Source organism: Pan troglodytes, chromosome 9, assembly GCF_028858775.2.
Source record: "Pan troglodytes isolate AG18354 chromosome 9, NHGRI_mPanTro3-v2.0_pri, whole genome shotgun sequence".
Taxonomy (NCBI): Eukaryota; Metazoa; Chordata; class Mammalia; order Primates; family Hominidae; genus Pan; species Pan troglodytes.
The window spans coordinates 74589328-74720525 of record NC_072407.2 but is presented as its reverse complement, the minus strand read 5'-3'; the positions used below and the strand labels follow the sequence as shown (position 1 = coordinate 74720525).

Sequence of the window (131198 nt, the reverse complement as noted above, 5' to 3'; positions counted from 1 at the left end):
TGCTGAGGGACTGGAATCCGCTCCTGGATCTGACCTTGCACTGCCCAGCCAGCCCTGAGGCCCACCTGAGTGGGTGAGACTGGAGGCGCCCCCTGCTCTGCTAAGGCCACTGCCCCAGCTCAGCGTGCTGGCTGCAGTCCTGCACTAGGCCACAAGGCGGCAGCCATGGACCACTCATCATTGCTGGAATCAAAGCAGGGTCTGGAGGATGCCTGAGTGTTGGTCCTGGCCCAGACCTTTCTCTGCTGGGGTGTGAAGCGGGACCCAGTTCTGCCTTTGGCCTGCAGGCTGGTGACATTCTGGAAGGCAGCACCATACAGGAATGTGCATTGGAGTCCTGGGCTCTGGGAACCAGGAAGAGGAGGGAACAGCCTTCTACCAAGTACCTGCTGTGAATCGGCCCCTGTGCCCCCTGCACTGTCTGCTCTTGGCAAGGGGGAGCTAGGCCCAGAGAAGGGAGGCAACTTTCCCAAGGTCACACCATGCTCGTGAAGCAGGCCTGAGGTCCATTTCCCCTGCCCTACTTTGGTGGGGTCTCCCTCCTTGACTCCCCTCCTGATTCCAACCCTTTTCTCCTCTTAGAAATGGCCTGAGGCAGGGGGTCTGAACTGTCAGGAGTTAGTGATGGCTTAAAGTGCTTTCCCTCTGCTAAGGGGTAGGGGTGACATCCCAACAGGAGCCTCAGGGCCTCAGCCGGAATGAAATATGCCTGTGACAACAGTGTTGGATGGGTTAGGGGCAGGAGGCTCTGCTGGTCCTTGTCGCAAGGATTCCTAAAAATGGGGCCTGTTGGGACCCTGGATGGTTTGCTCATTCACATATTATTTGAAGTTGGGTTGCCACGGATGAGTTGAAGACCCCAGACCTGGACCTGCAGAGGGGCCAGGAGCAGCTCTTGGAAAGGGAGGGGCTTCCTGGACAAGGAAGTGCTCCTGAGCCAGCTTTGAAGACCGGAGGCCTTGCCAGGTGTGGTTGGGGTAGAGGTTGAAATACTGAAATATTGGGGGAGGAGGACAGGGCTTCAAGGACCAACCCAAATCCAGGCCTAGCCCCTGGGGAATACGGGGAGCCCTGGGAAAGAAGGCCGAGGCACGTCAGAGCCTGGATGGTGAGGGCACTGCAGGTGGAGGGGAGGCTGGGGGGCAGAGGGGAGAGGGGCAGGGAGGTGGGGTGGGATGTCTGCCTCTCTCCTGCCTCCTTCCAGCACAACCTTCCTACCCTGCAGAGTTCTGAGGAGTCCTGGGGCTTCTGGAGAAGGAAATCAGTGGGACAGGGAAGGGCAAGAGCTGGGGCTTGTTTCCTGGCCTCGTGCTCTGGTGGCCTCCAAGCCGCCTGCCCACAGCCCGCTGTCTTGGAAAGCACACGTGTGGGTGCCAGTGCTCCTGTTTACAAGCTGTGTGACTTTGCCTGAGTTACTTAGGTCTCTGATCCTCAATGTTGTCATCTGTACTTTGCGGGTATTAATAGTAGCTACCTCCTAGTGGTTTGGGCAATTAAATGAGCTAGTAAGTGTGAAGTGCCTAGCATTGCCCCTTGCTAATCCCCTTCCCACTGCACTGTCTGCAGTGTCTGAGAAGATATCATGGCATATTCTAGTCCCAATATATTTGCACTCAACAAGCACTTATTGAACACCAACTGTATGCAGAGCGTTACTGAACACCGAGGGGGAGCAGATGAGTGAGTGGTGTGGAGGAAGGTAGAGACCTCCTGGTAGGGGATATTATCAGGAAAGACTGGAGGAGGTGAGTCTGAAAGGAGAGGCAGTTCTCCACAGGTGGAGGAGAGGAAGTGGTCTGAGCACAAGACAAGGGGATGTGACCCTGCTGTGGTCACTACCTGCTGTGGCTGGGACACAGTGCCCTACAGCACCCTAGGGCCTATCCCCCTTGTGCCTGCCTCTGAGATATGACCACATCCCAGTCCAGTGGGCTCCTTGGGATCATCCCCCATCAGAACAAGGAACAGTTCCTATTCTCTTAGCCAGCTCTGTGACCTAAGTGACCCTGACCCTGCTCTGGGGACCGTCTCTCACATAAGTGCAGTGGCCTGAACCTCCCAGCCCTTCCTCCACTACGACACCTCCTTCAGGAAGCTCTTCTGGGTTGCTCTCCCATCCCACTGTGCCTACTTAGGGTATGTGTATGTGCCCAGGTCACCACACCTAGTCAGGGACTCACCTAGGGAAGAGCAGTCGGGGACAGTTTCCCTGGTCAGCTAGGGTTGGCCCAGCCCTAGCATGTCCCTTCTCCTACACCACTTCCAGCCTGTGGAAATTTCCATACTTTCTCTGCCCTGGTTACAGCTCCTACTGCTGTATTTATCACCCTGGAGACACAGTGGCACAGGCGCACACATGCCACACACACTCAGGCCTGCACACACGTGCCTGCACACCTCAGCCTGCTTCTCCAGATCTGCGAGTGCATGCTGCGCGCACACACACACACTCGGCACGTGGATGAGCACACACACACGGCACGTGGATGAACACCCACCCACACACAGCTCTCTAGGAAAATTGCTCCCCTTCCCTCCTGCTCCTCCTCCACCCTGTCCTCCCACCACCACCCACTTCCAAATGCTGAGACCAAAGAGATGGGCTGGACGGTGCCTCCCACCACTTGTCAGCCTGGGACGCCCTCCTCCCTTTGTGACTAGCATGCCCTCCTCCCCCTGCCCGTCTGCCTCCCCAGCTCTCTCTGCCTCCCTGTCGCCCTGCCACCTCCCTGCGTTCCTGTGTATCTGCCCTCCACACAAGTCACTCTGAGGCCTCTCTTTGTTACTCTTGACTCTGAAGTGGAAACTGCTCCTCCCAGCTCTCCTGAGAGGCTCAGGATGGGGACCTGACCTCATAGGGCTGATGGAGGCATAGGGACAAGTGAAAGGGACCCCAGGTCCCGAATCTCCTCAGCTCCTGTCACCTTCAGTCCCTCCTATTGGGTTAGGGGAGGGCTGTGTGCCTGGCACCATGGAGACCAGTGTCATGGCAACACAGTTCGGGTGGGCACAGCTTCCTCCTCCTGGGGTGTGGGGTCCATAAGAGGAGGTGCCGAGGAGGTGGGCCTTGTGCTGGTGCCCACCATGGCTGCCTCCAGCTCACCATTCCCAGGACAGCCCACCCCCGTCCCCCTAGCCAACTTTGCTTGCCACTGCAGCTTCCAGTGCCACAAGTCACTGATCCCATTTGGGAAATCCTCTCTCAAACACCAGCTCCAGAGCTGGGTGCCAGAGAGGGCAGGGGCTTGCCCAGGGTCACACAGCAAGTCTGGCCAAGCTCCTGACTCTCAGACCCGTTTTCTCCTCCGGTCTCCCACCTTCCACCCAGAAAGGGGACTGGGGGCAGAGGGGTCAGTCCAACCTCAGTTCCCACCACGATCTTCAGCCAGCCCTTAGAGTTGGCAGTGGGAGTGAAGATGCAAGTGATAGTGCCGAGAAACCATCATGGGGCGCCCACCACCTGCTGTGCCAAGGCTTTGCATGTGTCATCCCATTTTATTCCAAGACCCAGGAGGAAGATGACTGGTAAGTGGAGTAGCTGGGACAGGAACACAGGTCCCTCTCAGATGGGGCAGGCGAGTCAAGGCTCGTGTGTATTGCTGTCTCCATCAGGCGCTCTTTTAAAAGAATGGCAAAGCTTTTAATCCCATCTTTATTACCGGTAAGAGTGTAGGGGGAGGATCTGGGGCATAGCCTGGGTCTGGCCTTAGGGTTTCTAGAAACCAGGGGATATTTTTCTAAGAAGATAGAGAATGGAGCTTTCCTAGTGTGGTTAGACCTAGGGAAGACCGTTCTTGCAGTGCAGCAATGCAGACCGACTTCCAATCCCTAGGTCAAGCTGGAGTCTAGGGACAGAGGGGAGGAGACCCCTGCCTCCTGGGCCCAGCCTCAACTTGTCTCCTGACCTTCATGGAGTCACGTTGCAGCTGCCTCCCTCCTGGCTTATGTAATAATTCAAATATAGCAGCTGCCTTTATCCCACTGAGTCACACCCCCTCCATCCCCCCTCAGGTGCGGGGAGTTATGGTGGAAGAGGTGGTTCAGGGCTGAGTGGGAGGTTCGGGGCCTCCTGGCAAGGAAGATCCCTAGTTTGCTGGATTGGAGGGTGGTGGTGGTGAGGGGGCTGGTGCTGAGGCCCCAAGAAGAGCAGAGCCTTCCCCAGAATATGAAGCCACAGGGGCCACTTCTGCCCTGACCCATCCCTGCTGGAATTCCACATTCCTGGGGGCCCTCCCCAGAGTCACAAGCTGTATGTACAGCCTTCTCTTGTGGGCTGCTGTCTCAATTGGAGGAGGAAGGAGAGGTGGGAAGAGTATGAAGAGGGGGAAGTAGTCCGGTGGGGCAATGGCCACCGTCTTTGGTCCTAGGCTCAGCCTCGCCCTTCACTCACTGGGTTACCTGGGCACCCCTCTGACCTCAGTTTTCCCATCTGCACAGTGAGGGATTAGATTAACTGGCTCTAGCGTCTCATTCTCTCTGATTTATAACCCTGGAGATGATCTCAACCTGAGGCTGAAGGCACTTCCAAGTGTCTGGCCCAGCCCCGTTCCAGGCTGACTTCCCTCCCTCTTTTCTCTGCCATCCCTCCTAGACCAATGTAGCCACCCCCACCCACAAGACAAAAGAGGCAGGAGAGGGCCCTGGACTCAGCTGGGGCTGGGCGGCTTCTCCCTTCCCTGAACTCGCCATCTGTTCCAGCCCCCCAGCCTCCTGCCTAGCAGCCATGGGTAGGTCACTGCCCTCACCTGGGGTCACCCCTTCCTCCCCGGAGAGCTCTGACAGATATCCTGGAACCTGAAGTGGATCCTTCATGCCCCATCCTGAATCCCAAAGCCACCTTCCTGAGGTGTTGAAGAAGCTGCTCCACCTTGGAACTACTATAGGGGCTGTGGTGGCCTTTCATTCCTTTATCAGCAAAAGCTTTGTCACTTGTGTGGTGGGGGTCATGCTTAGTGTGAGAATGCAGAGACCCATGCCAGGCCCTACCCAAGGACATGGTGCTCCTTCAGCCATTGTCATCAGAGCCACAGAGGGGAGCTTCCTGGCAGAGGAGGAGTGGGGAGAAGCTGTGGAATGGCTCCTTGAGCTCCCCACTCCACCCCTTCCCCATGCCTGGGCTCCCATTGCAAAGACCCAGATGTGGGCTTATCCTGTCCCCCAGCCAGAGGGAGTCACCCAGGGGTGTTCAGGCCAACCCTTTGTGAAATCCATGTTCCACCAGTTACCAGCCTTTCTCCGGAGAGCTGAGGGCTGTCTCACACTGGGCAGTCTCAGCCTGCCCTGGGGTTGGGGGGGTGCTCACAGAGCAGTAAGCGTCACTGCCTGCATCCCCACACACCTGCATTATCTTGTCTGCAAGACACGTGTGCCCCTGAGCTGAGCTCTGTTGTGCACCACCCAATTTCCGTCGGCCTCCTTTCTGACTTTTCTCCATCAACATTTCCTGCTTGGGCCTGTTGCGGGCTGCCCAAAGGCTGTGGACTGGGGCCGAGGTACATAGGACTTTGGCTTGTCTTTTGAGCTAACAGGATCCTGTAGAAGAAATGAGATGAGCCTGAGAGGGGGTCGGGGGGTGAGACATTAGGGAAGGGAGAGGCCACCAAGGGTCTCTAGCCCAGAATCCAATGTCCCTTCCTGCCTACCTGTCCTTGTGGGTGGGAGGCAGGGTGTGTGCTGACTGGCCCAGCAATGGTGGGCTAGGATTTGGGATAGGCAGAGAAAAGGAAGAGGAGGGGGAAGTCGGCCTGGGAGGAGAAACACTGTACAAAGTCGAGGAGGAGAGAACCAGAGTGTGCTTAGGGACCAGACCTGGCCCCACCTGGAGCAGAGGATGATGAGGTCAGTCAGGGCTGGATCACAAGGGACCTCAAATGCCAGGCTGAGGAGCTTGGCCTTGATCCTGAGGGCACTGGGGAGCCCTGCAAAGGTTTTGAGAGGGAATTCCATTACCAGATAGATGTCTTTGGAAGCCGCCTCTAGGTGCAAGGAGGAGGTGGAGTAGAGAGATTGACCTGGGGTAAGGGTTGGAGCATGACCAGGGGAGGGGGAAGGAAACAGGGGGATGGGGATGGAGGGAGTGGATGGATCTAAGAGAATCTACTGTCCTTTGGAACAAACGATACAGGAAGTGTAGGAGAGGGATGGGGCAAGGCGACTTTGAAGTGTCCAGCTCAGAGATTGGAAGTTTGCTGATGCCTTTGGGAGGCCAAGGCAGGCAGATCACGAGGTCAGGAGTTGAAGACCAGCCTGGCCAATATGATGAAACCCCGTCTCTACTAAAAATACAAAAATTAGCCGGGCGTGGTGCGGGTGCCTGTAGTCCCAGCTACTTAGGAGGCTGAGGCAGGAGAATTGCTTGAACCCGGGAGGCAGAGGTTGCAGTGAGCCCAGATCGCACCACTGCACTCCCCACTCCACCCCTTCCCCATGCCTGGGTGACAGAGCGAGACTCCGTCTCAAAAACAAAACAAAAACCCAAAAAACAAAAAACTAAGAAGTTTGCTGATGCCTTTAATAGTAACAAAAGGTGTATTGGATGTTCAATATTTGAGGGACCTACGGGTTGTTCCCAGAGGAGATGTCCAAGAGACAGCCTGGACACCTGGAGCTCCGGGGAGAGGGATGGGCAGCAGGGGACACCCGGAGTTGTTGGTATGCTGGGAGAAGGCTGCATGCTCCGTGGGAGTAGGGTGGAGAATGAGGAGAGACAGGGCCGCCGTCCTGCAAGGAGCATCCATATTGAGGGGGCGAAGATAGGGTGCACCAGTGAGGGAGACAGAGGAGGGGCCGTCTGGAAGGTGGGAGGGAAACAGCCGCGCAGGACGGGGCGGGGGCGGGCGCTGAGAAGAAGCCGCCTTCTTCGGCAAAGAGGTAGCTGAAGCCTGTGGAGCCTGCAGTCCTCTCAAGATTATGGGGGCAGCGCGGAGGCCGGATTCCAGAACTGAATCTTCCCATCGCTTTGGGCAGCCACCCTGCCTCCCAGGAGCATCCTTCCTGCCATCCCACCTCCAGTTCCCCAGCTAACAAAAAACGGTGTTTCTTGACCCCCGGCAGGGCGGCGGGGCGGGCAGGTCTTGTGAACACGGCTCGCAGGGTTCAGCACCCTGGAGAGCGGCCTGTGGCCGGGGCGGGGCCTGCGGCGGGGGCGGGGGCGCGCAGTCAGAGCACTCGGGCCTTTGGCTCCGGCTGGGAGCGGTCTTGCGGGCAGGCAATTGGTGGAGGAGGGAAAAACAATCTTGGATTTTCTCCAGCTCTCTCCCCTTTATGCACCTCCCCCATCCCGGCACTGGCCTACAGGAGCCCCTATCCCAGCATTTGGGGCTATTACTCTCCTGACGACTTCAGGAAATGAGATGGGAGGAGAGGGGCAACTATTTACTGGGAACTTTTCAGACATTCCCAAAACCTCACAACCTTTTGAGCTTGGAATTCGTGACCCCATATTTCAGATGAGGAAACTAAATTGAAGTTCAGGAAGGTGAAATACCTTGCCTAGGCACGTGGCAGAGCTGGGATTTGAATTCCACCTGCCGGGCTCTAAGTCCTGAGTGCTCATTAGCCCTTCTGAGTCCTGAATCTTGCAGTTTGTTCCTGCAGACTCTCCACTTCTGGGTGGCTGTGGAGTCTGGTGTGGCAGTGGGATGGGGAGGAGACCTTCCCTTCCACCTGCTTGCTTGAGTGTATTCCCAGGAGATTTCTGAAGATGAGGCCACCACCATTGTTTCTGAAGTGGGAGGGCAGAAAGGAGGCTGAGGGCCAGGTGAGACCTCCTCACACCTGCACCCATGCATGCCCAGGAGGAACCCTCTTTTGAACTCTTCTGACTCAGCTTCTTGCTGCCAGGTTCCTCCTACCAGTGAGCAGGTTCCCAGGACATGAAGGGGAGCTGTGAGGGAGCAGTACGCCATGGTCCAGGGCTGCAGCTTCCTGAGCCCAGAGAATGCCTTCCTAGCTGTCAGGAATGGAGCAGCGAGGCCCCAGTGATAGGTGAGGTGGAGAAGCAAGACATGAGTTCTGGGCTGGCTCAGCTGCTTTACAACCAGCCTGGGCCTCGTTCCCTTTGAGAAAATGGTTTGCCCAGAGTTCAGAGATCTAAAATTCTATGATGCCTTCTGGGGCCACAGTGGGGAGCAAAGACTCCTCATATTTTCTTTCCTGACACTTCCCAGGCCACAAGACAACTGCTTTCTGCAGCACCCAGCCTGGGCAGGCCATCTACACAAGCTCAGTCATTTCTGACCTTGCCCCCTCCACCGTGCACCCCCATGTTCTTCAGCATGGGTCAGGTTTCTATTCAGCCTCAGGGACTTCTCTGCTTGAAGCCTGTTGTGTGGCGGGGAGGTATTCTCCCCACAGCTCAGAGAGATGGGGTTGCTGTGGAGGGTTTGCTGTAGCTCCTCTACCCTGGAATATACCCTCTTCTGCCTTAAAAGACCCAGCTTGGACCCTCTCTTCCAGAAATGCTTGCTAACCGCCCCCCCCCCACCACCCAAACTAGGTCAGGGGTCCCTCTGGGCTTCACAGACCCTGTGCTTCTTTCTGTCACAGCCTGCAAGTCTCCCCTCCCCACTCCCCGCAAGTCTCCCCTCCCCACTCCCCAGCCCGAGTGCTTCTCTGAGACAAGGGATAGTGTGAGCCATGGGCTCAGCCACTGGTAGGCCAATAAATAAGTAAGCTAATGGTGAAGCCAGGATCCAAATCCCCATTTCCTGCCTCAAGGTGTGGAGCTGTTTCTCCTGCATACAATAGTAGCTCTGCTGTGACAACTCTCTGTCCTAGGGCCTAAAATGCCTCTATTTCACTAGGTTATAGCTTTATCCTAGGCAGTCCTCTTTGGAAGCAGGGTGGGGGTGCAACAGGCCTTCCCCCATGCCTGTAGTCTGTAAGCAGCGAAGGCCATGTGGGGCAGGCTGTGGCCTAGGTCTCCACAGATCCTGGTAGAAGTCCATGTTCACGCATCAGCTCCAAGTCCCAGCTAAACCAAGCCACCAAGAGGTGGGCCCTGTGACAAGGCTCTGAGTCCAAAGGCCATCAGTAAAGCCCCCTAAGTCTTCCCTGGACCCAGCTCCAGGCTGGGATGCACGCTAGGAGATGATACACACCGGGTGAGGGAGCCCAGAGGAGAGGGCAGCTAGCTGTGCATGGAGGCCTGATCTCTCAGACTTGAGGGCACAAGCGTGTCCCCTCATCCCGAAGGCTTCTGCGATGGGGCAGCAGAGGGTCTGGGTCTGCTGCCCCTCAAGTCCCCAGCCCCATCCTAGCCCATGAGGATTGTAAATCCCTCGTCCTCTCCCCTCTTTCCTCTGTCAGCCACTCCCCTTTCCCCCTACCCCACTCTCTTTCTATTTCTGCCTCTGATTTTTTTTCCTTTTCTGCCTTTGTTCCTCTGTGTGTGTGTGTTTCTCTATGCCTCTCTGATCTCTTTGTACTTCCATCTTGATCTCTCTAAGGCTCTGATCCCTCTCTCCTCTCCCTCTTCATGTGTTACTGTCCCCCTTCCTGTCTCTGTTTATCTCTCAGTCTCTCTGTGTGTGAGTCTTTTTTCCTTTCTCCCAGTCAGACTCTCTCTCTACCCCTCCCTCTCTCCCTCTCTGTCTGGGCCTCTCTCTGTTCCTCCTCCCTCCTCCCTCCCCCTTCTGCATTATCAGACCTGCTCCAACCTCCTCCCAGAGCCAGCCGAGCAGCAGAGGCAGTGGCAGCGGGAGAGGCGGGAGCAGCGGGGCAGCAGAGCTGGATTGGGGTGTTGAGTCCAGGCTGAGTAGGGGGCAGCCCACTGCTCTTGGTCCCTGTGCCTGCTGGGGGTGCCCTGCCCGGAACTCCAGGCAGCAGGGACAGGGCGAGGTGCCACCTTAGTCTGGCTGGGGAGGCGGACGATGAGGAGTGATGGGGCAGGCATGCGGCCACTCCATCCTCTGCAGGAGCCAGCAGTACCCGGCAGCGCGACCGGCTGAGCCGTGAGTATAGTGAGGGGCTGGGGTGGTGAGCGGCTGTGAGAGGTGCCACAGACAGGGTCCTGGGAGTCCCTCCAAGGAGCTGGGGTTGGCATGGAGCTGAGCCACGTGGAAGGATCGATCCTGCTCCTGGGCACCCCTCCTCCCCGCGTTGCCAGACTGCAGCCTGGGGTGGGGGCAGGTTACCTCTGAGCAGAATGAGGGTGTCTAACGTCAACCTAGTAGGTGATGAGGCTGGGGTCCCATGGAAGGGGCTGCTGGTTGGACGAGGGGCTGATAATGAACCTGAACCGCTTCTTCAAGGGCTGAGGGTGTATGTGGGGAGGGGGAGGTCTGCCAAGTAGTTGGGAGGAGCTCTCGGGGCTGCAATAGGCTGGTTCAGGACCCTGGAGAGGGAGAGTGTCTTGGCCCACCAAGGCTATGTGTGTGTGAAGGAGGTGGGGAGGGGGAAAGATGGAGAAAATATGAATAAGAGTGGCCCTGGAGCAAGAGAGGGTTAGAGGTAACCACCTTCCATGGAATTGGGAATTGGGGTTCAGGGACACCACTTTATGAAACTTTACCCCAAAGCGTCTGTCCCAGGATAGGGTTCTACGGAGCCAGATGGAATATGGTGCCAGCCTCGTGTGTGTCCACGTGCAGGGGGGTGCATGTGCAAGTGAGTGGGGGGCTCCGTGGCAACACCCCTCTACTAAGGGCTGCCGAGGTGGTAGGCAGGGTGTGTGTGTGTGTGTGTGTGTGTGTGTGTGTGTGTATATACATGTGGAATGTAAGGGATATGTTGGGTGTAGAAGGGCCTGTAGAGCTCTAGGGTCCTTGGTGGTTGGATGCAAAGCAGCCTGTCAGAGTTTGTGATCATCCCTGTGTGAGTGAGAGTTTATTCGCATGTGTCTGAGTGTGAGTGCAGGTTGGTCTGCATATGTATGTAGGTGTGTCTATTAGGTTGAGTTTGTATATTATGTGTGTTGTGTCTGCAAAATAGAGTGAATCAGTGTGCATTTTTTATCTGTTCCATGTGCATTTATGTGTGTGTATTTGTTAGTGTGTGAATAATAGCATTGCTGTGTGTGGAGGTGGATGTGGCTGTGTGCGTATAAGTATTCTGGTGTGGGTGTGTGATCATGGTGCTAGTGTGTATATCGGTGCTTCTGTGGCTGGTGTATGTGTGTATCTATATGTGTGTATTCATCCGAGTGTGTGTGGGTGGCTGTTTCCTTCCCCTGGCAATTGAGGATACAGCTGGGACACCATGGCCCACTGATGCAGGGCAGGGAGGGGCTGAATGTATGACCGCCTCTTTGAACTCAGGACAATTCATTCTACACCCTGTGGGAAAGATGCAGAAAAGAAATAGGCAATAATGGCTCTGCCCTCTGGGGCTTCCTAAGCTTCATAGACATAAAATAGCTTGAGAATAATTAAGCAGTAGAGATCAACGTCATGCTAACAGGTGGGGGTGGGGTGGGAACTGCATAAGCAAAGGCCCTGGGCTGGGCATGTCCTGGAGCAGTGAAGACACTGTATAGAGTGGGGGGCAGGCAGGACCCACATTCTATAGAACTTTAAGATCCAGGACTCTTAGGCTTTATCCAGAGAGCCCTGGGGAGCCCAGGAAGGTTTTATATAGGGGAGAGACATGATCAGATTTGGGTTCTAGAAACCTGCCCTGGGCCAGGCATGGTGGCTCATGCCTGTAATCCCATCACTTTGGGAGGCAGAAGCAGGTGGATCACTTGAGGCCAGGAGTTTGAGACGAGACTGGCCAACATGGTGAAACCCAGTGTCTATTAGAAATACAATAAAATTAGCTGGGTGTGGTGGCACACGCCTGTAGTCCCAGCTACTTAGAAGGCTGAGGCATGAGAATATGAGAATCGCTTGAACTTGGGAGGTGGAGGTTGCAGTGAGCTGAGATTGCCTTACTGCACTTTAGCCTAGGGGTGACAAAGTGAGACTCTGTCTCAAAAAAAGAAAAAAAAAAGAAGAAAAATAAAGAAACCTGCCTCGGTGGCATTGTCTGGGTTGAACTGGAAGAGAGAGGTGGGTCCAGGAGGCTAGAGTGGAGGCCAAGCCAATACAGGGGTCAGTGAGTTCTGGAGCTTTTTGAGAACTTGGGAAAGGCTGGATAGATGAGAACAGGGAAGGGAATGTCTAGGTGGCTCAGGCTTGGACTGGGGTCAGGGGTGTAGTGCAGACATCTCAGTAAGTCAGGATCTCATGAGGGAAAAGGCTCATGGAAGGCTCAGGAAAGCTGGGCGTGGGTGGGCTGAGGTAGTGGGAGAGATCTTTGTAGTGTTTCTAGCTAGGATGCAGAGGGTCAGAGATCATGGAGCCATCTCTTGCCAGACAGGGAAACTGAGACTATGGCTTCATCACTATCCTTTGGCTGCAAGGCTGGGGCTCAACCTCTTCATCAGACCTGACCCTCAATATCATTCTCCTTCAGGCCCTGCCCGGAACCTCTTGGTTGCTGAGCTTGGTCAGCTCAGTGAGGGTTAATTGTCTTTATGCTCCCTGCACCCCCACCCCCCGCAGTCATTCCCCCTGCCCACCAAGCAGCTCCTGCCACTCTTCTGCTTCCCACTCCAGCCTCCTGTCCCCAGGGACTGCTGATGGCTTGGCTGGGATCTAGCCAAATGGTGGGGGGTGGGGGCGGGGGTGGGGGGAAGAGCTCCCAGCAGTCCTCTACCCCTTGGTCTTAATGGACTGGGAGTCTCACCCTCAGCCATGCTGCTGTCAGGCCAGGCCTGCGCTCCCCGGGCTTCTGCTGCTTGGGCCTATGAAATCTCCCGACTCAGCATGATTCCATTGCTGCATTCATTCATTCAACCACTCAACAGGAACTCCTCAGTAGCTGCTTGGTGCCCACTTGGCTTGTCACCGGGGACACAGAGCAGACACTGACTGAGTCCCTGTTCTCAGGGAGTGCCCAGTCTGATGAAGGAGAAAGAAATGGAAATCTGCAACCCCACAGGGTGAGCAGTGCTGTGTAGGAGGTGGGGGGCCCACAGCAAGCCTGGGCTTCAGAGGAAGAGACATTTGAGCCGGACCTTGAAGGATGGGTAGGAATCGCCCAGGCAGGGAAGAGCAGAGGGAACAGTTTGTGAAGGTGGGTAGGAAAGGCACAGGGCTAGGCACCTGACTCAGTGCAGCCTCCGGGTGGGAGAAGACAGTAAGGGCGTTCGGGTCATTTTCTAGCAGTTGTTTTAGTACTCTCTACAACTTGCCCTGCAGATCTATCCAGCCTGCTGTTTGCATACCCCCGGACATAGGATGTTCATCTCTTCCCTCCTGGGCAGCCCTTCCCTTGTGGTGGTTATATCTGTCCTGGGTCTTCTCCGCAGGGCCCAGCAACTCCAGGCTACCCAGCCTGGCCTTATGTCCTTTCTCCGTCCTGTGTCACTGTCCCCTGAAGTAGGGCCAGGCTGGGGCACAATGATCCAGGAGTGGCAAGAACACATCTAGGCAGAGAGTGGGAGAAATGCGCAGCCTTTATTAACAAAAATCTGAGATGGGTGCAGGCCCTGACTCCTCTCCAAAAATAATGATAAAGAAGCAGGCGTGGCCAAATAAGGGAGTGAGGACAGACAGCAGGAAGAACGTCCTACCAATGCAGAAGGGCTGTGAGTCTCTTGGTTTTATGAGAGTGGGCTGTACGTGTGAAAGGGAAGGTCTCAGAGGACAAGAGGGGGAATTGGAGGCAGAGGCAATGTCAGCCTCTGACTCTCCCATAGGTGAGTGAGTGAAGTCATCCAGGAAGAGGGAACAGAGGAGGGAGATCAGGACTCATCATTCATTCATTCAGCAGCCGTTCACTGGCCCTACCAAACATGACACCCCTAGGGGCAGATGGACAGAGCCAGTGACCACGTGGATGGAAGCTCCGAGTCTTTCCTACCTGTGTTAATGTCGCAGGAAGGTATTTAGGAGGAGGGGCCATTGGGGCTGGCCTTATAAGGAAGAGCCACTTCAGGCTGAGTTGAGGGACAGCACTAGGAAGATGGAAGAGCATTTGCAAAGACCTCAAGGTAAGGGCAAGCAGGATTTTGTTTACTTAGCACTATACGAGTTCAGAGTGGCCTAGGCATGAAGTGCCAGGCTGGGGGGAAGCCCTGGGCCGTGGTGGAGCAGGAGAGGAGTGGGGAATTGAGCCTAGACTGTAGGAAGCACTTTCTTCCGTGAAGGTGTCTCCAACAGGCTTGATGTGTAGGCATTATTGTAAGTTTGCAACTTCTTGGTCTCTCCTGGTGCTCCTGACCAGGGCCTGCTGAGGGACCCAGCCTTGCTTGAGAAAGGGGTGTTCAGTGAACAAAAGAGACCCTGGAAATGAGAGAGAAGCAGTGGCTGAAGAATGTGGGCCCCTTCCAGAAAGTGGCGTGCAAACAAATACAAAGCAATATGCAAATCAGCTGGCTAGGGCTTGGCAGCTTTGGTTGGAAGAAATGAGCCATCATCCCTTATTATGCCGGCCTCCTACCCCCTCTGCCCCAGCCTCCAGGACAGCCGGAACAGCCTTGTCTGCTCCTTGGAGCGCCCCAGCTTTTCTGAGACACAGGATTGTGGCCTCCAGGGTGGTGGCCGTGGGCTCCCTGTCAGCACCCTCATCCTCCTGGGAAGTCGATATATTTAGTAACAGAAATGTTTTCACACATTTATCTCCTATTGTTCAGCTGCTTGCTCCCTGGGAAAGGCCAGGTCCCCAGTGATGTGACCCACTTCTTGAAGTCCCTGAAGTCACCCTTCTCACTGCCCCCCCACCCCAAAAAACAGGAGGCAACTGGCGCTTGGTGCAGCAGAACAGATTTGAGTCAAATATCTGGGAGGACTTCCCAACAGTGTAGTTGCTGAGATGTGTGGACCCTGGATTTCTGGGCTTTCATTCTTTGGATGGTTGCCTTGGGCTCAGAGGAGGCTTTGAAGATAGAGCAGAGAAGGTGGCAGACAGGCTTATGCTCAAATTTCAGCATACTGAAAGATGTACTGTTACTCTGTAGCTGTGTGGTCCTGGGCAAGTTACTTAACTTCTCTGAACCTTGTGTGAATAGTGGGGTGGAGATAATTATCCTTTCTTGGCAGGATGACTCTGAAGAATCTGGAAGTGCAGAGCTTAGCCCCTGGCATGCGGCAGGTGCTCACAAAGGTTAGCTACTGTCATTATGAACCACCCACGATCAGCCACACTTTCAGAAAGATTTAGCGGGGCCTGGAGAGGGAGAGACCAGAGCTAGGAGCCCAGGGCTGTCATCGTGTGGGAGGGACCAGGAGGCCTGAAACAGAGCTGTGGTTGTGGCTACGGTGAGAAGCACAAAGCTCTGTGGGAGGGACCGAGGTTTCTCAGAGAAGTGTGGCCACCTCATTAAGTTGTTCTGACTGGTCTGAGACCAATCCCCAGATAATACAATGGAAGAAAGGGCTTGGTGAAGAAGGGGTTAAGTCTGTGGCCACACCCATGCAGTCTGTGAGCCATTCTGGGAGCTGTAGTCTGTTGTGAATTTGCAGTAAGCATAGTTTGTACTGCCTCTTTTGATCCAAATCCACACGCTGCTGCCAAGGCTGGCCGAGGGCCGGCCCTGGTGGGTGCTGGGCTGTGTGGAGCCCAAAGGTGAAGCAGCATCGACCTCTTCCCTCAGGGACCCCCTGGCTTGCTATGTGTTGGGGGGTGCAGGTAGGAGCAGGGATAGAAGTATTAAGCCATAATTACGACTTCTCACATGTTCACACAGAAGTTTACAGCTTCCTGAGCACTGTTTCCACACCTGTGGTGAGGATCTCATTTAATCCTCACCACAAACCCAAGAGACTGCTGTTTTCTGGATGAAGAAACAGAGGATCCAGGAGGGGAAATCGCTTGCCCACAGGTATTCAGCCAGTGGAGCCAGACCTGGGGCACAAGTCTGTCTGCTTCCAGAGCTCCTGCTCTTTCCATACATTACTATTCCAGATGGCAGACAGGCAAGATGTGGACAACTAAAGTTGGATGTGAGACATCTCAGCAGAGGAACAGCTGAGCAGAGAGCTGCTGATTCCAGGCTGAGAGTTTGGACTTTGTGTTGTGGCCCACCAGGATCCACCCAAGGGTTTTCTGATTAGAGCTGAGCTTTGAGAGAATTGGTCTTGCAGCCTAGGCTGAATGGATTGAACTGGAGAAACCAAAGTCAGACTGAGGCTTCTAAATCCCATCCTTGGTGCACCCAGCACTTTGCTGCTGTCCCTCCTCCATGCTTCTTCTCAGTTTCTTCCTTCTCCTCTCCTTCATCTTCTTCCCCCACCCTTTTTTTTTTTTTTTTAATAGAGACAGTGTCTTGCTGGCTGGAGTACAGTGGTGCCATAATAGCTCACTGCAGCCTCAAATTCCTGGGCTGAAGCTATCCTCCTGCCTGGGCCTCCCAAAGTGCTGGGATTACAGGTGTGAGCCACTGCACCCAGCTCATCTTCCTCTTTCTTTCCTACTCCTCTCTGCCTCAGGCTGAGGAGTGATGACTTTTATACCATAGAGCTGTGCTGTAATATCACATGTCTCCAGAAAGGGGTGCTGTCACATATAGTCCATTCCAGCCTGAATCTTCGTTGTGTTTGAAGGGCCAGTAGAAGTGTTGGACAAGTGGCAGAGATGAAGGATGGAGAGAAGGATAGCCCATTGTTCTCCACCTCCATTGAGCCCAGGACATGAGGGCCCTGCTGAAATGGCACTGGGAGGAATGAAGGCTGAGGAGAGGTTGGACCCCAACCAGAAGGGACAGACATACTGAGTTAAGCCAGAGGAAATTTTCTCCTCATGGTTCTGGGACAGGCTAAGATTTGGAAATGCATCTAGAATGACATTGCAGTTGGGGTCTGGGTTTCTTTTGGGTCATGACTTGCTTGATACTGAGGTGTTGGGGATATTGCTTGTGTCTCAGTGTGTGTATGTGTACCTGAATGTGAGCTTCCAGTTGTGCATATGTGTATGCTGATCTGAGAGGGTGAGAATGTGTGGGTCAATGTTCGTATAAAAGTGTGAACATACTCATATGTGTGAGCATGTGAGTGTCCTTTTTTTTAGTTTAGTTTTGAGACAGGGTCTCACACTCTCACCCAGACTGGAGTGCAGTGGCGTGATCTCGGCTCACCGCAACCTCCGCATCCCAGGCTCAAGCTATTCTCCTGCCTCAGCCTCCTGAGTAGCTGGGACTACAGGCATGCACCACCACACCTGCATAATTTTTGTATTTTTAGTAGAGACGGGGTTTCACCACGTTGGCCAGGCTGGTCTTGAACTCCTGACCTCAAATGATCCACCCACCTTGGCCTCCCAAAGTACTGGGATTACAGGCATGAGCCACTGCACCCGGCTGTGACTGTCCATCTTTATGTCTGATTTTGGTAAACAGTTATATGCATGTGACTGTGGCTTGTGTGTGTGTACATGTATGTAGAGTGCCATATACATATGTTCTAGTGAAACCGTATGTGTGTTCCCTGTGTATACAGATGCCTGTGTCTCAATGTGAGCACAGGGATGAGGGGATATGTGTGTGTGAAGGCCCAGACACCTGCTGTGCTAACCGTTAAGGCCGCGCCTAATGTCTGGCTATTCAATACTTTTTCTCCTGGGTCCCGCTTTCCTGTAGGTAGAGACCCTTGAAGGGCTGGGCTTCCTTCAGGGGACTCTGGGCCAGAGTCAGGCTTCGTGTTCAGTCTCAGGTTGGGCCAGCCAGGGTCCTAGTCTATCGGATTGGGCAGCTGGACATGGCTGGGAAGTGTCTAGGTTCCATTCTCCCCAGGAACTCTTAATGGTCACACTTAAAGAGTTTCAGGGACTCCCAGCACGGTCCTCTTGTACTGATGCAACTACTGAAGTTCAGAGAGGTGCAGTGATTAACCCAAGGTCACCCAGCAGGACCCAGGATGAGATGATAGGGCTTGCAGCAGAGAGGGGAGTGTCTGACCTGGAAGGCTGCCCTCCCTCCAGCCCCTAGAGCAGGTGGGGAGCTCAGAGGAGAGCCAAGTCTGTGGTGTGAAGCCACCTCCTGCACCTGGCTATTTCCATGCCTCCTGGGCCTCAGAGGCTGCCTTTGAAGTTTTTACCAGAGCTTCTGCATGCTGTGAGATTCCTCCTGGGGACGTGTGAAGTCGACTGTTCCATGGAGCATGGAGACTCGATGGAGAGGAGCCCAGTGGTGAAGTGAGGCCAGAGGAGGGGCTTCCTCTGGAAGCCTCAATTTCTTCTTTGCAGTAGTTGCTTTTTTTTGTGTGTTTTTTTTTGTTGTTGTTTTTTAGGTTTTCACCGTTCTAACATTCAAGGCTTTCTCTGTTATCTCTCTTTGAGCTCTTAGTACTGAGACAGTGCTGGGGTTTGGGGCAGTCCTGGAGGCCTATCTGGGCTCAAAGTGAGGGTGGCAGGGCAGTCCCTTAGGGAAAGGGCTGCTTGGGAGACAGGGATGAGCTTCCTGCCCATAGTGGGGAGGCATGAGCAGGGGCTGGACAGCCTGGTTAGCAAGGCTGTATACACGGTACCTACCCTAGTGAGGAAGTTGGTTGCAGATTATCTTGAGTCCCTTCAAGCTGTAGCTGCCATGAGGGGCCAGAGAAGAACGTGCCTCAGCTCTCTTGGGCCTGGGGAGGATTGAGTCCACAGAGTGCTCCTGGTGTCCTGGGCAGTGGAAGGTGCAAGGTTAGACTGCGCACCTGGAAGCAGAGAGATCCCATTCCCTGGAGAACTGAAGGGAAATTTGTCTTCCTGGAGGTTTGGGGCTGGAGGCAGGGCTGGATGGGAGGACACTCTGGGGTGGAGTGGGGGTGGGATGGGGAGGACTGGGCAAGTCCGAGGCGGCTCTGCTGTTCAGCACCCGCAGGAAGGAGCAGGGAGGCATATCCTGAATCATGCAGGGCTCTAGGGTGGGAGGCCCATGGTTGTGGGGCTCAAACATGGGCTCTGGTTGGGGCAGAGGAGAGGCTTCCTGGGGTTGGGGTCTGGGCAGGAATTGGGGTAGAAAAGGAGAGAAGCAGCAATTGGGTACCACCTCCTTCCCAGGTCAGGTAATTCGGAGTTGTCTTAAAACTCTCAGTGGGCCAGGCATAGTGGCTCGCGCCTGTAACCCAAGCACTTTGGGAGGCTGAGGTGGGTGGATCACCTGAGGTTGGGAGTTCAAGACCAGCCTGGCCAACCTGGAGAAACTCTGTCTTTACTAAAAATACAGAATTAGCTGTGCGTGGTGGTGGATGCCTGTAATCCCAGCTACTCGGGGGGCTGAGGCAGGAGAATTGCTTGAACCCAGGAGGCGGAGGTTGCAGTGAGCCTAGATTGTGCCATTGCATTCCAGCCTAGGCAACAAGAGCAAAACTCTGCCTCAAACAAAGAAACAAACAAAACCTCTCAGTGAGGGGGGATCTGGGGTCCAGATGGAGAGAACTAATGTTTACAGAGTGATCTTTAAGTTTTAAAAATGATTATTTAAGGAGGCGATTAAACAAATCGCCTCCTTAAATAATCCTTCCAGGGAGGCCGGGCATGGTGGCTCACACCTGTAATCCCAGTACTTTGGGAGGCTGAGGTGGGCGGATCACGAGGTCAGGAGATCGAGACCATCCTGGCTAACACGGTGAAACCCCGTCTCTACTAAAAATACAAAAAATTAACCGGGCGTGGTGGGGGGCGCCTGTAGTCCCAGCTACTCGGGAGGCTGAGGCAGGATAATGGCATGAACCCAGGAGGCGGAGCTTGCAGTGAGCCGAGATTGTGCCACTGCACTCCAGCCTGAGGGACAGAGCAAGACTCCGTCTCAAAAAAAAAAAAAAAAAAAAAAAAAGTCCTTCAAGGGGCTAGTCCTATTTTGTAGAGGGGAAACAGATGACAAACTTAAATGGTTTAACTGAAGACAGTTAGTGAAGCAAGTATTATGGAGATGGGGAAGGCTTAAGGGAACCAGCAGGACATGTCAGTCAAGGTACTCAGGACTGGCATCCAAGGGGCCAGGGGCGTTGGCAGAGGGGGGCCGAGGAGAGTGCCCCAGCTCCATGAGCCAGAGCCCTCGAGATGGGGCTGCCCTGCAGGAGCTGTGGCCGCAGCCACTGCTTGTCAAAGGAGGCAGGTGGGTGAGGGGGTGAATACCCACCATGAGCCTGCATGCTTCTCACCCTTTGCTCTCCTGCCAGTACCCTGACCCTCACTGGCAGAATTTCTCTGGATGCCAGGGGGCAAGGGAGCCCTGGATGAAGCTGCCACTTAGAAGTCGGCCTCTGGGGCACACAACCCAGCAGCAAAAGTTAGAGATTGGATGTGGAGGGACAAAGAGATGATGGGAAACTGAAGAACAGAGAGGGCATGGACTTGCCCAAGGTCACACAGCCTGTTGATATCAGAATTGGAGTCAGAAGCCAGGCTCTGCCTCTGAACACTCACTTTTTTGTTTGTTTGGTTTTCTTTTTTTTTCTTTTTTTCTTTTTTTTTTTTTTGAGACAGTCTTGCTCTGTCGCCCAGGCTGGAGTGCAGTGGTGCGATCTTGTCTCACTGCAACCTCCACCTCCTGGGTTCAAGTGATTGTCCTGCCTCAGCCTCCCAAGTAGCTGGGATCACAGGCACCTGCCAGCATGCCCGGCTAATTTTTGTACTTTTGGTAGAGACGGGGTTTCACCATATTGGCCAGGCTGGTCTCGAACTCCTGCCCTCAGGTGATCTGTCCGCCTCGACCTCCCAAAGTGCTGGGATTACAGGCGTGAGCCACTGCACCTGGCCTGAACACTCACTTTGTCACATTCACTGAGGTCTCCTGAGTGGACTCATATGCGCATTATCTACTCTCCGGCTGAGAGCTGCTTCCTGCCGTGATCACCGCGCTTTGTATCTGGGCAGCACAGGGGCTGCTGAAGAATGTCATTCTCAGAACGCAGTGTGCCCTGGAGCCCCCCAAGCCACCTGTTCATTCATCCCAACTGGCCTTGAGGGTGCCCTGGTGTGCCCTGCCTGTGCTTGTCACCCTGGCCATGGAGATGGACCCAAAAGCCCTTGCTCTCCGCTTCATTAGAGACAGGCACACCCAGATGTAGGCAATCAATTTTGTCGGGTGAGTGCTGGGACCGCTGATGAGGACCCTTCCTGAGGAGGCGATGCTGGGTCTTAGCCTTAAAGAACAACTGAGAGTTTTCCAGGTGGAGGAGAAAAGGAAGGGTATTCCAGGCAAAAATCCCCGTAAGAGCAAAGGTGTGAGCAGCAAGAAATCAAGGGTGGCAGGTTCAGGGCTCCTGGGCTGGAGGAAGGGCCTGGCGGTGGAGAGGAAGGGAGTGAAGGCCCAGCTCACAAAGGGAAGCAGAGGAAAGTTTAAGCAGGGTCAGGCCATGGTTAGCTTTGGGGTTAGGAAGCTCCAAATGATGGGTGAAGTAGGGGGGCTAGACCCAGGTGAGAGGCAGTATTGCGGTTGGCCGAGGACATGTGAGTTGCATAAATGGGCCAGAGGAGGGGTGACAGCCGCTACTTCCCGGCTCACCTGCCTGAGCTAAGGCCCTAATTCCTCAGTGTCTGCCCACCAATGCAGGTGTGTGGCAGCTCTAGACCCTCCTCTAGGGACATCCCTCCCTGCCTCATGCTGCCTGTGGCTTTCACTCTCTGGAGCACTCATCCATGGCACCCATAAGCCACCCCCTCAGACAATGGCCCCTAAAGCAAAACTGTGTCACCATTGCATATCTCTTGATAACACTATGACCCCTCCACTGCCAAATCTGATAAAAGACCTCCCTTTGAAGACCTTCCTCCTGGAGTCAGATCTCAGTCCTTCTTGCTGTCCACAGCCTGGGCCTTGGGCCTCCCTGGGAGGCGAGTCAGTGAGGGCAGCCCCCTTATGGTGCTGGGAGTTGAGGGACCTTGGCCCAGCCAACTCATCCCTGTTGTGTCAGCCTCTCTGGGCCTGGGCAGCCAACTCATTTTCAGTGCTAATTAGCATCTCCCCTGCAGCTTTCTGCCCCACTCTAAGTGCTTGACAATCATTAGGTGTTATTGTGTGCAACTGGATCCCAGCTCCGGCACCTCCCTGCCCCAGCTTCTCCTCCAGACCCCAGCTGCCTGAGATAAGGGACCTGGCCACAAACATACAACACACCGAAACCCGGACACAATCTAGGCATAGGGACTTGAACACCAACATAAATATACAAAGAGGAAAAACCCAATAACACAGAAGAACTCCCCATACCAGGAAGCAGACCATAGCACAGACAGACCCACAGTACACACACAACACAGACACCAACAGATGCTGAAAAGCAGACACAGGATCATTCCAAAAAGTGACCCAGAAACGAAAACAGAACAAATGGGAACACCAATGCACATGACACAGGTATACACATCTAGATATGCAACACAGGTACGATTCAGCGCACGTGTGGCGCATCGCAGGGAAGCACTTGCACTTGGCGTATACACAGATGCCAAGATAGTCAGAGCGAGCCGCCTGTGGTTCCCCACCTGTGCAGCGTCTCTCGCCTCTGGGCTGCCGCACATGTTCTTGCCCGGAATGCCCTTCCCCAAGGCCCTCCTCTTTTTACCTGGCTAATTCCTGTCATTCTTCAGATCTTCTAGGAAGACTTCTGCCTCCTTGATAGGGGCCTTTCCATACTCCCCAGCCTTGGAGTGCTTCCTGCCACATGGCATCACTGACTGTTTTCCAATGAGTTTCTGTCAAGTTTTGGGATGAAGGATTTTGCCTGTGCTCGGTGAGGTGGTGACTGTGGGTGTGAGTGGGTGATTAGGGCCAAAAAACCCCCCCAAAAAACTGGACAGAGGCAAATTTGGGGGGAAATGAGTTAGGAATAGCTGTGAGGAGCCCCAGCTACTCAGGGCCTCAGAAGATATTTATTTCTGTATTTATTTATTTATTGAGACAGAGTCTTGCTCTGTCACCCAGGCTAGAGGGCAGTGGCGCTATCCTGGCCCACTGCAACCTCCACCTCCCAGGTTCAGGCGATTCTCCTGCCTCAGCCTCCCGAGTAGCTGGGATTACAGGTGCGCACCACCATGCCTGGCTAATTTTTCTATTTTTAGCAGAGACGGGGTTTCACCATGTTGGTCAGGCTGGTCTTCAACTTCTGAGCTCAGGTGATCCTCCTGCCTCGACCTCCCAAAGTGCTGAGATTACAGGTGTGAGCCACTGCACCCGACCTCAGAAGACATTGAAACCCACAGAGAGGACACAGCCAGATGCCCTCTGCCTCATTTTCTCAGACCCTGCCTGATTTCTCTTATGTTTCTTCTAGGCTTGCTCCCTGACCCAGTTCCCTCCTTCCCAGAGCTGGCCTTGCCCCTTGCCACCTCTCGGAGCTCACACATACTCACTCACCTTCTCTGCTTGGCTGTGCCCTACCCCTACTTCTAAGTGCAGTGAAATCCTTGTTATTCAAGGCCTGAGGTCAGTGGGCACGTCATCCATGCCTGGCGTCCTAACCCGTGCCACTGAGTATCGTGAAGGGAGGTAGTGGAGGGACGTGCTTGGGAGCACAAGCCTTGAGGACTGTCTCTTGGTTCAGATCTCTGCTCCTCTACTTCTTAGCTGCAGGATTGTGCAAGTTCTGCCACCTTTGTTCCCTCATCTGTAGAAAGGAGAGGATAATAGAGCCCACCTCATTAGGGCAGCCATGAGGATTAAATGAGACACAGTGTGTAATGTACCTGGCTCCCTCTCCAGGTTACGTGAGAGCAGGGAGAAATCTAATGAGATCAAGGATGTGCAAATGCACTCAGAAGGTGCCTAGTGAGTCCTTGCTAATTGGCACTTAGTGAAACAAACACCTCCTGTGTGAGCACCTAATATGTGCCTCTGTAGTGGGCTCTGTGACCCGCCTCTCCTTAGTTTCTGCACGGCTGCCAGTTCTGCATAGCTGTTACTGCTGTGGGGGCTTAGAAGGTGGGGGTGTGACTACTTTTTCAAAATTTATTTTTAATTTTTTACATCTGTTTTATGGAGGCATAATTTACATACAGTAAAATCACCAATTTAAAGTGTATAATGAGTTTTGATAAATATATATGGTCATAACCACCATGACAATTAAGAAAAGAATATTTTTATCCTGGCAAACTTCCCTTGTGCCCTTTATAGTCAGTCCCTTTGAGGGGGACTTCTTATAGGAGTGTGAGAAGTACTGGGTTTTCCTTGGGCTGCAAACCTGGGCACATGGAGTGGGGGTGCCTCCAACATGCTGGAAGTTGCCAGGGAACTGCTGACCCTCTCTGGGCCTTGGTTCCTGGCAGAGGCAGTGCAGCCAGGCAGGGGAAGGGATGCTTAGGCCTTGGTCTCCTGAGGGCAAGCCTTGGATGTGAGGGCTGGATCGGCTGGAAGTGGTGGCTTCAGAAACCCATAGAGTGGGTGACAGGGTAGGGACTTGGTGTTTCTGCAAACCCGCCCCTCCTTTGACCAGGTGTGCCCTGTGGTCCTGGTGGAAATGGCTATATATTGTCCAGACTGTAGCAGGGGCTGGCCAAGATGGTCCACTCCTCTCCCCATCCTCCTCCAACCAGAGGCCATAAACCCCACTCTATAGATGAACAATTCCCTGAAAAGAAGGGGGTCACTTTTGTTCCCCAGTTCTAGAACTAAATATTAAAGCAATTATGTAACTAGCAATAAATTACTTAAAGTAGTGACTCACTCAGCTTAATTAGAGCGCAAGCAGGGAGGGATTAAGGTATTTTTAGAGCACACACCTCACTCTCTCCTGTGGGGGAGGCCTCTGTGCAAGGTGGGGGTGGAAAAAAGGCTGGGAACTCATGGGAGCACCCCAGGTGTCTGCAAGGAGATGAAAGCTGATCCTCCGCCCCACTGAGTTCCTAAGGAAGAAAGGCCGAGTCAGAGCTGCAGCAGGAGGGATTCGGATCAGACTCAAGAACACTTCCCAGTGGTGCTTATTTGAGAACTGGGACGGCAACACTAGATTGTAAACTCTGTGAGGGCAGGGATTAGGTCTGTGACCGCCTCCTCACCCAGCGGGAGACCAAGAATGAGACTTGGGAGTCAGACACAACTGGGTATGACTCCTGCCTTTGCGGGTTGCCAGCACGTGGGCTTGGGCAGGTTCCTTTATCACCAGAAGCTTTGCCGTCTCCTCCACTATAAAGTGGGCACAATAACATCCACCTGCATGCATATTATAAGGATTGAATGGGTTAAAATGTGCAAAGCAAGACTTAGTGCTCAGCTGGGCACAGCGGCTCACACCTGTAATCCCAGTACTTTGGGAGGCTGAGACAGAGTGCTTCAGCCCGGTAGTTTTGAGACCAGCCTGGGAAACATAGGGAGACCCTGTCTCTTAAAAGAAAAAAAAAAATTAGAAGACTCGGTGCTGACTCTGCTAGACCAAAAGCCCCACAAAGGCAGGGATTAGGTTTGGTTTGTGTTGTTCATTGTTGTATCAAGCTTCATTCATAGGACTGCACAAAGTAGGTGTTCAGTAAATGCTTTGTTGTGTGACTGCGTGTTAATTTTGTTCCCATTCTCCTGCTCCAAAAAAAAGTTCATTTTCCTGAGGTTGTGAGTGAAGAAAATAGGCAGTGTGGGCTGGGTGTGGTGTCTCATGCCTGTAATCCCCAGCACTTTGGGAAGCTGAGGCGGGAGGATCACTTGAGGCCAGGAGTTCAAGACCAGCCTGGGTAACTTAGCGAGATCCCATCTCTACTTCAAAAAAATTTAAAACAGAAAAAATCTAGGGTGTGTGGGGGGGCAGGTGGGGAGGTTGCAGGGGTGCCTCACAGGTGGGAGTCTGGCATTTCTCCTCCAGGCTGAGGAGGTGGTGAGTTCCAGGGAAAGTCCTGGGAGGGATCAGAACCACAGCTCCAGCCTGCCTGGATGAGGGTGGTCTTCTGGCTGCCAGGAGGGTAGCTAGGTGGGAAGATCTGCCCTTGTTTCCTCCATAACCTGGGGCGGGAGGAGGAGGAGCTCCCAGCCCAATCTGATGGGGGAGACCAGAACCCTCACCCACCATTGCTGGCAGTTCAGAGAAGGCAGCGATAAGTCAGGGTGGGGCATCCTGAAAGGCTTCCCAGAGGATTGGATGGGAGGATTAGGCTGAGAAGACATCCGGCATCCGTAAAATGGAGTAATGATTCTGACCCTGCAGGTTTTCTGGGAGGATTAAATGAGTTACATTTTAAAGATGCCTGGTACATGCCTGCCAGGAGAAGGCACAACATATGAACTCCCTCCCTCTTCCCTCCACCCCTCCTCAGCTCCTGTGACATCAGGAGGGACATGCCCTGCCCTGCTCACAGAGGCTGGGTGGGAGGCTCCCATCATGGCCTTCACTGAGGCTGCCTCTGCAGTTGGACCAAGCTGGACACACAGTAGGTGCACATAACAGATGGGGGCAGGTCTGTGCTTGTTTTACCAGGGTGTTGGGAGGCTGAGGGAAGGGCACAGCTGGATTGGGGTGATGGAGTTCAATCCCTGCTCCTCCCCCAGATCCAAGATCCTAAGACGCCTATGTCCAGTGGCTGCTCTGATCAGCTCTGACCAGCTCTCCTCACACCTCATAGGCCTTCCAGGGTTCAGGTGATGAATTAGTGATGACAGCATCCAGCATCGCTATGACAACCACATGGCACTCTTAGCCTCCAGTCAGGGCTCAGCCGCAGAGGCCAGAGACCCCTTTGGCTCTGGGCCTTTGTACTGGCGTGTGTGAGCGGGGCTGGGGCCTGAGGGAGATGGAGGAGTGGGAGGGGCAGGGGCCGGGGCATGGGGCTGCATCTGGCATGGACTGGAGTTCATTCAGATTGTTCCATCCAGAGGGACCTTGGGGACAGTTGTTTCTCTCCTTCCTTCCCCCTTTCTTTTCATTCCTCCATCCCTCCTCTTTCCCCTCCTCCCACTTCTTCTGAGCCTTGTTCCTGTTTGAGACCCTAGGCTGCCAACCCTTTTCCCCTCCTCTGGGAATAAAGCCAGGCTCAGCCCTCACCCCGGGGAGCTGAGTGAGGTGGGGGACAGCCACCTTCTGGTCTAGGCCTCAGGGAAGGTGTGTGGGGACCACTGATGGCTTGGTGAGAGGGCCTGACCCAGCTGGGCCAGGGGCTGTGCAAGTGGCTGCTGACCCTGATGAGTGGGGAGGAGGTTTTCAGTAGAGAGGCAGGGTCAGAGATGAAGCAGCGTGGGATGGGGGAGCGACAGATGTTCAGAGTGGCCTAAGTGTGAGATGCGGAGCGGAGAAGGTGGGAGGAATCGAGGCTCGAGAAGGACTGGGAGGGAGTGGATGCAGTGAGGAGTTTGAAGTTTGTCCCTGGGGGAAGAGGAGCCCTGAAGATTTTTGTTGTTGCTTCTTTGATTTTTAAATGGGAGGGTTCATTTTAGAGATGGGGAAACAGGCCCAGGGTGGGAAAGTGACTTGCTCAAGCTTAAGTCACTAGAGACAGACTGAGACTACAGGCTCTGCTTGGGTCCTGCTGGACTCTAGCTGGGACCTCTTGCCCCAGACTTGCTGGCCAGGATTTTCCCAGGTAATCACTACCTCTGAGAAAGGTGAGGAGAGCCCATGGGTGACTTTGCCCTCAGTTTGAATGAAATTTGCATCAGCAAGGGCTATGCCGATAGTCCTTTCTGCCCGTGTCTGGCCTGTTTGGGGGTGGGAGTGGGCTGGAGGTGAGCATCCAGGGAAGGATCTGGGAAGTCAGGGGCTTGCCAGGGCCAGCAAGGCATTAGGGTCAGAGATGGATTCAAACTTGGGTCTTTGGAGACCCAGCCCAGACTCTGTGCTCCATCTCCTTCCTCCGTCTCTCAGGAGCCTTTGGCTGAGTTAGGCACCTACAGGAGGCAAGGGCCCCCCCGAGCCCCTCACATTCTCCTCAGGGCTCCTTCTGGCCCTGGGGCCTGATATTGGGCCTGCTGTGCTGGAACTTATCCAGGCAGAATAAACCTTTAGCCCCATTGTCCTGATGAAGAAACTGAGGTCCTGAGGTAACAATGACTCATTCAGGGTTACAACAGGTCAGTGGCTGGGCTGGGCCTAGCTGTCTGGCCCTCAGCTTGTCTACATGGCCCCCCCTCGTGGCTCTCCCCTCGCCTCTCCCACCCCGCTGTGCAGCATGGTTGGGCCTGCCAGCCTTGATGGATGGCTCTGCAGCTCAACCTCCCTCCCATTCCTCTCCGGATGCTGGGCCGTGAGCCTCCTAATCACCAGTCCTGCCTGGTGGCCGCCAAGCCATCCATCTCCCCACACAGCCTTGCCCAGCACAGATGATTTTGTTTGGGGAGAAGGGGGGCACAGCAGGTCTTCCTCTGAGGCTGAGCCGAGAGTTTGGCTGCAGCCCCCACTCTGGGGGGCCCGAGGGTTAGGGAATAGCCTGCACTCCCTTGCTAGAGTGTCAGAAATCCCTCCTGAATCTCCCTAGGGCACGTGCACATGCACACACAGGCACACACACTCACAGTAACACTAATAAAAGCTCTCGTGTAGCAAAAGAATATTGTATGGCAAGTATTGTTGCAGAGCCATATGTATCATCTCATTCATCACTCCACTGTAGAGATACAGAAACTCAGGCTCAGAGAGATTAAGTGACTTGCATAGGCTCCATATCCAGGAAATGGAGGAGCTGAGATTTGAACCCACATCCTTATGGCTCACATCTTGCATTCACAACTCCTGCTCTACTGACTCACCTGTGCACACACACACACATGCACACACACACACGCGCGCACACACACACACACAGGCACTCACTTGCATGCATGAGCACGAGCCACCATTTTGGCTCTTGTACCATCCATCTACCTGGGCCAGGTTCTTGAGGAGTGAGGAGAATGCTGGGCTGCAGAGGGCATGAGGGGTCACTGCTCATTGTCCCCAGGCTGCCCCAAGCTCATTGTCCCCAGGCTGTCTCACCCTGGCTGTGGCACTGGCTGGCTGGGGAGCTGCAGGGAGGCAGCAGCCTCCAGGCAGTGGAAAGGGGAGGCTGGGAGACAGTCGATCGATCATCCCTGCAGTGCCTCCTTCCAGGAACTGGGGCCCAGGGGAGTGTGGCGCCGCGGGTCGATGTTCTGGGCAGCAGCACAGTCTCTGAGTGCGTACAGGGTGTGTGTGGGGCGAGGCTGGTGTGCAGCTGCCCGCCTTCCCCTGGCTCCCTTCCCCTGCTCCTGCCTTCCTCCTGCCATTCACCTGCCAGCCCCACACCTTCCCCTGATTCCCCCACTGTCCCCAACCTGGGCACTACAGAGGCTGAGACTCAAACTCCCAGTTCCCAGGCACCTGTGTGCCTACTGCTACCATCCCGCCCTGCCCTAGAGGCAGGTCTCGGGTGGGTGCTGCAAGAGTCACCCTATGGTGGTTGGGGATGGGTGGGTAGGGGGACCAGGGGCTGGAGCTGTGGGGATGTGAGGCAAGCCCACCTCAGAGCCTTTGGAGACCTCGACAGACAATACGATGAGATAAGAAATGTAAAGGGGCACATAGTGGGTGCTGAATTCATCTTGTCTCGTTCCTCCAGTAAGAGTCTGGAGAAACCAAGAGCAGCTGGGTGCCTCTGAGGGCACAGGAGCTCCCAGGGCTGGCTGGCAGGTGCAGCTAACAGTGTTAGCAATCCCAAGGACAGGTAGCTTGGGGCGGAGGAGAGCATGCTGTCCTGATGAGGGGAGAGATGTCTGGTGCTAGGAGCAGTGGTGGCCGGAGGAGGGCTGGGGACCCTCCCTAGGCCACCCCACACTCTCCCTCTGGGAGGGACTCCTGAGCAGGCCTGGTCACCTTGCTTCTTGGCTGCTTCTTCCCCGGCGGAGGAGCCTCCCCCAGGCTCTCCCACCTGCACTGGCCTCAAGAGAGCTGGGATTGAGCCCCAGTTCAGGCACCTGCTGGCTGGTGGAGGTTAGGGCAAATCACTTTCCTCAGCCCTCTCATCCGTGACAGGCTCTGGTGAGGGTTAAATGAGATGTTGCCTGTCAAGTGCCTGCCACTTCCCTGACGCCGAGCAGCTAGGCTGCTCTGGGTTCTCTAGCACCTGCCTCCCCTGGTCCCAGCGCTGGGTGGGCGGCTGTGTTCTACCGGTCACTGGTGGGTCCTCAGGGCCCCGACACAGGGCCTGCTATTGGGAAAGAGGGAAGTAAACATTCCAGGGCTGGAGCTCTGCCCACTATGGAGGTGTTCCATCTTAGGCTCTGTAATTTCCTCATTCACTCTGGTATGGGGACAAATGTGCCTCTCTGCGCTAACTGAGCCCCCATGGGCAACTAGGAGTGGTGTCACTTGGGGTGGGGGTGGGCAAGGATCTCTGGACTGGGATTTCCAAGCCCTGACTTCCTGTTATTTCAGGCACTACCTCATTGTTCCATCTTGGGCAAGACCTGTCCCCTTGAGGGTAAGAGAAACATGTGACCTCTGACCTCCAGAGTCTCTCTTCTGAGCTTCTGTGCCCAGATGATTCTGTGTTCTAGGGGACAGGCGAGGCTGGGGGGTGACCCCCATGCCACTGATGGGCAGACTAAGGAGCAGGGGCCCAGGACTGGGGCCAGCTCAGGACTCTGGTGGCTTCGGTGCCCTTGACCTGGTATTGCTGCCGTTTTGCCCCACTGCTGTCTGTCTCCGCGTCCGAGTCACCGCCTGTCCCTCTCCAGTCCTCTCCTCTCTTCCTTTATTACTATCTCTATATTGCCTCCTGCCTCAGGCTTATCTCCTCCTGTCATGCCTCTATCCACCTCTGTTACTCCCCTGCGACTCTGCCTCACTCCCTGGCACACCCTCTCCCTCCCTGGGAGTCGGGAGTGGAGCCTCGCTGGGAATCAGGACCCCCCTGCCTCTGGTCTCTGTCTAAGCAGTCTCTGCGATTCTGGCCAGCTCTTATCTTTTTCCACCTTCCCGAATCTCTCTTGCTGTCTGATGGTGTCTCTGCCTTTCACTGTCTCTGAACTCCCTTTGTTTTTCTCTATATGCTTCTCTCTGCTCTTATCTCTGGGCCTCTGTCTCTCAGGGCCTGACTGGTCTTGACCTCTTTGCCTCCTTCTTCCCCTCGAGAGCCCAGCCAGGCAGCAGGTCCAGCCCTCCAGCCCAGAGAACAGATGGAGTCCACCCTCCCTCTCTCTTGCTGGCTGCCTCGGAAGCCCCAAACAATGGCCTCCGCCCTGCACCGTGCCTTGTTGCTAGGCCTTGGGCTGGCAGCACCTGGCTTCCATAGCGACGGGTGCTTAGAAACAGAATGCCACATCTCCCAGTCCCACCACAGGAGCCTTTGCCGATCGAGCGAGTGTCTTTTGATCAATCAGGAAGTGTGGCCAGGCTCTAGGTTGCCTCCAACTTGAGGAGGCAAGAGAGGAGGGGACTGTGGTCTCTGCCTTCTGGAGCTGGGGGGACTGCTGGGCTGGGAGGAGTTGCTCAAGTATAGCCCTGAAGCCAAGGAAGGACTGGGGGAGGCCTTGGGCTCTTTTCCCCAAGTCAGCCTGCTGCAAGAGGCACAAACTTGGGAGCTGGAAGGGGCTGTGTTGAAATTGCTGTTCCATCATTTCTAGCTGCATGACTTTGGACGAATGACCTCAGGTCCCAGGGCCTCAGTTTCATCAACTGTAAAATTGGGCTAATAATATCATGAAGATTAAATGAGAGAATAGATCTGGCACTTAGTAGGTGGTCATCAATGGCCATTCCCCTCCCTTCCCCTTTAAAGTTGTTTAAAATTTAATTGGCAGAGAGGAGAAGGAGGGTTCTTCAGGCCTGTGGAATGGTGTAAGCAAAGGGGTGGAGGCTGGCATGCACCTCACATATGCTGGAGTATTTAGGGAGGACCAGGGGCCATATCTGGAAATGGTTCTGTCAGAAGCAGCCAGGCCAAGCTGGGTACCATGTCATGCACCTGTAATTCCAGCTACTAGGGAGGCTGAGGCAGGAGGATCACTTGAGCCCTGGAGTTCCAGATCAGCCTGGGCAACATAGTGAGACCCCATCTCAAAAAAACAAAACACAACAGGCAGGCTGATGGGCCCATGGAGAAGGGACTCTGTCTCCTGGGAGGTATATTCTTGCCAGGTGCAAAGGGATGGGCTTGACTAATTTCTCCTCTAGCATTTGGGGCTGCTGGGTAGGGAGCTACATTGGGGTCCCCTTGCTTATTCTCATGCTGCTCCCTACTTCTGCCCTGTCACTTGGTCCCAGGAGAGGGGCTCCCACTGGTTCCTTTTCCCTGCCAGGCCTGCCCACCAAGGCCACCATGGCCACACAGCCTGAATCCTGGGGCCAGCAAGTGTCCATGGAAGGCCCCACTCTGTCATCGTAGAGATGAGGAAACAGGCTCAGAAGTAGGAGGGCTTCCTGGTCCTAGGGCCCAGCTCTTCCCTCTTTTCAGGCCTGTCTTCTGCACTAAGGACTTCAGGCCACCAGGGAAGGTGGGGAGGGAGGAAAGGAGATGAGATAGACTTGGGTGGGGGCCTGAGGACAGAGTCTCATGTCACTTGGGCAGCCAGGAAAGGGTTAAAGATCCCTTATCCCAAGCCATGGGCACTGGCACTGCCAGAGGATGCTGAGGCCTGCTGGGGCATAAGGACAACAAGCAGCATCCTTTTCTGAGCTGTTGGGAGTGCCAAGCTCTCTGTTAAATACTTTTGAGCCTCTTCTCATGTATTCACAGCCACCTTTCAAGGAAGGCCAGTTGATCCCCAGTTTAGAAGTGAGAAAACGGGGGCTCCAGGAGGCACTTGTCTAAGGTTACACAGCTGGAGAGTTGGAGATGGTGGTTAGACCGAGTCACCCCCCCAGACCCTGGCCTCTCCCTGCGTGCCCCTTCCAGGACACCCATCACTCCCTTGACACCCCTTGGGAGTGGGTATTCATTTCCTTGGGCTCTCCCAATCCCAGTCCTTGGTATCCCCAAATGCAGGCAGACACAGGTGCTTGCTGCTGTGCCCTCCCCTTTACCTGGCATCACAGAGACTCAAGCCCACTGACCATTAGGCTCTCAGGGGCATAGAAACCAGGTGCTGGAGTCTTAGAGTCCTGCAATCAGGCATCTCAGGCAGTCAGGACATTAGAATGTTAGAATCTTGGGCTTCTACATTCTCAAGACCCCAGGTTCTCGCATTCACAGAATGTAAGAAAAACAGACTTTTTGAATGATGGGGTGTTATAACAGAAGCTTTGATTTTCTAAGAACATGAAGCTCTGGGAGTTCTCGGAGCCTTGAAGCCATAGACTGGGGCCTCCCTGTGTGATGGTTTCTGAGTTAGCAGGGAGTGTTCAGAGTATGGGGCCTTGGTCCCTGTTGCTTAGACCTTCTTGCCTTGGTATCTCTGATGGGCTCAGCTCTTAGTAGCCTTTGTGTATGTGTGTGTGTCTGTGTGTGTGTGTGTGTAGTGGGGACTGGGGTCAGGGACTGACTCTAGCCTGAGGCACCCCTGGAGTGGGGCCAGCCCAGGAATAGCAGGTGGAGGAAAGCCGGGCAGCCTCAGGGCTGCAGCTGTCTGGTGGTACAGGGCAGGGCTCTGGGTGGCTGCCTTTGGCAGAGGACCAGCCTGCCTCCTTCATCCCCTACCCAGCCTGCTACCAGGATCAGGAGGAGGCATCTCCATGGGACTCCTAGGGCTGGAGTCAGAGCAGCCCCTCCAGGTTCTGCAGCCTGGACGGCAGGAGGTGCCACTAAGGGGAGGAGATTGGGGAAGGATTGGGACCTTTATCTGCGGTGAGGTGGGGCACGGGGCGATGAGAGATATAGAGGGAGTCTTTGAAGGGTGTGGGATCAGTGAAGGGGCTGGGGATTTAGTGATGGGCTGGGGCTTAGGATGGAGCCAAGGGCTCTGTGGGTGGGAGACCTTTTGAGAGGGTGGAGACTCAGAGAGAAGGATGGGGGCTCAGCAAGGGGATGTGGCTCAGTGGAGGTTGCTGAAGAGTTTCTTGGGGTTGGCTACACGCGGTGGCTCACGCCTGTAATCCCAGCACTTTGGGAGGCCAAGGCGGGCGGATCACTTGAGGTCAGGACTTCAAGACCAGCCTGGCCAACATGGTGAAACCCTGCCTCTACCAAAAAATACAAATATTAGCCGGGCGTAATGGCAGGCGCCTGTAATCTCAGCTACTCGGGAGGCTGAGGCAGGAGAATTGCTTGAACCTGAGAGGCTGAGGTTGCAGTGAGTCGAGATTGTACCACTGCACTCCAGCCCTGGGCGACAGAGCAAGACTCCATCTAAAAAAAAAAAAAAAAAAAAAAAAAGTCTCAGGGCTGTCTCTGCACTGCTCCAGGTTCCTGAGGATGGCGTTTGGGGCTGGGGGAGTCTTCTGTCCCTGGGGTAGGCTGAGAAGCAAGAGCTCCTTTTCCCAACTCTGCCCAAAGCTGGAAAGGTTGTTAGAGCTGCTAAGAAAGCTGGCATCTGCCTCTCCTTTTGCTCATCTTCCTTTCTGGTTTCCATGGGAATCTGTGGCTCAGGATGATCAGGGGTTGACAGGATGGCGCTGTGGAAGGAGTCTGTGTCAGGCACAGCCATCCCACGTGGGAAGGAGCCGGCTGGTAAGAAAGTGAGTTCCCTGTCCCTGGGAGTGTGCAAGCAGGGTAGGGGCTGAATGGCTAGAGTGACTCCAGAAAGGGGTTCAGATGGGGCAGAGGAAGCAGTCTGGAGGCCACTTCCCTGAGACAATCATGTTTTGTGTGATTGGCTCTGGGGGCCCCACCAGCCCCACCTTCCAGACGTCCCTGGGCCTCACAAAGGGGGTTGCTGCACCCTAGGCACTGCATCTGATCCAGCCCCAACTCCTGTGCTCTGTGCCTGGCCTATGCTGAACACGGACATGTGCAGCTGAATCAGATTCAGTCTCTGCCTAGAGGAGCCCCAGTCTGATGGGGGAGGCACACAGGGACACAAATATAGCTGGGTAAGTCCTACAAAAGGGGGCACACCTGGCTGGGAGGCAGTTCCACCACTGATTCCTGTAGTCTGTAGATGTCTTTTTGAGCAATTCTTCTGGGTCAAGACTTGTTCTTATTTGCTGGGATAAAACAGCAGTGAGCAAAACAGAGCTGACAGCATGGTGGGAAGGTTGAGCTCTTCCAGACCGTGATGAGAAGTATTGGTGAGTGGTGGGGAGAGTGGCCAGAAGGCAGAGTGTGGGCGCAGCATGAGAGGAGGCTTTGTCCAGACTTAAGGACCTGGAAGGCCTTGAAGGCCAGGACCAGGGCTCCAATTGTCCTGCTGGCAATAGGAAGCCATATGGGTGGGGGTGAGGCAGAATCAGACTTAGGTGTGGAAAAGATGACTCCAGCCAGTGTGGGCATCGAAGAGGAGGCACAGAAGCAGGCGTGGCCACCTGTGCCTCTGTGTAGGAGCTGTGTGAGCATGTGCTTGAGGATGTGTGTCTGTGTAGAGGACTGGGGTGTAGGCGTGATAGGAACATGGACGTGTATCTATGGAAAGACTCCAATTGTGCATAGGGGTGTATGTGTGTATGATTCTGTGGCCCAGGGCAGCCTGTGAAAAGGAAGGATCTTGGGGTCTGTAGATGATGGGGAGCAGAGACTAAGGCCTAAGGTATGCTGGGGCTCGAGCCCCCTGGACTTTATCCCCTGTGAGCTGGCAGGTCTTAGACTAGTCCTGGACTAGAATCCTATGGGTTCCCTTCCCCCAGAGGGTCATGGGGCCAGCCATCTGCTGCAGACAAGACAAACATGCATGCAAATCACATGAAAATGGATGAGGCCTGTGGCTGACCCACCCTACAGCCCCCATCCCCTGGGCCTGAGTTCACTCAGCCTGTACCCTTCCTGACCCAGAGCTGCTGCCAGGGCTCTGGGAACAGGCCTTGCCCACTAGGAGCTGAAATTCACATTGTCCCCAGCACCTGCCCGTGGCCACATACTCTCTCTGTGAGGGCTACCCCCACATCTGGAGCCATAGCCAGCGGACACAGAGCTGGACCTGGACTGGTGGCCATGGGCAGCACCTCTGGCAGGTGCTGAGGTGGAGGAGGCAGTATCCAGGCAGGCATCCCTGGGCAGAAGGTACCTCTCCTGAGCAGACAGGCCTACCCAGGCACCAGGCCCAAAGATATGGGCAAGGGCTAGATCCTGGTATTGGAGGACCCTCAGGAGAGGCTGTGTGTGACTTGCTCTCTCTCTGACCTGGGCTAGAGCATAAACACGTGTCACATACTTGCACACACATTCACACGTGAAAGCACGCACATGCTATTCCTGGACACTTGTGTACACACACCACTGCACACATATACCTGCATGTGTGAATATACACTCACTTCTGCACACAGACACATGCCTACCTGCATAGACACACCCGTGCCAACCCCTATAGATACACAGACATATCTGTGTATACACATATAAGTTCAGCTATACCACTGCAGTATCACACACCCTTGCAAGGATACAAACCTGTGCTCACACTCTCTTCCACCCTCACACACATGCTTACAAGCTTGTGTGCAGCCTTACACACATGCACACACGTACAGAGCAGCCTAAGGGTGGCTCACCCCTGCCCAGGTGAACACCTGTGCCCACTCCAGGGCTGGAGTGTTGAGGAAAGGGTCTGGATGGAGGCAGAACCTGCAGAGATGTCAGTTTCTTCCAGGAAGCATCTTGGATTGTCCCTTCACAGAGCCCTTGGAAGTGGGGCCCTCTTTTAGTCCATGGGCTCTAGCCCAGGTCACAGAGAGAGCAAGTCACACACAGCCTCTCCTGAGGGTCCTCCAATACCAGGATCCAGCCCTTGCCCATATCTTTGGGCCTGGTGCCTGGGTAGGGCCATCTGCTCAGGAGAGGTACCTTCTGCCCAGGGAGGCCTGCCTGGATACTGCCTCCTCCACCTCAGCTTCCTGAGCACTCAAAGAGAAGCAGGCCAAGCTTCACGGCTGCTGAGAAGTCTGAGACCAGGGAGGGCCAAAGCCTTGCCTGAGGTCACCCAGCATGTCAGGGAAGGGCTAGGGTTTGAACCTGGGCTTCCAGGTGGGGGTGTAACCATGGTCCATGGCAACAGGACAGATGCATGTCAGGCAGCAGACAGGCCCTTGGAAGCAAGACATGTGGTCATGGGGGATAGGAAAAGACTTACAGTCTATGGAGATCTGCCAGGACCAAGTGTGTGAGATGGAGAGATGGTGCTTCTTCACCAGAGCTCACTGGGCACCACAGGGCTCCCAGCTTGGCTGGACCATGGGGACTCAGGGAAGAATCAGACAGGCCCTGCTCTTGAGGGAGGGCTGGGGATAGGTGAAGAAGGAAGAGGGCATTATAGACTGGGGAGATGGTGGGGGCTACTTCTCGTTGGAGGGCAGTTTTCTTCCTGCATCTTGAAAGATCTAACTTTCAAATTTCTTTACCCTCAAAACTTGGCATGGAGTACATTCTCAGTAAATATTTATGGCATGAATGAATGAATGAAAGTATGATATTGGCAGGCAGATATGCCTTTGGAAGGGTATTCAAAATGGGAGGGCAACAGGTTGGGCAAAGGCAAAGAGGTGGAAGAAAAGCCAGAGGTTCAGGGTACAGCTGAGTCAGGCATGGCTGGACAGGAAGTGGTAGGAGAAGCAGCAGGAAAAAGTCACGTGGGGATGAGCCTTGCATGTTATACTGAGTTTGGATGTTGCCTTGGAGGCCATGGGGAGCCCAGTGAAGATTATGAGCAGAGGGTGAACATGGTCAGAGTGAACCTGCCCTGGCTTTGGGGGGTCCTGGGCTACATAGTAGCTGCTTATCCTTGGTGCAAAGAGCACTGGGTTTGGAGTCTATAGGCCCGGGTTCACATTCCTATAGTAACCAGCTGTGCCATCTCAGGTAAGCATCTACATTTCTCTGAGCCTCACTTTCCTTATTTGTAAAATGGGGCTAATGCCGTGCCTCCTGAGGCTGTTGGATCTGGCCTGGGTGAGGAAATGCTTTGCCAGCACAAGGCCCTACCAATGAGAGGTGTCATTTTTATTAGGAACAAGGCAGGGCTGGTTCCTAGACAGGGCCTGAGGTTGAGTGGGCCCAGGACCCAGGCTGACAGCTGAGTCACCTTTTCCAGGCCAAGTGGCCTCTAAGGTGGGGAGACAAAAAGAGTTGGCTAGAGGGGCTGGGCTATGCATTCCTAAGCTGGAGCTGGGAGGAAAGCTGGGGCTGGGACTGGGCTTCCTGGTGTCCGAGATGGGCAGAGGGTGCAGACACCGGGATAGTAGGACCCTCAGCCACTGCATTCTTGGGGACAAAAGAGGAGCTGGGAAATCTGATTTCCTTACCTGGCTTTGCTCAAGAAGCAAGGAATGTATTTAAGGCACAGACTGGAGTGAGATGGCCTGGGTTTGAATTTTGACTACTTACTAGCTATGTGACTGTGGGCAATTTACTTTGTGCCTGAGTTTTCCTTATCTGTGAAGTGTGACTAATAATAGATCCCACCCTATATCATTGTTGAGAAGATGAAATGTGAGGCACACAGTATGTGCTCAATAAATGCGAAAGCCTCCCAGCCCCAGATGTATACACTCGGCCAGTAGGGGCCAGCCCTGGCCCTCACCTCCATGGGACAGAGGTCAGCCAGGGAGGAGATGCATCTACTCCAGGGTTCTCTGACCTGGCAGCAAATTAGAATCACTGGGGGACATTCACAAACATCTGGGATGGGGGTTCCAGATATCAGTATTTAAAATGCTCCCAGGCAATTCTAACATGAGTCAGGGTGAGAACCCAGAACAGGATCACAGATTGTGGAGTTGGAGTGAGGTAGGGATCTGCGTGTGAGTGGAGGAGTCCTTGGAGTGGGGTCAGTCCTAGCTATAAGAGCTCGGCAAGGCCTTTAAATGTGCCAACTCAAGGAGCCTTGGTTGCCCCCTCAGGAAGGGTGCTGGTTGGGGAATTTCAAGGATTGTGTGAGAGGGTTTTTCTGAAAAGGCTCTGCACTCTACCAAGCACTGGAAGAAAGCAGTGCGCTTGTTTATTGAGTCTAGTGTAATAACATTTCACAGATGGGGAAATAGAGGCCTAGAGAGGTGCTGTGGCCTGCTCAGAATCCCACAGCAAGTCTATGGCACAGTTAGGACTCAAACCCTCTGAGGAATGCTTGGATCTGAAAGGTTGACACAGAAAGACTCTTTGAGCTGAGGGACACATAGAGCACACACCAGGGACCCCAGTCATTGAGCTGTAGTTTGAGAGATTCAAGTAAGACTGAAGAAATAACTTCTTGGCTGGGTGCAGTGGCTCACACCTGTAATCCCAACACTTTGGGAGGCTGAGGTGGGTGGATCATGAGGTCAAGAGATCGAGACCATCCTGGCCAACATGGCGAAATCCCATCTGTACTAAAAATATAAAAATTAGCTGGGCATGGTGGTGCATGCCTGTAGTCCCATCTACTCGGGAGGCTGAGGCAGGAGAATTGCTTGAACCCGGGAGGCGGAGGTTGCAGTGAGCTGAGGTCGCGCCACTGCGCTCCAGCCTGGTGACAGAGAGAGACTCCGTCTCAAAAAAAAAAAATAAAATAAAATAAAATAAAATAAATAAAATAACTTCTCAAGAGGTGAGTGCCATGGAGGTGGTGCCTGGAGTTGGGAGCCCAAGAGATGGTGGCGGTGCCAGGCCAGGGTCGGCTGTTGACCATGGTCTGAGGTGGCCTCCCCTGAAGAACAAGTAACTCTGGCCAGTGGCTGTAACAGATACCTCCCGGGCACCTGTGTCTCACCCAGCCTTGTCCAGAGCCCAGGACTGAGCCAGTGACACATGCTCAGAATTTACCAAGAGACTTGTGCACTGAGCTCAGACTCAGACCTAGTCCTTCCAACAGCCCTTACATGGGTCATCCCCTTTTACGGAAGAGAAAACTGAGGCCAAAAATAGGAAGGGAGGCCCTGTGGGGGCCAGAACCTTTACACATCTTAGCCCAGGTAATTTTTTCTACAGTGTTAATAAGTAGGATGAATTGCCCCTGTTTGGAAGATTCAGTAAAATACATTGACTTGGCCCAGATCACTTACTCTGCACCTCTCCTAAGTCCCCAGATGTGACTCCCAGGAAAGACACAAAAAAGGGCTACCCAGAGGGATAAGGTAGTAACCAGGGAAGCCCTCCCAGAGGAGGTGGGCCTTCAAATGGCCCCTAAATGACAGGCAGGAGGGAAGGATCTGGGAGGGTATTGGGGGTGGGGTGGCATGGGCAAAGGCCTGGAGGTGAGAGTCAGTCAGTCATTGATGTGAGAAGAGCAAGAAGTAGAAATGTAAGGAATGGTGGGGAGGGGAGTCAGAGCTGGATGACCAAGCAAGGGTTCAGCTGTAGAGGGTCTGGCCCGCCAGGCTGAGGGCTCGGGCTTTATTGTGCTGGTGGTAGGGAGCCACTGAGGGTGAGTGGGGGAGAGCATGCCAGAGCATGCCTCAGAAAGAAAGGTGGGAGAAATGCTGGCATGGAGGGCCGCCCCCTGAGTTGGTGGGGTGGCCGGGCTCTGCCAAGGCTATGTGCCAGCTACCTGGACTGTGTCCAGGAATGGGCACAATGACTCAACATTGAGAAAATCACTCCCCAGGGAGAAAGGGCCCTGATGAATCACCCAGCTGAGGTGGGGAGGCTGGGAGGCTGGGAGGCTGGGGGCTCACTGAGTCACCCTCCAAGAGTTGGTGAGGAGGGGAGCTGCAGAGAGAGGGGCCGGCAGTGCAGTTGAGGGGGGGATTCAGGTCAGACCACAGTGAGGGCTGTCGGGGGACTCTACCTTCCCGCCATTCCCGGGTTTGGTCCTCCTGGCCGTCCTGTGAAGGAGATGAGAAAACTGAGGCCCAGGAAGTAGGGGGAGGGGATCCGAGCAAGGTCATGCGGCAAGTCGCTGGCAAAGGCCTAGCGAGACCCAAGCGCACCCTCCAGTCCAGACACGTCCTGCCGCCCCAGCCGCTTTCATGCCAAGCAGAGGCCTAAGAACCGGGTCGGTCCGGGCAGGGAGCTGACCCCGGTGACCCGCTGAATCCCCGGACGCGGCCCCTCCGGGCAGCCGGCAACTGAGGCCGGATTGCGCCGCCGCGATGGGACGGCAGGGGGCGCAGGAGCGTCGCGGCTGCCGCAGGCTCCTGAACCCAGAAGCCGCTCTGCGGAGAAACGCGCTCCCGGAGCGCCGGTCCCACCGCGGAACTGCGGACCGTGTGGCCCTGGGGCCTGCACCCTCTCCGGCTCCGGGGACGGCGACAGAGACCTGCCTACCCAGGCCTGGGGGCCCCAGTCAGTAGCGGCCGCCGTGTGTGCGCTCGGTGTCTGTGCGCACGTGTCTCCCTCGCAGATGGGCGACTGCTCCAGGGCCTGTCCGTCTCACAGCGACCTCCAACATTCTCCCGACTTCCCCCTGCCTCCTAGGCTGAGGGAGAGGAGCAAGCCCGAGGCTCCTGCGGTGTCCGCGGCCCCTGCCCCCCTTCCCCTTCCCTCCCCACCCCACCCCACTGCGCCGGTCTCTGCCTGGGGCTCTGGCCGGGCCCCGGACCCCAGAGTGGTGGCGGGGAAACAGGGTGCGATCAGACAGGGTGGAGGCTCTGAGAGCGGCCCCTGCGAGATGCGAGAGAAGTGGCGACGGGGCGAGGGGCAGCGAGCGCAGGCTGACAGCAGGCCAGCTGGAAGGGCCGAGGGAACCCAGGGCGAGACAGAAGCGGGGTGACAGCGGCCGGGTGTCCGGTGGGGTCGGAGGATCCGACGGGCCGAGAGGTGCGGTCCGCGGTGGCGGGGACATAGGCGGGGCCGGGGCGGGCCGGGGGCGGGCGGGGGGCGGGCCGGGGCGGGGCCGGGGCGGACACTCGGGCGGACCAGGCGAAGCTGTCGCGGACGCGCTGACCGAGCTCAGCGGCCGGGCCGGCGGGCGGGCGGGCGGCTGCGAGCATGGTCCTGGTGCTGCACCACATCCTCATCGCTGTTGTCCAATTCCTCAGGCGGGGCCAGCAGGTCTTCCTCAAGCCGGACGAGCCGCCGCCGCCGCCGCAGCCATGCGCCGACAGCCTGCAGGTAGGGGGGCCCCCGCGCTGGGCACCAGGAGAACGGGGTGTCCGGCGAGCGCCGGGCCAGGTCTGCCCGCCCCCGAACCCTTCTCAGGGAGGAGACCCCTCCTCTAGTTCTGAATTCTACTCCTGTGCTGGGACGGCAGCGCAGACCAAGAGCCCTTGAAGCCCCAGCTCTCAGTCCACACGTCACCCCAGACTCTGAACTCCTTTCGGATCCGGGGCTCCACCCCAAGCACTGAGCTTCCAGTCCACGGTGGGACCGCAGTGCACTGAGAGCTGTGCCCAAGCCTCGAATTCCCTTTCCTTAGATTAGTGGGGACCCCTGCCCACGCCTCGGAACCTTCACCATATATGTGGGGCTCCCGGCACACCTGGAGCACCTGAACCCCCAGCTGTCATCCAGGACTCCACCTCAGAGCCGGCCTCACCCAAAGCCCCAAACCTCCATTCCACAGCCTCAACTGGACACCCGCTCAGATTCCCACCCAAACATCTGGACTTCCGTCCTCAGCCTGGAACCTACCCCAGAGTCCAAATCTCTCCTTCCATCAGGGCTTCACTGGCCTTCTCTGTGGGACCCACTCCCCGATCCCTTCCCTCCCTCCTGTGTTGGAGATCTCCGAGTCTTTCCTCGTGGGGGGCCCGTCCTCTTGTTCCTCTCCAGGTACAGTGGTCCCACTTTATTCTCTGGGCTTCTCCTCTGGTTTCTCTTCAAGTATTTCTGGGCTCTCTAATTTGGTCTGTTGCCCCATGTGCCCACCTCTCTTGGTCTATCTTGGTCTCTCTCCTGTTTCTCTAGGTCTCCATCTTCGTTTTGGGGTCTCTTTCTGCAGCCACCCCTTCCTCTTGTATCTACCTCTGCTTTGCTGTGAGGAGGGGGCAGGCTCAGAGAGCAGGGCTAGTGTCCCTGGGACACCCCCGCCCCCCATGTTCTCAGGCATGGCATGGTGTGGGCTCAGGTGGAAGTGCCTGAATGTGGAGTGTGCTGCTCTCAGGCGATGCCCAGGGATCTGAGGTGGTGGGGGGATGATGTGGTGGGCACTGGCTTTTGTAACTTATAAAGCCCCTCATCCCAGCTGCCCTGGTCTTGACGGGGGCGGCTAGGGCTTGAGATAGGGAAGAGTAAACTGCAATCTGGTGTCAACCCGCGGTGGGATGTGTCCAGGCTGGGTGGGTCTATACTGTATGTGTTTGTGTGAGTGTTCCTGTCTGTGTGTAGCACGGGCTGGGTTGCATGTGTTGGGTGTGTCTTGTGTGTAATCATGTGTGTTGTGCCATGTATGAATGTGTCATCAAGAGTGGGATTATTTGTGGGGAGATTATGGGAATTATGGGTCTATGGCATTGTGTGCTATGTGTGGCTGGGGAGGCAGTGTTTTGGCTGTGGAGTGGTAGCTGGGTGTGTGGCTGTTGTGTGTGTAGAGAACTTGTGTGTATGTGGCTGTATGTCTGTCATTGTACAGTGGAGTTGTTGTAGGGACAGCTTGCATACAGGATTCTATATGTAGTTGTGTGTGTTACTGGCTGTTGTGTGTGGCCAGGAAGGGCCACTGCAGGGGCCTGATGGTTTCCACTGGGTGTCCTGTCAGAGAGGAGTTGGGGCAGGGGGTGCTGTGTGTGCCAATGTGTTTGCAGCCTAGGTGGCTGGCTTAGAGTCACTATGGCACATCCTGGGATTGCTTGGGGAATATATCTATTAGGACCTGAGTGCTGGTGTTTGAATGTCATGTGTCTGTGTGGTGGCTGCTCCCGCGATTCTGGACAGGAAAGGGTTGCAGGCAGGGCTGAGGGGTCTGAGGCGAGGAGCCAGTTGACAAGTGTGTGAGTGTGTGTGTGTGCGTGCATGTACACGTGCATATGGGAATGGAGTGGGGTGGGAGGAGGCAGTGGGCCAGCAGCGCTGTCTATGCTGAGGGGCTGTGTGTGCCCACAAACGTGTGACATTAGGTGTGCACATTATCTATGCAGGTTGTGTCTGCATGTGTCTCTGTGTCTAGGTGGCGTGCGTGTTGAATTTAATTGGATGCATACACCTGTGGCTGGGGAGGTGAGAGGTGTGTGAGGTGCGTGGTGGGAGACGGTGTGAGTGTGGTGTGAAGTGAGGGTGTGTGAGCTGGGTGACTTTTTGGTGTGACGTGTGAATTATGTGATCTTTTCTCCCCATGAGCTGTGTGTGCCTGTGGTGAGGAGTGAGTGGAGGATGGCCAGTGAGCTGGCGGTGTGTGTGTTGGGGGTGTTGAGGACTGTAGAATGTGCTGCGGTGGCAGTGTGTGCATGAGGTGTGTGTGAGGAATGAGGTCTGTAACATTTGGGGCGTGTGGAATATAGTGGGTGTCCCCATAAATGTCTGTGGAGTGACGCATGTGTGCAAAAGGGCTTGGCTGCCATCCTGTTCTTGCTCCCCTCCTGATCAGGTCCCTAGAGATGCCCTGGAATGTTCTCCATGCCCCCCCAACCCCAGCTGCCCCTACCCTTTGCCCTTCATCCTCCTTGCCTTGACCAAGCCCTTTGTTTCGGGTTTCCGGTGGAGCAGGCGCTGGACAGGCGGGCGGCAGGCAATGTCGCGGTCTGGGAACCTTTGTTCTCTTAGTTTGACTGGTGTTTGGGGCCTTGGTTTGGAGGAGGGTATGGAGAGGATGCACGTGGCAGCAAGGTCACTGTGTTTACTACACCACTTCGTGCTCCGCAGAGGGGAGGCGTACGGCGCAGGCAGTGAGACCTGGGTGGTGTCTTTGGTGGCGCCTGTTGGTGTAAGAACAGCTTAGGCTGGGCTTGAAGTTTGCCAGCCATGCAGTCTTAGTCCATAGTGGCCCAGCGCCCTTCCTGGCTCATGTCAGCGGGGCTGAGCAGCCGAGCAGCCAAGCACTCACTTCTCCAAGTTCACCTGCCCTCGCCCCTTCTCTGTGTGGCTGCAGCCCCTGGAGACAACCAGGAAGACCTCGATTTAGTTCTATTTGTGTTCACTCCAGGTCAGATGGAGGAGAAAGAGTCCCCATCCTCACAGAGACACTTATCTGAAAGGAGAGAGCTGGTCACACCTTTGGGGACCCTCTAGACTGACACAGTCTGTAGGGGGATCGAAGTCATACCTTCCAGAGAGAGCTGTGGGAAAACCCTACTGGGCTGCCTCCTAGCAGGTGCTTGAGAGAAGAAACATCCAAGATTCCTTGAGATTGGAAGGCTTAGAGAAGTCTGAGTCAGTCAGGGAAGGGGCTGGGGTCGATGCCGCAGTGTCACATACCAGAAGGTTCTCTGAAATGAATAGGCTTGAACTGGACCTTGAAGGGGGTGTTGGGGTGGGCAGAGAAATGCAGCCTGGGGCTGAGGAAGGTTCTGGCCTGACTGGCAAAAGTGATCTCGCTGGCCATTCCCCAGGCAACACTGTCTGGCTTTGGGTAGCCATCCCTGGGCCTCCAGCCTTCTCAAGCTTTCACGGTACCTTTTTTATCCCATTGTCTCTGGCTGGAATTATCTTCATTGTCGTTGACATTGTCATCTTCATCATCTTTTAGGCAGTTATTTCCAATTCCAGGGTCCATTGACAAATGTCTCATTTAGCAGGTTAACTCATGCAATTGTCCAAAAGTCTTTATGGAACACTGCTGTGTACCAGGCAGGCACAGTTTTAAGTGCCGGGGTCATGGTGGTGGCCAAACTGGCCTCATGGAGCTCCTACCTTCTGTGTCCAGCCATGCTGTCAGTTGCCCACCCTTCTGTGTTTCCCCCAGTCTGGGGCGCCTGGTTCTGTGGGGCTCCGCATGTGCACCCTCTGGTGCTGGGGTCTGGCTCCTACCAGAATGTGAGCTCTGCAGAGGCTGGGCCCAGGTCTCTCCTCTACCCACCGTGTGTGTCCTGAGCTGGGTCTGGCAGAGTCCAGATGCTCACACCTATCATCAAGTGACCGGAACTGCCATGTAGGGTTGGCAGTCCAGCTCTGTCTAGGGAAACTGGGGTCCATCGGATGAGAGGACTCTCATCTCATCAGGCAGCATCTCATCAGGCCCTTCTTTTACCAGTAGTTCCAGAGACCAAGAAGGGTCAGGTGACTGGTGCAGGTCTCACAGCAGGGTGGCGCAGCTGGTGTCAGAAGACAGCACTTCTTGCTGCCAGGTTGGGCTCTGGTCCTAGCACCATGCTGCTCTCTGGCTGGCCTCTGTGCTGCCTGCGGCGGGTAAACGATTATTAATGACCCCCCTGGCAAGGAGACAGGAAATGTTTCCCAGCCACAGCTGGGGACCTGCTCCCTGCCAGCCCCAGCTATCCATACCCGTCCTGACCATGGCATCGGTGCTGATGTTATCTTCATTCTGCCTCAGTCTTCTTTACTCCTTCTGCCCATCCCCCGACCTCCCTGATCTTGACATCCTAAGGGTAAATGACGAGAAGCTACAGAGCTTTCTTTTCCATATCCCTGTCCCTCACCACTTTCTCCAACCTGACTCATCTCTACCTTCTTCCTTGTCCCATGCCAGCCAGAAGTAGCTCTTCCTCCAGGAAGGCTTCTCTGAATGCACAGCCAGCTCCTCCAGTGGCCACTACCCTGAGCCCGAGGCACTGAGTCCCCCTCATTGCAGACTCTAGTCCTCCACTGATGGTTTGCTCTGACAGCCCTAGGGCTGGCCTGGGCACTTCCCGCAGACTGTCCCTAATTGCTGCCTTAGGACTGACATATGAAGGGTCCTCCCAGATGCTACCTCCAGGAAGTCTCCAGTTCCACTCAGCCCAGGGATTCTTACCTCCTTTGAGCACCGTGCCCTTCCTGTCTGAGTCACACATGTGTACTTCCAGGACTTCCTAGATGGACATTAGTGAACACCTGCTATGTGCCCAGCACAGAGGGTGGGAAGAGATGAGCAGGATGCAGGCCTTAAAATCCCCACACCTTCCTCCAAGCCTGAGCAATGTTGCATCAGCCCCTTGGCAGGTGGCACAGACCTAGGTACTAGGGCTGGGGGAGGGGAGGCGGAGAAACAGGGAGTGATGTTGGTAGTGTGTGGGGAGGGCAACGAGGGAGATAAACTCAGGGGCCATGGTGATATAAAGCAAGGACCCCTATTTCAGCCCAGAGTGGGAGGGAGGGGCATGTTGGGGAGCTTCCAGGAGGAAACAAATCTGAACTGAGAGCTAAGGTCAAGCCAGGAGAAAGTTCTGGACAGAGGGGAGAGAATGGTTACTGTGAAGGTTCGCTGGTGGCAGACAGAGTGAGGAGAGCCTGTGGCAGCACCACTCCATGGAGCAGGCCCCTGGGTGCCAGCCAGCTGGGTCCGGGGGGATGGGGACTGGTAAAGCTGGCCCAGCCAGATGGTGCAGGACTTGAAAGCCATGTTAAGGACTGCGGACTTATTCTGGAGGGAAATTGACCCTGGGGAAGAGTTGAGAGAACGGATATGACAGATCAGATCTGCATGTTCGATAGCTCCCTGGACCATGGTGTGGAGACTGAAGGGGAGGCTGGTGTGGTCCAGGTAAGGGGGGGTGATGAGGCCTGGACAGGGAAATGGCTGAAGAATGGAGGGGAGGGGACGGAGTGGCCAGGGCTGGTGGAGGGAGCTGGACAGCTGTAGACGTGAAGGGCAAGGGAGGAGAATGCTGCCCCACCCAGGTGTCTGGATGGGTTTTGTGCAGTCTCTGAGAGGTATAGGAGGGAAGACAGGGGTTAGTGGCAGATGCCTGGGCCTGTGTCAGGGCCCTTTAAGGACCAAAAGGTCTTGGAAAGACCTCAGAGGAGATCATGAGCTTTGAGGTTAAAGGGAGACCTGAAGCTGGCCCAGGGCTGCTACAGCCTCACCTATAACATGGGAACTTGAGATCTGCCCTGGGCAAAGGGTGTTCAGAATTCAATAATCAAAACAATCTGTGAAATGTAATACTTAATAAAATTCAAATCCAAAAATGTCTGAGTACATTCCAAAATGAGTAAAAATGTAAATTTATGAAAATGCTAAACATGCGTGATTGTTCTAATGTAAATTGTAAGCCTCAGCTGCTTCCCAGAACTTTGGATCTGGCACCCTTGAAGCTGCTGCCTCTGATGTGGCTGCCCCCTGCAGCTCCAGGACCTTCCTGTCCAGCTCCCTTGAGAGGAGCCGGCAGGGCCCCTCCTCTGCAGAGCCTGTACTCTGGCTGGTGGCTTCAGGGGGCAGGCATTCTGCCTTCCCTGTCCCCCACCCTAAGGGAGTTGGCCTTGCATGCCTCCCATCCACGGTTGCCTCTACTGGGGGCTGCCACTGGGAGACAGGAAGGGCATGGGAGTTTCGGGAGCTCAGGGTAAGAGGGGCTGAGATCTCGTGGTGTGGAGGGGGAGTGGGAAGGTAGGGTGGCCGGAAGAATGGAGAGGGCCGGGAGTGAGAGCAAAGGGAGACAGGCAGAGCTGAAGAGCAGTATCGCCCCAACATCAATACTAGTATTTCAGAATGGGAAAGCTGTGCCATTTCCCGAAACATCAGAATGCTGAGGTCCGATCTTGCAGTCTCTGAGCTGGGCATTCCTTGGCCCCCACTCTCGGGTATTCTTGCACAAGACCATTTTTCTGGGCTGCATTTTCTCACTTGTAAAAGGAGGAAGTTGGGGGTCAATATCTCCAAGCGATGTATGAGCTCTAGCTCTAGGAGTATAGGATTTTGAGAATCTGGAATTGTTAGTCTGTGGGGTTCTAACTGGGACAATTCTAGCATTGCTTGACTCTCAGCTCCCAGCCAGGGCTGTGTGGATGCGTGGTTGTGTGATTCCGACATTCTGAGACTTTAAGATGCTGAGGCTCTAGGAGCTAGAGATACGGACATTCTGTGAATCTAGGATTCTAGGATTTGATGGTTTGATGATTCAATGATTCTAAATGGGGCTACTGGGAAGAGCTGCAACCACCTGCCTTGTTAATGTCAATGTTCAGTTATTAAAAACATAACAAGAAGCAATGGAGACAGATAGCTCAGAATGGTGGGCGCTCCCTCCACTCCCAGTGAGGGAGGACAGAAGAGGCTGGGCTGGCCTTAGAGAATAGAGACCTTTTCAACCTGGGTCACACAGGTTGTTTCTCCTGTCACAACAGAACTGGTGTGTGTACATTCGAGAGAACTGCCACTCCCAAAGCTTGCAGGGTAAGGGGCTCATTTCCTTCAGCACTGGCCTCTGTTCCTTAACCATTTCAGACTGGGCAGAGAGAGGGGTAACTACCCTTTCCTCCCAGCCCTCAAAGTCTCTGGGCAGAAATGGCAGCAGTGGAGGAAGGAGAGGTCTGCTCACCCCCGCCCCTTCCCTGACAGCCTGAGGGGGAAAACAGGACATGAATACTTCCTGGACACAGACATGGAAATGCATGAACCCCTGCCTTCGAGGGCCCTGCGTCCAAAGGCTCAGACAAGGGCAGAGGCCAGGACAGCCAGTGGGGTCCCATCAGCACCCTCTCAGTATAGGCTGAGGAGGGAAGACTCTGTTCTTGCCCCAAGGGTGACAGTGAGAAGGGGTCAAGGAAAGGAGTCCCAGGTCAGGGACTGGAAGTGCTGACAGGTCCTCCCCTGTGTGCAAGGCCACAGTCCAGCCTGGCAGAAGGCCAGCCCAATTGTCCAGTGTTTCACTGCCTCCTGAGTCCTTCTTATGCCTTGGCGCCCAGGCCAGAGTTGGGGAGGGGTCCAGGCTGCAGGGGAGGGTTTCCTTCCAGAGTGCCTATCCCTGATGGATCCTTAGAAGCCCAGTACAGCTGCACAGTTCCAAGGGCTTCTGCTGCCTGGTAGGTTCACAGACCAAAGCTGGCCCTGGTCACACAGCACAACGGGGCCTGAAATCAGGCTTCCTGATTCCCAGTCCTGGGTGTTCCTTTTTGCCCACAGCCTCCCCCACTTCCCCTGGGACACCTGAGGGGCAGGAGTGGAGGTGGGGCTCAGGTTAGGGAGCAGAGCCTCTGTCCATCATCCCTCCGTCTTCCTCTTCCCACAGGCCAGAAGCAGGTGTGGTGGTGACAGCTGCCCCCAGTCCTCCACAAGGCTCCATTGTCCCCGGCAGGGAGCCCCTCCCCAGCTGCAGGCCAGAAGTGTGCCTCCCCGGGCCCTCCTGTCGTGAATCTGCCACCACTTCCTTCTGCTGCCCCTTCTCTCTTCTCATCTCCGCTTGCCCTCAGGCCCTCCCCATCCCTGTGAGGTCTCGTCTCTGGCTCTCTCTGGGTTTAAGCCTCTCTCCAGTGAAAGTTAGATTTGGAAGGGCCCTGGGAGATCACCAAGTCCAACCCTTTTATTCTTCGGATAAGGAGGCCAGGTCAGAGAGGGGAAGGTCCTGTCCAAAGCTGCACAGTAGGCTGAGGCAGAGCCCAGTGCTGTGCTCCCTTCAGCGCTGGGTCATGGGTGCACACTGCCCTTGGCATCAGGCGTCCAGGGTTTGAGAACTGACTGTGATGATCAGCGCTAAGCACACAGGCACCTACAGAAATGCGGTAGGGGGCTTCTCTCCTCAGCCCTTCTTCACAGCCCTGAGCTGCCCTCCCTTCCTCTTCTTTGCCCAGCTCCTCTCTCCTTCACTATCCCTGCTGTCTGCTGACTCCTGCCTCTGGCAGACACTGTCCTTGGGACACAGACTAGAGCTCAGGCCTCCAGGACTGGGATGCACACCCATGCACCCAGACACAGACACATAAACATGTGCAAGCGTGTCACGGGGTCCATAAATCCCAGCTGAAAACTGGTCAGACCATCAGGAGGCCACCCTGGAACCCAGTGTCCTCCTCTTCCTGTCAGGCCTCACACACCTCCTCCAGGAAGCCCCTTAGGACCCCTGAAGACCGTCTTCATCCAACTAGCCCCTTTGTGACAACTGAACTCTGTGAGCCTAGGTTCCTCCTGTGACTCGAAGGGCAAGGCTGAGTCCCCCCTTCAGTCCTGGGGCCACTCCTTCAGTGTCTTCAGGAGGGGCTCAGCTTCCTGTTGCTGGGTGGGGAGAGCCCTGAGGTCCCCACAGGACGTGGGACAATGGGGAGGCGGTGACAGATGAGAGGCTGAGTCTTCCCTAAAGCAGACTCCACCCTCCCCTGACCTCCCTGGCTGGTGGCTTGGACACAGCCCTGGCCTGTTGGCCTCTTAGGACTAGGGTCCTGGTCTGACCCCACAATGCAGAGGTCTGGGAATCAGAAGCCCTGGTTCTCCAGCAGCAGTTCTCTAACTGGCGGCTATGGAGTCCAGGCCTCCAGGGCACTGGTAGGTTATTGGCGGGTTGGTGCAGATTCGTGTCCAGGAGGGGTGAGCTGGCCTGGGGGGCCTATGTACAGGAGATAGGAGGGTGATAAACACAGGCTAGGTGGGATTACAGGGAGCTGGGAATACTTAGCTAAGAATCCCCTCATCCTAGGCACTTTCCCCACACTTGAAATTGGCTGGAGGGGGAACCAGAAGTTAGGTGGGGTTGGGGAGGGACAGGAGCCAGCACCCTGCCTCCACCTCCGGGCAGTGCCTCTGCTGGGGGGCAGGAACCTGTCCTGGGAGTGGTGGGAGGCCTGAGGGGGGAGCTGGATTCTCCAGTGAAACTGGCCCTCCCTCCTCTCAGGGGAGGGGAGGGGGCTGTCCCTGGCTGCTCAGCAGGTAGCCCATCTGGCTGTGGGTGGAAAAGAAGACTCAGGCTTTGTGGATAAAAGGGACAGCCCTGGGTCAGGCACTTATCTCAACCCTCGTCATTTCCTCTGCCGGACATGGCTGGGTGAGTGGGGTCATTGCACAGAGGGAAGGAACAGGCCAGGGCCAGTGCATACCAGGCCCTACAGGAGAGTCAGGCACATGGGTGACCCTGCCACACCCTGGGCTGCAGTCAGCCCCTCATAGAGGCCCAGACACACACCACAGTCACTGCCGGAGATGGCCACACCTAGACCATCACACCACACACAGACCCAGTCTCTCCAGGTGACACTCAGGCCCAGCTGCAGGCGCAGCTAAGAGGGAAGACCCTGCAGGGCACAGGGACACGTGGGACAACCAGACGCCCTGCTTCGGCCACACCACAAGCCTCCACACACCAGGTGCAGCTCCTGTCACCCCTACGGTCAACCCAAGGAGAGCCAGAGATTCCAGTAGTCGTGGGCAGGTATCCAGTGCCCAGGCGAGAAGAGGGGGACACCAGCAGGGAACCCAGAACCTCCTCCATGCCAGACTGTGCCCTGCCCCCAGCTCACAGAAGGAGTGCCTCAGGCTGTTTATTTCCTAGCAGGGACTAGCAGGGATGGGTGTCTCATCCCCCTCCCCCTCCCAGTCCCCACCACACGATTCTGAAGCTGCCAAATCAAATCAGCCCCTGCACCCGCGCCAGGCTGGCATGGCGGCCAGCAGCTGACGGGAACGAAGCCAGGCTCAGAATATCCCACCGCCTGTCCGATGCCTGAGTAGGCTTGTTGGGTGGGGGTGGGGAGGGGCAGGAGCCTGGCAGCCAGGCCCTGGGCAGTGCCCCTCAGAGAGGCTGGGGGTTTGGAATGCCGCAGGGTGGTGGGCTTCTGGAGAATGAGTGAGCAGGTCTCTGTTGTGTCTCCAGGCTGCTGTGGCAGTGTCTCCACCGCTAGCATTCCGGGAACTGTGGAAGTGGTGCTGGTAGGATACAGGTCGGGGGTCTGATCCCAGTCCAGATGACTGGGCGCCAGGCTGGGGTAGGGGCTCCCACATGGTCTCACATTCATTTGAGACTCACAGCACCCGGGTTGGAAGCCCCTTGGTTGTCTGTCAGTAAAGGCCCAACTCACTGTGGAGGCCCAGTGACTGTGTGAGGTGGACATTACGGATCCCATTTTACAGATAGAGAAACTGAGGCTTAGAGAGGGCTAGTAGAGCTCCCTGGAGAGAAGCAGAAGTGGAGGAGGCCTCAGAAAGAGTAAAGAGGTGGTCATTTCCACTCCTTAGGAGCCCTAGGTGGAAAGAAGGAATATGGCTCTGTTCTCAGAGTCAAGGAACAGAGAATATGGCAGAGCCAGAGGTGCCCATGGGAAGCAGAGAACAAGGAGGGAGTCTGGGGAGAGAGCAGGGTGCAAGCAGGCAAGGCTCCCTGGAGGAGGGGGCCATCCGTGGGCTTGCTGGGGGCTAATGGGAGGACAGTCTGGGGAGAAGGGGAGAAGGCCTGGCCGGCCTCAGCCCCTGACCTTCTTGTCTCTGCAGCCAGCCTGGACCCCCTTGCAAAGGAGCCAGGACCCCCAGGGAGTAGAGACGACCGACTGGAGGTGAGAGCTCAGTGGAGGGAGAAGTGGGTGGGCTTGAGGGGGTGGGGCGCAGACTGAAGATCAGTCTGAGTGGTGCCCTCCCCCTTGGGAGGACGGGGAGGCTGGAGTCACATCCCAGCCCCAGCCCTCCAGACTAGGACCACCCCTATATCAAGACCATCTCCCCTCACCCTATATATCCCCAGCCTGGAAGTCCTCCCATGAGGATTCCTCCTCCCAACTCACCTGGGGAGTCACTACAGACTCCTCCCTTGTCCTCCCCACCCTCACCCAACAATTCCCGTTGATTCTCTGCCCTGAGTATTTCCCGAGTTCCTCTCCTCTCCATTCTGCCGCCTGCTTGGGTCCAGGCTCCCTCAACTCTCCCCTGGGCCACTCACTGGCTGCTTGCTTTCAGTTTCCCCCATCATCCACGTGGCCACCAGGAGGATCTTTCTAATGCACAGTCCTGAACTTGTCACTCTCTTGCCCCAGAATCCTCCATGCTCCCCACCCCCATGCCCCCTCCACAACCCCAGCCTGGCAGTCGTCCCCCTTCATCCATTCCTGCCTCCCCCAAACTGCTCCTGCTGGCCTCTTCCCCCCTCACCTTCCTAAATCCTTCGGGGATCAGCTCTAGCCTCCTCTCCTCTGGGAAGTCCTCTCTACCCCTTGACCATGGGACCAAGCTCGCTCCTGCTCCCTCCTCTGAGCTCTCCTGCCCTGGCAGTCAGATGCCAGGGCGCTCTGCTGTCTGTCGCCCACCGTGCTGTGCCATGAGCACCCTGTTTTCTCCATCACGTGACTCTGTATGTGTGTCTGCCTTGTCTTCTCTGCACTGTGAGCTCTTTGAGCCTGGGGACTGTGCTTTCTTCATTCCTGAACCTTCTACCACCCTTGGATGAGTACTGGTGCAGGGCTCAGCCAGCGCATTTCCTGCCCTGCGAGGGGTGCCATCCCCACCCCCCGACCATGCCTTCCTTCCCTGTGAGGGGTGCCTCATAGGACTCTTCAGTGCTCAAAGGGGCCTTGACGAGCAAACAAGGTGGGCTGCTGATGTTGAAGATTGGCACAGAGGAGGGTGTGTGTGTGTGTGAGAGAGAGAGAGAGAGAACTGGACCCACAACCAGAACAGAGTCTGCCCAGGCCCAGCTGAGAGGGAGAGGAAGATGATGCTTGTATCAGCCCTCCTGTGTGCCAGGAGCCTTTGACACCCACCTTGTTTAATTATTACAGCACCCCCATGAGGTAGGGGCTGCTATTATTCCTATTTCACATTTGGGGAAGCTGAGGCCCAGAGGGATCATTCAGCAAGTGAGTTGGGACAGAGCTAAGATTGGAGCCTAGATGTGTCTCAGGCTCGAGGCTCACTCTTTCCTGGCCCCTGAGTAAGATGGGAAAGAAGGTGCCCACACAGGGCCTGGTGCACAGGAGGGGCTCAGCACAGGTTCCCTGCTGGGACACAGGGCCAAGACCTGAGAATGTGCCTCCAAGTGGGGCTGGGCCCTGCTGCTGGGAGCTGGCAAAGGGAGCTGGGAGGGGAGGGCCTGGAAAGCCACATTATTAATTTATTTACTGCCATGGCATTCCCCATGGGGCGGGGCTCCCCCCAGAGCTGGGACAGATGGTGTTCCTGGGAGCCTGCAGTGTCTCAGCAGCCTCGGCCACCCGCCAGGAAAGACTGGATTTGTCATCCACCCAGGGAGCCACAAGAAGAGGGGGCTTTGGCAAAGCTGAGACCCTCCTGGGCAACGGGGGCTGTGCCCCGAGGGAAGGAGTATGGCTCCAGGCACCCTGCTATGCCTCTGGGGCAGCCCCCGCTGCCTAGGCCATCTGCCTGCCCTCTCTGCAGGTTCAAGTTCTGCTCTTTGTCCAGCTCCACCGGCCTCGTCCTTCCCATGAGGCTTCCCTGGGTTGGCCCCCCCTGCTCCTATCCCTGTATTTTCTCTGCCTTTCCTTGAGCTGGGTCCTGCTGCCTCTTCCCTCTGACCGAGGATCTGGAGCCATGAGCTCCTCAGCCCTCAGCTCTGTCCTGACCCCATCCCCACACTCATCCCCAAAACAGTTAGTGTCTGCCTGGACTCTTGGCAGGGCCTGCTGGATTTCTGGGTCCTGCCAGCACCCCGCCCGAGTGCCCAGGCCTATACTCAGCACTGCTGGGAAGAGATGGGCTGCCTGAGGGGACGCTGCCAACATGGAGAGGGCAAGACTGGAGAGAGTGGGGACCCGAGGGCATTGCTCAGACCACAGGGGCAGCTGGAGGGAAAAGGGACTGGGAGCCTGAGGGGCCCTCCTGTCAGGGTGGATCTGGGAAGCCAAGATGGCCTCATATAGTGGACAAGCCACAGGGTCAGATGAGCACGGGTTCAAGTCCCAACTCCCTTGCTTCCTAGGTGTGTGGCCTTGTGCCTGTCACTTAACCAGCCTGAGCATCAGTCTCCTCACCTGCCAGGCAGGGATAAGAACGTCTATCACTGCCGGGAGCGGTGGCTCACGCTTGTAATCTCAGCACTTTGGGAGGCCAAGGCAGGCGGATCACAAGGTCAGGAGATCGAGACCATTCTGGCTAACATGGTGAAACCTGTCTCTACTAAAAATACAAAAAATTAGCCGGTTGTGGTGGTGGGCGCCTGTAGTCCCAGCTACTTGGGAGGCTGAGGCAGGAGAATGGTGTGAACCCGGGAGGCAGAGCTTGCAGTGAGCCGAGATCACGCCACTGCACTCCAGCCTGGGTGACAGAGCAAGACTCCATCTCAAAAAAAAAAAAAGAACCTCTATCATTCTTGGATGTAATCACTGTTATTCAACATTACCACAATAGAGCTGTTGGGAGAAGTTACAAAGACTGTATGTGTGGGGTGCCCGGCGCAGGCCTGGCACATGGCAGATGCTTGGGGAGAGTTAGCCTCCTCCCTGTTTCCCTCAAGGATGACATCCTTAGAGCCAGGACTAGGCTGTACCCCTGTGAGACAGGATGCTCCGCAGGGCTGGGCTGAGGCTTATGGAAGTTCTATGGGCATGGCACACTCTCCTGGCACTGGCTGGGCAGCAGCCAAGAAAGCAGAGCTGCCAGCACCCATCCCCACCCAGCAGGCGTGTGTTCAGCACACCCTCCTGGGATGGTTCCCTAGCCCCTGTGCCAGCAGCTGACTTGGAGGAGGGGCTCTTCCAGCTCAGCCTGGCATCCTCCTTCAGGGCCAGGCCTCTGCATCATTACTGTTTCTCTGAAAGTCAGGTCTGGGGCAGTTCAAGTTGGTGAATTGAGCACGCTGAGTCAATGCCCTCTTTGTGATGGCTCTCAGGGCCCAGATGGCGGCTTGGGAGGCTTAGCTGGGATGGGGGCATGGGGAGAGGCGGACGTGGATGAGGGCACTGGCATCCACAATAAGTACTGAAATGCACTGCCCAACACCGGCTCCTCTATTGCTGCCCTTGGGACAAAGACCACACCCCTTGGCAGGGCATTGCTGGCCTTGCCTGCTGGGTCCCCTCATGTCCCCTTGTGTCCCCTTATGCCCTGAGACAGCAGCGCTACAGCCACATTGTTGTGTTCACTCCCAGCACACAGCAGCTCCCCCTGCCTCCCTGCCTTTGCTCACACTGACCACCTGTCTGGAATACCTTTCCTTTCTTTCTCCACCTACTCTCTTTTCAAGGCCCAGATGAAATGTCACCTCCTTTGTGACGTTCCTCAGACTGGTCCCTCTACCTCAGGCCGAGCCAGTCTCCTCCCTTCCCTGGGCACTCACAGTCCCCATTTTCCTGAGCCCACAGTTGGGAAACCTGTTACCCCACGGGGTGCTGTGGGTAGTGTATCCTTCCCCATGGGGTTGTAAACACCCAGGAGGCAGAGGCTGAGACTGAGTCTCCTTTGTCTCTCTTGGGCCCATGTGGTGCTTGGTATAGGCCTGGTATATGGTAGGTGCTCAATAAATACTTCTTGAATGAACAAGAGTGGCCGTGAGTAGGGCTGGAGTAGTTCCAAGAAGGGGCACAGTTGGGTTGGGCGGTCTTGGAGACTTGGAGGAGGCAACCTTAGAACTTTGAAGGATGGAGAGGGTCAAGGGCACCAACCGAAGAAGCCAGGGACCAGCTAGGCAGTCAGAGAGGTCCATGAGGTCAGCTTCTGACAGCAGCAGCTAAGGACAACCAGGACCAGAACAGGACTGGGAAAAAGCAGATAGAGGAGGCTGGAGCAAGGACTCAGCCCCAGAGGAGGCTGCAGGAGGTTGGCTCATGCTCAGAACCCAGCTCCAAAACACTCTGCCCATGAGTGCTGGGCTGAGGAAGGCTTGGTGCCAGAGTCAGGGTGAGGCTGAGGCCACCAGTGAATATGTGGGCCCAGCTGCGGGGGTAGCAACTAGGCAGGGGCGGGAGCCAGGTTGGAGGGGGTATTGCCATTGCCACTGCAGGTGGAGTAGGGCTTCGCTGGGGAAGGAGCAGCTTGTGTGAGAGTGTGGGCAGGAGTGGGAGGGGAGAAGGCTCCGAGTATACGAGCACAGCTTACCAGCAAGGAGTCCTGGGGTGAGGCTGGAGGGGCCACGCTGTAGGCAGCACTTTTCAGGCCCTTATCTAACATTCTCAAGTGAGTGCTCCTAGCTGCCAGATGTGCTACTTCCTCCTGGATTCTGCACATCAGGAGCCAGTGGCCTCTACAATGCCCCATGGCCCCAAAGGAGTGGCTGCCAACAAGTTGGCCTTAGCATCTGGCATCCATGGGGGTCCTGAGGCCCTGCCATCTGTCTGTGCCCGTGTCGGGCTGCACAGGCCCGGGGCGTGCAGGGACCTGGGACCAGGGAGGCGGTCTCAGCTGCCACTCTAGCCTGTCTCTCTGCCTGCCCATCCACTGTCCACACCCCTGGCTGACTGAGTAAAGAGAGAGATGGGCATCGCAGGTCCTGCCATCAAAGAAGCCTAGTCTAAAGGAGGAGGCATAAAGCACCGGGGACTTATACCCAGAGAAGACACACGCTGAGACCACGCCAGGCTCGCGGCCAAGGCCTAGGCCCAGGGAGGGCCAGCCTCGTCAAGGGCCTGGAGTTGAGACTCAGGGAAAGGCAGGAGCTGGCTTAGAGGCGCAGGCAGGTCCAAGGCAGTGCCCAGGCCAGATGCTGCGGCCCCGGGCTGAGGTTGCTCCAGCCGGCCCCACCCCCCACCGTCCTGCCTGGCCTTTGGCTGTAAACACTGAGAGAACAAGTTCCGTTTCCCGGGAAATATTTATCTCAGGCTGTGTGAAGAGCGTGTGCACTGGCCTCCGTGTGTCCTTCCTGCAGACTGGCTGGGGCAGGAGGAGAGGGAGCTTGGCAGCGCCCTTGTTGGGGGGAGTCTGTGGGGCTAGGAGGGAAGGGTGTGCCAGAGGCCCCTGCCTGGAGCCTGAATTTGAGTGCTGGCTGAGGGAGAGGTGGGAGCGGATGGGAGAGAAGCCTGTTTTCTCCAAACCCCACAAATGCCCTCCGCCTCTCTCATGTTCCTTTCTTCTTCCTGGTCCATCCTGTCTCCTCCAGGTTCCGGCCTCCAGCCTGGTGTCCCCTCCTCAGGCTGCCTTTTCCTCCTCCTCCTCCCTGTTTCCTGGCTCTTAGCCGCTTCGTCTGGGAAGTCTTCCTCAACTTTAAACCCTCGAACCCTTGTCCTCTGCCCTCCATCTCCCACTCCTCAGGCTTTCAGCAGCTTCACGTGGAGCATTGGGCTGGTCCTGTCCACAGTTGTTCAGTTGCTGTAACAGCTTGTGCAGGCTGCCCTGGAGCCCTGTTCTGGGAAGCACAGGTCTGGGCACCCTGGGGCTGGGGCGAGGCCCGGAGCTGATCTCCTCTGTCCATCCCAGTAGAGCCAGCACCAGTGCAGACACATGGGGGATCCAGGTTGGTGGACCAGGGGAGGATGGAAAGTCCCATGGATCCAGCCGGAATGTTGGAGTGGGGAGGCAGAGGGCCCAGGGTTCCTGCTGGCCAGCCTCTGGGCTTAGGGGTGTGTATCCCAGACAGGCCAGGCCTGCCAGGGGCCCTGACAACAGGAAATCCTTGAAGGAACAAGCAGAGGCTGAGGACTCTGAGCACAACAACAGGAAACAGCCGTGACATGGGGCAACAGCCCTGGCGACTGTGCCCAGTTGGGGTGGGGACGAGGGGCCGAGCTTGTGGGACCCAGGGTGACGCCAAGAGGGACACTGAGACACTGTGGGACAGGGGGCGTTCTGCACATGTGACACGGAGCTTATGACGTGTAATATCAAGTATGTGACCATGATCATAGGGTACTGTGTGGAGTGTGGGTGAGTCACTGAGTATGTGACACTGGCTGTGAGGCACTCCATGATAGCAGATGTGTACAGTGGCTGTGCCACCAAGTGTATAACACTGTGTGATATTGATTGTGTGATGCTGACACCGAGTGTGTGACATTGCACATTGCCTGCTACCACGTGTGTGACACTGAAAGTGACAGTGAGCACATGGAGGGTGTGTCTCCATGAGAATCAAATACAGAAACGTGAGCAAATGACGCTGCAGTAGCAGGTACGGTCCTGAGTCTGTGGCTCGAGTGTCTGACACTGAATTGTGACATTGAGTGTGTCCCAAGCATATGATCTAGTGAGGCTGAGTGTGTAAACAAAGGCATGACATGGAGTGATAGCAAGTGTGTGGAAGTGGGCGTGTGATGCTGTGTGATCTTGGGCCTGACATTACATGTGTGATGCTCTGTAATGGTTGTAACAGTATGCAATGTGCACATACAGTGCTGTGTAGGACACTGTCATGGGAAGGCACCGATGGGTTCAGGCGGGAAAGTAACACCGTCCAAAGGATGGTTTTAAAAGATTGCTCTGGCCGGATGCAGTGGCTCACACCTATAATCCCAGCACTTTGGGAGGCTGAGCTGGGTGGATCACCTGAGGTCAGGAGTTCAAGACCAGTCTGGTGAAACCCCATCTCTACTAAAAATACAAAAATTAGCCAGGCATGGTGACAGGCGCCTGTAATCTCAGCTGCTCGGGAGGTTGAGACAGGAGAATCACTTGAACCCGGGGGGCAGAGGTTGCAGTGAGCCAAGATTGAGCCATTGCACTCCAGCCTGGGTGACGAGTGAAATACCATCTCAAAAAAAAAAAAAGAAAAAGATTGCTCAGGTTGCAGAATATGTATGTGTGCGAGTGTGCACGGTGCATGGCAGGGGAGGGGAGATAAGTTAGGAGGAGGCAGAGAGGAGGTGGGTAGAGCAACTGGAGGCTCCTGCAGCTGCCCAGGCAGGAGATGGTGGTGCCTGTGTTAATGGAATGGCAGAAGAGTTAGAGATATGGAGCAACTTTGGAGATATTTGAAAGCAGAAATGACAGAACTTGCTGATAAATGAGAAGATGAGCAAGAGGGAAAACCAGAGAACAATTTCCAGGGTTCTGGCTTGAAGAACCAAGCGATGGATGGTGAAGATGTTTCTGAGATGGGCAAAGGCAAGGGGGAGGGTCAGCACTAGTGGGGTGGGAGGACAAGGAGGCAGAAATCGAGTGAGCTGTTTTGGATGTGTTAAGGGAAGCATCCAGGTGAAGGTGTGCAGTGGGCAGCGGGGCCAGGCTAGGGATACATCTGGGAGTCGACAGGCATGGGGGGTTTGTTAAGGTCGTGGACCTGGCTGGGATAATGGAGAGAGGGAGCTTGGCAACAGAAGAGGTGGGGACTGAGGACCGAGCCTTAAACTCTGAATATTCCATTGTCTAGAGGCCGGGGAGGTGAGAAGGAGCAGCAACGAGACAGAGGAGGAGGGCCAGGGAGGCAGAGGAGACCAGGAGTGTGAAGCCAGAAGCCAAGGGAGGAAAGAGGCTCAAGTGGGAGGGAGGGTCGGTGTGTGGATGGTGCTGGCCCACAGGTAAGTTGGGAACCGGAAGATTGTGCTGTGCTGGGCACTGTGGGTGAGTCAGGCTAATGGGAGCCATTTCAGTGATGGGCTGGAGCCAGAAGTCAGACTGGCCTGTGTAGGATGGTGAGGGAGGTGAAGACGTTAGCCTGGAGAGCCCTTTGGAGACGTTGGGCTGTGAGGGCTGCAGAGAAGGACATGATCGCTGGAAAGGGAGATTACATTTTTTTATTATGGGTGATTCTAAGCAGACACAATACCAGAGAGAAGCATATAAGAAACTGCCATATACTCATCACCCCAGTTCAACAGTTGCTGGGATTTGGCCTCATTTCTTCCTCTCTTCCCCCCTATCTGTTCTTTCATTTTCCTTTGCTTAAGCTTAAAATTTTTTAAATTGTGGTAAAATATACATAACTTAAACTTTACCATCATAACCATTTCTAAGTGTACAGTTCAGTTGTGGTAGGTACATTCACACTGTTTTGCAACCAATCTCTGGAACTCTTTCATCTTCTCAACCTGAAACTCTGCACCTATTAAACGACAGCCCCCATCCTCCTCTGTCTCCAGCTCCTGGCACCCACCATTCTACTTTCTGTCTCTATGACTTGGACTACTCTAGATACCTCAAGTAATTGGAATAATGTAGTATCTGTCTTTTTGTGACTGGTTTTTAAGTTTACTTAGCATAACATCCTCAAGTTTTACCCATGTTGTAGCATGTGACAGGATTTCCTTCCTTTTTATGGCCACATAATATTCCAGTGTATGGACAGACCACATCCATCCAACACCAGACACTTGGGTTGTTTTCACATTTTAGCTATTGTGAATAATGCTGCTATGAACATAAGTGTACAAATATCTCTTCAAGATCCTGCTTCCAATTCTTTCAGATGTATACCTAGAAGTACGCTTGCTGGATCACACAGTCATTCTATTTTTTGGTTTTTGAGGAACTGCCATACTGTTTTCTGTATCTTTTTACATTCCCACGGACAGTGTACAGGGGTTTCAGTTTCTCCACATCCTTGCCAACATGTGTTATTTTCTGTTCTTTTTTTTCTTTTATTTTTTAATGGTAGCCATCCTAATGGGTGTGGGGTGACATTTCATTGTGGTTTTGATTTGCATTTCCCTAATGATTAGTGAAGTTGAGCATCTTTTCATGTGCTGGTTGGCCACTTGTATATCTTCTTTGGGAAAATGTTGATTCAAGTCCTTTGCCCATTTAAAACATTGGGTTGTTTGCTTTTTTGTTGTTATTGAATTGCAGGGGTTCTTTATATATTCCAGATATTACCTCTTTATCAGATAAAAGCTTTGCAAATATTTTTCTCCCATTTCATAGGTTGCTTCGCTGAAATATTTTAAAGCAAATCCCAGACATGATGTCATTTCACCAAAGGTAGACTTTTTTTTTGGTGGGGGGAGCTTTCCGGTGAAGACTGAAAAACCCGCTAGACAAATTCTAAAATAGATGTGACTTTGGATTTTTGTTTTTTAAGGCTAGGAGGTCCTGGATGATGCTGAAATGTAACAGTGACACAGAGCCAGTGTGGAACTGTGTCTGATGCTGTGTGAGGGTGACATGGTGGCTTTGGGAACATGGGTGCAACACTGAAGATATAAGAGACTCCAAGTGAGGGTGACAGTGAGAGATCACTGTGTGTGTGGCCCTGTGACGCCCAGTGACATGGGACAGTGGGACGCTGTGGACCGTGAAATGACTGTGTGTCACCGAGCAGGTGGGACCTGCTGTGTGAAGGCCACAGGTGTCATGTCTTCTTGTGTCATCCTGGTTGATGAGTGTGACACAGTGCAGGACTCTGCATGGGAGTAAGAGGGACTGAAGCTGTGCTATAGGTGACCGGGCTGCATGTGATTCAAGTGGGCTCAGCCCCAGCTTCAGCTGCTGAGTATGGGAGGGAGCATGGACATTGTAGGGTAGATGAGGAGAAACATTGAATGGGAACAGAAATGGTGTCTGTGCCCAGATGCAAGCTCCTCCCTTCTCTGAATACCCAGGAAGGCTTCCTGGAGGCAGGATGTGGGCACTTCAGCAGGATGTTGTAGGTGCTGATTAAGAGCAGGGCCTGTGGTGTCAGACAGCCCTGTCTAGGCTCTGACATTCAGCAGGTCATTTTATCTCTTGAGCCTGAATTTCCTCAAGTATAAAATGGGAGGTCTTAGGAGGAATGCATGAAGCAGTGCTCCAATGCATGCAGTCTCTGGCACTTGGTAAATACTCTATGGTCTCTTGGGGAGCAGAAACCTCAACACCTGCACCCCAGGTCCCCAAATAACAGGAGCACCAGTAGAAGCACAGTGAAGGTGCGCTGAGTGAGGTGTCCTCTTACACCCACAACCCTCCTCTCTCCCTCTCCCCCAACTTCTGTCCCCTGCTCGGTGTTGTCAGCGATACCCCCTCCTGCCCACTCACTCCTGCCCCCTCCTCTCCCCTGCCGTCCTTACCACTGTCAGCCTCCAGCCCAGGCTCCTGCAGCCTCATTCAATTAGGCCAATGCAATTTGCTCAAGAAAAAGCCCCATAATTTGGTTAATCACACCAGTAGGGGATCTGGTCCCGGTCGGGAGGGTGGGGGTGGATAGGAGTCCATACCCGCAGCTGAGGCACAGGTGTCAAAGTGCCTGTCTTTTGGGACCTTTACCCACTTCCTTGGGCTCCTTTCAGGAGCCAACAGAGTCCAAAGCTTGGGTCTTCTCAAACCCAACTACAGAGGCCTTGAAACAGGAGTCTGGACTTCCTGGGTTCGCTTGTATTCCTGGGAGGGTCCCTGCTACTCTCTGGGCCTCAGTCTCCCTTTCCAAAAATGGGAGTAGAATTGGGGGGTCTCAGAGGCCCCAGTTGGCCTAGCTCTGCATCCCAGCTCTGGTCAGTCCCCCTTGTGGCTTCTGAGGGGCCTTCTCCTAGGCCTTGGGGAGGGAGCACTGAGGGGTAGGTGGAGAGCACAGGGCCCCAGGGAAGTGAGGAGGGGTAAGTGTCCTCTGAGTCTCATCTGGAATGTGTCTACCCCAGTCCTATAATCAGAGACCCTCTAGTTCCAGGCTGCACACCTGAAGGTGGGGCAGGAAGAAAGGAAGCTGCCCTTTCTTGGTCACCTGCAAGGCCAAAGCCTCTTAACCGTGCAGGCTATACCTTGCACAGGAGCTCCAGCAGAGGTGGGGTGGCGCTGAAACTGAGCCCACTCTCCCTCACCAAGCCTTTCCCCTCAGGCCCGCATCTGCCCAGAGAATTGGGGTCCCTCCTTTCTAATGTGCACACAGGTGGCCCCAGCCCCCTGCTGGGAGTCAGCTTAGGCAAGGTTTGATGGCTCAGCTTAATCTTCTCAGCAGCTCTGGGGGAAGAGACCATTTTACGGATGAGGAACTGAGCCCAGGAAGGTCCAAAGACTTGTCCAGTACATGTGGTGTGTGGCAGGGCAGGCAGATGAGCCCGCATCTGAGGGAGGCGATGGGAGAAGTGACAGGGGTGCACAGAGGAGGAGAATTAGACCCTCTCAGATTCCACCACTCTCAGCCACACGTTCACTCACTCATTTGGAGACAAGACTAACCACCGGCGCATTCACAGCCCCCCAGACAGCCACACACTCACTATACCACTGTCACATGGACATCAACGACCTGAATCACATATGCATAGATGCAGGCCCACATGGTCACTCCCACGTGCAGATGGCCAGTGCACACACATAGACACAGGGTACTCACACATGTTTACACTCTCACAACCCATGTGGGTTACAGATTCCTACAGAGACACAGACCTACATACTTTCACAAGGAAATTCTCCCAGTGACCCAGGGAACATAGTCTGCCATGATGATGTGATGGTCCGTAGGGGCTCGCCACTATAGACCATTAATGGGCAGACTGCACACATGCTTAGGTCCCCAGCAAAGCAGGAGTTCTGCACAGAGTGAGAGGAGAGGTCAGTTCTGATGAGTGTATCCAGAATTTTGCAATCAGAAAAACCACACAAAAACTATTTTAATTTTCATTTCCAAGATAAAATTTAGTTTGAATTGTATAGAGGGTCCGAGGGTCTGGTGGGAGGGCATCATCATCTTTTCAAGGCTTTGGGGTTCTAAGGCACCCACAGATTCACAACAGTCCCACAAGATATCCCAGGCTGACATATTTACCCAGCCCAGTGTGTGCGTGTGTGTGTGTGTGCGCACGCTGTGTGCATGCTCATGCTGGCTCCCAGATCCTCGGGATGTGAGGAAGGAAAGTAGGAGAGATTCCAGAGACTCCGGATGTTTGTTCTCTGGCTTCCTGGGCCCTTCAAAGGAAAATAACTCTGGATGTCAGCCTGCCTGCCTGGCGGGCTGGGTGGAGAGGTGGGCTGTTTTGGGAGATGAGCTATGTTGGGAGGTGGGCTGTATGACAGCCTGCCTCAGCCCCTGTGGCCCCACTGACCGGGACCCTGTGTAATGAGGCGGAGTGACCAAGGCCCATGGCCAGCGTCCCATGGGCTCGTAGGCCCATCGCCTCCCCTCTCTGGGGCTTGGCTCTCTCATCTGAAAAATGGAGGTGGGAAGGAGATGAGACTGGATGGGCTTTCTCCTGGAGACTGATTAGAGAGACAGAGACTCAGGCCCGGAGTCCAGAAAAGACAACCAAAGCTGGGGAGGGCACATGAAGGGGGGCAAAGAAGGTCTGGGTTCAGGGGAGTGCGTGGGGCCCCAGAGCCTGCCATGTCTCCGCCAACTCTCTCCCTCACTGGAGGAGGGCTCTGTGCCTTGGTGCCCCTCCTGCCCAGGGCCCTGTGGCTCAGCCCCTTGCTTGCTCTGTGAGGGGGACGGGAGAAGGATGAGAGTCCCAGTGATAGGGGGAGGACAAGACCAGGGGAGAGGGCTGGGGGTTTCTGGAGGGCCAGAGCAGGAAGAGCAGGAGAGAAGAGAGGACACCACAGTGCAGGAAACAGAGGAGCAAAGGCTGGGAGTGGGGAGGCTGGAGGGGTGCAGGGAATCAGACTGGGGTGCTGCGAAGAGGCCTGAGGCCAGAGCAGGCAGTGCCTGGATGGAGGGAGCGAGCAGCTCCTCACCCTCAGCTCCTTGATGAGGTAAGGTGACCACGAGCCCTGCTCCAGGCTGTGTGCTGAGCACTTTGCTCGGAGCCTGTCACTCTGGAGGAGGGGAGGGGGTGTTCCCAGGAGCTATGACAGTCTTGTGCAAGGGAGGGACAGGGTCACATTTATGTTTAACAAAGCACTGCACTGGGAGAGAGGAGCTGAGAGACCCCGGCCCTGGGGAGCATGGTGGCTGGGACCCCGGAGGGCAGGCGTGCCCCAGACGGACCCCACTCAGAAGATTGCTTATCCCAACCCCCCAAAGAGAAAGGCTATTTTTAGGAACAATAAAAGTGCTCACACATTCCTGCAGGGGCAGAGAGAGGGAAAGGGGGCAGGAGTCAGTGCAGAGGAAGAGGGTGGACCCCGCTCTTCTCCCAACTCTGCCTTGGTCTTCAGGGACTTCTCCTCAGGGGCTTCCCCAGCCAGCCCTGCCTCTCCAGCCTCCGCCTGTCCCTGGGGTTCCCTACTGGCTCTTATGTCTATCCCTCTGCTTCTGAATTGGTACTTGTTCTGTCCCTGTCTCTCTTTCTCATACTTCCACTTTCCCCCTCCCCCTGGGGTTTGGGGAACAGCTGGGATGGGCCAAGCTCTGTTGAGAGAGCCAAATACAGTCATAGGACAAAGCAGCGGGAGGCTGTGGGATACACACATGCCGCAGAGCACAGACAGAGAGAGGTGGCCAGGCACAGAGAGAGGCGGCCAAGCACCCAGGGAGGCTGAGAGGCAGGGAGAAAACACGCTGGGACAGTCAGGGAGAGCCCCAGGGCAGGCATCACCGGGCAGCCAGCCTCTGTGCCCTGCTCTCTGTCTTGTCCCTAAGAAGACCAGCATGGCTGGGCTTGCCTCCCGCCATCCACCCCTACCAGCCCACCCCAGGCCGGCCCTTCCTCCCCGCCCTCTGCAGGCCCACACTAACCCTAGGCCAGGCCGCCTCCTTCAGCATTTACCTCCCACACACAATGGGCACAGTGAGGAGATAAGAGACCCAGTCTCTGGCCTGGAGGCAGATACTCAGCCCTACCCGACATCTGAGAGGGCTCAGCCCATCCCCTGGCCAAGGCAGGTATTAGAGGGGCCCCAAAGACAAGCAGGACTCTGGGACAAGGTGTCCTAGTGTGGCCCAAAGGGCTGGGCTGAAGCATGGGTCTCCTGGCTCCAGATGAGAGCCTGGGCGAATCCTTCCCTGCCTCCTCTGGCCTTAGTCTACCCCATCAAGCTTGGGATTGGACTACATGAGGCCTGAGGCCCTGTAGACCCTGGTCCCTGGAAATTCTCAGAAGGCCTGGGAGGGGGACAGGTGACCACGCAGGAAGGCTTCCTGGAGGAGGTGACCTCACTCATGAAAGAAGGTGATAGTGACAGTGCTCCTCTTGGGGAAGAGCCCTCCATCCTGACCTGCTGCCCCCACCCGGTCTGCACGTGGAGATGATCCTGAAGCACAAAGGGCCTCCCGGCCTGCAGAGGGGCCTGGGAGAGGTTGCCAAAGGCTCTCAGTAGGAGACACCCCATTCCTCAGGCTCCTTCTCTAAGACTGTAACTGTGCCAGACTGGGGAGGCTTTGAGAGGTCTCAGCTATCTCCCCTGCCTAGATCCTTCCTCCACACCCCTCTTCTCCCTGATGGCATGTAGCCCTCACAGTACAGTAGTCCTGGGCACACAGGAGTTTACCCAGTCATTTACCGCTCAGCAAACACCTACCAACACCTATGAGGGGCTGGGTAATGCTGGAGACCCGGAGAGGGGCAGGACACAATCTCTGCCCTCCAAAAGCTCCCAGTCTGTTGTGGGAGCCAGACGGGAAAGGGTGGCACTGCATTGATGCACACAGTGCATGCCATGGTGGGGGAAAGGGGGGCAGTGGGAGCCCCAGGTGGGAGGGTCAGACTTGCCTGGAGAGAGAACAACAGACTCTCCCTGGAGGAGATCCAGAGAAGGGAGATCACTTCATTCATTCATTCGTCATTCATCCATCCACCCATTCAATTATTCCTTTGGCCATCATTTCCTGAGGGATGTAAACTCTCTTCTGACACTGACCCAGCGGGACACTCAGCGTCCTCCTCCTCTCCTGCTTGAGCCACCATGCCTGCCTCTTGGAGGCTCCTGGACTTGCTTTGCTCAGCTCCCAACCCACCCTGAGGGGGTGAGGCTGAGGAGGGTGTAAACAGACATTCAGGGTCACCAAACTCAGAGCTGGAGGCCTGCCACCTCACCAGGGGCCTTTCTCAGGGCACAGACTCCCTGGTGGCAGGGCCTTGGCCCTTGCTTGCACACCCTTGGGGACTAGGAGCCCCCTCATCCATCCTGCTCAGGCTCTCTTTTGTGGCGCGACTCTGATTCACAGTGTGCCCAAATCTGCCTCCTTGTGACTGCCGCGAGCTGCCTCGTGGGCCCCAGGCCAGAGGACAAGGATAGCTAGAATGCCAGGTGACCAGGATGACTGCGATGGCATGGAGAGGGGGATGCTGTGATGTGTTTGGGAGGAAGTTTGTGGCGTCCAGGAGAATGTGGGCAGCAGAAATGGGACCACTCTCGGTTCTTCCCTGTAGATGAAGCAGCTGAAGGTGGGAGGGGGTGGGAGGAGACCTGAGCTGGCTCTGCCCCGCTTGATCTGATGTCTGCCTTGCAGGGCCATCCTCCCCCTCCCCACACTCAGCTCCTGCCTCCCTCCCTCTACCCACTCTGACTGTTCCCTCCTTTCCTGACTCCAGACTCTGGGTGAGGGACTGAGGTGATTCCAGTGAGTCAGGCCCTCGGGGAACTGATTGTGCAGGCAACTCTTGCCTGCCTTCTCCTGCTCTTTCCCTCTTCCCATTCCTTCATCCACCCCCAAACCTAGCTCCTGATGGATCCAAGGGTGCGGGGGACAGCCGGGAGGTCATTTTGGAGGAGGCAGGAGCTGGAGTAGAAGCTGGGACTGGCTTGGGAAGGGCGAGAGGCCGGGGCGGAGCTGGTTGTGGGCGCTGGAAGGGAGGAGCCAACAGTGTGGGGTCAGGCTCCTCTGGACGGGGACACCCTTGGGAGGCACCGGGACTGGCTCAGGTGTATTCTACAGTGCACGTGTCTCCAGTGTGGCTCGGAGGCTGGAGACGCGGCCCTGTTGGAGTAACAACTGAAGCCGGAGTCTGCGAAGGGTGGGCAGGAGGGTGGAGGGATGGGGGCATGGAGCGGGAGGGGGTAAGTAGAGGAGGGAGGGGAGGAAGAGAAAGAGCAGGGAGGAGGAAAGGTCTCTGGCAGGTCCCTCCTTTAAGACTGGGCTCCTGCGCTGCGAGAGGCCCCGTCCATACTGCCTTGTTATCCATATCTCCCCACCACTAGTCTCCCTCTGTCCTTCCACCCCCAGCCTCTCCCCTCCATTGGGACCTTCCCTGGGGCGTCCCCTCATTGGCTGTTCTCACCTGAGCAAGGCCCCTCCCCTCCAGTCCTTAGCCTCTTCACCTGTACAATGGGATGACCCAAACAGGCACCTCTTGGGCTTGTAGGAGGATCCAAGATAGTGTCAGTGGGTCTCGAGGTGTGGTCCCCCGACCAGCAGCATCAGTGTCATCTAGGAATGTTTGGAAACGCAAGTTCTTGGACCTCGTCCCAGACCTACTGTATCAGAAACCCTGGGGGTGGGGCCAGCAATCTGCACTTTAACAAGCACTCTGGGTGGTTCTGGTGCACATGAAAATTGGGGAACGCCTGGTGGAAACCTCTAGCCACAGGAGGTGCTTGGGAAAGGTACCTTCCCCTCCCCAAAGCCTGATGCCTCACTCAAGCATGACACTGACAGTTGGGCTAGTTCAGCTGCGTATTCTGGGTCTCTGTCTTGCCTCCTCCTTCAGACTAAGCCTCCCAAGGGTTGCCAAGCCTCTTTCCTCTATTCTCCTCACCCTGATCCAGCTCAGCCTCATTGAGAGAAGTCTGGGGCTGCAAGATCTTCGCACTCACAGGCAGTTCCTCTTTGCACATCCAAGGCACCAGTGTCTTTGAGAGGCGGCTCCTTGGCCAGGTGGCAGGCGTGGGTGTGTGGGGAGGAAGGAGGAGGAACCGCCTTGTTCTGCTTTCTTGTCTCTGACTCTGCAGGCTGGGGGTGCTGTAAGGCTGCGAGGAGGCATAGAGTCAGCTTGGGTGCTGGGCTGAGGCCAGGGGCCGAGGCTCAGCTGAAGCGGGCTTCTCTGGTCTGAGCCTACAGGATGCCTCCTTTGGGGCAGTTCTGCCAGTCACCCTGACTGGGCGGCTGTGCTTGCTAGTGCCAGACCCACGCTAGGCACAGAGGTCGATACGTTCTCCTGTGCTCTTGAAGGGCCCTGTCCTCTGGGAAGATAAGAGGCTGTGTATATTGCCCACCGGAACAGGAGGCAGGAAGCAAAAGAGGCGTAGATGACACTTGCCTGGCACCCCCTGTTTCCCCTCTAGCTGCCTTCCTGGGTTTCCCATTCTGTGGGCGCTTCTCTTGAGTTAGGTGCTTTCTCCCAGTGTTCTCAAGGTGACTATTTGGAGGTTTGTGGGAGGAGTGGGCTGGAGACACAGGAGTAGGTGGGGGCAGGAAGTATGCAGGAGAGAGATGGAGAGTGGGAGGAGAAGCTATGAGAGGAAGAGAGGACGTGGAGGTGGGAAAAGACGTCAAGACTCCTGGAGAGGAACAGGAGTGCAGCCTGGGACAGAGGTGGACGTCGGCCGAGGGAGGCAGGGAGGAAGGCAGGGAGGTCCACCCGAAAGGAAGGGAAGGGATGATGGACAGAGAATGAGAGGGCTCCGAGGTCCTGGGGGATCTAGAAGGACCCTTCCCTTTACAGAAGGGGACACCAAGGCCCAGAGAGAGAGGAGGGCCTCACAGAGGACCTAACACAAGCAGAGTTGCATGAATCAGTGTGAACGGACAGTCCCAAGAGCACAGCTGTAGCTTGGGAGGTACTTGACTCTTGAGTTTGATGTTATTGCCTTCCTGTAGGCCAGTGTGAGGGGCACTGTGAGGCTTCCTTCCAGAGAAGGAGGCATGGAGCCAGTGCCAGGCAGTGGGGTGAGCCATAGGAGGACCTGTGGAGATGGGGAAAGGCATAGAGACTCATGGAGATGAAACAGGAAAGATCTTATGGCAGCGACCCCAACCCTCAGGAAGGGCGTTGGTCTTGTGCTTGTGGCTCCAAAGGGGATAAGACCAAGGTCTCTGGTTTCATAGAATCTTAGGCTTTAAGAACGAGTTAGAAGTAATTTAGTCCAGACCCTCTCCTCTCCCCAGATAAGTGCAGAAATGCAGATCTAGCCCACGGCTGAGCCCCAACCCTGGCTTCAGAGGAGGACTGACTCAGAACAGGCTCCCCTTTCTTGGTACCTGGGGTGAATGAAAGATAAGTCCGTGGTAATGGTGCTGTCTGTGGTGCTGACTGGCCCTACCTTGGACTACAGAGCTGCAGGTGGAGCTGGAGAGAGCAGAAAGGCTCCATCTATCCATCTACCCACCCACCCAGCCACTCATCTACCTATCCACCCACCATCCACCCACCCATCCATCCACCATCCCTCTATCTACCCCCAACCCATCCTGCACCCATTCATCTATCCACCTACCCACTCATCCATCCAGCCTCATTGAATTAAACCACAAAACCATAGAACTATATGCTGCAGAGCTAGAAAGATCCATTTTTTAGTAATGACAAAACTGAGGCTCAGAAGAGGAAAGGTGTTGCTTAAGGCCACACAGAACTTCTGTAGTCGGTCTGGTGCAGGATTGGAAATTGCGGCTCTTTTCTACACACCACAAGTTCTCTGTGGTCTGGGAAATGCCTGGTTTTTATGCTGATATCTATACTGATATTTGTTCCAAAAAGCTGTGAAGGCAGGAAATGTGACCTCCTTCACCCCATCCCGAGCCTGAGTTCTGTGTGTGTGTGTGTGTGTGTGTGTGTGTGTGTGTGTGTGTGTGTGTGTATGTGATGTGCATGTCTAAGTGCAACCTTGTATATGCATTGAATATATGATTGCCTTTTGATCTGTCTGTGTGCGTGTTTGTGTGAGAGCCTGTGCATATACGTATGAGTAGAGGCGTGTGCATGGCAATATGTATTTGTGTGGCATGTGTAGATGGGCATGTGAGCAGGTAAAGCTGTGTCTGTATTTTTCCTTTCCTCTTCCTTTTAAGATCGAAGCCCCCTGACTTGAGCCTTGCTCCCCATCTGTGCCTCCAATTCAGGAATCTCCCTGCTTCCCATTATCAGCTGCTCCCCACTGATTCTCTCCTTCCTTCACGGAAGCAGCAACTCTTCCCTCTGAGCCCACACCTCATGGGCTTTGCAATTTGAGCTATTTCCTCCCCTGAGTTGGTGCAATGGGGGTGAAGTTGCTTTGAGATCTGAGGAAGATTCATGGAGGAGATGGCATTTGAGCAAGCCTTGAAGGCCCCTTTGAGTGCCAGATCTGAAGTGGCCCTTCCCAGCTGCAGTTCCTGCACCCAACACCCTCCATTCCTGGGGCATGCTGGGCAGGACCAGGAGGTGGATTGACAGAAGGATGCCCACAAAGAGCCCTGGGCTTCGTCAGTCACATTACCATCCAGTCCACTCTAGCACAGATGGGAAGCCCTTCCCTGCTGCTGCCCCAACTCTCCCCAACTTTCCTTTCCTGCTCTCCTTATTGCTATTATCCTGCACTTGGCCTGAAAAGTCACAGAAAACTGAACAATCAGAGCAAAGGTCAGGCAGGCACCCACCAATTCCAGTAAAGGACAGTTGAGGGCATTCCCCAATTGAAGCAAAGGGCAGGTTGAGGAGTCCACCAATCAGAATAAAGGACAGACTGTTCTTTCTGAGCACTCTAGGGTGGGAGCTGGGGATCGGGTGCTGAGCAGGAACCAGACAGGGCTAGAGATCCAGAGGTTTGGGTTCTGGACCTGGCTGTGCTCTGACTGGCTGTCTGACCACAGGTTGATCATTGCTTCTCATTGAACCTCAGCTCAGACCGATGAGGACATCGGTCAAATGGGGAGACTTAGCTCTCTGAAGGCTGTGGCTTTGAAGAATTTCTCCCCCTGTATCAGGCTCACTCCGTCACCTGGGTCTCTCTTCCCCAAGTCCACATCACATACATCGGACTCCACCAAGGGCAGGGCCTCTCAGGAGTCAGCTTGTGGGCTCCTCTGCCTCCAAGAAGGAATAGACACAAACCAACACCACCTTCTGTGCTGTCCTTAGAGCCCCCGTCTGGGGAGCGTGCATCTGGAAGACTTTATCTTGGGAGTACTGGGGGCATCAGCTCTTCCTCCCCTTTTTAGTCTTCAGAATTGACCTTGGAAGGCCATAATAGCCTGCGTGTATTGTGCACAGGTATCACTCGAGCTCTTGCCCTGTGAATCTTTAAGGAACTGTACCAGTGAGAACATGTGTGTGTGTGCGCACATGGATGGTGTCTGAAGGCCTGCTGGGATATCTGCGAGGACGTGGGATCTGTGGCTGTGTGGTGCTGAAGTTGTCTGTGCTGTGATGAGGAGTGCCTAAGGGTCACAAGTGATCCAATTTGGGTATTGTGTTGTCTGGAATCAGTAGCTTCTGATGTCTGAGGGCAGACATCTTCCCACGACCAAGATATGTGTCTTCATCCTTGAGCAGTGGGAGGGACCAAGGAAGCCTGGGGGTTGGGGAAAGCGATGCTGAGTAAGCATCTGGGGAGAAGGCCCACTACTGCCCTCCTCCTGGAAACACAGGATTGGGTGGGGGAAGGGGAGGAAACTGCAGCCAAGAAGACCCAGGAGTGAAATTTGGAGCTGAAGCCTGGATGCAAGGCTTCATTGAGAGCCCAGCGTGGAACTTTCTGGCAAATAGGCATTCAGCCCACTCTTGTGCACCCTTGAGGATGGGAAGCTCACTTCCTCCCTCTCTCCTGGTGACCTGTGGCATGCCTTTGTAGCATGGCCCTACCTGGAAGAAGGTCCTTCATCCCACTAGACCAAGGCCAGCCTCCTGTGAAATCCTATGGGTCCCCAGGCTGTCCATGGGGCCACAGAGTTCAGATCCCCCATCTAGGAGGGTCTGAGAGATTGGAGTTGGAGACTGATAACCCTGGGTCTCCTCTGCTTTAGATGAGGCATCCCTGGGTTATCCAGTCTTAGTCACATGCAAAACTTGGTTTCCAATTCCCTCGTTTCATAGGTCGCCTCCTCTGGATGAGTGTCATCTTGTCAGCCCCTGGGACACAATGAACAGGGGATGGTCTAACTAGACTATAAAAGTGGGGAAACTGTCATCTTCCCAATTGGGTTAACAGACCTCTATTAATATGGCCTGCAGTTTGAGCATTTTTATTTCTTGCCAGTCATGCTTACACTGTGGGCTCATGCTGAACTGTGGTCTTTTAAGACCCTCAACCTCATATCATGTTCACATGAATGGGGACCCAGCCATGTCTCCTTCATCTTGCAGTTAATCACTTTGCTTTCTGAACACAGACCCAACCTTCCACTGGGAAGACATCTGAAAGGACTTCCAAGGGCTTGCGGGAGGGCATGGCTGGTGGCTGGTATGAGTCACGATCTTGCCTTGGCCCTCGTTTTCTTTGTTCTGTTACCTTTCTCTTTGATCCCCATGGCTCTGGCCAAGTTAATAGAGCGAGAAGCAGGGACTTTTGTCTCCGTTCCGGCTCTGCAAGGACGAGTTCTGTTCCTGGGATGGGAAGGCTGTGAGGCAGTCAAGGCTGACGTCTCCTTCTCCTCCTATAGTTGCCAGGGGTGGCCCAGCTGTTCTCCCACCTTATGGGTTATGCACCCCATAGGCTCTTGCTACTCTCAACCCAGCCCCTCACTAGGCTGGAAAATGAGACTAGGTGAGACCACCTTCCTTCTGGGGAAAGTGAGCGGGACCCAGCTTCAGCGAATATTCAGCTGAGCATCTACTCTGTGTTGGGCATTCTGTGAGGCACTTTTAGGGCTCTGATTTTTATTTTCATTTTTAAGGGCTCAATTTCATTTTATCTTCATGTCAGCCTGTAGGGGGCAATAGCCCCAGCTGCTTCCAACTTACAGATTGGAGACTGAGGCTCAGTGACTCAATCAAGACACTCACTGCTCATACACAGTGGAGCTAGGATTCAAATTTGGGTGTTTTTTGTTTGCTTGTTTTGTTTTAATTTGGAGCCTTGTGGTTTCCCTACTATGCCAGAATTGTCCTCGGCTAGAGAACAAGAGACCTGGGGTCTAGGCCAGGCTTGACCTGTTGACTCACTATGAGGCCTTTGCTAAGTCCCTGGCCCTTCTCTGAGCCTCAGTTTCCCCACCTGTAAGATGAGGGTACTTGGACATTCTGTGGCCTTAAGACTGTTTGATTTTGAGATCCTAAGATCCTGGGATTCCTGTGTCTGAAAGACTCGGGCTCTGGACTAAGCTGGGGGGTTTTGCTCACAGTCCTTTGGGCAGATGGGGCTGCCCTGGCCTGCCTGGCAAAGCCTCTCACTGCCCTCTCCTCTCTTCCAGGACGCCTTGCTGAGTCTGGGCTCTGTCATCGACATTTCAGGCCTGCAACGTGCTGTCAAGGAGGCCCTGTCAGCTGTGCTCCCCCGAGTGGTAGGTGCCCGCCCTTGCCCCACGCTTCCCACCCCACCCCCAAATCCTTTGACCAGCTCTACGCTGTACCTCACTCAGGGCCAAGGAGGAAGGAAGAGGCAGGGTCCCTGCCCAGAGGACTTTCATGGGGAAGTGAAGGGTCTGGATGGGTGTTCTGAGACAGCTTTCTGGAGGAGGAAGCCTGAAGCTAAGCATCAAGGAATGAACTTGCATAGGAATCCTGCAATGGCTGAGCCAGAAGGGGCCTTAGAGGTTAAGTGGAAAAGCTGTGTCTCAGATAATGAAAGGGATTCACCTAGGATAACAGGACGTGGTGGAGCCAGCTGGGTTTTGGAATACATGCAGCAGGAGAAGTTGAGGGTAGACATGTAGAAGAACTTCCTGGAAGCCAGGTCTGGGAGGTACTAGAATAGGGCTCAGCTTTGATGAATAGACGTGCATTGGGTTAAAGTGCCCTGCCTGGAGATGGGAGGCTGGAAAAATGGCCTCTAGCAGCCTTTTAGCAGCTTTCTTTCTGTCCCATCCCAATACCATGGATGAGTTGCAGGTTTGGGGCAGGTTTGGGGTGATCATGGTTGCCTGAGCCCAGAGTGCCTTACTGGGGAGATTGTGCCCCTCATCATCTGTTCCAGGCCACTCCCCTACCTGGCTTCAATGGCCACTGTTCATCCCTTAGGCAGGAGGATGGGTAAACCAGCCCTTGAGGCCCAAAGTAGCAGGGTGTTAGTTGCACCAGAAAGAGGGAAGCAGGGGACGTTTGAAGCCTGGAGAAGGGAGTCTGATCCAGCCTAAGGGGCATGGAAGACTTCCTGGAGGAGGAGATGCCCTAACTGAGTCCTGATAGCCTTGAATGTCCTCTTCCCTACTCTAAACCCGGCCAAGGGCAGCCTCTGCTCCAGGAAATATGGCCAACTCAGAATGTGACCTTCCCATCCCTCCAGAGCCCATTGTCCCTGAATCTGCTTGATGGATGAACCACCGGAGGCCCAGAGAGAGAGGGCACTTGTCCCAAGGTCACACAGCATGACAGGGATAAATGGGACTTGGTATCTAAGCAGCCCCATTCCCTCTCCTCAGCTCTGCCTTCCCCAAACCTCCTAGAAGTTCAGAGCCCAGGAGGAGGGCTAATGAGTGAGCTTTATTGAGTGTGAAATTGGTAGGAAGTGGGTGGTGTGTTGGCGCCCAAAAATAAATCCTCCTGGAGAAGGACGGGACTAAGGCAACATCTGGCCTGGGGTGGAGGCACATCTGGAAAGGGAGGGTGGTGGAAACTGGCACGTCGGTTTCTGTAGGGCTGCCCCGAGAGCCTCTGTGGCCACTGAGGCTGCCCTAGGGCGGGAGGAGGAAGTGACTGGCTCTGTTTCACAGGCAGGGTGCCCTGGCGGCTGTGCCAGCCTAGATGCTCTGCAACAGATTAATTGTCTCCCCAAAGCTGGGGGCTGGGATGACAGCTGTGGTCCAGGTTCCTGGGACAGTGGGAAATGTCAGCCCTGGCCCACCCAAGAGCCCTATAGGAGCTAGGGAAGCCCTGACTTTCGGGAGTCCTGGCTTGATTGCATGGAGGGGCTCAGCCCCCAGTGAGGTAAGGGAGCTGAGGTCTGTTCTGCTGCCCCCAGGGAGGGAAGCAGAGATGGGGAGGGGACCCCCGCCCAGGGAGGAGAGCTGCTGGCACCTGGCTTCCTCATCAGCACCCATTGTGGCAGGCAGCCCCGAATGCAGATGGTGCTGATGTGTCTGAAATGGTTCCCTCCTTCTCTCCAATAGACTCAGCTAATTTTAACCCAGAGGGCTGAGAGTAAGGGGGTGGGAGACATACGGACATGCGGAAGTGAAGCGAGAATCTGTCCCCCTCTGCCCCCATGGATTACCCACCCCTCCCTCTGCCTGGGCAGGACTTTCTGTGTAACCCCGGCTGGTCTCTTAACCTCTTTGGGCCAAATAACTCAGGCCCCTCCCAGGCTGCTGGAAGAGATGGATGACAAGGAGGCTAGATATAGCCGAAGAGTGGGCGGCCTCCTTCCCACTGAATTCTTTATCCCTGAACATCCCACTTAGGTTTCCTTCCAGCCAAACAAGAGGGTGTCTGCCCCTCTCACTCCCTTCAGGCCTTATCATTCCCACCCCATGCCACACCCACCACTGAACCTGGCTCAGTGTCTCTGGAAGTAGTGGCCAGGCATCTCCTGTGGTGGGGGCTGGCTGGCGACAGCTGATGACAAGAAGAGTGGCTGGCAGGATTGTGGACGCTCTCAGAGTCATGGAAGGCAACTGCTTCTTCTGGGAAGGATTCCACACTTACTGAGGGTGGGCCTTCAACACGCAGCTCCACTGTCAGCTCCTCCCAAAGCCCTCCAGGATACCCTCAGCTGGGAGGCAAGCCCTTCTCCATCCTCCTGCGGAGAAAACAGCAGAGTTGTGGACAAGGCTGCATTGCATGGGGGTTGGTCAGGGATCCCAAAGGGTTGCCAGTTCTGCTTGGAAGGAATGTGGATTTTTGCCTGTAGGTCAGTGAGGGCAACTACTTCTGCCAAGACATGGCCTGGAACTGAGGCCAGAGCTGCTCTGGGCCCTTGGGGAGGGAGGATTAAAGAGCAAGAGCTTTGATCTCCCTCTGAGGAGTAATCGGTCCAAAATACAAATCTGCTCACGTCTCCCTGCGCACGTCCTGCCCTGCCCCAGTTCTGTTCGTAAGCCCATCCCACTCAGCCCTACTGACCTTGGGCCCAGCCCCTGTGCCCCTTCCCTCACTGTCTGTTCCTAAATGCTCCATGCTTTATACACCTCTGGACCTACCTGTGTACCTGCTATAAGGCCTGGGAGCCCGTTATGCACCCTGCCCACTCCCTGAATGTGTCTAATTCCCACTCAGTGACAGCTGAAAGGTCACTTCCTCCAGGAAGCCCTCTCCAGCCCCACCGGAGGATGGTGCAGTGCCCTGCTCTGTGTTCCTCCCCTGGCTGGGGTTATGGGTGTGTGGTTTCTTGTAGAGGTGAAGGAGGGATGCTTCCTAGAGCATTCTGAGCCCCATCCCTGGTACAGCTCAGAGAGGATGCTCAGTTATTGTTTGCTGAATGCCTGAGGCTGGAGTCAGGCAGGGAAATATCCCAGGTGGGAGGTGATTTGTCTGCACCCTCAGTCCTTGAAACTCTTTACCTGGCACATTGGGTTTTGGGTGGTAAAGAAAGTCATAGGTTCATGAATCATTGCCTGCTTAGAATTCCTTCCAAGAGGAGAGGACGAGGTGCTTAGTTCACCGGGTGTTTTGCTGCCCTGGCTGCATCTTAGAATCACCTGGAGAGAAAAACAAACAGATCATTGCCAGAGCTCCACTCCCACAGGTTCCATGACCTTGCCCCACAGACCCCTGTGTACAGGCTGGGACTGGGCAGCTGGGAGGGCCTCTCCACAGGGTCTCATAAGTGCCTTCTGTCCTAGGAAACTGTCTACACCTACCTACTGGATGGTGAGTCCCAGCTGGTGTGTGAGGACCCCCCACATGAGCTGCCCCAGGAGGGGAAAGTCCGGTGAGCCATTCTCTGCACCCCCATTGCCCTCTTGCATGGCCAAGGATTCTCAGGGCTGAGGCACCATCCAAGGTCATCTGGTCTGACCCTCCCCTTCCAACATTGATCCCCGCCTCCCTGCCAGGTGGGATTCCTTGGCCAGGTTGCTGACTCCAGCACAGAAGGGCAGAAGCAATGTCTTCTCTTTTTTGGGGAAATGGATAGGCACAGAGAAAGTACCAAGTGATGGTAAATTTTCTCCTTCTAATTGCTTCTAAATGGCTGCAGCCTCCTCAGAGCAGAGTCTCAGAACATTGGGGCTATGGGGTGTATCAGTTAGAACACCGGCATGCTGTGAGAACTACTGCGAGGCTGGACCTGGAATCCCAGCATCCTGGGCCTGCTGGAGCTCACAGTGCCAACTCCTTGCATCTGAGAACAGGGAGATCACAGGCAGCGTCCTGCTGAGGGTTCTGGAGCCTCACTGCCTGGGTTCAAATCTCAGCTCCCTGTTTACTAGCTGTGTAACCTTGGGCAAATGACACAACCTCTCTGTGCCTCAGTTTTGTTTATGAAATGGTGATAATAATGGTACTTATAGGATTGTGGGGAGGATTAAATGTGTCATACATGTAAAGCATTTAAATCAGGCCTGATCCATGGTGAGGGCTGTCTGTTGGGGATTACCATTGTGAGAGAATGCTGGAATCACTGACTTCAGGATCATGGGATCAGGGCACTTGGCCCCCTGATACCTTGATGCCCATTTAATTCAGCCTCCTCATCTTCCAGATGGGTGGATATCATGAGACATGACCAAGGCCACATGCCAGGTATGAGGCAGAGCCAGGCCTAGGACTCGGGTCTTCTGACTCCTGGCTGTTTAGGGGAAAGTGAGAGAAAGTGGAACTTATCAGATGAGAAAACCTTGGGGGCAGACATGCTGCTGGGAGGAGGCAGGCTCTGAAGGATGTGGCCATTGCCTGCTAAGCACTGAATGCAGGGCCATTGTGGGGCCCAGGGAGCACTGGGCAGGAGCTGAGGGCAGAGTGGGCACCAGTGGGGGTGTCCCAAGAAGGCAGCTCTCTACCCCTGTGAGGAGGGCTTTTCCAGCAGGCCAGGTGGTCCAGGGATGTGGCTTTTTCAGGTAGCAGCTGAGCCTGGCAAGCCACTCACCTTTCACAGGGACCATGGAAAGAATTCCTGTTTGAGGATGCTGGACTCATGGTCCTGAGGCCCCTCCTTGTGCTGGAAACCCTGGTTTCTAGGATGCTGGTCTCTCCCCAGCCCTTTCCCGTGGAAGGAGTTGGTTCTGCTCTGATAGCCACCTTCCCATTTCCTATTCTCCCACTGAGCTCCTTTCACCTTCCCCTAACAACTTCTTCGTCAAGGAGCATGGGAACAAAGCCATTACCACCTCTCTCTAGCCTTTGTGTCCCATCTGTAAGAGGATGGTCTGAAAGGTCTTTAGAACCTTAAGGGGGAAAATGTGGTCATGTCCCCCTTTCTCCTCTAATTCCAAAGAACTTCGCTCTCCTCCGGCATCCCCCACCTCTAATTCTAAAGAACTTTGCTTCATATAAGCTCCACTCCTCCAGGAAGGCTCCTCGGAGCAGCCTGGGAGGCCTTGCTGGGAGGGATGCAGGAAAACAGGCTCAGGAGGCAGTGGGGAGCAGCCTGCAGGTTTGCTTCACCCCCTAGGACCCACACATGCTCCCCTCAGCTGTCTGGGCATGTAGAGTGGGTGCGTGTCTGCGGTCCAGGCATATTTGAGAGGGCTCAGATCCTTGGCATCAGCTGCCCTTTCAACATCCTCCTTCCAACCACTTCAGACTCAGTAAGGCCTTTGGAAAAAATACAAAAAAAAAGCAATTAAAAGTGAATATTCAAATCCAATTATCCCAGAGCTCAGTGGAGATGGGGAGGTGAGTGCCTGCTGGTAGACAGGGGCTGAAGATTCCAGGAGGAGGGCCAGGGGATGAGAAGGCAAGAGAGTGAGGGCAGCAAGGACCTCCCAGGGGACATACCCATCATCAGGACACACCCGTCATCATCCCCAAACAGGAATTCTTTCCATGGCCCCTGTGAAAGGTGAGTGGCTTGCCAGGCTCAGCTGCTACCTGAAAAAGGATTGGAGGAAGGCCCAGGCCCAGTGCTCTCTCTGGTATCTGAGCTCTGCTTGCCCACCTTTGTGCCTGGTGTCTGGTGGTGAGCCCATCTCCACAGTTAGGGTGGAGAGGCCCCAGGGTTGGCTGGGCCCTGCTCTCAGGAGCTCCCAGCAGGATGGGGACTTGAGACCCAGGTGTATGGACGAGGGAAGAGCACTGGAATGGGATTCAGACAGGTCTGGATTCTAGCTCGGCCCCCTCCCTGTCTCTCTGCTTTCCTACCTGAGGCCCGGTCTACTGGCTTAATGGGGTAACAGGGGCCAAGTGCTTGGCACAGTGCCCAGCACACAGTAGGAGCTCAGTGATTGCTACTTGCACTCCCAAGTCCCAACCAATGATTAGCCTTGAGTGACCTTGAGAAAACGACTTCCCTTCTGGCCTTTTTTCTGTGAAATGGGTGGGGTTGGGTACAGGGTCCTTCCGATGGTGACCTTTGTGGCTCTGGTCCCCCCAGGAGGGAGAGGGACTGACCTACAGGCTGCCGTGGAGCCTGAGGCTCTAGCAGTGCCCGAGGAGGTGGGGGTGTGGGGAGGGTGCTACTCCAGGAAACCCCGGACTGTGGGCAAACAGCAGCAGGTGTGGCGTGGAGGCTGGATCATAAAGACAGATAAGGAGGCCCGAGGCAATAGGCAGGGAATGGGATCAGGGCAGTGTGGGGAGAGGCAGGGTGGAAAAGGGTCAAGGCGGGAGTGAGGAGGCCCCCGCCAGCTCCCAGCCCCACCTGCCCCTGTTCCTGCCGCTGTTTGGGCTCTCAGATGCCCAGCTGCATCCCCCCAGTGTGTTTGGCTTTCCTGTCTTCTTGTGCTTGTAAGGGCTGCTTGCTCCCTTGCAAAGACCGTCCCTGCTCCACTTTCATCTCAGCCAATCCCATTTTACTTATCTTTCATGGCCTGACCAGAAGCTGTCTTGGGGAAGCCTGCTCCACAGTTCCCTGACACTGAGAAGGAACCAAGTTTCAGAAAAGGGGTCTGGGCCATATTGGCCTCCTTTAGGGTTCTTCCACAGGAAGAACCTTGGGCTGGGAGTCAGAGACCTGGGATCCAGGACAACATGGCTGCAATCACAATCCGATGCCCTCTTTCTGGGCCTCCATATGCCCTTCTGTAAAATGATACGCTGAACATTCTGATATTGAGGGCTGGTGAGGCTCTGAATTGTAAGGGCTGCAAACGACCTCGGGGCTGGAGAGGAGAGAATCCTGGAAGGCTGCCTGGGCCAGGGTCTTCCTGAAAGGAGGCTTCACTTCCCTCTTGTTGGTGCCCCACCTCCATCTCCCAGACTGTTTCAGGCCCCAGCTCTGCCGCCTTCCTCTTCTTGTGTCTCCTGCTGTCTTAAAGCCTCTGATTACCTGATGCTGAGTGCAGCAAAAATCTCAGGCCTTTCAGCTGCAACTGAAGCACCCACCGCCCACCTCGGCCCAGGCTGGCTGTCTCCCTCTGCTACCATTTTGGGGTCCCCAGGGCCCATCCCTAAGAAATTTCTTCCCCTAAGCTGACCAGGTCTTCTTTCATTGCAGAATGTGACCATCCCTAGGGGTTGTCTCAGAGGACACCGGGAACGGTCTGCTCCCATCTCGGGATCCTCACATGCTGGGGGAAGGAGGGCAAGAAGAGGGTCCAGGTCCTGGGGGCTCAGTGAGAGTGGGAGGCTTAGTGAGGGGATGGGGGCCCAGTGACAGTGGGAAGCCTCAGTGAGGTGATGGGGGCCCAGTGAGGATATGAGGGCTCAGTGAGAGTGGGGTGGCCCAGTGAGGGGATTGGGGCACAGTGAGAGGGAGGGGCTCTGTGAGGGGGTAGGGACTTAAGTGAGGGGATGGAGGCTGAGTGAGAGTGTGGGGGCTCATTGAGAGGGTGGGGGCTAAGTGGGGAATGGGGGCTCAGTGAGGGGATAGAGGCTCAGTGAGAGGATGAGGGCTCAGTGAGGGGATGGGGGCTCGGTGAGGGGATGGGGGCTCAATGAGGGGATGGGGGCTGAGTGAGGGGATGGGGGCTGAGTGAGGGGATGGGGGCTGAGTGAGAGGATGGGGGCTGAGTGAGGGGGTGGGGCTCAATGAGAGGATGAGGGCTAGGTGAGAGGATGAGGGTTCAGTGAGGGGATGGGGCTCAGTGAGGGGATAGGGGCTCAGTGAGAGGTTGGGGGCTCAGAGAGGGGATGGGGACTCAGTGGGGGATGAGGGCTCAATAAGGGGATGGGGGCTGAGTGAGAGGATGGGGGCTGAGTGAGGGGATGGGGGCTGAGTGAGAAGATGGGGGCTGAGTGAGAGGATGGGGGCTGAGTGAGGGGATGGGGGCTCAGTGGGGGATGCGGGTTCAGTGAGAGGATGGGGGCTCAGCGATGGGATGGGGGCTCAGTGAGGGGATGGGGGCTCAGTGAGAAGGTGGGGGCTCAGTGAGGGGATGGGGGCTCAGTGAGAGGAAGAGGGCTAAGTAAGAGGATGAGGGCTCAATGAGGGGATGGGGGCTGAGTGAGGGGATGGGGCTCAGTGAGAGGATGAGGGCTAGGTGAGAGGATGAGGGTTTGGTGAGGGGGGTTAGTGAGGGGATAGGGGTTCAGTGAGAGGATGGGGGCTCAGTGAGGTGATGGGGACTCAGTGGGGGATTAGGGCTCAGTGAGAGGATGGGGGCTCAGTGAGAGGATGAGGGTCAGTGAGGGGATGGGGCTCAGTGAGAGGATGGGGGCTTAGTGAAATGATGGGAGCTCAGTGAGAGGATGGGGGCTTAGTGAGGGGATGGGGGCTCAGTGAGGGTATGAGACTCAGTGAGAGGATGGGGGCTCAGTGAGGGGATGGGAGCTCAGTGAGGGGATGAGGCCGAGTGAGGGGTTGCGGCTCAGCGAGGGGATGGGGGCTTAGTGAGAGGATAGGGGCTCAGTGAGGGAATGGGGGCTCAGTGAGAAGGTGGGGGCTCAGTGCGGGATTGGGTCTCAGTGAGAAGGTGGGGGCTCAGTGAGAGGGTGAGGGCTTAGTGAGGGGATTCGGGCTCAGTGAGGGGATGGGGGCTCAGTGAGAGGATGGGGGCTTGGTGAGGAGATGGGGGCTCAGTGGGGGATGGGGGCTGAGTGAGGGGAAGGGGGCTCAGTGAGAGGATGAGACCTTGGTGAGGGGATGGGGGCTCAGTGACAGGGTGGGGCTCAGTGAGAGGATGGGGGCTCAGTGAGAGGATGGGGGCTCAGTGAGGTGATGGGGCTCAGTGAGAGGGTGAGGGCTTAGTGAGGGGATTGGGTCTCAGTGAAGGGATGGGGGCTCAGTGGGGGATGGGGGCTCAGTGGTAGATAGGGGCTGAGTGGGGGGATGGGGGCTCAGTGAGAGGGTGAGGGCTTAGTGAAGGGATTGGGGCTCAGTGAGGGGGTGGGGAGTCAGCGGGGGATAGGAGCTCAGTGGGGGATGGAGGGTCAGTGGGGGATGGGGGCTCAGTGAGGGGATGGGGGCTGAGTGGTAGATGGGGGCTGAGTGGGGGGATGGGGGCTCAGTGAGAGGATGGGGGCTCAGTGAGGGGATGGGGCTCAGTGAAAGGGTGAGGGCTTAGTGAGGGGACTGGGGCTCAGTGGTAGATGGGGGCTGAGTGGGGGGATGGGGGCTCAGTGAGGGGGTGGAGACTTAGTGAGAGTCGGGGGGCTCAGTGAGGGTGGGGGTTCCCTGGGGGGATGGGGTTCCATGGGAGGATGGGCTCAGCAACAGGCTTGGCTGCTTACTGATGCCTGGGACCTAGTGGGTGTTGGAGGAAGGGGCTTCTCCAAAGTAGAGAACGCGAGAAGGACACACACAGGGGCTCAGAGAAGTGCAGAGGACCCAGCTCTTTCCAGGCTGTTGGCCCTACTAGCAGAGAACCTTTCCCTCGATTCTTTTTCCATTAAACAAATAGTTGTTAAAGGGACGGAACTGCCATAAAGTCCACGCCTGTTCCTCTCTCCACTCTGTGCCCATCTGTCCTTATCTTCAGTGGGGCAGGCCATGACCACCCAGGCACCCAGTGCTGTCATTAGCCTTCGCCAGGGCAGCTGGCCCTGGGTTGTGGAGTTCCCCACAACCCCCAGCATGAGCCTGGAAGGCAGGGTGGGGGTGGGGTAGTAGTAAGGGAGGAACTGGAGAGGAGCAGGGAGCGGCTCTGAGTTGAGCAAGGAGCTATCGGGGGTCTGAGCAGTGGACGAAGCTCCCGCTCCCATGTGGGTGGGGGAGACTCAGCCTCGGCACATTCCCCCTTGCAGTCTGTGGGCATCTTTGGAGACTTCAGGAGGACAGCAGTTCTGGGAGGGCTATGGCAGAGGAAAGGGGCTCCCATGGGGGTAGGTTGAGGTGAGTGTGGGCTATGGGGTCCCGCAAAGCTGGGGGAGGGCAGGCTGCAGAGCAAGGTGCCGAGGCTGCCTAAGAATTGAGGGTCCTTGGAAGCCCCAGTGCTTGGGGGCATCTCGGCTTATCAAGATTGGTCTATCCCAGCTCAGCCTCTGTCTTGTCCAGGGCCACTAAGATGATAGGACCCTCACTGAGACCAGGTTTCCAGTGTCACAGTCTCCTTATGTGGAGAGTTTTACCCAGGCAGCACGATCGTTCTGAAATCATACCTGACCATTACCGTCCCTGCTCAAATCCCTCCCAGGGTGCCCCCTGCCCTCAGGCTCAAGCCCAGCTCCATAGGGCCCTGGCCCCTGTCTAGCCTTGCTCTCGGCTGTCCAGTCACACCAACCTCCTTGTGGCCGTACCTTTCAGCAGGCACACAATCTTCTCGCCTCCAAGCCTTCACAATTGCAATTCCCTGGACATCCTTTCCTGTCTGCCTTGATAACCTCTGCCTGTCCTTTAGGACTCAGCTCAGGTGTCTCCCTCTACAGGAAGCCTTCTCTGACTCCATCACACCCTGCACCTGAGTGGGCTGGGGCCTGCTCTTCCTGCCTTTGGCAGAGCTCTCATCTCCCGACTGAAGCGTGGGTCTGTATGTTGATCTCCGCGTGTTCTTGGCCTCCTCAAGTGAGGCATATGTCTGACCCCTCTGCTCATCTCAGCCCTCAGCACTGAACCTGACCCAGAAGGACCCAGTGAAATGAGAGACTTTAAGTAGAATGCTCCCCGAGGTTTTTCATCTAGAACACTTGTTCTTGCTCTGCCATGGAGAATGGATTGAAGAGACCCAGCTAGGAGGCTAGAGGCTTGGGGAGAGGCTGCTTCAGGGTTCAGGGAAAAGGTGTCTCCATGTGAGCTGGGCAGTGGCTTGGGCATAGAGAGCAGAGGACAGTTGTGAGAGACACCTGGGAGGTGACTCACTGATCGGATGGGGGAGGTGAGGAAAGAAGGCAGGTTTTTGGACAAGCCGTGAAGGACCTGGTGGATGGTTGTGCTGCTTTGTTGTGAGGTGGAGGGAGTGGAGATAATAATTCAGATGGTATGGGGGTCCCTAGGCCACCTCAGGGACGTGGTGGGGAGGCTCCAGGTGGCCTTTGGGTATCTGGGGTCTGGAGCTCATGAGTGAGGGCTGGAGAGTCATGAGGCCGTGAGCACAGAGGAGGGGTTTTGTGCAAAAGAGAAGAAAGGCTGAGGACAGATTCCTTCATCAGGGTCCTGGGAAAGAGAGGCCAAGCAGCTCCAGTCCAGGGGTGGGAGGGGAAATAGTTGGGAGTCGGCAGGATGAGGCTGCAGTGCGCACTGACCAGCAACGCAAGGACCAGTGCCACCTTGTGGCCTCCGGGTAACCAGATTGTCTGAGGCCAAGGAGCTGGGCAGGGTTTGGCCAGGGGTCACCCCCTGCCTCCGTGAAGCCTCAGCCTTCATCAGTTTAATCATCAGGAAACGTGGCTCCCGTTGCCCTCCTGCCACCCTACGTCCCTCTCCTTCCCGGGGTGACTGGCAATGTGGACAGCCGGGAACTGGAGCCCAGCACTTCAGGAACCTTAAAGGTCCTGGGTGTAGGGGCTGGAAGGTGGGAGACACCACCGGTTCCTGTAGATCCTGGATTACTTAAAGTGGCCAGGAAGGAATGGGTTTGGTTCAGAATGCTGCGTGAGCTTGAACGAGATGCTCAACCTCTTTGGTCCTCGATTTGTCTAGAGTCTGTGACCTAGTGATCTCGTGACTTGCAGGCCACCCCTTCCTTTTCCTCATGTGACCTTTGCTGGGCTTCCCTTAGTGACCCTGTATGCACACAGTTCCCCAAGTTTCTCTTCTGTCCAGGCCAGGCAGTTCCTACAAGCACAATTAAGTGGAGGCAGCATGAGGGATGAAGAACCCGGGACAATTAATCATCAAGGAGTGACATTTGGTGCAAACTCAGGTGCTTAATTAAGCGGGATGAGCCAGAGGCTGGGGGGTAGAGGAGGTGGGTTGTGTGGTGGGACAGAGAGAAACTCATTCTTCCCATACCAACCTCCCCTGCCTTGGTTCCCGCCACCCCTCTGCCACTGTCATACCCTGCCACTCACACCTGCCCCCTGTTCAAAGCTCACACCTCCACAGGTATTTGGGAAGATTCCAGCATAGTGGTTAGACCTAGCCCTGGTGCCACCTACCTGGGTTCAAATCCTGGCTCTACCGCTTATTCACTGTGTAACCCTGGACAAGTGAATTAGCCTCTTGGTGCCATAGCTTCTCCATCTGAAAATGAAGATATCTAATTCATAGAATTGCTGGGAATTCTGAGTTCATCTATGTGAGTTGCTTGGGCTGTGCACGGGACATAGGAAATGGCCAATAAACTTTAGTTATGATGATTACCTCCTGTGCTTAGCACTAAAAGCTGATCAACAATTGTTTTCTGAGGATGGTGACAGGGAGGGTTCTTCTCTCTCCACCCTAGTGCTCCTTGGGAAGATCAGAGAGGTCAGGTCATGTGCCTAAGGTCAGATTGTAGCAGGCAGCCTAGCTGTGAGCCCCTGCATTCACTTCCTCTGCTCTCCCACTGCCTGGAAGATCTGCACTGGGCCCCACCCGAGCCTTTACCAGCAAGGGGCACCAGAGGCCAAACTGTGGCTGCCTGTTTCTCCACATAGGGTCCAGGGTCCCCTACTTTTTTACTTGTGCTGTCATCGTGTCCAACCTGAGGCAGGTCAGCTTGCCCAGATCCTTGCACATGTGCAGGGTCCAAACTGTCCTGTGTTCCCAGGCCAGGCCTTGTTCCTCCCTGAGTCGGGGGCTCTCAAGGTGGCATCATGTCCTCTTTTCAGGGAGGCTATCATCTCCCAGAAGCGGCTGGGCTGCAATGGGCTGGGCTTCTCAGACCTGCCAGGGAAGCCCTTGGCCAGGCTGGTGGCTCCACTGGCTCCTGATACCCAAGGTAAGGGCTAGGGGCTGGGCAGGGGCAGGGGCAGGGAGGGACTGTGGCCCCTGCACTCCAGGTCATGTGTGTCTTCTATTCCTCTTCATCTCTGTCTCCTTCTTTCTCTTGCTCTGTGTCTCTAGCAGTCCCTCCATCTAATTCTCTCTCTATTGTGCTACTAAACTCTCTGAGCCTCAACTTCCTGACTATAAAATGGGACAATAGTATTTACCTTGAGGGGGTGTTTCAAGGAGGTGCAAGTGAGATCATGCATGTTAGGGGCCTGGCACAAGCGAGGGCTCAGTGGCCCGTGGCTGTGGTTGTGATGTGCCTGTGCCTGATGCTGGATGGGGCTGTAGTTGTTCTCACATTCTCTCTGTCGCTGTCATTGGCCCTATTTCTCTTTTTCTTCTCCTCCATGCCTCCTGTCCGCCATGTCCCTCTCTGCCTCGTGTCTCAGTCTCTCTAGGTCTCTGTCCTCTGTCTCGATGTGGAAAGTGCACAAGACTGGGAGTCAGGAGACCTGACTTGCTGTGTGATCTTGGGCAAGTCACTTCCCCTTTCTAGACCTCAGTTTCCCAATCTGTAAAATAGAGGTGCTCAGCCTCACCTGCCTTCCTCCCTGCAACCCTGGGAGGATCACAAGAAGGTTGTGAGTGAAGGGGTTTCCTTCCATGCAGAGGCTGTTGCTGTGGTTGTTTTTGTTGCTGCCTCAGGACCCGCCTTTGTGTTTCTGTGGGTTTTGGGGTCTCTCTGTGTCTCTGTCCTGGCCTCTCTTTGTCTGCATCTTTGTCTCCCCCACCTGGGTCCCGGCTCGGTATCTCTGAGCCTCACCAGCCCTGCAGGAGCACCTCATTGCCCTCTCCCCCTCAGTGCTGGTCATGCCGCTAGCGGACAAGGAGGCTGGGGCCGTGGCAGCTGTCATCTTGGTAAGAGCCTGCCTAGGCGGTGGGATGTAGGGAGAGGAGACCATGGGAGGGAGTGGTGGATGGAGCCTGTCCAGGGTGTGTGTGTGTGTGTGTGTGTGTGAGAGAGAGAGAGAGAGAGAGAGAGATGGGAGCCATAAGCGAGGATGGAGTGAGGGGAAATGGGGGTGTGGGGGTGGGAGGAGTTGGGGCATCTCCCACACCCCAGCCTTCTGCCCCACCTCGAATAGGTAGGATGAAGCCATTGGCCCAGTCAGCAGCTTTCTGAGGGGTGTGCAAGCCCCTGCTGGACTCTCAGCCCCCATAAGGTTAGAAGGCCCAGCCTTTGGCGTACGCAGCACTAACCTTGGTTTCTCTTTGGGATCCTCCAGATGGGGTGGGGATAATGTCCAGGAGGGCATGAACCAAGTGAGGTGTGAAGAGAGATGCTGCGGAGGGACAGATGGACATAAGGGCCTGACCAATAGAGATAGTGTGGAAAACTAGCCAGAGATTTGGAGTGGCTGGAGCTGGGGGCCTTGAGGAGAGAAAGGCCATGGTCAGGCCAGCCAGACCCAGGGCTGAGGCTGGGCGGAAGACAGGCAGCTAGGGGGGCTTTCTGGAGTGGCTGAGGAAGGAGTGTTAGTGGGAAGTGGTGGATGCTCTGCCAGAGCCCCAGAACCCAGACAAGCCTCCCTCTGCAGCCCCTCGAGGAGTTCCCAGGGTTTCTGCTCTGTGGAGGGGATTGTGGAAGTGCAGAGCCTGTGGGGGCGGGATTCTGCTGCTCTTTCCGTTTCTTCTCCTGTATGGAGGTGGGGGTTCAAACTCGTTCTATCCTAGTAACCAAAGGATGAGTTCCCCAAATTGCTATTATTGGGGGTCTGCTTCTGTCGAGGGGGCTGCCATTCCAGTAAAGGGCAGGCTTGGGGGCATGGACAGATAAATGAGCAGGTGTTGGTTCCCCGGGGACTCCTCTCCAGCTCATTAAAATGGAATTAAATGCTTCCCAGGCGCCTGACCTTTCTGAGCTGCTGGCAGGAGAGGGCAGTGGGAGTGGGGGATGGCTGAGAGGGGAGGAGAGGGGGGAGGAGAGGAGGGGTACTTGGCTGGGTCTCCTCCGCACCCATCTTCCTGACTGAGGGAGCCAAGGCCGCTGCTTGGTTTCTCCGCAAGCTGCTCCCCCCACCCCCGGTTTCTGGAACGGAGCTGCTGTTGCACGGAGTTCTCAGGGGGTCGCCTCCCCCTATTCTTTGCTCTTGGTCTGCCCCAGGGCTGGTCAGCTTTGAGGGGCACCGAGGTGAGGGGCTGTGTGCAGAGGTGGGGATTGGGAGGTGGTGGCTGGGTCACTTACCTCCTTCTCTGCTGAGGGCAAAGGGCCTGGGGTGCCAGGTGCCTGAGAAGGACTTCCTTAGATTGAGGCTATGAGGACTGGGTCAGGAGGGAAGTAAGGGGAAGACATTTGGAAGGTTGCTTCCCTTGTGGGCGGAATGCTTGCCATGGCCGCTGCTCACCTTGGCTCAGGCTGGGCCAGAGGCCAATGTGTGTGTGTGTGTGTGTGTGTGTGTGTGTGTCTCAGGGATGCTGGTGGGATCAGATCACTTACACTTAACTCACCCAGTAGAACTCTGCTCTGGTCCTGCGGCAGGCTGGGTGCTGGAGCCGACTCTGCCTTCAGGGAGCTCTCAGTCTGGGGGAAGGCAGGGACACCCTCCCCACCACAGGCCAGATGAAATACTGTTGCCAGCAGGTGTTCTGGTGGCAAAGCCTGGAGCAGCAAGTGGTACCTCATCACAGAGAAAGCATTTGTGTGGGGCCTTGGGGCACAGGTAGGAGGTCCACAGGCAGGGAAGAAGGGAAAGGGGATTCTAGGCAGAGGAGGAATGTGAGCAAGGCAGGAAGGAGGCCGGGGGAAGGGGTGGTGTGCTGAGGGGAGAGTGTGGTCCTGGGGAAGCTGAAGTGGGGGTGCATGCTGTTGAGCAGGATGCTAGCCAGCTGGGCTCTGGCTGCCAGGAGTTTTCAACAACCGTCCCTTCACCTCCTCAAATACCCTGGGCAGGGAAGAACTCTTGAAAAGTGTTTAGATTATTCACATCTGCCTCTCCTCTAAGCCTGCACCTTCCCACTCATGTGTAAATGCACTTCCCTAGGATGCCCCCTCCCCAAGGCATACATGTCTGACAGATGCACCTGGCTCACAGGATCTCACTGCCTCCCAGAGGTAGCACAGGCAGCCCCAGACTTCCCAGCTGCTGCCAGATCCTGAGGGCAGAGGGTGCAGAAGGAAGATGGAGAGCCACAGGGTCGGTTGATCTTTTGGGAAGGCCGAGTCACCAGCTCCTTCCTGGACAAGCCCCATTCCCCTCTCTGAGTCTCTGCTCTTAGTATTCATCCACTGATCCACCTACCCATCCACCCACTCATCCATCACTTGAACAACTATTTCTTGAGTACCCACTGTATGTCAGGCATGGAGTGCTAGGTGCTGGGAACACAGAAGTGACCAAGACAGATTAGACAGGCCCTGCCTTCACAGACCATATGGTCTGGAGGGTTGGTGGTGACAAGCACTAAAATGAGCATAACCCCAGCTACTTGGGAGTATTCCTTGAGCTCAGGAGTTTGAATCTGGCCTGGAGAATAGAGTGCAACTCCATCTCTAAAGAGAATAAAAATAACAAAAATACTGCAAAACAAGTGAGCAAAATAAGGATAGGATCACACGTGATGGCAAGTGCTAGCAAGGAAACCCCTCAAGGGAGTCCTGCAAAGGAATGCTGGGGCCCAGTGGGGATGCCGTCAGCGAGGGCTCTCTGAGGAATATGCCGGCCAGGTGCAGGGCTGTGTGGCTGACTTCTGGGCCTTTACAGCTCACTGCTCAAGGCACCTTGATTGCACATTTTTTGTGTGGAAAGTCTTTGGCTCTGTTCCTTAATCCTGGGATAATAAGTCCCTTTGAGGAGTGGCAGCCCTTGGTCTCTGGCATTTGATGCCTGATTTGTGCCCACTCTTCCCCCAGCTGCACCAGCCACACCAGCTCCCTGCACGGGGATGGGGTGTTCATGCCATTAACCATTTTGAACTTGGTTAGGGTGGGGACCTGGGGGCTGTGCTGGGTTTTTAACCCTCTCTTACAGCCACAGTGCCCAATGTTGAGTGTTCCCACTGGGTCCCAGACACTTGCCCTGATTAGCAAGAGCAGGTGCAAGTGTGTGTTCCTGTTGGCGAACAAAAAGCCATGAGTGTGTGGGGGTGATTGTGTGTGTTTGTGTATGGGGGCGCCAGGTGCATGTGCATGGCTTTTGAGTAAGTGAACTGTTTCCTGTGTACAGGCATGAATGTGCCTGTGGGGATGCTGTGGACACTGTAAGGGTGGGTGTGTGGATGTCTTTGTGTCTGTGACTGCTCCGTGTGTGTGTGTGTGTGTGTGTACCACCTCCATGGGAGAGTGAGTGTAAGTGCATGTGTGTGAGGGCCTGACGTTCTTCATGAGAGTGTGGGTGTGTGTGTTTGTGCACATGCTGGGTGCAAGTAGGCCAAGGCAGCCCGAGAACTGGTTGCCCCCACAGCCTTAGAGAGGTCCCAGCCTTCTCTATTCCTGAGAGATGGGACCAGGTGGAAGGAACAAGAACCACGTCCTCCTCCATGTGCTAACAGTAAAATGCCAACATATTTATATAAGCCATATGCAAATGAACCATAGCCCCAGCTTCTCCTCCCTCCCGCCCCCGCTGTCCTGTAAGAGTCACAGATTGAGCCTCATCCAGAGCTTAAGTTTAAACACCATCCTTGACAGTCCAGGTCTCTTCCAGGTCTTCCTGCCTCCAATCTTCCTCCCTCAAATTCACCCTACACCCCACAGACAGTGGCCCTCAGATGCTAAAGTCTGCCATGGCTCCCCAGTACTCTCAGGCTAAAGTCTAACTTCTTAGCCTGGCACTCAAGGCCCTTCCTTCTGTGGTACCATGGACCACACCCCTACCTGGATCCTTATCTCCCCGCACCACCTACCGCCAGTGTCCTGGTCTCTTCAAGGTCTACTTGTCCTCCTCATGCCAGTTCAGGAAGCCTTCCAAATGTCCTCCCCTCTGAGCTACCCACCTAGTTTTCTCTCTCCTTCCTCAGGTATGAGGCTCCACACCTCCTCCCAGTCATGTCTCCCCACTCGTCCCACCCCAGACAGACTGTGAGCTTCCCGAGAACCTGCTGGTCTCCTCCTCCCCATCTGCTCCTGGCAGGAGACCCAGAGCTGAGGCAGGCATTGGCTGCTGACTGGGGAGGGAGGAGGAAGGAGGAGCCCCCAGTGCAGGCGCTGTGGGGAGCTCTGCAGGTGGTGAGCAGCTTTGAGTAGGCTCCGGAAGCTAGTGACGCAGGTGGGGAGCCTTGCTGGCAGGGCCTGTAGTGGGTCCCTAGGCTGCCACCCTCCCTCCCCACCGTCTCTCATTTTCCTCGACAAGCACCCAAGTAGGAGTGGGGGAAGGGACTTCACAGAGTATGAAAGATGGGCTGAGTTCCCTGGTGACTGGCACAGGGAACTTGGAGAGGGACAGGATGATGGGGGTGGTGGAGAGAGTGGATCTAGAAGGGGGAAGGTGTGGGCAGAGAACGGGAGGGAGTGGGTGGTGCTGTCTTCACTCTGCCACTTTCTGCTATGTGATTTTGGGCAAGTCACTCCACTTTTCTGGCCATGGCTTGCCTGCCAGGTGGAGGCTTGCATCACAGTGGTGAGAATCACATGTAAGGCAAAGCACTTCACGAACCCATTTATCCATTTATTCATTCACCCATCCATCCTCACCATGGCAGGTGCATCATACTGAGCCCATTCCTTTATCCAAGACTTAGGGGCAGCTCAAACCCTAACTCAGACAGGATAGAGCCGGGAGGCTGAGGCTAATACCACCAATTCTAAAATCAGGACCTGCAGCGCTCCATAATCTGTGAGCTAAAAAGGGGTCTAAGGTCCCTCCATCCCCTGAACCATACACCTGGACTGTGCTCTTGATGAGGCAGTGATTGAAAAGGCAGAGACAAAAAAGTTTCACGTCCTTAGGTTAGTCCTAGGAGACTTCCTACAGGAGGGGATTTTCCTGGAGCTGTCTGAGTGGTCAGAAAGATGGGGTTATCACTGAGGCCCACAGACTGGAGTGTGTATGTGTTGGTGGGGACCAGTGTGTGCTGCGCATGGGGAGGGCACTCTGGCAGAGACAGACACTGAGAGAGGTCACAGCTAGTTCCCTTCTCCCATCCCTCCAGGTGCACTGTGGCCAGCTGAGTGATAATGAGGAATGGAGCCTGCAGGCGGTGGAGAAGCATGTGAGTGGGAGTGGGGCCATGTGCAATGAGGCTGAAGACCCTTATCACAGCTGGTGGGAAGATGGCCTGGCCAGGGAGCTGGACAGACCTGGGTTTCAGCTTCGGCTTTGCTGCTTTTGAGCTGTGTGACCTTGAGCAAGTCACTAAACCTCTCTGGGCCTCAGTTTCACACCTGAAAATGGGGATAATGATAGCACCGACTGACCTAGGGCAGTGGTGAAACAAAACTGGTCAAATATCTTGTAAATACACACGGTTGCCAACTTACAATTTTCGACTTTTTGATGGATTTATGGGGAAGCAACCCTATCCTAAGTCCAGGAGCATCTGTACTTAGAAAGAACCCTCCACATAATGATACTGAGGCTCTTTCATGCCTGAGACTTCATGATTTTGTGACTTTAACAAGGACTTACGACTTCCTGAGGGGGCTGGAGACAGAAATCTGACATCTTGTCTTGGAAGAATCTAGGGGCTAGGGATGGAGATAGACCCTGTACCCTCCTGTTCCTGGACCGCCGGACGCTCCAGGGGCTGTGGGAGCCCCCGGGGGAGCCCTCAGGAAGGTAGAGTCCAGGGATGAGGTGTTTGGGACGGCGGCGGGGTCCCTGGGCCCGGCAGGCAGAGGGAACGGCGGGAGCAAAGGCAGGAATCCCGCTGCAGCAAGCGCAGCGAGCTTGGGGCGAGCGGCGCGCTAACCGCTCGGCCTGCCCCAGACCCTGGTCGCCCTGCGGAGGGTGCAGGTCCTGCAGCAGCGCGGGCCCAGGGAGGCTCCCCGAGCCGTCCAGAACCCCCCGGAGGGGACGGCGGAAGACCAGAAGGGCGGGGCGGCGTACACCGACCGCGACCGCAAGATCCTCCAACTGTGCGGTGAGGGCCCGGCCTGGACAGGTCACGAGGGCGGGGCCGGGCAGAACTTGGAGGGGAGGTGGGCGGGTTAGGCGATCCCGGGAGCCGGCGGCGGGCCCGGCGCGGAGCTGAGCGGCGCCTGAGGGACACGGACACGGAGGTGCGGAGGGGCCCTCTCTCTGACCGGCGCCTGGCCCTTGCAGGGGAACTCTACGACCTGGATGCCTCTTCCCTGCAGCTCAAAGTGCTCCAATACGTGAGTCCCTGCGCCCCTCCCGGCCACCTCCCCGTCCTGTCTCCCTCCGGGGACCAACTTCCCCTTGAGCCCTCCATCTCAGTTCCAATTACGATGTCCTTCCTTCCTCTCTCCTCCTCCCGCCTGAAGAGCCCCGGAGAGGGGAGCAGGTGGGGAGTGGGGTGACCCGGATCCGCGGTCACCCCCTCGCCCTGCCTGTCCCTCTCTCAGCTGCAGCAGGAGACCCGGGCATCCCGCTGCTGCCTCCTGCTGGTGTCGGAGGACAATCTCCAGCTTTCTTGCAAGGTGAGGGCCAGGTCCACTGTAGAGCGGGGGCGGGGCTGGGCGAGGAACTCGGGTCTCCGAGGGGGAAATCCGTTGCCTTTCCTTTAACCAGCCCCCTGCACTCTGTTCCTCAGGTCATCGGAGACAAAGTGCTCGGGGAAGAGGTCAGCTTTCCCGTGAGTCCCGCGTCTGTCTTCTCGCTGGAGTCTGCAGGGGCGGTTGAGGCCGGGTAGACACTCCTGGGATCTGCCTGGAGTATTTGGATCTTCTAGACTCTTGGAATCCGATGGAATTATCTGGATCTTGGGACTACTTAGAAATGCTGCAGGGATCAGCAGGCTCTATTAGGAAGAATCTCTTAGCATCTACAGAAAGGCTTACCTGGGACCTGTTCACTTCTGTTGGAGTATTTCTGGATATGGATCTGCTAGAATCTGTTGACGAGAATCCTTGGAGTCTGCTTATCTCTCTCGTAGTTAGGGAAGACTCTAGAGTCCTTTATAGCGAATTCTGCCAGACTCCCCTCCATCTCTGCTCATCAATGCTGACCCTGTCCACCATTTGGACTGACTGAAGGGTTCTTTGAAACTTCCAGATTTGAGGGTGGGGACAGGTTGAGATCCCCTGACCTGGGGAGTACTGGGCCCTGACTCAGTCTCTCCTCACCCCCTAGTTGACAGGATGCCTGGGCCAGGTGGTGGAAGACAAGAAGTCCATCCAGCTGAAGGACCTCACCTCCGTAAGTCATGGCCTGGCTGACCCAGAGGGGAAAGAGGAGACCCCACTGCCAGCCCCTAGAGCCAGGGTCTCTGTTACAGAGCAGCCTAGGAATGGGGCAGATAAGACCTGGGGACTTTCTACTGTCCCATCTCCATGACACAGAGCTTCCAGCCTTGCATGAGTCCCTTAGAACTGCCTGTTGCAAAATGTGATGGAGGGCTGGAGGAGGGAAGCATACTGCGCCCTGCTTCCCTGCCCTGACTTGCCTCGCCTTTGCAGGAGGATGTACAACAGCTGCAGAGCATGTTGGGCTGTGAGCTGCAGGCCATGCTCTGTGTCCCTGTCATCAGCCGGGCCACTGACCAGGTGGTGGCCTTGGCCTGCGCCTTCAACAAGCTAGAAGGAGACTTGTGAGTCTTTGTGGGATGATGCAGATCAGGAGATGTCACTGAGAGGCTGGCTAGGGCTCCACTAGGGTAACAATGTGGGATGGGTACTGGGCAGGGGCTACTGTCTCAGCAGCAGTGGGTTGAACAGTGTGTTAGTGCAAGAGAATGAAAGTCATGTTGAGGTCCAAGCTAGTTCCTCTTCTCTTCTCCCACTTCCTGAAGTTTGGGTAATCTGCTCTTGGGGTATTGGGCTCCCTCCCTTGCCATCCCTGTTTTTGCATTACTGCTATAAACTGCTAGATGGAGGGGTGGGTGTGCTCTGGGTTGGATGAACCCTCTGGGACCCACAAAGCATCATCAACACAGTGGACAGTGGCTAAAGGGAATATGCTTGGGGACTGGGAAAAGCTGTGGATCTTTTGAGCCCCTGACAGGGCAGCTATAAAAATGATACACAAAAATCTCTTTTTTTGTGGGCAGGGCACAGTGGACAGGAAAGCAGGCTTGGAGGCTTAGTTGGGAAGGATATCTCGAGAACTGAGGACAAACCTGGGGTCTAGAAATGGTGTCATAAATAAATTTCATATCCTACACCAACTCATAAACAGGCAGTAGGTGCCTGAATTTTATTGCAAATGGATCTTAGTTCAGGGAGAAACAGTGCTGCGTCTGATGAGCCATTTCTGTCCTGGGTGCAGGTTCACACTTGGGCTGGCAGGATGAGCAGTTTGTGCTGCATCACATAGGTGGGGAGAAGTAGACAGATGAGGGGCTGAGTCCTGATGCAAAGAGATGCTGATAGGATGCTGGCCTCTGGAGTCCAAGCAAACAGGCTGGGTTTCAGGGCCTGGAGCTCCTGCAGGAGGTGGACACTAGAGAGCCTGGGACTAGGTAGGTGTCAGAGCCCGGGCCTGAGGTCTGCTGGGGTAGGGTGGAGATCCAGGAGTCCTAGGTCTGAGCTGCAGAACCTACCAGCATGGAACTGTGTTGACAGTTGGGTGGGCCTGGAGAAACAAAGATAGGGGCAAGGCAGAATCAGCTGAGGCAGGGAGAATGTGGGATTGGTGGCATTTGGAACTTGTGGGCATCCTAATGGTGGGAGAATTTATGCCATTCAGCAAACAAATATAGAGCACTTAATGTTGCCATCCCAGTGCTGACCAGATGGCCTTGGGAAGGCCTTTGGGGAAGGGAAGGTAGAGTGAATGGGGGTCCAGCAGGAGCCATGACCTCTTGCTGCTGGCTGTGAGATTGGGTTCTAGGATGGCCCCAGAGCTGGAGAAGAGGTGGTATCAGCAGGAAATAAGGATGGGGCCTTGGTGGCAGCTTTGCGGCCCAGGGCAGGGGCAGGGCTATCTCTGGGTCCTACGCATTTCAGGGAGTGAGTATTGAATGACTGCATGAGCCAAGGTGGGGCTCAGCTCAGTGCAGTGACTACAGAGAAGCTTCCTGAAACACAGCTAAGTAGCCAGAGAACAGGGGCTCCAGAAGCCCTTCAGCTGTGAGTGGGATGGGGCTGGTGGCAAGGCCAGGGATAGGATACAGTGACGACATTAGCAAAGACCTCCGAAGTGTTTCCTCTGTACCAGGCTCTGCACTGGGCATGGGTGATATAGTCATGGCCCCATTTCATAAGACTCGAAGCTCATTTTCAGGGCATAGAGGGAAGAGAGTGAGAAGGGTATTCTAGGCTGAGGGAACAGTGTAGAAAAAAAAGCATGAAGGTGTGAAAGAGCCCAAGGTTTTCTCAGAATGATGAGGATCTTTGTGTGGCTGAAGCTGAGAGATGTTCCGGGTTGAGGGGTGACAGGTGGGTGGGGCTAGCTGAGGGACCACAAATGTAAGAAAGGTGTGCAGACAGACCCAGGGTGGTGGGGATGGGATCTAGATCCGAATCACTGGATGGCAAGCATGAATGGGGGATGCCCCACCAGGGTGGAGCACCAAGGCCAGCCAAAAAGTGGGGAAGGGCTTAGGCAGGGACACCTCAGGGCAGCGTGATGTGGGCTAAGGCAGGCTCTTCCCATGACCCACACCATTGGTCCACCCAGCCCCATGCAGCTCCCCAGTGACAAATCGTTTGGTGGCCAGATTGAATGACGTGAGCAGGATTTGGGGCTTATCTTGTCTCACCAGAGCTAGCTCCATGAGCAGGGCAAGCAGTCCTCTCCACACCACCACCCTAAGATTTCTGGAGGCACCGAATCAGGGCCAGCGGAGTCCAGGGAGAGTGGGGTAGTGACAGGAGCTGCACAAGATAGGGCAGTGCCACCGCCCCTCCCCAAGGCTGGAGGTGTGCCTGGGGAAGAGCAGAACACCAGCTTGAGCCCAGGCAATCTCTAGTCTGAGGGAGGAGACCCAGCTTTGGGCTGGGTAAATCCCAAATCAGAGAGGGGAGGTATGGCTCTGGTTTCAAGCATCTAAGGAGGACTGGAGCCCTCCCCTTGGGGAGCCCCCAGTCTGCAGGGTCATGGGGGTGGGAAGCTGTTCCAAGGGCCTGTGCAGTGGTTATATAGTTGGCAGGTGGGTACCCCTGTGGGCTTCTGATGGAACAGAAGTAAGGAGAGTGGGGAGAGAAGCCAGTCTTCCCTTCCCTCCTGAGTGAGCCCACCCCCTCCTCCAGGTTCACCGACGAGGACGAGCATGTGATCCAGCACTGCTTCCACTACACCAGCACCGTGCTCACCAGCACCCTGGCCTTCCAGAAGGAACAGAAACTCAAGTGTGAGTGCCAGGTGAGTGACCTGCCTTCAGCCTCTCTCGGGCACCGACTCGCCCAGTTTTCAGCCCCGAGAGCCATTCAGAAGGGAAATGCCCATGTCTTTCTGGACTGGTGGCAGCCCTTCCCCAGGTGGCTCCATAACCTCATAACTTGAAGGCTTGCAGTTGCTCAGGACCCGCGCCACTGCCCGCAGGCACTGTATGTGATCGCCCTCTAGTGTTCAATATGGGCACTACAGCAACACCTAGGCAGCTAGAGCTGGCGTGAAGGCGGCTGAGACACTTAGGAGACTCCTCACCTGCACCGGGGCTATTCCCTCACTCCTTCACTTAGCAGCCAAATGATACAATTAGACACTGACAGTTCCTGGCTTGTCCGGTGAGCCCTAGGGAAGGAAGGAGAAGACCCGGGTGCTGTTGGAGGCAGGGGGTTGGATAGGGTGACCCCTGCACCCCGACCCCTCTATGATCTCCATTTCCTTCATTCCAGGCTCTTCTCCAAGTGGCAAAGAACCTCTTCACCCACCTGGGTGAGTGCACTGTTCTCTCTGCCTGGCTGTGTGTGCGCATGGGGGCTGGCATTTGCAGAGGAGAGGCGGGAGGTCTTGGCAGCCTGGTCTCACCCTGCCTGGTCTTCTCCCTTCCCCAGATGACGTCTCTGTCCTGCTCCAGGAGATCATCACCGAGGCCAGAAACCTCAGCAACGCAGAGATGTGAGTGACTCTACCCAGGGGACAGGGCGAGAGAGGCTGTGGCCTTCAGTCCCCATCATCTCCTTTCCTGCCCCACCCACTTCCCTTTCTCTGCCTTCTGCGGGACTTCATGACCTTTTGAGGGATCCTTTATTTCATGCCTGTCTCCCTCACTAGACTGTAGGCTCCAATAGCAGGGACAGGGCTGGCTTTGGATCCTCAGCTCCTATCACAGTGCCTGGCACATAGTAGGTGCTTCCAAAAAAAAAAAAAAAAAACACTTGAATGGACACGTTTCTGGAGCCAGCCAGCCCTGAGCAGAGTGTCTTACCTTGGAGCACTCCTCCCAGGCCTCGGAAATCCGGCCTTTGCCTCTTTATGAGAAGTGAGGGCGATCAGAGGGGGTTGTCAGGCCCCAGAGGACCAAACCCCTCCCTCCACAGCTGCTCTGTGTTCCTGCTGGATCAGAATGAGCTGGTGGCCAAGGTGTTCGACGGGGGCGTGGTGGATGATGAGGTGAGAGGGTGTGGAGGGAGCATGTGGCCCTAGGGGTGTCCGGGAGTCCGCCGGCGGCGCTGGGGAGCGGCCCGACGTTTAACAGTCCCCTCTGTGGCCGGGTCACTAACTTCTTCCTCTCGACTCCATCTCTGCCCCGGCAGAGCTATGAGATCCGCATCCCGGCCGATCAGGGCATCGCGGGACACGTGGCGACCACGGGCCAGATCCTGAACATCCCTGACGCATATGCCCATCCGCTTTTCTACCGCGGCGTGGACGACAGCACCGGCTTCCGCACGCGCAACATCCTCTGCTTCCCCATCAAGAACGAGAACCAGGGTGCGCGTGGCGGCCCGGGCGGAGGGGCGGGGCCTGCGCCGGGCGGGGCGGGTCCGAGCGAGCGGGGGTGGCAACACTTCCCCACCGCCTCCGGCGTCCCGGAGCATAAGGGAGTCGGGTTCCATGCCTGGGACGTACGTAACCTGCGGAAACTGCGAGGGCAGGTCCCGGCCGGATCCCTCCCTCCAACCGATCCCTCCCTCCACCGGTGGTTCCTTGCCCCTCTCCCTTCCCCAGAGGTCATCGGTGTGGCCGAGCTGGTGAACAAGATCAATGGGCCATGGTTCAGCAAGTTCGACGAGGACCTGGCGACGGCCTTCTCCATCTACTGCGGCATCAGCATCGCCCATGTGAGGGCGGGGGTGGGAGTGGGGTGTGGGGTGATGGGGGCGGGGCCCACGAAGGACCCTCGGTTCTTCTCCTCCGACTGACTCTCCTTGTGGGTTGATCCCTTGGTCTGGCACTCAGAGTCCCGCCGCTGGGGTGCAGCCTTCAGGACACGCTGGCCACCTCTGGGCTCAGTTTCCCATCTAAAAATTGGGCATACGATTTCCTGCCCTGTCCACTCAGCCTCCTGGGACCATGAGAAACTCCCGTTGTCAAAACCTCCTCTCTTCCCTGGAAGCAGTCTCAACCCAAGCCATGCTTTTTTGGAAGTGCTGGGTCTCGGTGTCCAGGCCTACTGGCGCTCTGGCCTGGGAATCCAGCCCCAAGGTCCCTGACATGATCCCCTCCTTGCTTCTCCTTCCCTGCCATGGGCCTTGGGCTCCATCACTGAAGCCTGGATCAGGTGTGGGGGAGTGCAAAGGGCCAGACCAAATGCTGGGAGAACTTGATGAGGAGGAACCGGCGCGGGGGTTTGGATGAAAGTGGGGGTGGGGTCTTTACTGTGGACTGGAGCTTGAAGGTTTTGACTGGGGCCAGAATGGGACAGGAAGTGGGGTGTCTTTTTGACCCCTTCATCCCAGTCCTGGGCATTGCTAAATTTTCACAGCCACCTTCCTTGAGCCCTATCTTTCCCTCTTTCCCCTAGTCTCTCCTATACAAAAAAGTGAATGAGGCTCAGTATCGCAGCCACCTGGCCAATGAAATGATGATGTACCACATGAAGGTGAGGCTTGCAGAGACCTCTGGTCCTCCTCCCAGATTCCCCAGGGACCCAGGGCCAGGCAGGGCTTCCTGATCAATCTCTACTGAGGATGAGAGGATAGGCCCAGAGCCACAGCAGGCCTCCTGCCCTCCTTAGGGGCAGCTCCCACCCCTGCTTAGAGACCTCTCCTCCAAGCTGCTTCTGAGCTCAGTCCCAAGGCTGGAAGTAGCCAGAGGAACCAGCCCAGGGAGTAATTGGTTCAGCCAGGTATTCCCCATGTTCAGGGAATAATTCCCATCTTGGGAATTACTGAGGGCTAGGAAGCTCACCCAGGACCTGTCCCCATGGCTTCCCTAGGTACAATGCCCATGCAGCCCTGGGCAGTCTTAATTGCTGATAATCTATCCCATTCCCTACCCTGGGTCACAAAAGCTGGCTTAGTTCCATGTATGTGGTAGTCGCTGTTCATTTGGACATTTCCTCTCACCTGTGTCCAAACCAGAGAGGCCCAGACCTTGTGAGTTGGATCAAAACTGTAGTAGGAAGAGTTAAGGTTAGAGAGTAGAAAGGTCTCCACAAAAGGAGGACTGCTGCCATGGTTTGGGGGTGTCATGAAGGGGTGTTGTCGATCTTTGCCAAGGTTATGCTGTTACAGATAAAGGGTGGTCACCTGCAGGGTGGCGCGTGGGGTGGGCTGCAGGGCTGTGAGGGGAGGGTGGTGATTTCCTGCCCAGTTGCAGTCCACAGCGTGGTGGCTCAACTGTGGTACATTCTGGGTGATGGATCCCCCACCTGCCATGGGAATTTGAGGGTGAAGACACCAGATGGGGTGAAGGCTGTCTTCTAATGCTCTGGCTGGTCTCCTCTAGGTCTCCGACGATGAGTATACCAAACTTCTCCATGATGGGATCCAGCCTGTGGCTGCCATTGACTCCAATTTTGCAAGTTTCACCTATACCCCTCGTTCCCTGCCCGAGGATGACACGTCCATGGTGAGTTGCTCTCCTCCACTTGACTGGCCAGGCCGAAGGTATGTAGCCAGAGGCTTAAGTTAAATGTGCATCAAGAACTTCCTGGGAAGACAGAGTCATCAAGGAAGGCTGTGGAGGGTCCCTCAGAGATGGAGGGGCTTGTAGTCTGCCATCAGGAAGCCATGGGGCCTGCCCAGGGGCTAGAGGCTGGACTGGATGATCCCAAGGGCTGCTCTTGGACCAACCATGCCCAGGGCATGTGACCTCAGGGTTTGCATCCCTCCCAACCCTGTTTTTCTAACATTTTGTGTGGGCTTGGTTTCAAGAGTTCTTAGTTCTTAGATCTCTAAAAATGCATAGCTCCGAGAATGGTTGCTTCAACTATTTTGTGGTTCTCTAGTTTAGATGTAAGCTTCTAAGACTCCAGATTTTGAGGGTGGAGCTTGAAGAAGGACCCAGGCAAGGGCCCTGTCTTGATACTGGCAGCCCCTCTGATACCTCCCTCTGCCCTCTCCAGGCCATCCTGAGCATGCTGCAGGACATGAATTTCATCAACAACTACAAAATTGACTGCCCGACCCTGGCCCGGTTCGTGCACCCACAGACAGCCCCAGTCTTCGCCTCCCTCTTTCCTCTACTGTCACATCCGTTGCCCCCGACATTCTTGAGAGGATCTCTCTAAGGATGACTGGGGAGACCCAGTCTTATGGGGGTGGGGAGGATCCATGAATGAGAAGCAATTCCTAGACACTGAACTGTCAATAAAGGCAAGAAATGAGGCAAGGCAGAGCCTGGAGGCAAGGCCGAGAGTGTGTAGCCAGAGGTTTAAGTTAGATGTGCATAGGAACTTCCTGCTAAGACAGAGTCATCAAGGAAGGCTGTGGAGGGTCCCTCAGGGATGGAGGGGACATGTAGTTTGCCATCATGGGGCCGTGATGGAGGAGGAGAGGCTGAGGCCCCTCTTCTGCCCTCTTCCCTCCCCCAGGTTCTGTTTGATGGTGAAGAAGGGCTACCGGGATCCCCCCTACCACAACTGGATGCACGCCTTTTCTGTCTCCCACTTCTGCTACCTGCTCTACAAGAACCTGGAGCTCACCAACTACCTCGAGTGAGTGGCTGCATCTCCCCCACATCTGGCAGCCACTGGGGTCCCCTTCCCTGGGACAGGGAAGCACCCCCTGTGTGTCAGGCACTTTACACACACTGCCTTATGGGATCTTCTTAGCCCCAGGGGACTAGAGGGGAAGGCTGCGAGCCCCATCTTCCAGGAGGGGCTTGCTCACAGCCAAGCAGCTAGTGAAGACTGAGCCTGATTTAAACCCGGGTCTGCTGGGCTCCAAACCAGTGCTTCTTTCCAGGAAGGGAGCCCAGGTGTTCCAACCTCCTGTCCCAGTGGCTCCTGGGCATGTCATCTCCTGTCTGTCCTCTTGGGGATTTAGGGAGGGAACTGTGGGCTGACCTCTTTTTTTTCTCCTTTCTGCCTCTCAACCAGGGACATCGAGATCTTTGCCTTGTTTATTTCCTGCATGTGTCATGACCTGGACCACAGAGGCACAAACAACTCTTTCCAGGTGGCCTCGGTGAGACCCTGCCCTGCTCACAGTGGGGACCCTCCATGGGGTGTCTGGGAGTCTCATCCTCTCCCAGCCTGAAGATGGGTGGGAGCGAGTGAGACCAGGAGCCAGGTTTAGACACAGGAGGAGGTTCCCCCAGGGTTTGCCCCTGGCTCTGAGATAGGGAGGAGGGGAGAAAGGTGGAAGGGCAGGACACTGCTCAGCCTAAAGCAGTGGCACTTGGATCCGGATGTGAGGAGTGACCGCAGTTTTCCTGGGCTTTTCCAGAAATCTGTGCTGGCTGCGCTCTACAGCTCTGAGGGCTCCGTCATGGAGGTATCACTCTTCTGTCCCACCCCGTCCTTCTTCCCCTTTAAGGCCAGTGACTTGCAAAGTTATGACCCAGCTCCTCCTATTCCCAAACCATGCTCTCCAGACAGGCTGCGAGAGCTGCAGCCACACCTAGGACATGTCTGGCTCATTTTCCTGGAGTGGGCTTGGAAGGGTGCAGGTGCGGATGATAGCAAGGATTTGTGTTCAGCGTGTTTCCCTTTGGCTGCCTGGGAACACCCCATTCAGCCCCCTCCTGCCAAGCTTGGGATGGGCTCCACTCCCATCACTTAGCGTCACCTTAGATTGTTTGGTTTGGGTCTGCTTACCTCCTCGTGCACAAGGTCTGAGCCATTTCTGAGTTCCCTGCACTTGGCACAGGGCTTGGCACAGAGTAGGAGACACATTTCCAAGGTCACCTTGCCTCATGCTGCTTCCCACAACACCCCTCCAGAGGCTGCCCCTGCTTGCACACCCCCAGAGACGAGGTTCTCTGTCTCTCTCCCAGGAGGCCTGGTGGCAGTGCTGGTTCTGCCCTCTGCCCCCCTGAGATAAGCTGCTCCTTTTCTGAGTGACAGCCCTTCAGCATCCGGAAACGGGGGCCTTGCCCTTGCCTCATCACTGCCTCTCCTTGTCAGCAAACAAATGTGTTCTGCATGATTTAGTGTCTAGGACTCCAAAGGATCATTTCCAAAATGTTCCAGCTTTCAGGGACCCCAGAGCTTACCTTGTTGGGTCCCTGCATGTGACAGCTGAGGAGTCTGAGGCTCAGAGTGGTCTAGGCACTCGCCCTGGGTCACACAGAGGGTTGAAACAGAGCTCAGAAAGGGAACTGGGGCCCCTGACTCCCCCTTTCTGACTGCTCTGCTGACCTGGGGGCTGGAGCTGGACCGGGCCCTGCTTCCTCTCTTGGGGTCAGTGGTAAGGGAGCCCATCTGCCCCAGCCGGGCCCCCATCACTCCTCTCCCCCCAGAGGCACCACTTTGCTCAGGCCATCGCCATCCTCAACACCCACGGCTGCAACATCTTTGATCATTTCTCCCGGAAGGTGATGGGATTGGGGGTGGGGGTGGGGATTGAGGGGGAGCTGGGAGCTGGCTGGAGGTGGGAGAAGGAGCCAAGGAGTGGAGGCTCACTGGGATGGGCAAATGGGTGGGGGTGTCCAGTAGGAGGGCATGACACCCCTGCCCTCGCCTCAGGACTATCAGCGCATGCTGGATCTGATGCGGGACATCATCTTGGCCACAGACCTGGCCCACCATCTCCGCATCTTCAAGGACCTCCAGAAGATGGCTGAGGGTGACTGCTGTTAGCCCCAGTCCTTGGGGCTGGGGAGGAACAACCAGGGGAAGGATTTGCCAGGGGAGCATTCCCAGGGTGCAGACCCATCCCCTGCAACATCAACCCTTCTCTGGCTGCACGGCCCCCCGCAGGCAGACCCAGCACTGGCCCCTTGGCTCCCATCAAGGGCGCCCAATTCCCTGGACCGCTCTGGGTTGGGCCCTGGGAGCCTTGTCCTCAGAAGGGCAAAGAGGCTGAGCCCCGCTCCTTGACCCTATCCTCCCCTCAACAGTGGGCTACGACCGAAACAACAAGCAGCACCACAGACTTCTCCTCTGCCTCCTCATGACCTCCTGTGACCTCTCTGACCAGACCAAGGGCTGGAAGACTACGAGAAAGATCGCGGTAGGTGTAGTCCTCCCTGGGAAGGCACAGGCTGCCCACCCTGCCCAGCTTTGGGTGCCCCCTGCGCCTGAATACCCTCTCTCTGCTCAGCTCAGCCTGGCTGTGTTCTGGGGAGACAGAAACCTAGACCATCTCAGGGTGACAAATGGAGACTCAGAGAGGGGAACAGACCTAGCAAGTCAGTGGCTGGTGGAAGGTGGGCCCCAACCCAGCCACTCCCTGCCTGAGGCCATCCCACTGCCAAGCTGGGGCTGGTGGGGATGGCTCCTGAGCTGGGACTGAATCCCTGGGACTCAGTTTTCTCTCCTGGGAACGGGCTGTCAGAGGAGCTTGGGTGGATGTATCCTACATAGAGGATGTGATGAGAGTGTTGGCCTTTCAGGAGCTGATCTACAAAGAATTCTTCTCCCAGGGAGACCTGGTATGTGTGGAGTGACCCCAGGATGTCCAGGTTGGGGGAGGGTTCCTGGCCTGGGACAGGGAGGGCTTGAACTAGCCTGACCCTGGTACCCGATGGAGGAATGAGAGGGACAGGCCTGACGACTCGATGCCTGCAGGAGAAGGCCATGGGCAACAGGCCGATGGAGATGATGGACCGGGAGAAGGCCTATATCCCTGAGCTGCAAATCAGCTTCATGGAGCACATTGCAATGCCCATCTACAAGTGAGTGAGCTCATGGGGACAAGCTGCAACCTGCACAGAGAGGGTAGGCTGGAGTGGGGACATCACAGCAAACACAGGTGCTGAGATTGGCCTGGCCCAGCTCCAACTGATTCATCCCCTTGCCTCTGGGCACAACTGTCTCCCGCTGTGCCCCTCAGTGGGTCCTTCACTTCATCCTTGGTCCCCAGTGGAAAGAGACCATCATGCTTTCCTAGGTGTCCTCCTCTGTCTCACATTCTTGTGGAAGTTCTTGTTTTTTTTGAGATGGAGTCTCACTCTGTTGCCCAGGCTGGAGTGCAATGGCACGATCTTGGCTCACTGCAACCTCCCCCTCCTGGGTTCAAGCGATTCTCCTGCCTCAGCCTCCCAAGTAGCTGGGATTACAGGCATGCACCACTACACCCAGCTAATTTTGTATTTTTAGTAGAGATGGGGTTTCACCACTTTGGTCAGGCTGATCTTGAACGCCTGACTTCAGGTGATCCACACACCTCGGCATCTCTGAGTGTTGGGATTACAGGCGTGAGCTACCGTACCTGGCCCTTGTGGAAATTCTATTTGTTATGTAGCCCTAGTCTTTCTTGCTGCCCATGGTCTGATTTCTGGCCTCTCGCCCTCTGCCCCCATGCACCCGCAGGCTGTTGCAGGACCTGTTCCCCAAAGCGGCAGAGCTGTACGAGCGCGTGGCCTCCAACCGTGAGCACTGGACCAAGGTGTCCCACAAGTTCACCATCCGCGGCCTCCCAAGTAACAACTCGCTGGACTTCCTGGATGAGGAGTACGAGGTGCCTGATATGGATGGCACTAGGGCCCCCATCAATGGCTGCTGCAGCCTTGATGCTGAGTGATCCCCTCCAGGGACACTTCCCTGCCCAGGCCACCTCCCACAGCCCTCCACTGGTCTGGCCAGATGCACTGGGAACAGAGCCACGGGTCCTGGGTCCTAGACCAGGACTTCCTGTGTGACCCTGGACAAGTACTACCTTCCTGGGCCTCAGCTTTCTCGTCTGTATAATGGAAGCAAGACTTCCAACCTCACGGAGACTTTGTAATTTGTTCTCTGAGAGCACAGGGGTGACCAATGAGCAGTGGGCCCTACTCTGCACCTCTGACCACACCTTGGCAAGTCTTTCCCAAGCCATTCTTTGTCTGAGCAGCTTGATGGTTTCTCCTTGCCCCATTCCTGCCCTACCAGATCTTTGCTCCTTTCCCTTTGAGGACTCCCACCCTTTGGGGTCTCCAGGATCCTCATGGAAGGGGAAGGTGAGACATCTGAGTGAGCAGAGTGTGGCATCTTGGAAACAGTCCTTAGTTCTGTGGGAGGACTAGAAACAGTCCTCCCTCAGGGCGAAGGCCCCCTGAGGACCACTACTATACTGACGGTGGGATTGGGACCTGGGGGATACAGGGGCCCCGGGAGGAAGCTGCTGGAGGGGCAGCTCAGTGCTCTGCAGAGAGGGGCCTCGGGGAGAAGCAGGATGGGATTGATGGGCAGGAGGGATCCCTGCACTGGGAGACAGGCCCAGGTATGAATGAGCCAGCCATGCTTCCTCCTGCCTGTGTGACGCTGGGCGAGTCTCTTCCCCTGTCTGGGCCAAACAGGGAGGGGGTAAGACAATCCATGCTCTAAGATCCATTTTAGATCAATGTCTAAAATAGCTCTATCGCTCTGCGGAGTCCCAGCAGAGGCTATGGAATGTTTCTGCAACCCTAAGGCACAGAGAGCCCAACCCTGAGTCTCTCAGAGGCCCCCTGAGTGTTCCCCTTGGCCTGAGCCCCTTCCCCATTCCTGCAGCCAGTGAGAGACCTGGCCTCAGCCCTGGCAGGGCTCTCTCTTCAAGGCCATATCCACCTGTGCCCTGGGGCTTGGGAGACCCCATAGGGCCGGGACTCTTGGGTCAGCCCGGCCACTGGCTTCTCTCTTTTTCTCCGTTTCATTCTGTGTGCGTTGTGGGGTGGGGGAGGGGGTCCACCTGCCTTACCTTTCTGAGTTGCCTTTAGAGAGATGCGTTTTTCTAGGACTCTGTGCAACTGTTGTATATGGTCCCGTGGGCTGACCGCTTTGTACATGAGAATAAATCTATTTCTTTCTACCAGTCCTCCCCCATGGGGCTGTTTGCAGACTTTGTGCTTGGGGTGGGTGGAGGGGGGGAATAGAACTGGGAGAGGCAAACGCCCTTTGGAACTCCATGGCTTCCAGGGTCCTCCACCCTTGGTGCCTAGCCCCCCTTCTGGGGAAGTCATAGACCTGTTGGGGTACTCCCTAGGCCAGATCGTGGAGGCTAAGGGGTGGGTGGCAGATGAGAAGGCCTGGCCATGGAGCAGTGATGGGACATGTTGGCTGTCAGAGATTGTAGAATAGAGGGAAAACAAAGGTTGAGGCAAGCAGGCAGGCTGCCTGGAGGAGGTAGCCTGGAGCTTGTCCTAGACCCTCTCAGCGCTGGCCTGCCCTGGTCATGAGTGCCCATACGGCGAGGGCCTGGGCCTCTGAACTCTGTTTCTAGCTGCAGTGATGCCTGGCTGTGTCCCAGGAAGTCCCACATCCCAGTTGCTCTGAGTCCTGCCGAAGGGGCACCCCTGAGTCAGACTCCACACCAGATCCAGCCCCGGGTTGTGTCTGAGGAGTTGTGTCTGTTCCTCTGCATGAGAGTGTTTACTTCCACCCAGTCCAAGATGGGCAGACTGCAGGTTGGGGCTACGCGGAGGCTCTGCCTGGCACAGTCTCCAGACCCTGTCCCCGACTTGCCTACCCCCCTCTGAGCTCCTCTCCCTGTTCATCTCTTCCTGGTCAGTAAAGGTTGATGTGTTAAGAGGGTGGGCACTGGGGTCTCCTTTCTTGGTGGGAGCAGGAAGGAGATGGACAGGGCCATCCTGTGACCATCAGCCATTGCCAGCTTTGCCTTTGGGACCACAGAGCCCATCTGCTTCCTCTGCAGCTCCCCCTGCCCCACTAGCCTGTCTGGGTTTGGAATCTGCTCCTCTGGCTGAATGGTCTCCAGGTTTCCAGCTTCCCTTAGCGTCATGGGGCTCCAGGCTCCTCCCATTCCCAGCTCCTGCTGTGGGCTCCCCAAGTCCATCTCTATCCTCTCACAGCACAGGACCCAGGCTTGGCCAGTGGGTCCCCAGGTGGGGGTGGGAGTGGTCAGTTTGTGGCCCACGGCCAATAAGAGTTGGCTATTCTAATGGTGCCTGGCTGACCCCAGGGTCACTGTGGGCTGATGTAGCTGCTCTTCTGCCTGACCCCTGACCCTGGGTGTGTGTGCGTGTTCCTCTTCCACAACTCTTCAGGCAAGGAGGACCTTGACCCTGCATCTGTCTGTCCCCAGCCCAGCCCTCCTTTGAGGCTCATGCTGTGACACATCCCTGTTTTTCACCAAATGGAGGGAACAACCACAGATATTTCCTTGTACATGCAGGACCCTGTGCTAGGGCTGAGGGCTTTGTCTTTGTCCTGGTCTGGAAAGTCTCACAGTTTGATTGGAGAGCTAGATCTAAACTCAGATGCAGGCCATGACAACGCTGTGGGGTGCCCGGCCATGGGGCTCCAGGCAGGATCATAACCCTGAGAACAACAATGAGGTTTGAAAGATGAGCAGATGTTGTTTATAGGCAAAAGGGGACAGGCACTCCTGGTAGAAGAAACTGCTTTTGCAAAGGCCTCGAGAACAGAAGGGACTGGCAGGTGGAGGAGCTGAGAGATGGAGGAGGAGGCAAGGCCAGATCCTGAAGGGCCTTAAATGCCAGGTTGTGGAGTTTGGCTTTATTCTGTGGGCAGTGGAGAACCAGAGAAAGGTTTTCAGTAGGAGAGTGACTCAGAAGTGCATTTTAGAAAGATCCCCCTGGAGAGCAGGGAAGTGACTGCAAGGGGAGAGGGTGGGCAGGGATTATTCTATGGGTGACGTGCTGTGCCCTGGGCTGGGCGAGGAGAGGAATTCAGGAGATGCTAGGTTGGCAGAACATGGTGAGCAGTGGGTCAGGGGATGCAGAGGGAGGACTTGGAGGGGCCCTGGGAGGTGGGGTCTATGCCACTCCATGAAGAGCTGTGGGGGCTGTGTTCAGCATCACCCTCACCCGCAACAGGTATTGGGTGGAGCCTCTGGCAGGGGTGAGCTCCCTGCAAAGGTGAGCAAAACAGCTATCTGAGGATGCCCAGGGAGGAGAGGTGGGAGGAAGGGAGAGAGGACAGATGGGAGGAGGCTCTGCACAGAGCCTGAGGACAGCCCTCACCAGGTTACAGAACACAAGGCTTGACCCCATTGGCTTCCTGTAGCTGTCCTGCTCTCCCAACTTAATGGTTTCATTTTGCATTTTATTTAAATTTCACAATGATTCTAGCAGATACCATTAGTCTATTCTGCAGCCAAGTTGTCTAAGGTTTGGAGAGGTTAAGTAATGCACCAAGGTTAGGATTTGAGCCCTACCTGTCTGATTCCCCTCCGAGAGCTGTCTGATTCCTTTCTCCTCCTCTGGGATAGGGGAGGGAGACTCAGAAGGACGGGGTCCCCATCTTCAGTCTTTGCAAGACTATTGTAGGGCATTGGGATGGTGAGCACAAAGTGGGTTGAGGCCCCAGAGAAAGAGCTGAGAGCTGGGATCAACTGTGTGTGTGCACGTGTGTGTCTGTGTGTGTGTGAGTTGGAGTAGGGGGCAGGGAGAAAAGAGTGGGGTGGTGGTGGCTTGTAGTGCAGCTCAGGGCCACCAGGTGGTGTCCAGCCCTCGCTGTCCTCACCTCCCCAGAGGTCAGAGAAGGATATGGGAGGGGGTGGGGTGGGGTGAGGGGGACGCGGTGGGGACGGGGGGGACGGTGGTTGGTAGTCTCACTCCTGTCCATTCACCTACAGGTTGAGTATCCCTTATCCAAAATGCTTGGGGCCAGAAGTGTCTCAGATTTAAGATTTTTTTCGGATTTTGGAATATTTGCATATACATAATGAGATATCTTGGGAATGAGACCCCAGGCTAAACAGGAAATTCATTTATGTTTTATATACACACAGCCTGAAGCAGTTTTATATAATATTTTGAATAATTTTATGCATGAAACAAAGTTTGTGCACATTGAAGCAAGTGTGGAATTTTCCACTTGTGGCATTATGTCAGTGCTAAAAAATGTTTTAGATTTTGGAGCATTTTGGATCTCAGAACTTTGCATTAGGAATTGAGGACTAAGTCTGATATTCTGTCTTACCTAGATTCCTACCTAAGAGGTCTAGGAAGTCATGCCCTACAAACCATACATTCTCATCAGATGGGTTTTATTTGACCCTATATGTTGTGATTTACTTTTCAATCCGACTCTGGCATAACATTATGAGACAAGGAAAAAAATATTTAACCCCAAAATATATTTCCGTGCCATACCTTGAAATTGCCCTGCAAAGTCTCTTGTGGGAAAAATCCACATTCTATAGAGATTCCCCTTCTGCCTTTGTTTTCCTTCCTTTCTTTCCAGATCCAGGAGATAATCAACTAAGTAAGAGCCAGGCACCCTTTTAAGTCCGATAAGAGACAATTTACAACTTGCTCTGTCTGAAGTCTGCTATCTGAGAGCTTCCTCTGCACAATAAAACTTGGTCTCTATAATCCTTTATCTTTAAACTGAACATTCCTTTCTATGGATCCCAGGTCTTTAGACAAACTCAAACAATTGTCAACCAGAAAATGTTTAAATTTACCTATAGCCTGGAAGCCCCCCGCTTTGAGTTGTTCTGCCTTTCTGAACCAAATCAATGTATTTCTTATATGTATTTGATTGATGTCTCATACCTTCCTAAAATATATAAAACCAAGATGTACCCCGACCACCTTGGGCACATGTTCTCAGGACCTCCTGAGGGCTGTGTCACAGGCCACGGTCACTCATATTTGGCTCAGAATAAATCTCTTAAAATATTTTACAGGCTGGGTGCAGTGGCTCACGCCTGTAATCCCAACACTTTGGGAGGCGGAGGTGGGTGGATCACATGAGGTCAGGAGTTCAAGACCAGCCTGACCAACATGACGAAAACCCAGTCTCTACTAAAAAATACAAAAATTAGTCGACCGTGGTGGCAGGTGCCTATAATCCCAGCTACTTGGGAGGCTGAGGCAGGGAGGATTGCTTGAACCCGGGAGGCGGAGGTTGCAGTGAGCCGAGATCGCGCCACTACACTCCAGCCTGGGCGACAGAGTGAGACTCCATCTAAAGAAAAAAAAATTTTTTTTTTACAGAGTTTGACTCTCCATCAACAGAATGCTGCACCTATATGACCCTCTCACACTCACAAACACAGAGGCATTCTCATGCTGACACATGCACACACACACATGCTCATTCTTTGACACACAGGCATGTTTACCTGCAGACTCCATACAGCCTATACCCTGTACAGTACACACCCATACAGACTCCACAGGGAAAATGGAAACTGTTTCTCGGAGGCCTCCAGCCTGTATAGCTGTTCTCTGAACAGAACTGAGGCCCATCAGTTCTACCTTAGTGAGATCCCTGGAGGTGGTACCTGCCTGATGAGCGGTCTCCCTCTGCAGAACGGTCCCTGGGAAGGCAGAGCCAGCCTTGCGTGTGAACAGGGATAGGCAGAAATGATGCTTCCCTCACCCCTTCTCTGTGCAGGAAATAACTACTAGAGAGCATTGCAAGGCTTGGTGCTGTGCTGGTGAGGGCGGACGTCACGACAGGGAGTGAACCCAGACCATGAAGGGGGCTTCCTGGAGGAGGGTGAGGTGAGGCAGGTCTTGGAGTTTGGATGAGGAGGACGGGAAAGGACTTGAGGACATTGCAGATAGACCAGGAAGGCAGGCTGGGAGGTGAGGAGGTGCAGGAGGCTGTGCTTCTCGGGGCTCAGTCTCCTTGAGACAGGGGTGGGACTGAGGGGTGGATTGGTTGGGGGTGTGCTGAGGAAGGATGGTGAGTAGATGCTATTTTCATAACCTTGGTTGCAGTCTCTTGGGAGGGTGCCAAGTCCAGGCAGGTGAAGGAGTTGAAGGTCTCCTCCGAGCAGGAGCTAAGCCCTCCCCCTCTAGTCTTAGTTTTTCTGTCCATAAACTGGAATGATGAACCCCGCTGGAGGTGGTGAGGGTCGGGGGCAGAGCAGAGCAGCCATTATGCTCAAGACAGGCTCTGGACTGCACCTGGGGAGAGAAGGGAGAATCAGGGTTGGGGCGGGAATGAAGGAAGGGGCATGGGAAATCAGGGGAGGAGGCAGCATGGGTGGTGTGGGAGGATCAAGGATGTCAGGGCAGGCCTCTTACCTGACTGAGGTTTGCACTCCTGGGTTCCCTGTCCTGAAACACAAAGCAAGAGTTGTCCCCATACAGCGAATCCCTGCTCTTCAGCACTCTTTGCAATGCCTCTGGGCTTTCCTTTCTATCCTGGCAGGATGAGCATTGGGATTCCTCACTGGTCTTAGTTTTCCTGTCCATTAACTTGAAGGATGAACCCACTGGAGGCTTTCAGGATACAGAAGATGTTCTGAGAGGAAGGCTGCCCTGTGTCTGGGCAGCTGTGTGGGAATGAAGTCTGATAGACGGCACAGCCAGATTTTTCTCTGAGGGAATACCAAGATCAGTCCATACAGGAAACAAAGCACAACATCAAGTTTGGGGACTGGTGGGTCAGATGTGAGAATGGGAGGTGTGGCAACATCCTGCCAAGATGGCTGCCACTCTCAATCCCTAAATCACCCCTGGGAGAACTACAGAACTGATTGGGATGCATAGGATTCTAGGAAAAGACAACAGTGTTATAGCCCAACGAGTTCTTCTTGCCTGCTGCCCAGAAAGACCAATGCACTGAGAACAGCAGGTGCTGCAGCAAAGAAAGAGTTTAATAATCACAGGGCCAGCCAAGGACAGGAGATGTTTCTCAAATCTGCCGTCCTGAGAATTTGGAGGCTAGGGTTTATTAAGTATAGTTTGGTGGGCAGGGGACTAGGAAATGGGGAATGCTGATTGGTTGGGTTGAAGAAGAAATCACAGGGAGTTGAAGCTGTCTTCTTGCACTGAGTCAGTTCCTGGGTGGGGGTCACAGGACTGGTTGAGTCAGTTTCCTGACGTAGGTTACTGGTCTGGGTGGTAACATCTGGTTCCTCAGAATGCAAGGTCTGAAAAATATCTCAAATACCGGTCTTAGGTTTTACAATAGTGGTGTTATCTATAGGAGCAATTGGGGAGGTTAAAAATCTTGTGACCTTTGGCTTCATAACTTCTAAGCCATAATTCTAAACTTATGGACAATTTGTTAGTTTTATAAAGTTTTATAAAGGCAGTTTTGGTCCCCTTGCAAAAAGGGGGTTAGTTTCAGGAAGAGGCTATCATCATTTGTTGTTGTTGTTGTTGTTGTTGTTGTTTGAGACGGAGTCTTGCTCTGTCGCCCAGGCTGGAGTGCAGTGGCACGATCTCGGCTCACCGCAAGCTCTGTCTCCCGGGTTCACGCCATTCTCCTGCCTCAGCCTCCTGAGTAGCTGGGACTACAGGTGCCCGCCACCATGCCCAGCTAATTTTTTGTATTTTTAGCAGAGATGGGGTTTCACCGTGTTAGCCAGGGTGGTCTCAATCTCCTGACCTCATGATCTGCCTGCCTCGGCCTCCCAAAGTGCTGGGATTACAGGTGTCAGCCACCGCACCCAGCCTCATTTTTGTTTTAAAATTAAACTATAAACTAAATTCCTCCCATAGTTAGCTTGGCCTGTGCCCAGGAATGAGCAGACGATGTGCTTGTGAGGTTAGAAGGAAGATTCAGTCAGCTGTGACAGATTTCTCTCACTATCATTCTCAGTTTCTCACTTAATTTTTCCACGGCAGCCTGGGGTGCGCTGGGAGCAGGGAGAGATAAAAGTGAGAACTGGGTTGGAGAGGAGTGCTTGGACAGTCACTGCCTCCCATTTCACCTGTGCACAAACTCCTGATGTGAGTTGATTCAGTGAGGAGGGGCCAGCCAGGTCCCCGTGGGCATCATCCTAGCACTTTCTCTCCCCAGTCCCTAGGATGGGTGGCTCACAATCCAGGGAGATGCCTAGGGCTACTTCTCTTCTAGATATTCCAGTCAGAGGAGGCTCCAGCAGAAGGGAGTGTCCAGCTGTGGCTGTGGGGTGCCTGGGCCTCACATCTTGTCCTCGCCTTGGTCAGGACCCAGCACAGATTAGGATGCTGCCTTCAGCTCATTCCCAGCACATATTTCCAATCCGAGTCACGCTGCCCTGAGGGAAACATTGGTCCACAGGTCAAAAGAATACAACTAAAAGAAAGAAAACAGGTCAGGCACTGTGGCTCACTCCTGTAATCCCAGCACTTTGGGAGGCTGAGGTGGGCGGATCACGAGGTCAGGAGATCGAGACCACCCTGGCTAACACGGTGAAACCCCGTCTCTACTAAAAGTACAAAAAAAAAATTAGCCGGGTGTGGTGGCGGGCGCCTGTAGTCCCAGCTACTCAGGAGGCTGAGGCGGGAGAATGGCGTGAACCCAGGAGGCGGAGCTTGCAGTGAGCAGAGATGGTGCCACTGCACTCCAGCCTAGGCGACAGAGTGAGACTGTCTAAAAAAAAAAAAAAAAGAGAGAGAGAGAAAAGAAAGAAAACCAAACAACACAGACAAATCAGGCAGACTTTAACAGATGGGTCCAGAATGTAAAATAAATGCTTTAAATTTCCCTAAAGAGATAAGGGAAGATATTAGCAACATGAAGTAAGAACAAGAAATCATTCAAAAAGAACCATTTGAGACCAGCCTGGGCAACATAGCAAGACCCTGTCTCTCCAAAAAAAAAAAAAATACCCAAATTGGCTGGGTGTGGTAGTATACACCTGTATAGTCCCAGCTCCTCGGTAGGTTGAGGTGGGAGGATCGCTTGAGCCCAGGAGGTCGAGACTGCAGTGAGCCATGATTGTGCCACTGCACTCCAGCCTTGGTAACAGAACAAGATCCTGTCTCCAAAAATACAAAGCAATAAAACAAACAAAAAAAGAGCCAAGTAGAAGTATCAGGGATGAAAAGATTATAGTTGGAATAAAGAAGGGAACAGATGAGAAGAGCAGGGAGGATTCAACTGAAGAGAGAAATAGTGAACTTTGAGGATCAGCTGGACAAACTCTTGATAAAGGCGGTTGGAAAGGGATCAAGAAATAGAAGGTATACGAGAAAATAAAATATAAGAGATGTGGAGGATAGAAGTAGAAATGCCAACATCCAGGCAATAGATATCCCAGATGAAAGGATAAACAAATTGGAGGAAATATTTATAGAAACAGTGGACATAAATATACTATATTAAAAAATTGAAAGACCTAAAATTTAAAGGGATCTGAGAGTTGTCAATCATGGGAGATAAGGACAAACTTCCAACCAGTTGCATTATTTCATAAATTTAACACTACCAATGCAAAGAGAAAATTCCAAAAACTTCCAGAGAGAAAATGCAGGTCACCTAAAAAGGAGAATGAACCAGGTTATCATCAGAGTTCCTAACAGTATTCACTGCTGGTTGGAATGGATAAAGATGGGACAGTCAAAGACTGTATATACACATCCCCTACATGCAACAGAGAATATACAATTTTCTGCACATACAGAGTATTTGAAAAATTGACCATCTGTTACAGGGATCTGCAACCCCCAGGCCATGGACCAGTCCCAGTCCCTGGCCTGTTAGAAACCAGGCCATACAGCAGGAGGTGAGTAGCAGGCAAGCAAGCGAAGCTTCATCTGTATTTACAGCCTCTCTCCATTGCTCGCTAATATTACCGCCTGAGCTCCATCTCCTGTCGGATCAACAGCGGCATTAGATTCTCATAGGAACGCAAACCCTATTGCGAACTGGGCATGCGAGGGATCTAAGTTGCACACTCCTTATGAGAAGCTAATGCCTGATGATCTGTCACTGTCTCCCATCACCCCTAGATGGAACTGTCTAGTTGCAGGAGAACAAGCTCAGGGCTCCCACTGATTCTACATTCTGGTGAGTTGTGTAATTATTTCATTATATATTACAATGTAATAATAATAGAAATAAAGTGCACAATAAATGTAATGCACTTGAATCATCCTGAAACCATCCCCAACTCCTGGTTCGTGGAAAAACTGTCTTCCACAAAACCAATCCCTGGTGCCAAAATGGTTGGGTACCACTGAACTATGAGACCCCACAGAACCCTAAAGGCCCCAAAGGATCAACATGACATAATGTTTTCTGACCATAATATAATAAACATAGATATTAATAGACATTAATCACAAAAGAATGGTTAAAATGTCCATATATCTGGAAGTGATGTAGTATGTTATTAAACTACTCTTGGGTTAAAAAGAACACTATAAAGGAAATGATGAAATACTTAGAACTAGACTGTAAAAACAAATCTCCACTACATACAGTATCAACATTTATGGAATAGCCAAAACAGTACTTGGTGAAATGTATATCTTTAAATTCATTTATTGGGAAACAGAACACTAAAAATGAACTAAGCATTCAACTTAAGAGGCTGGACAAATGACAGCAAAAGAGCAAAAAGAGGAAAATTAAAATGGGTCAGAAATAAATAACCCAGAGAACATCAACAACAGCAATTAGAGATTCCCCAAACCAAAAGCTGGTTCTTTTAAAAGATTAGTAAGACTGACCTCTGATAAGACTGATCATAAAAAAAGAAAGATGTAGACATACTAAGTATAGAACAAAAGACAGACAATATTTACAGATACCAGAGGGGTTAAAAACATAAAAAAAGAGTATCATTAAAAATTACAATTTAAAAGGCCGGGTGTGGTGGCTCACACCTGTAATCCCAGCACTTTGGGAGGCCGAGGCGGGCAGATCACAAGGTCAGGAGATCGAGACCATCCTGGCTAACACGGTGAAACCCCGTCTCTACTAAAAATACAAAAAATTAGCCGGGCATGGTGGCGGGCGCCTGTAGTCCCAGCTACTCAGGAGGCTGAGGCAGGAGAATGGCGTGAACCCAGGAGGTGGAGCTTGCAGTGAGCTGAGATCCGGCCACTGCACTCCAGCCTGGGTGACAGAGCGAGACTCCATCTCAAAAAAAAAAAAAAAAAAAAATTACAATTTAAAAACTTGGATGAAATGGATACATTTCTAGAAAAATATAAAATTCACACGATATAGAATTTGAATAGGTCAATGTATGTTAAAGGAATGAAATGACAGTTAAAAATCTCCTCTCAAAGAAACTCATTTTCCAGATAGCTTTACAGATAAGTTCACTAAACTTTAAAACTTTGGGAAGTGTCTGGTTTATATAAGTTATTCCAGAAAACAAAGCAAACTCCCCAGTTCATTTTATGATGTTAACCTGTTCTTGATTTTCAAACCAGATAACGCAAAATAAGATAATGCAAGATTAGTTCAGTTTCATCTAGGAGTTTAGATGCAAAAATCCTATATTCAAAATGCTAGCTAACCAGATGCAAATGAATATTTTAAAATGCATCATAATCAGATAGAAATTTTTTTCTAAGGGATGCAAGGATGGTTTCCACTCAGAAAACCTATCCATATAATTCACAATATTAATAGACTTATGGAGAAAATCATAGGATTATTTCAATTGATGTAGAAAAGAGTATTTGATGAAATTGATACCTATTTGTGATTTAAAATAATTCAACAAACTGGGATTATATGGGAAATTAACTTGGAAGAGGTAATATTCCAAAACTCTCCAGTTAAGATTTTAGTCAATGGAGGAATTTTGATGTATTTCCTCTGTGAATAGAAATAAGACAGGGATGCCCATTATCACCAATCCTGTTGCACCTAGTACTAGAGGTCCCGGCCAATGCTTTAATGAAAGGAAAAGAAATAGGTGTACATTTTGGAAGGGAACTGATTAGTGTGTCTTTTTTCACAGATGATACAATTGTCTATCTAGAAGCAAATAGAATCAACAGACAAACCATTAGAACTAATAGGAGAGTTTATCAGTATTTCTGGAAATAAGATGAAAATTAATGCTATTTCTCTACAACAACCAGAACCAATTGGAAAATGTAACTCAAAAATAGTATGCCACTCACAAAAGCAATAAAAATGATAAAGCATCTTAGAAATTAATCTAGCTAAGAATAAAAATGCTATCTTTGGGACAATATCTAGACATCTGATAAGAAAAGGAGATTATTTGAATAATGAAGGATTTCATGCTCTGGATAAAATGACTTGATATTACTACAAGTTAATTCTCTTAATGTAGCAGGACAAACCGCAGACAAAAACCCTCAGACACCGAGTTAGAGAAGGAGGGGCTTTATTCGGCCAGGAGCTTCGGCAAGACTCACGTCTCCAAAATCTGAGCTCCCGAGTGAGCAATTCCTGTCCCTTTTAAGGGCTTACAACTCTAAGGGGGTCCACATAAGAGGGTCGTGATCGATTGAGCAAGCAGGGGGTACGTGACTGGGGGCTGCATGCACTGGTAATCACAATGGAACAGAACAGGACAGGGATTTTCACAGTGCTTTTCCATACAATGTCTGGAATTTATAAATAACATAACTGGTTAGGTCAGGGGTCGATCTTTAACCAGGCCTCGGGTGTAGCGCCAGGCTGTCTGCTTGTGGATTTCATTTCTGCCTTTTAGTTTTTACTTCTTCTTTCTTTGGAGGCAGAAATTGGGCATAAGACAATATAAGGGATGGTCTCCTCCCTTACTAAAAGTAATTTAGATATTTAATACAATCCCTATACAAATTCCTGCTGGTTTCTTGAGCAACACAATAAACTCCTATTAAGTATACATGAAAAAATAAAAATCTATGAATAGCAAGATAAATTTGAAAAGTGAAAGTAAAAAGAATATGATTTTTAAGTGATAATATAATTAAAAAAAAAAATAGAGACGAGGTCTCACTGTTGTCCAGGCTGATCTCAAACACCTGGGCTCAAGTGGTCCTCCCGCCTTGGGCTCCCGAAGTGTTGGGATTACAGGTGTAAGCCACTGCACCCAGCCAAAAGTGACATTGTAATCCATCACAAGAGTAGGAAAAAAAGTGATATTGGTGCCAGACAGACACCAATGGGCGTTAATGGGACAGAGTAGAGAGCTCAGAGGGGAGCATATGTACAACTAGGAACTTCACAATACTACCCAGTAAAGATGGGACTCCCACTTCTAGGGGAAAGGATGGATTGTTGGGAAAACTCACTCATAATATGCAGAAATAGACTGGATCCCTGCTTACCATCACACACACAGGTGGATGCCAGGCAGATTATAGACTAAACATGAAAGGTAGGAGTGTCAGGTCAACAGAAGAAAACACAGAGCATCTTTGTGTGCATGGAAGACAAACCATAAGAAAAACAATTTGTGAATTCAATTAAATTGAAATTGTGGATTTCTGTTCAGTGACAGATGTCAAGGTAAGGTTAATAGAGAGCTGCTAGAAGGAGAGATGTTATTTGTAATGTTTAAAATTGACAAGAGGCTAATATCTGGAATAGATGAGAAATCCCCACAAGCCAGCAAGAAGAGGACAGTAACCCCAATAGGAAAAGCCCAGAATAAGCTATTTATGGAAGAGATGCTCAAACTATTTGATTATCAGAGAAGCAGAAATGAAAACAAGAAGATATTTTACACCTGTTACAGTGGCAGAACTCAAAGAGCCAGATGATGTCGATTGTTGACAGGGATCCGGGAAATGGACACTTTCACACAGTGGCCATGGGAATGTAGACTGATGCTGTGCTTCTGGACAGCAACATGGCAGTACTCAGTCAAAGTGTCCAGATTCCCTAGACCAGCAGTGCCACTCCTGGGTATATAGCCCAGGGAAATCCTCCCACAGGCTCAAAGGGCACAGGCTCAAAGGGCACAGGAATGAAGATGCCGGTGGAATGTACAGCATGTTGATGGGCAAAATAGGGTGTATGCACACCACAGGGTATTACTTAGCAGGTAGAAATAATGTATAGACATACCTATAGCAGCATGAATCCTAAAAACATACAGCTGAGTGAAGAAAGGGAGAAAGAGAATGAGATCTATCATACACTACAATTTACCTAAACTAAAATATTGGGCTTCAGAATAACAGCATTCATTTTATAAGAACTCCCATTGGCAAAAGGCTCACATTAAGTACATAATTTCTTTTTAGGAGAAGAGAAGAATGGCAGGGAAGAACGAAGATGAAAAGGAATCCGTAAATAAACCATGAGCAGGACCCTGTATGGGCCAATGATGGTTCCACGCTGTGAACTCAGGAGTAGGATTAGCTCAGCCCTCTGCACCTGAGGCCTGGGGAACAAATATCATAGGAACAAGAAGCACACCTGCCCCCAGTCAGCCTCCTCTGAGTTCCTTAATTGTTCTTGTTTGAGAACGCATCTGTCTCTGGAAGCAGAGCCTTTCAGAGAGTATCTGATTCCTGGCCCTTAGAAAGCCTTGCTAAATGCTTACTTAGTGAATGAAGGAGTATGTGAATGGATGAATGGGCAGATGAATAACTGTTAAAGGAGAAATGAGCTAATGATTGAATTAGTAAGTGAATTGGTGAATGCAATGGATGGGCCATTGAATGAATGAGTGCATGCCAGAATGACTGAGTGAATGAATCAAGACGTTAAAGAGTGACTGGATTGGGTGAGTCAATGCAATGATGAGTGAATAGATGGGTGAATGAATGGAGAATGAATGAGGGAGCTGGGCTGCTTGTGCAGACCTTGGGGAGAGCTCACCTGACAGGCAGGCACAGTTGAGATGTTTGCAATTCTGCTTGGTGCTCTGAAGAGTTACTAGGCTGCACACCTGCCCCATCACAGGAGAGGCTGGCAGCCACAAAACCTTATGGGGGAAAGTAGCACCTCTTGGGAAGCCTGACGGGCATGGATGGAAGCTCCGAAGCAGGTCTGTAGGGAGAAAAATGAAGCATTTCCAAAACTGAGGACTACCCCCTGGAGGCAGCTGGAGGTGAACAGGCCCTGTTGGACAGAGGCCCCTATCCTCCCAAGCTCAAAGTGGAGGCTGTCCATCCCTGGGAATACCGCCTCCCAGGGCCCCCACAGCAATCCCTCTGCACTGCAGCAGTGGCGGGGCTCAGGTCAGGTAGAAATGCAGGGCCTCAAAGGGGAAGTGCCTCATGTAGAGCTCTCAGGAGCCTCTGCCTATCCACAAGGCCTGGCTCAGCTCTCAGTTCAGGGCGTTGGACAAGTTGATGTTGGCCAGGACCGGGCTTGTAAGCTGGGGTGGAGCAGGGTGGATGGGATGGAATGTTGTGTGGTTGGGAGGGGAAGGGCAGAGAGGGGATAGGTCTGGTGAGTTTCTCAGCATGAGTGCTTCCAGGCCTCCCACAGCCCACATAGGCATCATCGCAGGTGTCCTGAGCCAAGGTCGCGATGGTGAAGCCTCAAGTGTGGGCAGGAGGGAGGGAGGGGGCCTCAACCTGGGCTGAGCCAGGCTATCAGCTAAGCCTATTTTGGGTGCTTTCCTGTGTTTATTTCATTTATTACTGGCAATCTCCTTATACAGATGTGGAAAAGGAAGCTTGAAGAGCCTAGGGCCACCCAGCTAGGAAGTGGTGGAGCCTGGATTCAAACTCCAAAGCATAGAGCTCCTAGGAGCCACCGCCTGTCCGTCCCCAAACTCCAAAGTCCATCTTTGGCCTGAAGCCTATACCCAGTTACTACCCTGTAACAGCTCCTGAGGCCAGGTGGAGAGGGCAGCCCTCAGTCTGGGAGGGCATGTTGAGGTGAAGGTACCTGCAGCATCTGCAGCCAGGGGCTTTCTCATCTCCTCTCGGCAGTGGCTGAAGAACAATCTCTTAAATGGAAGGCTCTCCCAAGGATGGTCAGGAATTATTATCCCCTTTGTAGGCAAGGGAAACTGAGGCCCAGAAGTTCAGCTGGTGAACCCTCCTTCAGAGCAAATAGAGCTTAAAGAGCACCTTCAGGGTCAGATGAGGAAACTGAGACCTAGAAGGAGTAGGAACTTCTAAGATCACTCAAAGATCTGAGGGAGAGCTGGTGCAGAGGGCTGAGCTAATCCTACTCTTGAGTTCACAGCGTGGAACCATCACTGGTCCTTCCAAGCTCCTGCTCATGGTTTATTGATGGATTCCTTTTCATCCCCCTCCTCCCCTGCCATTCCTCTCTTCTCCTCAAAAGAAATTATGTATTAAGCCAGGCACGGTGACTCACGCCTGTAATCTCAGCACTTTCGGAGGCCGAGTTGGGCGGATCACGAGGTCAAGAGATGGAGACCATCCTGGCTAACACGGTGAAACCCTGTCGCTACTAAAAATACAAAAAAAAATGGCCGGGTGCGGTGGCTCACGCCTGTAATCCCAGCACTTTGGGAGGCCGAGGTGGGTGGATCACGAGGTCAGGAGATCGAGACCATCCTGGCTAACACGGTGAAACGCCGTCTCTATGAAAAATACAAAAAACTAACCGGGCGTGGTGGCCGGCGCCTGTAGTCCCAGCTACTCAGGAGGCTGAGGCAGGAGAATGGCATGAACCCGGGAGGTGGAGCTTGCAGTGAGCAGAGATGGTGCCACTGCACTGCAGCCTGGGCAACAGAGCGAGACTCAGTCTCAAAAAAATAAAAAAATTAAAATTTAAATTTAAAAAATACAAATAAATTAGCTGGGTGTGGTGATGGGCACCTGTAGTCCCAGCTACTCGGGAGGCTGAGGCAGGAGAATGGCGTGAACCTGGGAGGCGGAGCTTGCAGTGAGCCAAGATCACGCCGCTGCACTCCAGCCTGGGTGACAGAGTAAGACTCCCTCTCAAAAAAAAAAAAAAAAAAAAAAAAAAAAAAAAAAAAAATGTACTTAATGTCTAGCCTTTTGCTGATGGGAGTTCTTATAAAATGAATGCTGTACCAGCTCTCATTTCCTGGCCCAGGTTCTCTGCCCTGTCACAGGAATGGCAGTTTCTGGTCCAGCCTCAGGCCCCACGCTGGGCTCACCTTACAGACCAGCCCCTGGTTTATCTCCCATGAATCACTGTGCCCCTGTACCCGCCTGATGCGGGTTAGAGCAGCCGATCCTCTTTTCTCTTCCCACCTGCCTCTGAACCGTTTATCTGGCTCTCAGCTTAGACCACCTGGGTAGCGTGTGCCTATTAGGGGCGGTAGATTCTCTTCCCAGGTAGACTGGGAGCCCCTTAAGGGCAGGAACAGATCTGCCTCAGCTCTGGTTTCCTACATCCCTACTCAGAGTATGGGACATAGTAGGTTGTCCAAACAGGTATATTCATTGACTGAAAGTGGCTGAGTCAGGATTTAAACGCACCCAGTCATCCAAACTCAACTGAAGACTGAAGGAGGCCCTATGAAAATCTCCAAATTCTCTCTCCAATTCTCTCTCTAGGCAACTTTTGCTCTCTGGCACCCTGCCCTGGGTGTTCCAGCTTAGAAGCCCTCCTCAGCCTCCTAACTCCATCGCCTCAACTCAGGGAGGCTTCTGGGCTTCCCCTCGGTTCCCCCGCCTAGCCTGTGGCATGGAAACTCTCTCCAGGCAATAAGTGGAGCATTGTGGGGCTCACCACATCTGTTTCCTTCTTCTTAGGAGTCAAAGTCATTGCCTGATATGCAATGCCTTGAAAACCTTCATTTCATAGATTTTTGCCCCTTTTTTGTTTGTTATTTTAGACAGGAGGGTAAATTTAGTCTTTATTAGTCTATTTTGGATGGGAGTGCATGTCTATTTCATTAATTTGTACTGCTATAGAGTACTCCATGTTTGAATGTGAATAGACATTTGGATATGAAGCTTCTGGCTGTTGGGAACAATGTTCCTAGGAAACTCTTGTATATGTTTTGAATATACCGTTGTATGAATACATTAGAATTTATTTCTTCATTTCTATTGTTAATGCACATCTTCAAGCTTCCATCTGGGGTGATCATTCCTTTTGACATGAAAAATACCCTTTTAGTATTTCCTTTAGTGCAGGCCTGCTGCTGGTGAATTCTACTATTTCTGTTATTAAACGTCTTTGCAACGGAGCCTACCTCCTGCCCTGAAGGCAAGGTCCTCTCCCCTTCCAACTGGGTGTTTTCTCAAGAGATTGGGAGAAAGAGGCAGGCATGCATCCTGTATTTTTAATTAAAATAAAAAATAAAAAAATATTTCTTCTTTATTCTTGAAGGATATTTTTGCTGCTATTGAATTCTAGGTTAGGAAGTATTTCTCTTAGCCCTTTGAAGATAACATTCTATTCTCTTTGGACTTCTATTGTTGCTTTTTTTTTTTTTTTTTTTTTTTTTTTTTTTGAGACAGAGTCTCACTCTGTTGCCCAGGCTGGAGTGCAGTTGCGTGATCTCGCTCACTGCAAGCTCTGCCTCCTGGGTTCACGCCATTCTCCTGCCTCAGCCTCCCGAGTAGCTGGGACTACAGGTGCCCACCACCACGCCCGGTTAATTTTTTTGTATTTTTCATAGAGACGGGGTTTCACCGTGTGTTAGCCAGGATGGTCTCGATCTCCTGACCTTGTGATCCACCCGCCTCGGCCTCCCAAATTGCTGGGATTACAGGTGTGAGCCACTGTGCCCAGCCCCTGGACTTCTATTGTTTCTGAAGAAAAGTCAGCCATCAGTCTTATTATTTCTCCTTTGAAAGTAATACATGTTTTTCTCTGGCTGCTTTGAATAGCTTATCTTTATTTTTGGTTTGCAGAAGTTTTATCACAATGTGCTTAGATGTGGTTTTCTTTGTATTTATTCTGTTTGAGATTCATAGCATGTCTTTTTCAGTGTGGTTTGCAAATAGTATTTCTTGAATCTGTGATGATTTTGCCTTTCCTCAATCTAACTTCATCAAGTATAGATAAGTGTATTTCCCATAATTCCCAAAGCATGGTAAGAAAGTTCTACAAAATTCTACTAAAATCCTGGGATAACAGGAAAGAAATCATAATGCAGAGATAGGGAAAATATTTTAAATTAGCCACTATATTCTTGTCTTTAGGGTTTAAACTTAACATACTTCCTTGGAAGAGAAGGGTCCCTGGTGGAAGTCTCTTTCTCCAGCTCATGATCTATCACCAAGAATGTGTCCCTACCTGGAGTCAGGGCATTCCACCTTCTTATCTGATGCCTGGTGAGATGGAAAACTAGTTTCCCTCTGTCTCTCTAGTTTAGCATATGCCTCTCAGTCAACATTTACACTTTAATGCAGAACAAATTAGCATCTCATTGCTTAGAACTCCTTCATATCAGAATAAGATTTTGGATTTACTACTGAGTAATCAAAATGTCTCTTAAAATATTTGCACCAAACAATTGATCAACTTGTTACCACAGGTAAATTCTGTTTCTATTTCTATATCATATATATATAAGAAAAAAGGATATAAAGGAAAAAATCCCAGAAGCTTTAATATAGACATTATCCTTCCTCCAACTCCACTTTTAGCCAGTAATATTGGGATCCAATCACAATTGGATATTGATATTGATCACTGAAATATTTATGTCGCTGTGGTGGGTCAAGGCCACATTACAATAGGCTTGATGATGCAGAGAGAGGGGGACACAGAAGTTGACACTGGCAAAACAAGGAATCCACTTCATGCCAACAGTGCTGATGTGGACCCTCCCCCTCAGCCCAGCAGAATAAAGGGTTGCCAATGGGCAGCAAGGGCTTCCCTGCCCTGGTGGATTTGTTGCTGTGCTTTGACCATTTGGCTCCAAGTGCCCCTGTATGAGGGCATATTTTTATCTCTACCTCTACCAGCTTATTTGCTCTCTCAGCAGCGAACCAAAGTGGAAGCACCCTTGAACCCTGGTCTGAATCGCTATTCTTACCAATCTTTGTACCCAAGCAAACTCTCTGTGATCTGGCCCAGCTCACTGGTGCATATATTTTTCCAAAATAGCAGATACAATTACCTACTTGCCCAATCCCTTCTAGACTGCCTTCCTGTTGTAGAAGCTGGAAAACTAAAATGACATTTTCTAGGCTCCTCTACAGCTTGGGTTTCATGTGTGACCTGAGTTCCATCAGGAAAGTGCCCCAGTCAGATGTGGAGGTGGAAGTACATCCTAGGCATTGATGACTGCATGCAGGTGGATAGAATCATCTGGAAAGGAGCTGTGACAGAGGTGTCTGGGTATTTCAGGGCTGTCCATGGGGGAGTTTCTAATAGCCAGAACCTCACATAGGTGCCAAGTTACAGGTAGTGTTGTTTCCAGTAGAAATTCCCGTGGCATAGTTGGGCGTTTTGGCTGGCTGCATTGTCCCTGGCCCTGTTGTCTTTGGCTGTGTAGCACTAAGCCTAGTTCTCTTCTCCTTCTACTTAAACCTGTATGGCGTACACAGCTAAGAACGCTGACTGGTGCAGCTTTCTTGAAGCACTGATCCCATTGGTTGTAATTGCCTGTCTTCTCTTCTAATATAGCCTGAGTTCCTTGAGGGGAGAGATTAAATCTAGTTCATTTTTATGTCCTTAGCACCCAACACAGAACCTGAGACGGAGTATGGACTCAGCAAAAATTCACTGAAAGCTTAAATGATATGTGAGTCATTTATTATTAAAAATCCAATCTGAGCGATTTCATCTACTCAGGAGCCCTGGGCTGGCCTGCAGAGCTTCAGTACTATCTCAGTGGTGATCACGGTCACACAAGTCACCTCATTCAACAGAAGAAAACAGTCTGCCCAGCAAAACCATGCCTGCATGACAAACAGCCAGGCCTCCCATCAATGGAAATCATGTTCATGACGGAATCCTGCTTGCATGACCGGCTGAACGTGGATCAAAACAAACTGGCTTCCAGGACACTGGCAGGTTCCAGGATGCAAAACGACATTCACTACGAGTGGAGCATATAAAAGCAGGTCAGAGAAAAAGAACCAAATTTATACTATGTTGCCATCAAATAAATTCTAAAATATCACCGATGGAAAAAAATCCTCCTTAAAGAAATGTCACCCCAAACTGCCCCTAAGCATCTGCTTTTATCTCTTCATGTGACTCCTCATCCCTGGGTCTTCCTAGTGACCAAAACACAGGCCCCCAGTTTTGTTTTCTCTCTTAAGCTTTTAGTTTTCTGTGTCACTTTTCTAAGTTGTGGGATGTGCTTCCCATGGACCCTCTTGACGGCTGGCAGCTGCCCACCAAGGGGAAGCATCTAGACAGTAGAATGCAGTGGTTCAGGGCATGATCTCTAGCATCAGGCAGACCTGCTTCAAGTCCCTGCTCTGCCATTTCCTTGCTGCATGGCTTTGTGTAAGGCTGTTAACTTTCCCAAGTCTCAGCTTCCTCATCTATAAAATGGGAATAATGATAAACATTCTTTTTTCTTTTTTGTTGAGACGGAGTCTTGCTCTGTCGTCCAGGCTGGAGTACAGTGGCATGATGTCGGTTCACTGCAGCCTCCGCCTCCTGGGTTCAAGCAATTCTCCTGCCTCAGCCTCCCGAGTACCTGGGACTATAGGCGCACGCTGCCATGCCTGGCTATTTTTTTGTATTTTTAGTAGAGACAGGGTTTCACTATGTTGGCCAGGCAGGTCTCAAACTCCTGACCTCGTGATTCGCCCGCCTCGGCCTCCCAAAGTGCTGGGATTACAGGCATGAGCCACCGCCCCGGCCATAAACCTTAAGAGATAAACAAATGACCAGCAAACATCTGAAAAAATGCTCAACATCACTAATGATCAGGGAAATGCAAATCAAAATTACAATGTGATACAATCTTATTCCTGCAAAAATGACCGTGATAAAAAAAATCAAAAAATTATAGATGTTGATGTGGATGTGGCGAAAAGGGAACACTTTTACATTGTTGGTGGGAATGTAAATTAGTAAAACCATTATGGAAAACAGTGTGGAGATTCCTTGAAGAACTAAAAGTAGAACTACCATTTGATCCAGCAATCTCACTCCTGGGGTATCTGCCCAGAGGACAAGAAGTCATTATACAAAAAAGATATTTGTACGCGCATGTTTATAGCAGTACAGTTTGCAATTGCAAAAATATGGAACCAGCCCTAATGCTCATCAATCAATGAGTGGATAAAGAAATTGTGGTATGTATGTATATATAGGAATGAAATATATAGGTATGTATGTATGTATGCATGTATAGTAATGAAATAATGGCATTTGCAGCAATCTGGATGGAATTGGAGACCATTATTCTAAGTGAAGTAACTCAGGAATGGAAAACCAAACATCGTATATTCTCATTTGTAAGTGGGAGCTAAGCTATGAGGATGCAAAGGCATAAGAATGATACAATGGGCTTTGGGGACTTGGGGGAAAGGGTGGGAGGGGGTTGAGGGATAAAAGACTACACATTGGGTACAGCGTACACTGCTCGGGTGATGGGTGCACCAAAATCTCAGAAATTACCACTAAAGAACTTATTCATGTAACCAAACACCACCTGTTCTCCTAGTGACATTTTTAAACCTAGTGACATTTTTAAAAAATAATAAACCTTGTTAAGGCTGCTGTGAGGATATTTAAGGCATGAGAGGTTTCAGCCACTGTTAAAGCTGCAGCTCTCTGAAGTGCAGGGCTCCATGAAGGTGCATTTCTGGGAATGAGGGAGCTCATTCCTCATTTTGTCTTCAGACAAAGACAGAGGGGCCAGAAGAGTCTCCCAGGAAGAGGGCTTTGGCTTCAG

At 54.0% G+C, this 131198-nt stretch overlaps 1 protein-coding gene, 2 long non-coding RNA genes and 2 other non-coding genes across 8 annotated transcripts; 2 read left to right on the top strand and 3 right to left on the bottom strand.

Annotated features, from left to right (window-relative positions):
* Positions 1–9667: 9667 nt before the first annotated feature.
* Positions 9668–109706, top strand: PDE2A (phosphodiesterase 2A). 4 transcript variants are annotated; one of them, XM_009423716.5, is made up of 32 exons: positions 9866–9953; positions 41754–41826; positions 52937–52998; positions 75372–75461; positions 78897–78985; positions 88279–88388; positions 89244–89299; positions 94529–94588; positions 95305–95458; positions 95641–95693; positions 95904–95978; positions 96092–96133; positions 96631–96696; positions 96957–97087; positions 99690–99801; positions 100278–100317; positions 100437–100500; positions 100923–100995; positions 101139–101316; positions 101554–101666; positions 102350–102427; positions 103276–103398; positions 103895–103965; positions 104363–104485; positions 104870–104957; positions 105219–105266; positions 106234–106308; positions 106460–106559; positions 106834–106946; positions 107329–107367; positions 107504–107610; positions 108248–109706. In XM_009423716.5, exons 2-32 carry the CDS (start codon positions 41808–41810, stop codon positions 108456–108458), a joined length of 2763 nt encoding a protein of 920 aa, XP_009421991.3. In that variant the 5' UTR covers positions 9866–9953; positions 41754–41807; the 3' UTR covers positions 108459–109706. The 4 variants fall into 4 exon arrangements, with proteins under 4 accessions (XP_001174746.3, XP_009421991.3, XP_508624.5 ...); XM_001174746.7 differs by lacking the exon at positions 52937–52998 and having other exon boundaries at positions 9668–9953; XM_508624.8 differs by lacking the exon at positions 9866–9953 and having other exon boundaries at positions 41637–41826.
* LOC129136445 (uncharacterized) lies at positions 13425–32917 on the bottom strand. The gene is made up of 5 exons (XR_008538093.2): positions 32799–32917; positions 25899–26041; positions 23264–23513; positions 18451–18582; positions 13425–14270 (listed from the first exon to the last, which is right to left on the bottom strand). It is a non-coding gene; the product is annotated as an uncharacterized LOC129136445 (long non-coding RNA).
* On the bottom strand, positions 62255–62316 carry LOC112204868 (U7 small nuclear RNA). Its single transcript, XR_002938616.1, has one exon. It is a non-coding gene; the product is annotated as a U7 small nuclear RNA (small nuclear RNA).
* Positions 68969–69035, top strand: MIR139 (microRNA mir-139). Its single transcript, NR_035673.1, has one exon. It is a non-coding gene; the product is annotated as a microRNA mir-139 (primary transcript).
* Positions 97665–100941, bottom strand: LOC107967153 (uncharacterized). The gene is made up of 3 exons (XR_001707416.4): positions 100811–100941; positions 100087–100173; positions 97665–98070 (listed from the first exon to the last, which is right to left on the bottom strand). It is a non-coding gene; the product is annotated as an uncharacterized LOC107967153 (long non-coding RNA).
* Positions 109707–131198: the final 21492 nt, after the last annotated feature.

Excerpts from the sequence above, each read along its gene's own strand:
- PDE2A (XM_001174746.7), top strand. The coding sequence starts at position 9,883 with ATGGGGCAGGCATGCGGCCACTCCATCCTCTGCAGGAGCCAGCAGTAC. Across the intron at positions 41,827-75,371 it reads CATGCGCCGACAGCCTGCAG|GACGCCTTGCTGAGTCTGGG; the intron begins GTAGGGGGGCCC and ends CCTCTCTTCCAG. Across the intron at positions 107,611-108,247 it reads ATTGCAATGCCCATCTACAA|GCTGTTGCAGGACCTGTTCC; the intron begins GTGAGTGAGCTC and ends ATGCACCCGCAG.